This window comes from Poromitra crassiceps (genome assembly GCF_964638095.1).
Source record: "Poromitra crassiceps genome assembly, chromosome: 1".
Classification (NCBI taxonomy): Eukaryota; Metazoa; Chordata; class Actinopteri; order Beryciformes; family Melamphaidae; genus Poromitra; species Poromitra crassiceps.
The window spans coordinates 31817408-31961586 of NC_139623.1; the positions used below are offsets into that span (position 1 = coordinate 31817408).

At 44.6% G+C, this 144179-nt stretch overlaps 2 protein-coding genes across 2 annotated transcripts; both read left to right on the forward strand.

Annotated features, from left to right (window-relative positions):
- Window positions 1-25357: 25357 nt before the first annotated feature.
- On the forward strand, window positions 25358-113122 carry srrm3 (serine/arginine repetitive matrix 3; the record flags this gene model as incomplete). Its single annotated transcript, XM_083641790.1, has 13 exons — window positions 25358-25635; window positions 43596-43697; window positions 64251-64355; window positions 76643-76723; window positions 78020-78088; window positions 86558-86593; window positions 87065-87115; window positions 87725-87832; window positions 92283-92451; window positions 102360-102628; window positions 104636-104884; window positions 105695-105820; window positions 112927-113122. 13 exons carry the CDS (start codon window positions 25358-25360, stop codon window positions 113120-113122), a joined length of 1839 nt encoding a protein of 612 aa, XP_083497916.1.
- Window positions 113123-120890: 7768 nt separating this feature from the next.
- On the forward strand, window positions 120891-130249 carry hspb1 (heat shock protein, alpha-crystallin-related, 1). Its single transcript, XM_083636601.1, has 3 exons — window positions 120891-121411; window positions 127886-127949; window positions 128945-130249. Exons 1-3 carry the CDS (start codon window positions 120952-120954, stop codon window positions 129099-129101), a joined length of 681 nt encoding a protein of 226 aa, XP_083492727.1. The 5' UTR covers window positions 120891-120951; the 3' UTR covers window positions 129102-130249.
- Window positions 130250-144179: the final 13930 nt, after the last annotated feature.

A 144179-nucleotide genomic window follows, 5' to 3' on the forward strand; every position in this document is an offset into this window, starting at 1 on the left:
ATTATGATCCCAGTCCGCCCCTGTTTTTAACTATATCGCCCAGCCCTACTCATGATATATAATATACAGTCTCTAGTGCAGTGATTCCCAACCTGTGGTCCGCGGCCCCCTGGTGGGCCGCGAAGGTATTGCAAGTGGGCCGCCAAATCATTTCCAAAAAAGTATGATTTTTGAAAAAAGATTTTTTTTTTTTTTTTTTTTTCAATTTTTTTTTTTGAAAGATTTTGAAAAATCATACTTGAAAAAGTATGATTTTTGTTTCTTTGATGTTATTGCTTTTGCTTGAATTGAAGTTTCATCTTTACATCATCTTTATATTGGGTTTGTGTTTATTTGTAACCCTATCGATTTAATGGGCTTTCTTCTGATATTTGGATTTTGTTTGGATCTGATATTGGATGTCAAATTGTTATGAGAATGCATTTTTCCATTGTTGAAGGATACCGTTATTTATTAATCATTTGTTAATTAGCCTGTTACAGACAGCCCCTTGCTTGTCATTTCTGACATCTGTGTGGTGCTGATGGACAGCTCCTTGAATGATTGGTGTGTGTGTGTGTGTGTGTGTGTGTGTGTGTGTGTGTGCGTGTGTGTGTGTGTGTATGTGTGTGTGTGTGTGGACAGCTCCTTGAAAACTGTAATACTGAAGGTGTTGCAACATGTTACAGGTGCTGTGTTAGTGACTGTGGAGCTTCCAACATGTTTCTCCTGTATTCAGTTCAGTCCTTTATGTTCAATTTTCAATAAAAAAGTGCTCTGAGAACGCATTATATGGCCTTTGTATTTATGGGGTCGGAGGTGGGCCGCGAACATTTTTGAGACATAAAAGTGGGCCCTGAGTTGGAAAAGGTTGGGAACCACTGCTCTAGTGTATGATTCAACTTTTCCCATGTTCTAATCTAGTGTAAAAAAGCAAACAAACTGAAAAAAGAAAAGAAAAAAGAAACAAAAATCGCAATAAATCATAATATCGAATCGCAATAATCGTAGAATCGCAATACTTAAGAATCGCAATATAAATCGAATCGGCACCCAAGAATCGTGATAGTATCGAATCGGGAGATAAGTGAATCGCCACAGCCCTAATAGCTTGTGCCTCTTATGAAGTCTGACTCACTCTCTGAGCAGACACAGCCTCTGTGTGCCTGTGCTGAAATGGATGATGAGATCCATAATTACTGGATTGCAGGATTAAATCCATCCTTGGGGGTTTGATGTGAAAGTTGATTTAAGCTCCATAGATGGTAGATCATTGCATTGATGTGGCTTGAAAGTGACAAAAAAAGCAGGATTTAAAATGTCATATCCCATCACTGCACTTTCCATTCTTTCCTTTCTAATATCTCTCATATCTGTACATCGGCCTTGAGGAGAGATTTTTTTTAAGACTTCCTCCAAAATGTTGATTTGAGTTGCAGAAAAACTTTGGAAAGAATCGTGCAATTGGATGTTGTCGTGCATTACTGACACCATAGCTAGCAGGCAGATCACGGTTTAAGAAGCATTGTTTTATTGCATAGCAACCAGTGCATGGAATTAAATTTGGAAAGAGCTCAGCATGAGAAAAATATAAATAAATAGTTAGCAGAACACACACACACACACACACACACACACACACACACACACACACACACACACACACACACACACACACACACACACCATAATCATGGTTATTATGAGTTCAAATATGGCAGCAGTGATAAAGGATAGAGATGCTGTCATCAGATAGTGTCTGTCTTTAATCTCTCTGCTGTTAAAACAAGTCATCATGACTGTATTACTTTGATCCTCCCTCCAGACGGCCTTATCTGATTGGATGTTTGTGTGTGTGCATAATTATACTATACTGTATGTATGGAATAATATGGCTTTTGGGGAGTGGCTCACAGACAGTTTGGTGCAACCTTACCACCTGTCTTCTTTCAAAAGAGGATCCAGTATCTAACAGCCTGCAGACCATCCCTGTCAGCATGTAGAAGAGCTTCAGTGGAATGAGTTAGAAAAGCTGACTTTTGGTCGATGAGGTGATTCCAGATGTTGCCGTTTACTGTGGACTCCCTGGGAGACACGCACTGATCTGTTTGTCCTACAGGGCTCAAGGTCACATCAGACAGGAAGATGAGGATGAGACTTTCACAAGCCTCCTCAGTGACAGAGTAATTGAAAACAGCTGTATAGTCATTAAGGCAACAGTCAGACTTCACAATATCTAATTACTGTGTTTTTAACTAGGGCTGCAACTAATGATTATTTTCATATTTGATTTATCTGTCTATTATTTTCTCGATTCATCGATTAGTTGTTTGGTCTATAAAATGTCAGAAAATGGGGAAAAATGTCATTCCGTGTTTCCCAAAGCCCAAGATGACATCCTGAAATATCTTGTTTTGTCCACAACCCAAAGATTTTCAGCTTACTGTCATAGAGGAGTAAAGAAACCAGAAAATATTCCCATTTTAGAAGCTGGAATCAGATCATTTAGATTTTTCTTCTTAAAAAGAATCACTCAAAACGATTAATCGATTACCAAAATATTTTAGATTAATTTTCGGACTAATCGATTAATCGCTGCAGCTCTATTTTCAACCACAATGATTTAGTGTTTCAATGTTTGCTGTTCTTTTAGTTTTATTGTGTTTAACCTTAAAGGGTCACTTCACCGAAAAACAATTTTATTACAAGTACAATTTTATTTTACACATGATCTCAGAACAGTTTTGCAGACATTCATTTAGTTTGACAGTTATTGAGAGTTGATTTGAGTTACGTGTGGACCAGTTAGGAAATCAGAACTGTATCATTGTGTACAGTCTTGTGATGTCTGCTCCACACTTACTGTAACTCAAGTCAACTCTCAATACTGTAACTGTCAAACTAAATTAATGTCTGAAAAACTAGTACTACTTGCAGTCTTCGGATATGTTTGAGATCATGTGCAAAATAAATCAGCATTGTTTTTCAGTGATGTAGTAATGATATTTTTTTTCCACAAATGAAAAGTCAAAACACAGAATAATTAGGTTTTGTCCACGATGTAAATTTTGGTGTCAATTTCAATAATGGCCCATTTTCTCCCGGTTTCTCCCCTTTCTGCATAGCACCAATTACAGCAGTTAAGCCAAGAAATCCTGAAATAAGTTAATACTGGTTTTCTTGTGATTGGTGCAAATGAGCATGTCACATGACATGAGGCTGTTGCTATAAATAAGAATGTGGTTTCTTAGTCAACTTGGCTGAATGACTGTAATAAGGAGTGAAAAGGCATGTTGGCAGCATTTGAGTCATATGTTGCAGCAGCAGACTCGAGCATGTTGCATGAGAACATGAATGTGGGCATGTGTGTTTGAGATGTTTCTTATCTTCAGATAATCAGCTGCTGGCCCAATCGCCAGAATAAAATGTCTGCATTGTACCTTTCTATACTCCATGGAAATGTAAAATATGAAAATTTCTGAATGACCAGAGGAGGCACTAGTGACCAGGACTCATACCCCACCGGGCGGGTTCCCACCTGCAGATACGGCCAACTGTGTCTGTAGGAACATCTGACCAAGCCCGGATGTACCGTTGCCGGGAATTGAACCCAGGTCTGCAGCACGGTGGTGGGCGAATGCTTCTACCTCTACACTACCCAGACACCCTAGCAAGAGGAAGTTAGGGCATGCGTCCATATAGCGTCTTTCCTGGCAGTTAAACGCTGGAATAATATGCACGGAAGCAGATTGAAAATAACGTTAGCTCAGCACTGGTAGCTAGCTTGATAGCTAACAGCTAACAACAAGCTAACAACACACGTACTGTGATAAAAGCACAACACTCACCAGAAATATTAAGTGTCTAGCCAATCTGCTCCAAATTGAGCCTTTCTGTCTCTGTTGTGATAGTTTCTCCATATGATTAGTTGCCTGAAAAGGAGCACTCGACTGCAGCGCCTTTCTGAAAAGTTCCGATATTTTCAGCTGGAAGCGCTGGGAGCCGGCGCACAAAAAAGACAGAGGGCTCTGAAAAAAGACGTTGAGCGGAGTGCATTATGTCTAGACGGCCATAGGTGCCCGCATACACTCTCTCCTCATTGAAAACAAGTGAAAAAGATGCTGGAGCTCAGCAAAAGAAGCCATATCGACACAGGCCCTTACGTGTGTGGAATGTGGATTCAAAACAGATGATTTTGCATGAATGAATCACAAGTGTCATGAACCATTTTCTTTCATTTTTACACACAGCAGTTAGAAACATTACTACAGTATATCGGTCAGAAGGTCAGAACAAAATTCTGTCTAAGCTTGTGATGAACTAATAGCCCCATCTTTTTGGATTATTCACCTGGAGCCAAATGACAAAGAGCCAGAGTCCCCAGCGTAATGAACCATGACTCAGGCATGCATGGCTTTTTGTCTGCCAGTTTAGCATAAGGCTGTGTGATAGTGACAGCAGTAGACGATAGCTGGGGGGCGGCTGGTGATTACGATACTGGAAAGGTGTAGGCAACATCAAACCTGTATTTAGAATCAGCGCTGTGGCGGAGCCGAGGAAAACAATACCTCCGTAAACTCTTGACAAGTTCTGCTCTTGTGATCAAAGAACATCGTCTGAAAGTTTGACTTATTTTCTTGGTGGTGGTTGATTGGTTGGGAGCGGTGGTTGTTAGCTAGTGCTGTGTGGGCTGTAAGCGGATGGTGAAGGTATAAGGAGCTTTGTGGAGAAGTCTCCGGGGTGATTGCAGCGTGGGCTGATAATTGACAGGCATCACTTTGTATCAGGAAGCTGATCACTCTGCACTCTGCAGCACTGTGTCAGTTAATGGGCAGCGGCGCAGGCAGGTGGAAAAGAGGACAGCCTCATTTGTGGGCTGCAGCAGACTGGAGATTGGCTTCAGATTGCTGCAGGCACTGAGTCTATTCAGCCTGGCTCACTCAGCCATACACACACAGCAGAGCAGACAGGTGGCTGGGAATGACATTTCATCTATCTCTGTGCACTGTCATCTGATGTCTTAAAGGTAGGGGTGTAACGGTTAGCAAAATTCACCGTGCGGTTCGATATGACACAGTGGTGTCGTCATGGTTTGGTAGGTTTTTGATACAGCAAAAAGTAGGAATTTCCTTTATTTATTTAATTGTCTTATTTTCACAGTCTTTCTTTGTTATGACAATGTTTTTGAACACCGTTCATTTTTTTGTCCCCCCCCCCCCCCCAATATTTTTTTTTTTTTTTTTTATGGAACAATACACGAGACAATACAAGACAAACGGGCTCAGACACAGGAAAAGAAAAAAGAAGAAAAAACCCCATACATACATGTACATCATCGACATTCAACATTGCAATGTGGTGCTACCAGCCGCTCAAGGCGCTTATGTATGTAATAGATAAGGTGCATGGGATCTCACGCAAGGGGTCCACAAGACACCAGCTGCGCAAGCCAACCATCACCCCCAACCTCAGTCACCTGTCATTCTTAACCTCATCAAAGTAGGTCAGAAACGGGTCCCAGATAGTTGAGAACCTCCCATGCGAGTTGATCCTCTGGGACCCGAGTCTCTCCATCTGTATAACAGAGATCATGTCCATCAGCCATATCTGAAAATAGGGTGTAGAGGAGGACTTCCACGCCTTCAGAATGAGTTTTTTGGTGACAGTTGTCCCCAGTGTCAGAGATTGTTGCACAGCTGTAGGGAAGTTCAAAGAGGACTCAGAGCAGCCGAAGACGGCGAGTTCTGACTCCGGCTGTAGGGTTGTGTTGTAGGCCTTAGAGTACCAATCAAATATTTTGGCCCAGAATCCCGTTAATGAAGGGCAGAGCCAGAAGGCATGAGATAGTGTGCCCACTGACATCTGACACCTGTCACATAGTGGCGAGACAGAAGGGTAGATCTTGTGTAATTTGGAGTAGTGAAGACGGTGAGCGACTTTAAATTGAATCAGCTGGTGTCTGCTATTAACTGAGCAGAGTTGTACCACTGAGAGACTCCTTTCCCATATAATGTCAGATAAATTAATACCAAGTTGTCTCAGTTTTAGTTTACAAGATATCCTTGTAGAAGGCTTGCACTGTTCAGCAGTGAAAGATGTTTGGTTTGCAATGCGTATTGGACCTAAAGCCGCGTACTGTACCTAAACGGTTCAATAAATATGCATATTGTTACACGGTACACCCCTACTTAATATGATGTTAAAGCCTGCTTGTTAAGGACCAAAGGTGTGTTTTTGAGGCCAAACAAGTGGAATACTGTGGAATAATATGAGAGGAGCATTAACCTGACTTGACCTGCGAGTTCGAAGCACACAAAGAACAGACACCAAGGAGGATTAATGTATTGGAAAATGGACTGGAGTCTGGCTAGCAAAGGTCAGATGTGATGAATGTGCATTTGTGCGTGCTGAACCCTAGGTGTACATTCCTCTGGACCAGGCTGTTGACCTCACTGCTCAACCTATAACACTGATGATACCTGAGACCTTTCTCTGGAGAGGATGGAACCTCACCTCCAGTATTGGAAACTGAGAATGGAGACAACCAACTGAAAGTATCTGTGGAGGTGCCTGCATCATGGATGATTCAAGTCAGATCAACCCTGCGTCTTGAGAAACCCATGGAAACTTCCGTGTTGCATCAAGCAAGAAGCCGCACTTCATTTTGTTCATCATCTCATACAGCATGGGAATAATTGTATGGAAATATTTGCAGTTTATTCATGAATGCATACAGTCGAGGGGGTAAGGTCCTTGCACACCGGGGGCGTTTTTTTCATGCAAATAATTTGCACATCAATAATATTTTTCGAGCCTATTATCAGTCAATGCATCCGTGCATCGCTTAGTTCCGACATGTACAGATCTGTTGCTGTGATTGACAGGTGGATCAACATTCGCCTCGCAATTTCGTGCTGTATAAAGTATTGGTGTCACTCTTGGTGTGTAATGGCCTGTAGTGTGAAGTTATGAGTGAGGCCATTGGGGATAAGGACTGAAATTTGTGAATGCAGGAAAAAAAGACGAATCCTGTTGAGAGATCATGTGGATTTGTGAGAACATATTGGCCGCCAACTGCATGCACAGACGTCATCAGTGGCGTGGAGATGAACTAATTGAAACAGCAGTATGTCTGCTTTACATTTGATGGATTCTATAATGGATGGCTGGTTTGGATGGCTAATCCCCAGAGGTCCCTCTGACATTCTCAGCAAGAAATTACTCTATTAACTCTATCTTTATAGAATAAAGCGATTATTATTATTTTTGCTTAATTTCCACTGTCCAATTTCTGCTGACCTCAAAGGAGAAGTTTAATTCAAGTTCTGGAAACACGACACAGAAACTTCCAGAATTGTTTTTTGTATCCTACTGGGACTACATTGTAGACTTAGAAGGAGGGTCATTTATCACCATAGCTTCATTTTGCTTCTCATTCTCAAAATACAATAAGACTCAACACTGAGGCTGGAAAGAGGCTTACAGCACCATACAGTATTTTGTTTAAACTGATTTTTTGGGGGGGATGCGGATGGGTTGCGGGCAGGTGAAATGGTGTATCATTAAGGAGGAAAATTAGTATTAATTACATTCTCTAGTCTATGAACGTATTTTAAGCTTCATTTTTCATCAGGCCGACTATGACAAGGAAAGGACCCCTGAAGGACCAAGGCAGTGGTAAACAAATACCCATGCGGTAAACGGCGATGGGATTACCTCGAATTCTTGGTCCATATACTGTAAGGTGAATGATGTCACCAGAACGTCAAACTGGAATAGGAGATTCCTTCATCCGCTGATAGCAGAGAAGACACGTTCATATTTTCCCCTACGACTGAGGCCAATCCAGTCATGATCTAAAGTTAAAGCTAAAGCTATCCAGCGGTAGGAGCCTAGTAGACTACATGAGGGCGAGTGAAGTGGAATTGATCTGGAATGCAGCCATCTCAGCAGAAACAGTAAGTTCCTCTCCTCAATGCGAGACTTGCTGCTTGATTTAAATTAAAGGCAATATAGCGCTGTGAAGTGTCGGGTGCACGGCGGGCGTGGATCTATAAATAGTAGGAAATAATTTGCTCGGTTGGATGGCGGGCGGATGATTTATGCATACATGCGGATTAGGATGGCATAAAAGCTCATCTGCGCATCTCTACTCCTTAGATGCACAGAGGGGTGGAGTCATGATTGGGGCAGCTTTTGGCATGGGGAATTGGCGAAGTACAATTAGGGAGAAAAAGAAAAAGATCAATTCCACAAAGCCAACTTCTAGCTAGCATCATCCTCATTCAAGCCTGGTTTGAACATCAACATACATTTGCCTTCATGACTTTAAAACTCACAGCTGAGACATGAAGCAAGGAACCCGCTTTGATTCCCAATAGAAAACGGAGACAAAAGCCCTATTCGCACGGGATAAGTATTTTCTAGGGACCTCTGGTGATTTTGTAATAATTGCGGAGGTCCTCTGTGATCGTAATCCCGTGCGAATCAGCCATGTCTGTAATTTGCCAAGTAATAATTCCACCGCAAATTACCTACCATATTTCACCAAACGCAGAGGTCCTCTGATAATATTAGTCCCGTGCGAATCGGCATCTCTGTGATTTAGGCTCGAAAATCATCTGCGCCCCAAAATGCCTGCGCAAACGGGATTTTGGCGATCTTAACTACCAGAATTCTTCACAGGCGTGGCCAGGCAATGCTGGGCATTACGTCAATCAAAACCAATCAGATTCCCGTCTTGCAATGGCTGTTTGCGCGGGGCATGCAATATGCTGTAATTCTCTCCATGCGTAATAGAGTGTACTCACTCATGCGAGGACAGAGAGAGCTTATTGACAGATTGTCTGTAGTGCCAACGACCCTCCGGCTTATGAAGGTAAATAGCCTATGTCCATTGTCCAACAAGTTTTCTCAATTCATTTCCCACTTTGCGATGTGATTAAAGTTTCTCAGTGAGTTATAGTTAATTGCCTCACTGAATTATCTCCTAATACCCAATTTTAGCAGCATAATTTGATGTATTGGTGTGGCAAGGCTGTGCTTAATGACCAAAAGGAATTCCACTTTCCACTGCGCAAATACCTCTCTGCGCTGGGAGCGCAGCCGTAATCTCCGTGCAGCGCACCCAGCGCAGAGAGGTATTTGCGCGTAAGAGGTCCTTTTCAAAGCTCTTAGCGCAAAGTAATTGCGCGCTGCTGACGATAGGGTAATGACATCTATCCCACATTTTAGCGCTGAAGCACCTGCTTTGGCATGGGGCAGCCAATGCCCAGTACAATTATCACAGGCATGCGCTTGTGTCCGCCCCCAATTTGCATTGCACACAGCGTTAAACGAGCGGAAACGCTAAATTAGCGCTTTTGGGAAGATAGAACCCCAAATGATTCTGCTGCTTACTTTATCCAGCCAGCTGGAGGCTGCAACTCCACGGGATGTCAGTAAATTCGAGTAAAACAGACTTCGCTTATCCCGTGTGAATGCACCCCCAGAAACACAGACATCGGGGGTAATTTCTATATCACATGAGGTCCTCAGGTAATACTAGTCCCGTGCGAATAGGGCTTTAGAGAGAGCTGCCATGTTCACGGCGACAGAGCAGCACACACTCATCAAAAAGCAAAAAGCATTGGCACTAACAGAGCTAGAGAGAAAGCTGGGCAAGATAGTGTAGAAATGCAGATCAGTGGTGGGGCAGGCTGTGAGAGGGGTGGGGGATGACATGCGTACTTCCTTATTTTGCCCTCTCCTCACTGTGAACCACCCAATAAATCTGCTGAGGTATACAATGAGATGCAATATGGTATTAAACGACTTTGGAATATCAATAGGGTTGTCACAATACTAGAATTCCTAACTTCGATACCGATACCCAGGAAAATATTGATACTCGATGACAACACATCCAGAGGCATAAAAATAAACAAAGACAGATGGATGGACAGACGCACGCTTCTCCATAATCTAGGCCTGATAAAACTCATTAAATAGTTTGCACTTATAGGCTACACAGCAGATTACCCCTGCTGTAGTCATCAATCTATCAGAACACTTTTAGCTTGTTGAATCAACAGATACCCACCAATGATAGCGAGGGAGAAATCAGTAATGTCACTTTGATTTGGTATCCTTGATTAATTATATGATTTTGGTATTGATTGCATAGTTCGAGGTCGGCACCAATTTTTATCCAATCAGAGAAAAGTTGACATTTTCTGGGAAATGGAAGGTCAGATCGCGATGCCTATAAAGGAATGTATTTTTTCACCCCGAATCCAATGCCGCCATCCATGAGTCTCTACGAGTTACTGCAGAGATACGTCCGCCCTGCCTCGGGGGTGAGGAACTTGAACTGGTAACACAGTTCAAGTACCTCAGAGTCATTTTGGACTCAAACCTAACTTTTAAAAGTCATATTAAGAAGGTTACAAAATTTCAAACAAATTAGACTCTTCCTGACAGTTGGTGCTGCTAAGACGTACCTGTACTGTATGATTCTATCTCACATTTAATTACTGTTTCACAAACTGGTCTATCACAGGTGTGACGACTCTCAAAACCATAAAACAGCTATACAAGAGAGCATAAAGGTACTCGACAAAAAGCCACACACGTACGTACCATCACTGTAACATCCTGAAAAAATAGTTTTTTTAGTTTTGATAATTTTAAGTGTTTTAAACAAGCATGTGTCATGTATAAAACCCTACATGGACTATGCCCGCCTTCCCTGGGGGAGTTCAGAAAAAGAAAGCCTAATGGTGGTCTTGGCACTAGGGCTGCCACCAGAGGGGACTGCGATGATTTCATGTTTGGGTGGTTCTGAATAGAACCTTTTTAACTAGGTTTGTATTTCTCTTACTTCCTGTTGCTATATTGTTTTTGGTTTATTTTATAGTATACTGTTATGTGTCTACTTGACTTGTGCCTTCTTATGCATTGTTGTTGCTGCTACCTGTCTGTACTGTGTTTGTTGCCTGTTGGGGACCACGGATGAAAACTAGCATTCTTGCTCAAATCCGGTGTATTTACATTACATCATGTATGTATTGTTCATTAATATATGCTGTCCCTTCCAAATAAATACATAAATAGGACTACAGGAGAGAGATAGAGGACAGCGGGGGGTTGGGGGCTTCAAGCCACTGACCAAACACTCTATTTCAGTGATTGCTGTCCGAATATCGAGCCATTTAACACTTATTTTAACACAAAAACATTGCTGAATGTACCTTTACGTTTTATTGGTATATTTGATGAGGAGAACCTGGAATGCTTAGAAGCCTCTTTTAGTTTATAGTTTCAGTAACGATAAAATAGGATGAAAATGAGAGGATGATGGTGAAATGCTCAGTTTCATGTACAATTTTACAAAATGTCTGGTAACTTCTTACCATGGAAGTTTAATTAATCCTGCCTGTGAAACAGAATGTCATGAAAATGAACTTGATATTCTCTTGAAATAAGCCTGGTGTATCTGCTAATCTCACTTTGTGAATCAGCCCTCAGATGTTGATCACTCTGTTTTTGTGCTGGCTTTCTCGCTAGCTTTTATATCTCCACCCCCAGCAGTGTTTTTCAAAGCTGGACAGTGGCGCTGATGTGCACAATTTATTTAATTTGTCGGGTCACTTCTTTTGCTTTTGCTCAGTCATCACTGATATAGTAATTTACTTGATCAATTTAATCTCGATACAGTCTTGTGCAGAATTCTGCTCGGAGTTTGCAGTGACGAAGATGCACTGCAGCACTGTGGTATGCAGCGTGGTGACAGGAAGAGTCAGACACACAACCCTGAGCGTCCCCCTCTCCCCTGCCAGTGACCCAACTAATCACATCAGAAGCAGCCCTATGCTAATCACTTCTCCCTAGGGACATGCAGCGCAGCACAACTCAGCACACACACACACACACACACACACACACACACACGCCGGAGTATGCAAGTTTAAGCAATTTAAATGATTCAAAGCCGCGTTGCGAGGTCTACCGTGTATTCCTCAGGATTACCAGCCTACAGCTGAACCATAATGCCAGAGAACAGGCCCAGCTGTCACCTTAAACACAGCATCTCTGTCTTCCTCCAAGTTGAGACTCACTAGTTTATCTGTGTTATAAATAGGACAGGAGGTTTTATTTCCGGCCCACTCTGTCCCTGAGGCTGCCAAGGATGTTTCTCCACCAGCCGCCATCTTTTATCATCTCTCTCTCTCTCTCTCTCTCTCTCTCTCTCTCTGTCTGTCTCTCTCTCTCTCTCTCTCTCTCTCATACAACTCAATAGTTTAGTATATGTTTATATGAGACTTGTTTATCTTATGTGCGCTATCTTCTGCCTTCTGCGCTATCTTCTGCCTTCCTCAAGCCTTCTCTTAACTTGTTTGCATTTCTCTCTGTTTTTATTTATTTTATCAGCATTATTTTATTGTTCCTATTTTAACTTTGTTTTTATCTGGGGTACTTATTTGATTTATTTTATCAGCATTATTTTATTGTTCCTATTTTAACTTTGTTTTTAACTGGGGTACTTATTTTATTTATTTTATCAGCATTATTTTATTGTTTCTATTTTAACTTTGTTTTTATCTGGGGTACTTATTTATTTTTTATACCCCTGAGTATGTATAATCTTTTATCATCTTTGTTTTGAAAAGCGCTATACAAATAAAGATTACTTACTACTTACTTCTGAGCTGCACATCATCTTCTGAGCTGCACATGCTGTGTGAAGAGGTTCTAGACAGTGGCATAGTCTACATATAAGAGTGTAGGTTTTGCACAGCCTGCATGTGAGAGAGAAGCTGTTGACAGTTCTAAATGCTATCTGTGGACTCCTGTACACAGTACACAGGCCTGCATGTGAGAGAGAGAGAGAAGCTGTTGACAGTTCTAAATGCTATCTGTGGACTCCTGTACACAGTACACAGGCCTGCATGTGAGAGAGAGAGGCTGTTGACAGTTCTAAATGCTATCTGTGGACTCCTGTACACAGTACACAGGCCTGCATGTGAGAGAGAGAGGCTGTTGACAGTTCTAAATGCTATATGTCAGGGGTGGCCAAACTACGGCCCGCGGGCCAACTGCGGCCCGCTGCCCGTTTTTAAGTGGCCCGCCATGAATTTAGAAAAAAAAAATGTAAAAAAAATTTTTTTTGCTAAAAACGTTTTTCCGTTTTTCTGTTTCAAAGTTTAAAACGGAAAACGAAAACGAAAACGGGGGGAAAAACGGAAAAACAAAAATATTAAGAAAAAGAAACTGAAAAACAAAAACAAAAAACCGGATTCCCCCCATTTCGTTTTTTCAATTTAAAACCATTGAAAATGGGTTATACTTGGGCACCCTGACATGGTCTATTTATAAAAAAAAATTATAATAATACTGAATTAATGTTTAATACTAATGTTATGTTAAATTATCTCTGTCTTAACCTGTTGGCACAGGAAAAGAAAATTTGATAACATACAGAAATACCCATTGTAATAGGTGAGCGCATCAATAAACTATGTGTCATATATTTATTTAGGTAGAAATTCAATTTTTGATGGCACAAGGGTTTTCTGGTCCAATTCTTTTGCCGCGAAAACTGCCACGCTTAATATTGTTTGGCCCGCGACTCCTTATATTTTTCTGTATGCGGCCCACAACCAAAAAAGTTTGGCCACCCGTGCTATATGTGGACTCCTGTACACAGTACACAGGCCTGCATGTGAGTGTGACAAATGTCATTTCCTCTATTTTAGTCCTCTCTTTCTTCCTGATAGTCTAGAAACCTCTTCCTCTCCCAAACCAGGACAGTCGGTTGTTGAAAATGTGCCAAAGTGTCAACTGAAGGGTATCCTATCACTACTGTTTTATTTAGTGCAGCCACATTGTGACGTCCTATTGTCATTTGCGTGAGCACAAAATGGCAGGTTCAATTCAGAACCAACCATAACAATTAGATGCAGAAGAGCTGTGCTGAACAGCAGTGAATGAGAAATTACCGAGATCTTCCAAATTTCTGATCCCCCCCAATCAGACTTCAAACAAGGCTGTGTGCCATGCTATTTCTGCCTTTGTTTATATTACCATTCCTCAGACCTCTGTTGTGTGCCATGCTATTTCTGCCTTTGTTTATATTACCATTCCTCAGACCTCTGTTGTGTGCCATGCTATTTCTGCCTTTGTTTATATTACCATTCCTCAGACCTCTGTTGTGTGCCATGCTATTTCTGCCTTTGTTTATATTACCATTCCTCAGACCTCTGTTGTGTGCCATGCTATTTCTGCCTTTGTTTATATTACCATTCCTCAGACCTCTGTTGTGTGCCATGCTATTTCTGCCTTTGTTTATATTACCATTCCTCAGACCTCTGTTGTGTGCCATGCTATTTCTGCCTTCATTTATATTACCATTCCTCAGACCTCTGTTGTGTGCCATGCTATTTCTGCCTTTGTTTATATTACCATTCCTCAGACCTCTGCTGTGTGCCATGCTATTTCTGCCTTCGTTTATATTACCATTCCTCAGACCTCTGTTGCTCATTTTGTATGCAACCTCCATTCTAACTCTGATTAAAAAACAAGTTGAAGCTACTTGTTTTCCGACACCCCAACAGCACACCCACGTGCCTGGAATGAACACAGCTGACCTTGGGAGAGCTAAACACATCCTCTGGGTGCCAAACTGCTAAAAACAAAGCACAAGCTTCCAGCCAAGGAGCAGATTATTTTGGAGGATAGGTGTGACAGAGAGAGAGAGAGACAGAGAGAGAGATATGGGAGACAGAGGGGGAGGGAGAACTCTAGAGGAGTGAGAACACTCGGTGAGAGGAGACCCGTGCTACTTTTAGGCCTTGGCCACACTGATCCGTGGTGTCTGTCCGTGTGCATTCATTTCTCTGTTCACTTCCATTCATTTTCAATGACAACTGTCCGTGGAGCACTCAGAAGCGTACATATCCAGAAAATTTGCATACGTTTTGATGGACAGAAAGTTGAAGAGGGATGAACTTTTTCTGGATGGACGTATCGAATGGTCGGATGGTTGGATAGTTACTGTCCGTTTAGCCAATCAGAGTCGAGGTCTCGAGAGGAGGCGTTCCGAGATTTGTTTCAACTTTTCAAAGAAGATGGCGGCCGAGGCAGTGAAGGAGGCTATAATTAATGCTGTGTACACCATCCCGCTGTTGTACAACGTGATAGTCAGTGTCACCGTCTGATTTCACCATCTAATCTGGTCATTCGATGGCATTTTATTGCCACATAAGTAACGTAGTGCACAGAGCTAACAGCTAGCTGACGCCAGCTTTCTTCTTCTCTCGGTTTATAGGCGTGCCGCTGACACCTTCAAGGTGCTTACCGCCACCTGCTGTACAAGTAGGTTACTTGTACATGCAACGGACATAAATCTATCCGTCTATCCGTTCTGTCCATTTTATGACGGATCAGTGTGGCCAAGGCCTTACTGTACAAAGACGCGTGCACAGGTTACATATCCAGATCACCCACCTTACAAAAAACAAAGAAAACAAAACATCCAGGGTGAGAGAGAGCCACCACAAGGAGTTTTCAGCAATGCCCTCCAGTCTCAGTCAAGGTCACGCCCCCCGTTACTTCCACCATGCAGCCACTGCTGAGTGAGATCCAATCATTGGAGTCTCCGTGCTCAGGCACAATGACCCCCAGCATGCTGTGAGAGAGAGACACAGCGTTAGAGAGGGAGAGAGAGAGAGAGTATGAGTGAATGAGACAGTTGGCTATTAGCGAGGAAAATGGCTCCAAGGAGAGCAGTCCCATCTTCCTGTGGTTTTTATTCTGAAGTGCGGCTGGTGAAATGGAATCCACTTAAACAAGCCTCAGACTTCTTAGGTACAACAGCACAAACATTTGTTTCAGTATTGATATCACAATATGGCTCACATATGCAAAATCTCATTGAAGCCAATTTAACTGAATGGTAATGTTAGGTGTGATGTCAAACTAAATAGGAATATTCAAATATATAAAAAAAAAATCATATTTCATTTTGTGTAAAAAAAAGCAAAATGATCATCAATTTCGACAGCAGCGTTGTGTGTCACGATCTCCCAAAATCGCCATATCATCGCACTATGATTCCACTGAGAGACAATAAATGATCATCTGGAATTCTCACCCAGCCCTAAACAGCAGTGTAAGTGGACCATTGTTTCTTTGTGTTTTTGATTCACACATCCAGTGGAATTGCAATTCAACCCCATTAGCTTATCAATAGAGTTACTTGAGGCATAATAGGCATGAGGTATGATGAGACGAAACTTTAATGATTCCCACGAGGAAAATGGATAATTGCTATAAATGTTCTATGAAGATATGTTGCTGAAAAGAAATCAAGAAAATAATATCAAATTAGTGAGGGAAAGTCATCTGCAACGCCCCGAGTTTCATTTAGTAATTGGTTCATAGATTTTTACTCAAAAGTATAACGGGGGTTCTGCATTTCATTGTCCTCAGGGTTATTTTTTATGTCTTCGCTCGCAATCCAATGAAAGAACTTATAATGGAATCCTAAATTGCAATTTGCAGTATTAAAACATTAAAGATTTTATTTCTAAGTGGGATTCTCTCTAACAAAATTCACCGACTGTGATGGCAGATTGTAACATTAACTGAATGATAATAATAATAATAATAATAATAATAATAATAATAATAATAATAAGCTTTATTTGTATAGCACCTTTTATACATAGAATGCAGCTCAAAGTGCTGGACATGCAAGAAAAGACATTTAAAACAGCCGCAATAAAACCATAGCAAAAGAGAATACATTAAAACCAATTTATAGACATGAAAATAAGTTAAAGTCCCTGGAAACCAGATTTATTATTTTTTATTATTTAGCATTTTGAGTTCATCACATCACAGGAACCTATGTTAATAAGCCACCAGCCAAATTTGAACGATGATGACCGTCGGAAAGTATATAAATTTAGGTTTGACAGTCATGGCAAAAGTCATGAGAATCAATTAGATTTTAGAGTGTATTTTCTCCCGCGGACTGTGTGGGCGTGTCCCGTCTGCAGCAGGTCTCCAAGAGAGAGAGAGAGAGAGAAGGAGAGAGAGAGAGAAGGAAAGAGAGATGGAGTGTGTGTGTGTGTGTGTGTGTGTGTGTGTTCGCGCGTTGCTCGGCGCATAGCCTACTGACAGAGAGGAAGAGATCTCTGCCTCTGCGAGTGCACAGCGCTACTGTGTGTGTGTCAGTGTGTGTGTGTGTGTGTGCGCGCGTGTGTGCATGCGTGTGTGTGATTCGATTAAATCTTATGACGTGATAAGATCATGCATTTTAGCACCGCGCGCACCACTCTCTTCAATGAGGAAATGGAAATCCAGACCTTGTAGAAAAGTGTCAATTTTTGGGGTTAGGCTTGAAAGTAATGTCAACTACTTTCTGAGGCACACAATTACTCACATAAGACCCTAAATTTAATAGTTAGAAGGTTTTTGTGGATTTTGGTTTCCAGGGACTTTAACACAATAAAAATGATAAAATAATTAAAATATAAGTTTAAAAAAAAAAAGGTAAAAAAAAAAAAAAATAGAACTAAAAGAAACCAAGAACTTGCATGGAGATAAAACACTAAATAAAATAAAATAAAATAAACAGTTAGTTAAAGGCCTTCCAATAAAGGTAGGTTTTAAGCTCCTTTTAAAAAATGTTCACGGAGCTTGCCTGTTTAATGTAGTTGGGCAAGGTGTTCCATAGTTTTGGTGCATAGTACATAAAAGCAGTTTCCCCGCTATGTTTGTGAAGTACTTTTGGAACAGCTAAAAGACCAGAATTGGAGGACCTAAGGGCTCTTTGCGGTTGGTAAGGTGTAAAAAAATCTGAAATGTATGAAGGTGCTGTGCCATTAAGTGCTTTATAAGTAATTAAAAGGACCTTAGAAATCAATTCTGAAAGGAACAGGGAGCCAGTGTAGTTCAGCTAAAACAGGAGTGATGTGCTCTCTCTTCTTGGTCCTAGTTAAAAGTCTAGCAGCAGAGTTCTGTATGAGTTCCAGTTTCTTTATAGACTTTTTTGGTAGACCAGTAAACAGTGCATTACAGTAGTCTAACCTAGTAATAAAAGCATGAATTAGTTTATCAGCATCCTGTTTTAGTAGAAATGGTCGTACTTTGGCAACATTTCTAAGGTGAAAGAAAGCTGTCTGGGTCACTTTACTAAAGTGCGGCTTTATTATTATCAATTAATACACAGGACAAGATGTTACTATCCCTTGTGCCAAAATCCGAGGAAAAACACATTTAGAAGCCCAATCCAGAATAAAACAAGCTAACAGGCTAACAAACTAATAAACAAGACACAAATCACCAGTTACCTACCCTAGCCAACAGCAGTATGAAGCATGTCATTGGGGTTTTCAAGTGGGCACCTTCCTTCACCGATGTTTCGTTAAGTTAGGCCCAGGACACCTCAAGAAGGCTTAACGGTGTAATCCAGCGTCCTGGAAACACCCCCCTCCATGCTACCACCGCACAACTGCATATTACCTCACCATCTAAGCCTAGCTATCCAGGTCGGTTCGGTATGACATTCTTAACTACACCAGCAGTACCACTGTCAATGATTCAGCCCTGTTGATGCGGACTGTCAATCATGACCAACAACAAAGCAATCAATCAATCTTACCTTAGCGAGCTCCCCAGCTAGCATGTTTCCTCCTTAGCCACAGCCATTCACTTGCTCGTTCTGCTGTCTGAGACATGTTGCTAACCGCAAGCTTCACTGGGGAATCGCACTGGTTGCATTTGCTTTGCGTTGCGGCTGAGCTCCAGTTTTGCTACGTGCTCTGTGCTCCGCCAACACTAACCGGCTGCGTGCAGAGCACGTCACGGCTCCGCTCCGCCAGACAGCTAGAGTGACGAGACCGACAAGTTCTTGCGGTGAAATCGCGCGAGACAATTTGTATGTGGGATAAATACAACGACAAACAGGCAGAAGATCATTGTTCCCAACTGGAGAAGCAGAGGAGGGGTGGACTTTGCTTGGTGTTGTCCTTGTAAAAAGGATGCGTTGTGTCATATATTATTTTCTGGTTTTCCACTTCAACACCTCTGCCCTGTTGATTTCATGCCTGGCTCCGCCCAACTTGCTGCAGCTTTGCTCCGTCATCCGTGAAAAATAGAAGCCTTGCGTATCTTATTCGGAGAGCTCCGGATCGTCGGAGCTGGGACAGAGTAGACACGCAACGCAGCGGAGTAGGTGGGAGTTGACACAATGATTAGAGTGGAAACGTATCGGCTCCGAAGCCGTACCGCAGCGCAGACGGACCGAACACGGACCTAGTGGAATTTGGCCGTCAGGCTCCGTCCCTGAATGCCCAACTCAGTTAGTAGGGCAATAACGGACTTTGCTACAAAACCACGGCAGCCCACCAGCCGCACTCGAGCCCTCCAACCTCGCTGCTCTGCCTCTGCTGCCATTTCAGCATACCTAGATTTCTTGCGCTCATAAGCCTAAGATTTAAACTTAAATCAGAATCCAAGATGACACCTAAACTTTTAACTTGGGATTTCATCTGGTGAGCCAGGTTTCCAAGCTTACTGGAGAGGGTATCCCTCTTTGATTTCGGTCCAAATAGGAGGATCTCGGTTTTATCCTCATTCAATTTTTAAAAATTGTCATTCATCCACTGATTTATAGAGGCTAAACAGGCAGTCAAAGAACGAAGGCAATCTGGGTCACTTGGCTCAACAGAAATATAAAGTTGCGTGTCATCTGCGTAGCTATGGAAATGAACATTGTGTTGCCTAATGATTTTACCAAGCGGCACCATACAGTATACAGAATATAAATATAGAATATAGAATAGATATAGAATAGAATATAAAATAGGCCCAAGACAGCTTCATTGGGCTACACCAAAAGGTAAATCATGTTTTTCAGACACATAATCTCCTAGACTAACATAGAATTCTCTACCGGTAATGTAGGTCCGAAACCAGCTTAAAACAAAATCAGATAGACCGATCCACTTCTCAAGACGGTGAATTAATATGTTATGATCGATTGTGTTGAATGCGGCACTCAAATCTAAGAGGATGAGCATTGACACTTGGCCTAAGATCATTTACTATTTTGACTAAGGCGGTTTCTGTATTATAATTGGCTCTAAAACCTGATTGGAATTTCTCTAGGATATTATTATCCTATGATGTCATTACAAACAAACAGTATTCCATTGATTGACTTTCTGCTTTTATTTCAATATAATTGGGAGCTTGAGGTCGATTCCCTATGAAAATGTGCTTCTCTTGGGGTAGGCAGTAGACTGGTAATCTGCTCATCAAAAGAGGCAGATGGTGAAAATAATGGAGTATGCCATTAGAAAGCAGCTCACAGGGGTTTTAGAGTATAGCTGATTGCTGTCCCTTTTATTTGACAATGATATATTGAGATAAAATTCTACATCCGTATGTAACCGAATCCGTATAATGTTACTCCGGCTCAAACAAATACGGGCGGGCATCTAATTAAAATGCCTCAAAATCAGCTAAATACTCAGCCATAAGTCACAATCTTTCAGATAACAATAAGCTATGCTTTCTGTTACTCCAAACGAAACATGGATCTTGCCATCACAGCTGACTTCCTGCAACAATGCAACTCTCGCAAGAGTTGAGCGAGACTCTCGTGAGACTTGGCTCAAGCAGAATGTAAATATTTTCTATAATAATGTGCTTAACTAACTGACTGGAGCAGAAATCTTTGAAATTGATCCAGTATTAGTCTCGCTGGCCAGCCTCCCCTTCCTTCCGTGAGAGTCGTCTGGCTGCACGGAAACAGGCTACTGCGATAAGCCCTCCCCTGCTCTACAGCTGCTCCCCATTGGAGCGACTGAACCGGATGACTGCTCCCCGCTTATTACAAGCTCTGTCATTGGCTCCCTCCTCCCTGTGTGTCACTGTAAATAGTGCCCTGCCGCCTCAGTGAAAACAACAACGCTAACTAGATAGCAAGCTAACGGCAGAAACCTACATGCTAGCTCGTTGCTACACACTGAAAATGGCAAATTGGATTGTTGGAAACTATTTCCCAAGGGCACTGCCGCTAAGCGCCGCCCATCGCAATTCCACAATGGAGACCTGCGGCGCCAGACTCCTCTCACGCAAGGGAGGGGAGGCTGGCCAGCCAGACTAATCCAGTATTGACCAAGATCGCAGCCGCAATTGCATGCATGCACCTCCTGCCTCCGCAGCAGGTGCACTACATCCACTAAACAAGCTTTTTATTATTCCATTACATACAAATTTGTGATAATAGGGTCCAGGTTGAAAAATACCAAAATGATCCTTTAACTGAGCTTTAAGTGCTTGTTCCATCTATGCATTAGATGAATCAGCCCTGTGTGGGATATCAGAAATATGATACATAACTGAGGGATTATGACGCGTGTACAGAAATCATATTCACATATTCAGTAACCAACAGCACCTTGCACATTCACCATGATTGGGTGTTAATTTGCGCTGGACTTCTTGTGTTGTAAAAGGTGCGATGTCAGCAGACCATGGGCTGCGGCACCGACACAGCAGGGGGTTTCTACAGCAGCAGCATCTCATCAAGCAGGCAGCACAGGAAAGCGCTAGCATAGTGAAGGAACAGACAGCAGAGCCCACCATCCTCCACCTCCCAGGAGACAAGGCCTGAGCTAATGGCTCCGTTACTTCCATTGGCCATTAATCTCATTGTTCCGAAATGGAATATTGAATGTTCGAGTGCACATCCCCTCTCTGTGATTGAAACTAATTGATGGTGACACATAGTGCATGTGGCTAATCAGCTTCACTTGGCATAATGACTAATTATAAATAGTGTTTGTTATGATGTGACAGCCTAGCCTATACGCCCTCGCAACAATAGCAGAAGAGGTGGGTGCCACTGCTAATACAGTAGCTCCAGATAACCTTCACTCCCTGCAGAGGACTCGCTGCCGCCTTATCAGCCCGCTGACAAGTCTCTCTCTCCGCCATGATTGTTTCATTTCACAATGAAATGATTGAGTTGTTTTAACTGGAGAGAGAAGAGATTTCTCTGTGTCCCCTTTGGGAATGAAAGGGATGGCTGTGTAGTGATGCATTAGTATAATGAGATGGCTTGATATTTACAGCATGGTTTAACACAGAGTGATACACAGACTCCCACATCTGGCTGTGGAGAATCTCATTTCAGATGGGAGGATCCTTTCCTGTTGGTTTTCCTGCCTGTGACATCTTCATTTTGGTGGAAGTTTGCTCCAGTTGAAGTGCAGCGTGTCGGGACAGACCTGGGTTTGGGTGCATACTGTATGGTGGCAGGCAGCCGTAGGGTGTGTTTGTTACCTGGGGCGACCCAGTGGCCATGACACGATGGCCAGGACAAAATGATTAGCATGCTGATGTCTTTCCCTCTGGCTGACAGATCCAAACCTGAGCAGCCTGGCTCTGTAGCATCACAGCCACCGCCTGCGGCACCTTGTCTAATTAACACAGGAAGGGTGGCGTGCGAGTCAAGATTTTTTTTTTGTCTTATAAATCCCCCCCCCCCCGGATTCCCAATTGTACTTGGCCAATTCCCCCTGGTCTCCCAGCCGTTGCTCCACCCCCTCTGCTGATCTGGGGAGAGCCATAGACTAGCACATGCTTCCTCTGACACACGTGCAGTCGCCAGCTGCTTCTTTTCACCTGACAGCGAAGAGTTTCACCGGCAGCCGGCAGGGCATAACGCATGGGAGGATTACGCCATTCCCCCATATTTCCCCTCCCCCCCCCCGAACATGGGTGCCCTGACCGACCAGAGGAGGCACTATTGCAGCAGCCAGGACACATAGCCTTAATACGGACAGCAGACACGGGCAATTGTGCCTGTATGGGCGCCTGACCAAGCCGGAGGTAACACGGGGGCTCGATCCTGCGACCCTCGTGTTGGTATAGGCAGGTCATTTAAGTGGAGAAACCATGAGAGAAAGCCATGTTGTTCCCCTTCTTGAGCTCAAACAGGTGCTTTACAGGATGTTGCTACAGTAGTATACGTACACTACACCCAGCTCCTCTATCTGACTGCAATTGTAAGTCCTTTTTAATAGATGAGAGCTTTTGTTAGCACAATCTTCTGGGTAAGTGCTTTGCGATGAGTGTGTGCGGATGAGAGAGCGCTGTCATGGAATATCAAGTGCTGATTTACTGTATAATAGATTCAGCGATGATGCCTCCTGCTGTCCTGCCACCTGTTCTCTCAGCCGAGAGTGCTGTCGCTACGCACAGATCCGCGGCTCATTTACCAGCGCGCAGCACTTCAAAAACAAGCACGTCGCTATTATCCAGTCAAAGACTAGCAGAAGCCGCTCAAACGGAGAGATACAGCTGCCTACATTGTGCGCAGGCAGCTAGCATGTTCACAATCATGACATAAAATGAGTCAGGATAGGATGTGGCGGTCGTTGGGCGGGGATGTGCGTCCCGGGTAAGTGTTGTCCTATCTCAGCTCCGCGACACGTGACAGTGATGAAGTATCTCAGCTCCGCCACACGTGACAGTGATGAACTATCTCAGCTCCACCACACGTGACAGTGATGAACTATCTCAGCTCCGCCACACGTGACAGTGATGAAGTATCTCAGCTCCGCCACACGTGACAGTGATGAACTATCTCAGCTCCGCCACACGTGACAGTGATGAAGTATCTCAGCTCCGCCACACGTGACAGTGATGAACTATCTCAGCTCCGCCACACGTGACAGTGATGAACTATCTCAGCTCCGCCACACGTGACAGTGATGAACTATCTTCAGCTCCGCCACACGTGACAGTGATGAACTATCTCAGCTCCGCCACACGTGACAGTGATGAACTATCTCAGCTCCGCCACACGTGACAGTGATGAAGTGCCTTGGCCGGGCGTTTTCCACTTCTCAGTGAAAAATGAAGCCATTAGTTGTGGAGGAGAGGAGCGGCGCTGGGCAGCCGAGGCTCGCGGGCACTCCAAGGCCCTCCTCTCTCCCTGCGTGTTCTACACCGGCCGTAACAGGCCAATCTGTCTTAATCAGAGTCCAGTACATGCAGCAGTGCACTTGTACCAGATTACTTTTCATTCAGCAAATGACAACCTCATCATTTCATCAGTCAAAAAGAAAGGCAGAGAAAGTCAGAATGATGGTGCAACTTGCCAAAAACAGCTGCAGCTCGATCAGTCTAATAATAGTAAGTAACTTCAGAATTCTGATATCTCCACATTCCCCAGCGTCCCCCGAGTTCTGTCGCTGCAAACCTGTCCTGCCCTGAAGGGACTGGGCTTCTTGCAGTCCTGTCAGGCCAGCTCATGCTGTATGGATGTATATGACCTTGGTCTGCTGCTTCAAATGGGTCCAGGAGATAAGAGAGCTTTATCAAGGAATTCAACTTTCTCTCTCTCTGTCTGTCTGTCTCTCTCGCTCCATCTCCCCTAACCTGCCTCTAGGCAGTGCTGGGCTGTTGATTCAGGAAGCACAAGTTGCTGCCAGTGCTGTCGCTGATGATGCATGTCTACATGTGTGCCCAAGATCCCAAATGACCTGTGTGTGTGTGTGTGTGTGTGTGTGTGTGTGTGTGTGTGTGTGTGTGTGTGTGTGTGTGTGTGTGTGTGTGTGTGTGTGTGTGTGTGTGCACACACGTGCGTCAGAGACACTGCAGCCTGTCCAGAGTTGTTAACATTAAACGACAAACAGCTCCGTTATGACCAGTGTAGCAACTCAAGGCAACTTATCAACCAAAACATGCTCGATGTTACCTTTGTAGCTGTGTTGGGGCTTTTGAAAACATACAACTGTATGGTTGCATGTAATTTCCCAATCATTCACTTCTTTATCTTAAGAACATGGTAAGCATTGGAAAATGGTAACAAGCACAATTTGCCGTCATCAAATAAAGCACACCCACAGCCAAATTTGTTAGTATTATTATTTGAATCAGAATTTGAAACCAGAATTAAATTGTATTAAAAAAAAAATTGCTTTCAGTAAGTTGGCAGCTTTTTGGCCTTCTCTTAGACACTGGTCAAACTGGGCTCCAGAAACTGAGAGCTTAATGAGGTTGTAGACGGTCCCCAGCAAAATATTTCACGAATTGAATTCACTAGAAACTATCCTAATTAGAGAATGCATAAGAATGACTTCTTACTAAAATATTTCCATATGAGATATGGACAAAATCTTAGGGGAACTGGCTTCTGTTATATGTGTGGCCTAATGTGTGGGAGTCTGTCGCATGAAAACTACTACATGATGAAATAAGAACCCGTCTTGACTGATAAAAATCCACTGGCCTTCCAAGTGTTAAGCTAACCTCTCTCTCTCTCTCTCTCTCTCTCTCTCTTTGCCATCTATCTCTGCAGAGTGCAGCAACCATGTACGATGAGGCGAGGGTGCCCTCCCCTAAGGATGGTGCAAATGGGGTGCCCCAGCAGGTGGTCCCGGGGGCGGGGCCAGCCACAGGCCCGGGGGGGGCGGTGCCCACCCCGGTCCCACGACCTAAAGCTGAGGACGGACCACAGGAGGTGGAGGAGGAGCCCAAAGCAGAGCCTGTCTTGGTGAAGAAGCCACATAGAGAGATCCTGGACCATGAGAGGAAGAGGAGGGTCGAGCTCAAGTGTATGGAGCTCCAAGAGATGATGGAGGAGCAGGGGTGAGTGGATGGGATGAGCAAATAACACACACAAAAAAACAAGCTGAATGTGCATGCCATAAATGTTGTTTCAACAAGTGCGTACAGTAAGTAGTACAGCTGCATTTGGTATTTGTTTTCAGAGATACAGTAATTTTTTTCTTTCTGTGGGTTGGAGTGCAAGACATGAAAGCATTCTCTGCGTAGTAGACAACTTGATATTGGCAGGTACCTGTAGGGAGGCTGAGTACTGTACCCAAACATTACATCAAAAATCTGAAATCTTCCAAAAGTCATATTCATCGCATTATGGGGAACAGAGAAAAACAAGCCCCTGCAGAAGAAGCTAGTAAATGTAAGATCTTAAGAAAGATGTGCCATGCTTTGATGTGCCATGCAAGATTGTTGTCTTTAGTGTCCATGCGGGCTGGGCACCCTGTGTGCATGACACTTGAATAAAATATCTATCTATCTATCTATCTATCTGCTCTATTCACCTTATGTTCAGACGCGGGGGTGGCCCAAATTCTTCTGGGTCATGTTAACACTTCCGGCGGTCACGGCGCGAAATATAAAAGAACGTCGAGGAAGAGAGTTGTTTTTGTAGCGGACAGTGCAGGGGGTAAAACAAAGAACGTAGACTACTACTTTGAGCTCGGTACACAGCAAGCAAGCAGAGTATCCACTGTTAGCGTGTGCACTTTGGAAGTGGGAGAGCGTGGGTTCGAATCCCACCTCCACCCCTGGGCAAGCCCTTAACATGGGTTACAAATGCACATTGACACGTTTCAGAGGTAAACAAAATCACTCCTTCAAACCTCACCCCACCTCCCCCTCTTTCACTAACAGAGTGTGAACATGGACGTTTTCAGGAGCAGCCATGTTTGCTACACAATTATTGGGGCGTCTCACTAGTGCAATGTCCTCCATCCATGGCACTGTTTGCAGCCAACTCTTGGACTCTGTTTCGATGGCATTGTCCTCCAACCATGTTAGGGCGAGTTTGCCATAGAGCCAGCCAATGAAGGAGATAGCCCTGCAGCCCTGCCTCATTAAGTGAGGGAGAGCTTAGCGCGTCCTAACGTGATGGCCATGGAAATTCGCCGTAGTGGCTGGAGATGGCTTTATTTCTCCATAGTTTCACAATCTCAGGGCTTCTCTGGGGCTGATCGCACGCTCTCCACTGCTCAAATTAAATAACCGCAGCTCACAGACAAACTCCAGGCTAGCTGTGACGGTAATTAATGACAAGCTCCGTGACCTTGTGTGGATGCAGTGCAAACACACTTCCCCACGAGACCTCGTGAGGTGTTTCTCATCACATTTGTCATTTACATAGAAAGGCCTAATAATCCCTGCCAGATTGGAGAGGGACCGTGATTGAATTAGTGCCAAGTCATTAGTGCTTTTTGGTCAAGTTTATTATTCTATAATAACTATTATGATACTGTGTCTAACATTAAGCCGATAAGCAGGATGTTGAAACAAATCTTGGACTCAGGGCTCTGTGGTGCAAAATTTATGGGACCAGTCATAAAATTGTAATCAATGTTAATGCAAATTGAGGCCAATGATTTATCTTCATTGCCGTCTGTGCTGCCTAGTGTATAACTCATCATCATCCTGAAATCACATGTAGGCTGTGTTGCCTACTGTATAACTCTTCATCATCCTGAAATCACATGTAGGCTGTGTTGCCTACTGTATAACTCATCATCATCCTGAAATCACATGTAGGCTGTGCTGCCTACTGTATAACTCATCATCATCCTGAAATCACATGTAGGCTGTGCTGCCTACTGTATAACTCATCATCATCCTGAAATCACATGTAGGCTGTGCTGCCTACTGTATAACTCATCATCATCCTGAAATCACATGTAGGCTGTGTTGCCTACTGTATAACTCATCATCATCCTGAAATCACATGTAGGCTGTGCTGCCTACTGTATAACTCATCATCATCCTGAAATCACATGTAGGCTGTGCTGCCTACTGTATCATCCTGAAATCACATGTAGGCTGTGCTGCCTACTGTATAACTCTTCATCATCCTGAAATCACATGTAGGCTGTGCTGCCTACTGTATCATCCTGAAATCACATGTAGGCTGTGCTGCCTACTGTATCATCCTGAAATCACATGTAGGCTGTGCTGCCTACTGTATCATCCTGAAATCACATGTAGGCTGTGCTGCCTACTGTATAACTCTTCATCATCCTGAAATCACATGTAGGCTGTGCTGCCTACTGTATAACTCATCATCATCCTGAAATCACATGTAGGCTGTGCTGCCTACTGTATAACTCATCATCATCCTGAAATCACATGTAGGCTGTGCTGCCTACTGTATAACTCATCATCATCCTGAAATCACATGTAGGCTGTGCTGCCTACTGTATCATCCTGAAATCACATGTAGGCTGTGCTGCCTACTGTATAACTCATCATCATCCTGAAATCACATGTAGGCTGTGCTGCCTACTGTATAACTCTTCATCATCCTGAAATCACATGTAGGCTGTGCTGCCTACTGTATCATCCTGAAATCACATGTAGGCTGTGCTGCCTACTGTATAACTCATCATCATCCTGAAATCACATGTAGGCTGTGCTGCCTACTGTATAACTCATCATCCTGAACTCACCAATACATGTTCCAATGAGGTAAGGAGTCCTTCAGTCATTTTGAGCAAGCTTTCAAGCCTGCCACTACTGTTGCTGTGATGGACTATCAGATGAATCCTGCAGTTAGCAGCTGTGGTGCTACTGTACAGCAATTTGTACCATAAGAGAGGCATGGCCAGTAGTCTTGTCAAACCATATTTGTTTTGGTTTAACTGAATCTTTATGGTGACTACAGGAAGTAGCTGTAGAAAGCCTGGCAGATTTCTTCCACTTTATAAGCCAACATCCCAACTTTCAACATATGGGTGATGTGCCCTTTTTCAGTAAGGTTAGATAAGACAGATGAGTGGCATAGTACACTCTTGAATGTCAACATTTAAATGTCCAAACAAACTGGCATAAGCCAGCAGCGAGCACACTCACCGGTGTTTTTAAAGTTTCGGTGCACGGCACAGGAGATACTTAGTAGGAGAAGGAGAGCCAGCACACAAAAATGTCCTTTCGTTGAGTTTATTCCAGCTTAACACCAGGTACAGCACACAAACGTTTCAGCCTAACGGCCTTCTTCAGCGTGTTGCTGTGTCAGGCGGAGATGACGTTTAAATACACTGAGAACGGAAGTACTTTCAATAAACGAAATATCAAAATTCAGTTACAATATATAAAGAATTCAAGAACCAAGCAATACACAACACAAAAGTTCCATTATCAAAGAAAATGTCTACATACAACAATGTATGCATATATAAATAACAATAGTCTGGTCAGTCCCACTGTGTGGGAGAGCAGAACTCCGCTTACTCCGCCTACCTGTCACTTTGAATACAGCAGGGCCTTTACCTAGGCCTGGTTCTGCTCTCATTTAAATGTCAACAAGCTTTAAACTACCGTGTAAGCTATAAACTGCTCTGTCCATTTTTATCTCTATTTCTTAAGCATCCTCTCTCCAATTGATCAGTTTAGCCCACTATGATCTCACCAAGCCTCCATTACCACATTTCCCTGCTGATCTTCCCTTTCAGGGTGAGGAGATACATGATGTCAGCTCTCCTGTGCGGGGCTTGAGTAAGGTGGGATGCATTATCATATGTCTCTGTCTGGAGCCCCCATTTCTTCCACCCATTTTCCCATCGCTCAATACCTCCCTGCTTCCCTGAGCAAGGCTGGGCTTGTCAGGCAGTGGGGCCTCATTATGGCTGCGGGGTAATGGTGGAGCTAGGACAGATTGATGTGGCTGAAAGACAGGCCCCGCTGCCATCTGTCAAGGTCCTCTCCTCTCCTCTGCTCATCTCCTGACTTGGAGTAGAGCTACTTGCTCCTGGTTGAAGAGCAATGTAAAAATAGTCATAATGTCTAGTAGAGCGGTGTAATGGCAGCCAGCAGCTTGGGTAATGATGACACAATACATGGATTGGAGAGCAGTCGTGCTGACCGGATGGCGGACAGTTGAACTGGAAGGACAGTGAGCACTCAGTGGAGTGTTAAAGCTCTGGGTGGACTCAAGTCATCTTGTTAACCCTAACCCTAATAAAAAGAGAATGTCATTTGCCAGCTCCATTGCCTATCCAATTTCTAATGTGCATCTTTCAATGAGAGTGTGCATGTGTGCAGGATTAAGGGATAGAGAGAGGGATGAAACAGAGGGATAGGAGTGAGAGAGACATGTATGCCAGGCATTAGACACAATTAAAATGGTGGCTGGAGTCTGTTTTAATCGGCTGTGGATTTAAGCCAGTAGGCCCAGCCTACCACCCCCAGCATCACCCCCTCAACCCCCCCCCCCCCCCCCCCCCCATCCCGGGTCCCCATCCTCACTGAGGGCTTGGTGAAAGATTAGGCTGAGGGGCAGGTTGGACGCTTGCCCCAGTCGCTAACCCCACCAGCAGTGCGCTCCCCTCCTCCCTGCACACACAGCCCCTGAGCCGGCACCTGCTCTCCTCTCCTCCAGGGCTAAGACCAGGAGAAGTAGTCTGTCCCCTCCTCCCAGCACACACAGCTCCTGAGCCGGCACCTGCTCTCCTCTCCTCCAGGGCTAAGACCAGGAGAAGTAGTCTGTCCCCTCCTCCCTGCACACACAGCTCCTGAGCCGGCACCTGCTCTCCTCTCCTCCAGGGCTAAGACCAGGATGATGGCCTCACCCTGGGAGCCAATTAGAGGAACTCAACAATTAAAGGAGTCTGTTCATTTAGCTATCCAATGGCCTGGCAGCAGCCGCCCCCACCACCGCCTCCATGTATTGGCACTTCGGGGTGCTCCGCCCTTCCTTTTATGTACACTAGTGCAGTGCCCATTTACTCACTCACTGTGTTGGACTTTAACTCACTAAGTGCAGTTAGACAGAGTTTTGGCGCAAACCCGTGTTCTGAGCATGCTCAGTGGTTTTGACCCTCTGAGTTCGAAGTCGATTCGACGAACGGTTCTCGAGATACGCAAAGCACACACACACACACTTACGCATGTAGACGGTCCTGCCTTTACAGTATAGTACAGTGGTTCTCAACTGGTGGGTCGGGACGCAAACGTGGGTCGCGGGGTTATTTTGAGTGGGTTGCGGATTTATGCATGAAATACGACACCGACATCCATGGCCAATTTTAGACGGCCATCTTTCAGAGGCAGTAGCTGGTTCATTTTTAAAGCCAGAGTGAAGATCCTCGTATTATAATATTATAATACGGTACCCAAAGACCTAAGGCATCCATGGGTACCAATCTTGTCATGTTAGCTTGTCGGGGGTAAAGGTAAAGAGGGCTAAATAATGCTCCAAAGAAAACTCTGAAATTTGGGTCGCGACTTAATGACTAAGAAAAATGTCTGTTATAGTAGATTAGGCAGGTTGGAGGTTGCGTACACCAGGCCATGTATACACAACTAGGAGCTCATCTGTCTAGAACAGCATGAGCAGGAGGGCTTTCAATGGCTGCCATGCAGTCGTTCAGGATGAAACTGGTTGCAGCTTGGAGACACGATCTATTGGAAAGTTGTGTAAGTTGTATCGTGTAATGATGCAGGAGGAGAGGGCACACCACATAAAACCCAGGCCCCATCAGCAACATCCTGTCATCTTCCCATCAATGGATGCTGTACTGAATATTCTAACAAACGGCAAGCTTTTTACTGCCTACTGTGGAGCTAGTTTGGCTACTTAACGCTAATGTTGCTCAGTGACTGATGCCAAGCTTGAGGGGCTGCTCTGTGTGCGAGGGTCCAGACTCTACTTCAGGGGTGTTTTTCCATGCTAATTGAGCTATAATGATTGTGCATGACTTGAACCCCTATGGAGAGTCACAGCCTTTTTTCACCTCTCAAATGAGCTCTCTTCACAGGGCCCCACTCTCTCGCTCAGTTCAAACTGCAGGCTGTTGGGGATGTCTTTACACACATCAACACCGTGTAGTAGACCCATGCACGCTGCACACACGCACGCACACACGCACACACACACAGACACACACACACACACACACACACACACACACACACACACACACACACACGCGCACACACACACAGACACAGACACACACACACACACACACACACACACACACACACACACACACACAGACAGACACACACACAGACACACACACACACACACACACACAGACAGACACACACACACACACACACACACACACACACACACAACTTGAAATACTGTAAGAGGCATGAGAAGATCGTTTACTCTGCCTGCTTCGTCAAGGAGAACAATTTGGTGTGTGTGTGTGTGTGTGTGTGTGTGTGTGTGTGTGTGTGTGTGTGTGTGAGAGAGGGAAAGTAGAGAGTAGTAGACTGACACAAACAACAGACACAATCACAACGTTGGGTGTCATACCTGGAGCAGTATCAAGTCAGAATATGCTAAAGTAGGACTGCGGCTAACGATTATCTCCAGCCGCGACAGTGTCGGCTGGTATTGTTAAAGTTGAGCTGAACCCAAAAATGAAAAAAAATTCTAAAAGAAAATTTTCTTTTCTTTTAGTTCAAATACCTGGGTATGCAGTGCACCTATGCATACTGCAATAATGTATGCGAAATAAATCACAAAAATCGAATTTCTTTCGTTTTTCACACTTTTTCACATCAAAAGTTAATTTTTCAAGATTTCATTGATAACAGTAATGTACAGTTTGCTGACATCACCTAGCTAGTACTATCAAATTTCTACACCATTTCAACCAATCATATCACGACATGCAGCTGTCAATCAAATCTTTATTTCAGGATAATTTTCTCTTCCAAATGAAGTAGAAAATGGCGCCTAGTGCCTGTCATCTGGCAGAATTCCTATCCCATAAACTAACTACTAACTTGGACAATTGTATGAAACATGAACAAAAAACAAAAACTATAATCTCTAAGAATGCAAAGAAATGTAACTGGCTCGTTAAAATGCGCATTCCAGGAATATCGTATTTACAGAAATAGCGTAAATGGCGCGCGCTTGAGAGCGTGGTTGTCAGGGGTCGCCCCGTGGAGATTCCAGGCGGGCGGGCAGCACCCATGCATCGGATTGTCCGCTCGCTCCGCATGAAGCAGGTGGCTGCCTGGTACTCCGCGGATCCCACTCGCATAGCACGACAACACGCTGAATCCCACTCGATTTGGGGGTGGAACACGCCATGATTGACCAATGCCAAAGCCAGTCGACAGAATTGTCAAATCAAATCATCGACACCGTATGGTCCGCCTTTCAATTTGTTTTCAGTCTCCGACGCTCGCACTAGTGCATTCCGTTCCGGTTCACCTCGACTTTAAGCCAGGCCAGAGGCATTCTGGTTTCGGGTTGTCTGTCCGTCCGTCTGTCCGTACATCCGTATGTCCATCCGTCCGATGTTCGTTACCGCGATATCTGAGGAACGCCTTGACAGAATTTAATCAAATTTTCCTCAAACGTCCACCTGGACTCAAGGATGAACTGAGTAGATTTTGGTGGTCAAAGGTCAAAGTTCAAGGTCACTGTGATCTCACGACCACCCGTTTCATGCACGTTAATGCGATATCTCAGGAACGCCTTGATGGAATTTCTTCGAATTTCTTCGCTCAAACGTCCACTTGGACTCAAGGATGAACTGATTACATTTTGGTGGTCAAAGGTCAAGGTCACTGTGACCTCACGAACACCATTTTCAAGCTTGTTAACATAATATCTCAGTAACGCCTTGACGGAATTTCTTCACATTTGGCTCAAACGTCAAAGTCTGGGCAGACATGGATGTCGACTACTTGTTGGCGGAGGCATATAACTGCAGTGCGGTCATTCTAGTTTTCACCTTGTGAGAGTGTGTGTGTGGGGGACGGGGTGTTTATATGTCTGTGGACAGATTTTTTTCAGCACAATAGCATCAAAACTGTACAAGATTCAGTCACGAAACAGGGGCAGTTTACATCAAAATGAAGGCAGAGTTCGAAAATGGCAGTGATCCGAGCAGCCCCCCCCCCCCCCCCCCCCCCCCCCCCCCCCCCACACACACACACACACATTGGGCTCAAATGCCACTTTACGCTGGCTGCTCCACATTCATTTTAAGTCACGGCCATCATGGCTGGTGTGATCACATCACACACATCATAATTATCGATGAATCTATCGATTAATTTGTAGACTAATCGATTAGTCATTGGGTCTATAAAATGTCACAAAATGGTGAAAAATGTTGATCATCAAATGTCTTCTTTTGTCCTGACCAACAGCCCACAACCCAAAGATAATCCGTTTACTGTCATAGAAGACTAAATAAACTAGAAAATATTCACATTTAAGAAGCTGGAACGAGATGATTTTTCCCCCCTTAAAAATTAGTCTAAACGATTAATCGATTATAAATTAGTGGATAATCGACTAATGGTTGCAGCTCTAAAAGAAAGGAAAAGGATTTGTGATTGTGGCTGAGAGAGCTCAATTCCTCATGCGTTGATGATGCTGTTGTTTGCTTGCTTTAGTAACCTCCAGTGGTGCTCTTTGAATGGAGAGAGACTTGTGATGTGAGCAGCTTTCAATCCCATGAAGTGAGAAGCACTCAGAGCTACTCAGGCAAGAGCAAAAAGTGCCTCTGTCCTGATGGCAGCCAAAGCCTGTCTGTGTCATCATAAGACCTGCTGGAGTCTGCCCCCGACAATAGAGCCTCAAATGTTGTTGTTCCAGCACGTCTGACAGAAGATGAGCAATCCAAAAGAGAGGCAATGGCCGATTGTGCTCCTCCATCCATTGATCTACTTACACAGTGGAGAAGGTGAAAAGTAGGGCTTTGTGTGTGGCGAGGGACAGGTATTCTTTCTTCCTTTCCCTCTCTTTCTGTCTGATACCGTCTAGTATCTGTTACCTAACCAGAAAAATCTCTGACTGAAGAGAGCATCAATTGAAAATCCTCTCCAATTGAAAGTTAAACCATTTCACCTTGTCGCTCTGCAGGTCCTTTTAATTTGGTCCCTGAAATAGAAATGCAGGGGCTTTTTTTTGCCTTCCCACGTTCCCAGAGCCATTCAATCTTACTAACTACATTGGCATCACTTTGACACTGGACTCTTTGCGGTGGGATTGATGGCTGCATCGTTTCATAGGTGTACAACAGTGCCTGGGGATGACTTGTGGAAACGGCTCCTCAGACATCAAACACGGAGACAATGCTGGCTCTCACACACACACACACACACACACACACACACACACACACACACACACACACACACACGCCCCACACATCATCCTCATGTCCCCATCAAATCCATGACTATCAGCGTAAGGATGGTCTCTGTGCCACAACTATTCATTTCCCAGGATTGTGAGTTAATGGGGGAATCTGTGGGTGCTCGGAGCTGTCTAATTACTCCAATCAAGTTCTTTAATCGTGGTGATTTTTCATGGTCGGGGTGGCGGGGAGCCCGTCTCTCTGATCGATGTGCACTGTCCCTCTCCGCCCCACTCACTGGGGCTCTGCATGCTGTAGGCAATGAGCCTGCCTAAATGGCCTGCATTTGGCACCACTTGCCTGACTCTAGCCTCTGAACAGTCCCACCTCATACACTCTCTCTCTCTCTCTCTCTCTCTCTGTCTCTCTCTCTCTCTCTCTCTCTCTCTCACACACACACACACACTAGAGAGCTGCAAGCCCGATGATACCCCCGCGGGCCCCTCGGGCCTGGGAAATACGGGGCGGGGCCGGACTTTTCTACATTTATTTATTTTTTATTAATAGGTCCGGGCCGGGCCGGGGTCGGGCCCGTTTCAATAATTAAATAAAATAACGTTGTATTACTCGCTTAATTTTACACAGCAGAGCACAGTCAGACAAAGAGGAGGAGTGCACAGACACGCACACACACACACATCCACACACACACACACACACACACACACACACACACACACACACACACACACACACACACACACACACACACACACACACACACACACACACACACACAAGAGACCCCACTCCCCCAGCCACACAGTCACACACAGACCCTCACGTGATGTTGAGTCTGCCATTCATACTCATGTCATGACATGTAGCTTTCCACTCAGTCAGCGACAGACAGCGTGCTGTGTCAGTGTGTAAAAAACAACAAAACAAGCCGTGTGTGCCGTGTCCATCCGTGTACAGCAGACAGCTCCCAAACAGAGAGAGAGAGAGAGAGTCAAATAGAGAGACAAGCAGAGAGGCTGCAGGAGCAGGACGGCCACGCCGCAGCACACAGCTGAGGAACAGAGAGAGAGGGAGAGATGTGTCATTATCCGGGCCGGGCCACGCACGGGCCTGCATGTCACGGGCCGGGGAGGGGCTTGCATGTCACGGGCCGGGGAGGGGCCTGCATGTCACGGGCCGGGGAGGGGCCTGCATGTCACGGGCCGGGGAGGGGCCTGCATGTCACGGGCCGGGGAGGGGCCTGCATGTCACGGGCCGGGGAGGGGCCTGCATGTCACGGGCCGGGGAGGGGCCTGCATGTCACGGGCCGGGGAGGGCCTGCATGTCACGGGCCGGGGATGGGCCTGCATGTCACGGGCCGGGGAGGGGCCTGCATGTCACGGGCCGGGGAGGGGCCTGCATGTCACGGGCCGGGGAGGGGCCTGCATGTCACGGGCCGGGGAGGGGCCTGCATGTCACGGGCCGGGGAGGGGCCTGCATGTCACGGGCCGGGGAGGGGCCTGCATGTCACGGGCCGGGGAGGGGCCTGCATGTCACGGGCCGGGGAGGGGCCTGCATGTCACGGGCCGGGGAGGGGCCTGCATGTCACGGGCCGGGGATGGGCCTGCATGTCACGGGCCGGGGAGGGGCCTGCATGTCACGGGCCGGGCCACGCACGGGCCTGCATGTCACGGGCCACGCACGGGCCTGCATGTCACGGGCCGGGGAGGGGCCTGCATGTCACGGGCCGGGGAGGGGCCTGCATGTCACGGGCCGGGCCACGCACGGGCCTGCATGTCACGGGCCATGCACGGGCCTGCATGTCACGGGCCGGGGAGGGGCCTGCATGTCACGGGCCGGGGAGGGCCTGCATGTCACGGGCCGGGGAGGGGCCTGCATGTCACGGGCCGGGGAGGGGCCTGCATGTCACGGGCCGGGGAGGGGCCTGCATGTCACGGGCCGGGGAGGGGCTTGCATGTCACGGGCCGGGGAGGGGCCTGCATGTCACGGGCCGGGGAGGGGCTTGCATGTCACGGGCCGGGGAGGGGCTTGCATGTCACGGGCCGGGGAGGGGCCTGCATGTCACGGGCCGGGGAGGGGCCTGCATGTCACGGGCCGGGGAGGGCTCGGGCCGAGATTTCAGGCCCGCGCAGCTCTCTAACACACACACACACACACACACACACACCAGGGTATCAACAGGGTCCTAAAAATTATTAAAAGGTCTTAATCGCCATTTGATGAGGTAATACATTTTGTAGCTATTGTGCTGATTGTGTTAATTGAGATTATGATATCATCTCATATCGATTGCAGACCCCTGAATTGAATCGAAATCATATCGTGGCAGACTTTCTGATATCAGCAAATATCGTATTTTTTTTTTTTTTTATTATTTTTTTTTTACCTTTATTTATACAGGGAGAGTCCCTTGAGAGCAAGCTCTCATTTACAAGGGAGCCCTGGTGTACAAAGAACATATACAGCAGTTACAAAATTACAGGTTAACACAGCAGACAATAACAAGCATCAAGAGCATAATTAAATAATTTCAAATAAAACATGAACACACCCTGCGAGGAATGCTTTCTAAAAGTGCTTTAAAAGAAGCAAGCGGGATCAAATTATCCATTTTTAAGTTTTCCTGGAGCACATTCCATCTGTTGGGGGCGAACCAAGAAAAAGCGGTCTTTCCTTGTTCGGTTCGCACCCGTGGGACAGACAGTCTGATATAGGACCGCGATCGTGTTTGATAACCTCCACTGTTACAAGAAAGGAGTGCGGATAAGTAAGGTGGAAGTTTCCCAATTAATGCTTTATAAATAAATATCAGACAGTGCTGATCTCTACGCTCCGACAGGGAGGACCAACCCACATTTTCGTACAGAATACAATGATGTGTACTGAAAGCATCACCTGTAACAAAACGCAGAGCGCTATGATATACAGCATCAAGAGGCTTTAAGACGGATGGAGAGGCATACATGTAAATCACATCACCATAATCAAAAACTGACATTATCAAAGATTGGACAACAGTTTTTCTGGCCAATAGTGAAAAACAAGACTTGTTTCTATACAGAAAGCCGATTTTTCTCCTCAAATTCTTTGTGAGATGTTCTACATGTACATGAAAAGAAAGTTTGGTGTCCAACCAAATACCAAGATACTTATAAGAATGAACTAATTGAATTTGGTCGCCTTGAAGCGTACGGATACACAAATTATCATTTCTGTTTAAAGATCTTGAGAACAACATCCACTTTGTCTTAGTGGAGTTCAGGGACCGTTGCAACGAATCAAAAGCGGCCTGCAAAGATAAGACGGCCTGTGCCGGGGTGGGTCCAAAACAATATAAGATTGTGTCGTCCGCGTAATAATGGACATTGCAGAGATCAGAAGGAAGAAAAATGTTATTTATATAAAGAGTGAACAGGATAGGCCCGGAAATGGAACCTTGGGGCACGCCCTTCCCGACGTCCAATGAAATGGATTTGATATTTTCCGCCGTTACAGACTGTTTCCTTCCAGTCAGATAGTTAGTAAACCATCTGACTGAGGGGTCGTCTAATCCGATGGCGGACAACTGAGCAATCAGGATGTTGTGATCTACTGTATCGAAGGCCTTGGAGAGGTCTACAAAGAGAGCCGCACAGTGCTGGCGGCTATCCAGGCCATTCAGAATGTTATTCAAAACAAGGGATGTGGCAGTGACCGTGCTATGGCCGGGTCTAAAACCAGATTGATGAGGCTGAAGAATGTTGTAAGTATCTAGAAATGCACGGAGCTGTACGTTCGCCAAGGTTTCAAGCACCTTGGCAAGGCAGCACAATTTAGAAATGGGACGGTAATTATTTAGATCGCTCAAGTCACCACCTTTAAAGAGGGGTGTAACTTGAGCAGTTTTCCATATGGCCGGGATCTCGCCCGTGACAAATGTTAAATTAAATATATGGGCAATTGAGGGGGCGACCAGGTCAGCGCCATCACGCGTATCGTCATCCAAAGAATCAATATAATATAGTATCATGATGAAACTTGTGATTTACACCTCTATCGCTGATGTGACGAACTTCAGGATTCCTGCATATACCCTGCACATACACGCACGCACGCACACACACCACACACGCACACACACATAAAACACACGTGTCATACTTAATTTAACATTAATTATAATTTGAATACAAATTTCCCCGGCCTTGCTGCAGCGGTCTGTGCTGTGCCATCAGGAGTGGTATCGGCACACGGTAAAGCAGATGGGCAGAAAACAGCAACCTTTACAGCTGCAGGAAGTGCTAATGAAATGTGCAGATGAGAGATGCTCTGCCTAACAGCCTCTCACACACATAGACATTCTTACATGGAGCTTACATGGATTTGTTTTGCTAACTTCTATTCAATGCAACTCAAAAAGCTGTCTATCATCGGAGCACAATTTTTGTGTGTGCCTTACATAAACATGGGCTCCTTTGGTTAAGTCCTGTTTCAGATGCTATTCTTCCCAATATGAGCTGAATTAAACGGACACTCTTTGTGTCCATAGTTGTTCTTCCCTGTAGCTAAACCCTTTGTTAAAGCAGGCCCACCATTGGGCATGCACCCACTGCCTTTGGTTAGCAAGGTATACTGATCATAAAGAATTGAACTGAGGCACGGTGGTGCAGTGGTACCGCTGTCGCCTCACAGCAAGAAGGTCCTGGGTTCGATTCCCGCCTGGGACACTGTGAGTGCTGAGGGTGTGTCCCCATTCCCATGTCCTCAGTACCTATGGCCCAGGTGGGGTCGTCAAAAGGCCCTTTCTGTGTGGAGTTTGCATGTTCTCCCCATGCTCCTCTGGGGTTTCCTCCAGATAGGAACCCCCCACTAAAAAACATGCAAAAAAAAAAAAATGATTGAACTGTGCGGCGCTTTATGCTGGTAGACTTTGCCGAGCTACAGAACCCAACAAGTGAGTGGCGGTGAGAGAAGGCGGAGAGGGTCACCTGTCAACAGCAGCTCTTGCTCCAGGTCATGACCCCTCTTTTCTGTCTGTAGCCGGCCTGTCAATAGCAGCTCTTGCTCCAGGTCATGACCCCTCTTTTCTGTCTGTAGCCGGCCTGTCAGCAGAGACAGCTCCAGGCGCTAACATCCTCACCATCATCAGCACAGTGTGAAGCCAAGCCATTCTCTCTCTCATGTTCTCCCTCACACTTCTCCTAATCTCATTCTCCGTGTTCTCCCTCACACTTCTCCTAATCTCATTCTCCGTGTTCTCCCTCACACTTCTTCTAATCTCATTCTCTGTGTTCTCCCTCACACTTCTTCTAATCTCATTCTCCGTGCTTCTCCCTCACACTTCTTCTAATCTCATTCTCCGTGCTTCTCCCTCACACTTCTTCTAATCTCATTCTCCGTGTTCTCCCTCACACTTCTCCTAATCTCATTCTCTGTGTTCTCCCTCACACTTCTCCTAATCTCATTCTCCGTGTTCTCCCTCACACTTCTCCTAATCTCATTCTCCGTGTTCTCCCTCACACTTCTCCTAATCTCATTCTCCGTGCTTCTCCCTCACACTTCTTCTAATCTCATTCTCTGTGTTCTCCCTCACACTTCTTCTAATCTCATTCTCTGTGTTCTCCCTCACACTTCTTCTAATCTCATTCTCCGTGCTTCTCCCTCACACTTCTTCTAATCTCATTCTCTGTGTTCTCCCTCACACTTCTCCTAATCTCATTCTCCGTGCTTCTCCCTCACACTTCTTCTAATCTCATTCTCTGTGCTTCTCCCTCACACTTCTCCTAATCTCATTCTCCGTGCTTCTCCCTCACACTTCTTCTAAACTCATTCTCTGTGTTCTCCCTCACACTTCTCCTAATCTCATTCTCTGTGTTTCTCCCTCACACTTCTTCTAATCTCATTCTCCGTGCTTCTCCCTCACACTTCTTCTAATCTCATTCTCTGTGTTCTCCCTCACACTTCTTCTAATCTCATTCTCTGTGTTTCTCCCTCACACTTCTTCTAATCTCATTCTCTGTGTTTCTCCCTCACACTTCTTCTAATCTCATTCTCCGTGCTTCTCCCTCACACTTCTTCTAATCTCATTCTCTGTGTTCTCCCTCACACTTCTTCTAATCTCATTCTCCGTGCTTCTCCCTCACACTTCTTCTAATCTCATTCTCTGTGTTCTCCCTCACACTTCTTCTAATCTCATTCTCTGTGTTCTCCCTCACACTTCTTCTAATCTCATTCTCTGTGTTCTCCCTCACACTTCTTCTAATCTCATTCTCTGTGTTCTCCCTCACACTTCTTCTAATCTCATTCTCCGTGCTTCTCCCTCACACTTCTCCTAATCTCATTCTCTGTGTTCTCCCTCACACTTCTTCTAATCTCATTCTCCGTGCTTCTCCCTCACACTTCTCCTAATCTCATTCTCCATGCTTCGGCCTTTCTCACTTAATGTGAGAAAGGCCAACACTAACGCCGTCCCCACACTGAAATGAGCCGCTGGTTCATTTATGAGCCGGCTCATTGAATTTGTCCTGCCATGACTCAGAGAGAGAGAAGGAGCGAGAGTGCCTGTTTCAGCACTGACTGGTGGACAGCTCCCCTCCCCAGTACTCTGTGTTCCCTCACTGGCAAGCGGAGCTCGCTTTACAGCTGGAATCACTTATTAAATAGGATCACATGGGAGCTGAAACTCGAACACAGACCTGAAATTATGATTTCCTCATCAACGTTTTCTAAGTCTATATTACATATGATTATTATTATATGTTTATTATTGATTCTCTATGAATTCAGGTCAGCTAAGTTTTCCATTGTGGCATAATGCAATGAAAAAACTGTTTTGTATAGAGCTATCTCCCATTGGAATAGGTTGCCATACTTAATTACTCAAGCACCAAGTAAAGATAGCTTTAAAAAATAAACTAAAGAGGCTATTCTTGGGTACAGGCCCGCAAAAAACATAGATATAACTTTGTCATATATAGAGATGTAGCAGAGATAGAGAGTTTTATGTGGTTTATTGAAACATTATTAGTTTGAAATTTAAAAAAAGTACTGTAATGTTTTGTTTTGTTTTGTTTTTGTTTTGTCTTTTTCTTTTTTCGGTTTTTGTTTTTGTTTGGGGGGGGGGGGGTTAATGTATGCATATATGTGAAAGCATGTGTATACTTTTATGTTTTTAAGGTGGACCCCAGGAAGAGTAGATGTTACCTCGGTAACAACTAATCCAAATAAATAAACAAATAATTAAGGATTCTGTATCTAAATCTGAGCCATTCTGTCACATCTCGGACAGCCTTAACATATTCATGGTTGTTGTTGTTGTTGTTGTTGTTGTTTTTTAGTTTGACACGTACATTATGTCATGAATAGTATTGGCATGAAGCCAGTCAAACACTGTGATATCTGGCTCCTGGCCAAACTTTTACAGCTTCACTTCGTCATCCATCCCTCCCCCTCTCCATTTCTCTCTTCTCTGTCTCTCTGATTCTCTGGAGCTCATCACAGCTAGAACAGAATGTGAAGAAGATGTGAATATATCGGAAGGTCAATTCATTGGAAAAGGCCATGTTTTGTCAAGGTTTGGTTTGGTTTGGTTCAAGCATTCTTGCTGTGAGCAGATTTCCAGCTGTATGATATAACCATATGAGAATCAGCCAGAAGCTGCTTCATGAGAGTGTGTCTGGGTAGTGTAGTGGTGAAAGCACTGGCCTACCACCACAGAGACCCAGGTTCAATTCCCAGCAGCTGTACTTCCGGCTTGGTCAGACGTTCCAACAAACACAATTGGTCGTATCTGTGGGTGGAAGCCGGTGGGGTATGAGTCCTGGTCGCTACACTAGCGCCTCCTCTGGTCAGTCAGGGTGCCTGCTTGGGGGAAGGGGAACTAGGGGGAATAGCGTGATCCTCCCACGTGCTACGTCCTGCCGGTGAAACTCCTCGCTGTCAGGTGAAAAGAAGCGGCTGGCGACTCCAGGTGTATCAGAGGAAGCATGTGCTAGAATACAACTCTCCTTAGATCGGCAGAGGGGGTGGAGCAATGACTGGGACAGCAGGGGGAATTGGCCAAGTACAAAGGAGGGGAAAACGGGGGGAAATTTGAAAAAAGAAAAGAAAAAGCCAGATATTGTCAAATAGAAATGTGCTGTACAGTAGGTCTAAAAAGTGCCACAGTGTTTTCTTTCATATGCCACTGCAGTAGTCAGTGCAGTGTTGGGTCTGTCTCAGCTCGTTGGACAGCTCCTGACGCTCCCTGTAGTTACTCTCAGTGAGTTGTGTTGCTCGCCTGCGGAATGAAACATGACATGCAGACAGGGCCTGAACAAGGGACTCGCCGGGCGCGCGGCAGATCGACGTGGCGAGTCATCAGATTATACATCACTTTGTGGCGTGTAAATTAGGTCAGGGCACGGCGAGAGGACAGCCTCCGACATTTGTCTGGACTCTATCCTGCCCGCGCAACAGTAGGGGACGACACCGCTCCTACACGAGCATCTGGCAGTTATGACAGATGATAATTAGCTCCGCCAAACACCGCAGCTGCACTAGCACTACGTTCTCCATGAGCCGCTGCTCCTGATCTCTGCGTCTTCATCAGCCTCGTTGGTAATCACTGAGATCTCTTCACCCTCGTCTGCTTGCTACTCAGACAAGATTATTGAGTGTGAGGATGTGTGTGTGTACCGCCACTAACCGCCTTCTATGTTGTGTCTTCATGTCCATCCTCAGGTACACAGAGGAGGAGATAGGACAGAAAGTGAGCACGTTCAGACAGATGCTGATGGACAAAGAGGGCGTTATCACCAGAGAGGGCTCGCATACACAACCAACGTAAGTTACACCAATGAGCTGTGTGTGTGTGTGTGTGTGTGTGTGCCTGTTTCTTCCACTGTCAGTGTTTTACTGACATTCACCTTCACTCTTTTTCACTCTTTTCTCTCATGCTCTCTCTCATGCTCGCACGGGCTCTCTCTCTCTTTCACACTCACACACACACACACACACACACACACACGTGCGTGCACACGCATGCACACACACACACATACACACACACACACACAAATACACATACAATCATACACTCCTCTTCATCTTCCTCTCTGTATTCCGAGCAGATGGTTGTATATGAGGTCTGATACAGGTAGGCTGGCAAACCATACTGTTCACGTGACCTGTGGCTGTGGATCAGTCTGGCCTCCAGCCCATCCACAGCAATTTCAGTGGGTGGGAGTACTTGCCTTGACAGACAACTCCTTCAGCCAATCAGCATCGCCAAAATCCAATCCCAAATCCACTCAGAAGAATGTATTTTCCAGCGGGGAAACTCCACTGGTGCTTATTGGTCTATTTCTGCAATACCTGCACTTATGGCTGTGTTTACTAATGTTAACGTTACAGACATACAGCTCGCCGCTTCTGGCCAGCAGCGTCCCTAAATGGGCGCTTTCGTTGTATCTCTGGACAGGCTGGAGGCAGGCAAATCCCTTTGTTTTTCCCTTAATTGTGTTTGTGTCCTTGATGTTAAATTAATTGCAAAATGAATACAAATGCCTAATAATAAATCAATACAATATAGCTAGGCAATGGGCAGTAATACATTTAAAACTATAAATTGATTTTTAAAAAGGTTATGAAAAATGTATGTCTTAATGTCTTCAGGCAGTCCGTCCCAAAGCATAGTGCCCCTAATTGTAGAAGTACAATTAACTTTCGTTTTCATCATAGTTTTTGACGAGTAATGCCTTTTCCTAAATATGTGAGGGCACAGTTTAACACCCATGCTTTGAAGATAATCAGTGGCATTTTAAAATCAATTCTAAACTCTGCGGGAAGCCGACGTAATGTAATGAGTTTAGTTGAAGCCTGGCGCTAGCTGTCTGCACTAGGCAGGACAGAGGGAAAGAAAGAAATCCTCTGTGAAACTTTGTCCAGATCATTAAAAGCCACTCCCCCACACAGAGGCCACCGCTTCAGCCACTCCCCCACACAGAGGCCACCGCTTCAACCACTCCCCCACACAGAGGCCACCGCTTCAGCCACTCCCCCACACAGAGGCCACCGCTTCAGCCACTCACCCACACAGAGGCCACCGCTTCAGCCACTCCCCCACACAGAGGCCACCGCTTCAACCACTCCCCCACACAGAGGCCACCGCTTCAACCACTCCCCCACACAGAGGCCACCGCTTCAGCCACTCCCCCACACAGAGGCCACCGCTTCAGCCACTCCCCCACACAGAGGCCACCGCTTCAGCCACTCCCCCACACAGAGGCCACCGCTTCAGCCACTCACCCACACAGAGGCCACCGCTTCAGCCACTCCCCCACACAGAGGCCACCGCTTCAGCCACTCCCCCACACAGAGGCCACCGCTTCAGCCACTCACCCACACAGAGGCCACCGCTTCAGCCACTCACCCACACAGAGGCCACCGCTTCAACCACTCACCCACACAGAGGCCACCGCTTCAGCCACTCCCCCACACAGAGGCCACCGCTTCAGCCAGCAGAAGCAGGAGAAACAGCAGCAGCAGGCTGTAGGTGTGGGAGTCAGTCCATCACAGTCTTATGTGTGAATGATGGAGCGAGGGGGAGTGCATGGCGGTGGTGATGTGACCTGCTGTCTGTGAACTAATGACTGGTAATGACTCCGATGCTTCCTGTCACACAGGCTAGACTAATGAGTCTCTCCTCCCCTGCACCTCTGCCAGTGTCTGACATTTAACTAGACCACAGCCAAGCAACAGGGAAGCAATGAGGGCCAGCGATAGCATGAGAACCAGTGTGACAGAAAGGGAAGATCGAAGATACAGAAAGAGGGGGTTATTTGTTTGTTTGTTTGTTTGTTTGTTTGCCTGTTTGTTTGTTTGTTTTGCTTTTTGGATTAGTGCACTTACTTTCAAGGGTACTTTTGGGAGGGTGAGTCAATTTGGAGCGGCAGAGCTTGCCTCAAATTCTGCAACATTCCCTCTCCAATAAGGCCTTGATGTGGAAAATTGAAGAGGGGTGTAATTTGCAGAGTCGTTATCCCCCTCACCACGCACCCACACCCTTAAACACACACACACACACACACACACACACACACACACACACACACACACACACACACACAGACAAGCAAGTTATATGGAGCTGTGGCCGGCCTTAATCAGCTTGCATAAAAGATGCCCTCTGAGCGGAACAAGCTGGTGGCAGAATAAATATAGAAATTGTATTTGGAAATGAAAACAGCTCTAGGAGGACGCACAATGGCAGCGGTAAATGAAGGTGAAGTAGTAAGCCTATGTTTCGTTTAGTAAAGATTTATTGTTGTGTGTAATCAAAAATTCACTGTCTTTTCTTCCATGCAATTATAGCTAACGTAAACCCACTGACTGGTAGCTAATTTATTATGTTATGGGGCATGGGGGGGGGGGGGGTGAATGAAATTAATCAGTCTTTTGCCAAATGGATTTTCTTGACTGAAAATGAAAACAAACAACGAAGATAATGAAAGATGGCAACACTGAGCGGACTGCTGCTGCTGCTGCTCAACAATAATAATGATATAAAAATTAACTTGAATTAAAATGTAAAATGAAAGGGTGGGGGGATCTCAGCTATACTGTTCCCTGTGTGTCACCTTGCTCAGATGGGCGGTTTTACATAGAGGCCATGTTTTCCTCACTGCAGTGTGTAAAGCCTCTCCCAGCCGTCCAGGCTTAAACATCTTGGCTGTCCGATCAGAACGGGATCAATGTGCAAACTGACCCCGGGCTTGCTTATCCATTCAGTCTCTGAGAAAGTGCTGGAGAGCAACATTTCTTCATTACGAAGCAGAAACATTGTTCATTTCAAACACTAAACTGATGTGTTATTCTTTATCGTTGGCCGCGTATCGAGCTAGAATGCATCCAAGACCAAGATGTCGAGGTTTTCCCCCTCAGGATTACAGAATTGATCTACTGAGCTCTGCTCTATATTTCAGCTTATATTTCCAGCCTGATCAATCTTTCATTTGACTATGAACCCCATAAAGCAGCTAGCTTTACCCCCACCCTCATACTGAAGAGCGCTCAGCCCGACCTCCACCTACCCACCTCTACAATAACAAACTATAACTCTTTTTGCGGCAATAGAAATATATCCGGCCCTTGGCTGGCAGAGTGGCTGTCTGGGCCGGGGATATGGATGAGCTGCACTGCTCTGTGCTGCATCACTGCCAGGGCCCAGGGACAGTGGCTGAGTCAGTGAGCCTCTCGCCTCACCGGGGCACCAGAGACACTCACTCATCTGCCTAACAGGGATGCTGTCTTGATCACAAGGGGGCCGGGCAGATGTGTCCAGCATATTGGAGCCTGCCATCAATTAACAGTCTAAGACAGGGTGGAGAATTAGTTGATTTATCACTAATGACTCAGCAAGATAGTTTTCATTTTTGGTAATTGCTCTAGATCAGTGGTTCTCAAACTTTTTCATGTCAAGGACCCCTAAACTGACACAGCAACATGTCCTCCAACTTATACGGCCAGTAACGTCGTATGACTGCAATACGACCCACGTATCACGTATGCTAGACTAGCGCCCCCCAGCGGCAGAGAAAAAGTACTATGCGACTTCCGCCAAAAAGCAAGTTGATTAAGCGACTTTTAGGGTTAGGGTTAGGTTAAGGATTAGGGTTAGGGTTAGGTTAATGTCGAGCTGAACCCAAAATGGCTTTTATTTTATTTTAGTTCAAATACCTGGGTATTCAGTGCACCTATTTAATAATGTATGCCAGAAAAATCACAAAAATAAAATTTCTTTAGATCACATCAAAAGTTCATTTTTCAAGATTTCATTCATAACAGTAATCTATAGTTTGCTGACGTCACATTGCACTATCAAATTTCTACCCCATTTCAACCAATCATATCACTACATGGCAGCTGTCAATCAAATCTTCATTTCAGGATAATTTTCTCCTCCAAATGAAGGAGAAAATGACGCCTAGTGTCTGTAATCTGGCAGAATCTCTAGCCCATAAACTAACTACTAACTTGGCCACTTCAAGATTCAAGATTCAAGATTTTTATTGTCACTCCGTAGTACAAGTATCACGTGTGAAATTCTTGTGCTGTGAACTCCGTTTACAACATAGTACAAATATAACAGGGCATATGAGTGCAAAAACAACAAGAGACACAACAAGCAATTAGGGGTGCTCCAAAAAATCGATTCTGAAAGGATCGCGATTCTTAATGCCACGATTCCTGGATCGATTCCAAACTCCCAAGAATCGATTCTTAAAATCGTGCACAGTGCACCTGAACGCAACATGCAAGATACCGGCTGAATAAGTGTCCAAATGTTCATGTCATTTGTGTACTGTACTGCCACGGTGCCACCACCTCTTGCACTTAAGAACTCTGGTTAATGTATTCCCCCCAAAAGTCTACAGATCCCCCCCAGCTAGGGCTGCACGATATTGGAAAAAACTGACATTGCAATATTTTTTTATTCTGCGATATATATTGCGATATGAAAAAAACAGGAATTTTCACCAAAAGTCTTAAATAGGTCTATCAAGCCTTGCTCACTTAAGAAGGTGGCCTAGTGGGTAATGTGCACGGTTGACGTAGTAGGAAGTGAGTGTGTTTTTAGCCGCAGCCAGGGTGAGTTGCAGGATCCTAAGTGAGTAAAGGTACTATAGTTAGTAGGAAAAGAGCTTAGAACGTCACAGAGAGGGCGTGCATTACTGTATGTTATGAATTAATTTGCCTTACCTGACATTGCACGCTCTGCGATGTAACTATTGCGCATGTGCACATTGCGATGACGATGCTGAAATGATATATTGTGCAGCCCTACCCCCAGCCTATAAATCCATCTTATCTGAAGAACATAAAGGGGGAATTCCCCCCTAATTTGCTAAATGAATTTAGGCCCTGACTGTAATACAGAAGTTGAATTTGAAGTTCAGCATTAATACATTTGTCATTTTTTGTCTTATATTTACCTTTGTGTGTTATTGCAATATAAAACTACATAATTGAGAATCGATTCTGGAATCGAGAATCGTTGGAATCGAGAATCGATTCTGGAATTGGATCGTGACCCCAGGAATCGGAATCGGATCGGATCGTGGCTTAGCCGGATCGGAGCACCCCTACAAGCAATAAGGCAGTAGAGTGATAAGACAAGTCAGAGACAGTGGCATATTCACTGCACATAGGTGCACATGTCATGTGCATACTTTGGACGTACTTAAACATTTTAAATTCGACGTATTTGACGTACAGGTGCAAATAGCATATACCTAATTAAACATACAATTAAACATTAGACATACATAATGGTAGCATCTACAGTGCGGTACAGTACAGCTACTACACTATTTGTGTATGTTAAGGAGTCTCGTGGCCTGCGGGAAGAAACTGTCCCTCAAGCGATATGTGCCTGCTTTTGGGACCCTGTATCTCCTCCCTGAGGGTAACAGGGAGAACAGGCTGTTGTGGGGATGGTTTGTGTCTTTGATGATCTTCAGGGACCTCCTGAGGCACCGCTGGTTATATAGTTCCTGCAGTTCTGGCAGCTCACATCCTGTTACGTTCTGGGCCGCGCGCCTCACTCTTCGTAGCGCCCTGCGGTCCATGGTGGTACAGTTCCCGTACCAGGTGGTGAAGCAGCCAGTCAGCAGGCTTTCAATGGTGCCTCTGTAGAAGTCCCTAAGGATTTCTGGCCTTAGCCCAAATTTCTTTAGGCGCCTGAGTCCGTGTAGTCGCTGTTGGGCCTTTTTGACAACAGTGGCGGTGTGACCGGCCCATGTCAGGTCCTGGTGGATGTTTACTCCCAGGTACTTGAAGCTGTCCACCCTTTCCACCACTGTGCCGTTGATGGGGATTGGGGGTGGTGCGCCCCCCCCCCCCCCCCCCCCCCTGTAGTCTACAATGATCTCCTTGGTCTTGGAGACGTTCAGAGAGAGGTGGTTGTCCTGGCACCACTGTTCTAGGGCCTTCACCTCCTCTCTGTAGGCCGTCTCGTCGCCCCTGGAGATCAGCCCCACAACTGCTTTGATTGACTGATTTGAGTCGCCACGCAGTCATGGGTGTAGAGGTCGTACCAGAAGGGGCTGGAGACGCATCCCTGGGGCGCTCCTATGCTGATGGTCAGTGGGGAGGAGGTGAGGTTGCCCACTCTCACCACCTGGCGGCGGTCTGTCAAAAAGTCCAGGATCCAGTCACACATTGCTGTGTTTAGTCCCAGGACCTTGAGCTTGCTTACCAGCCTGGAGGGTACTATGGTGTTGAATGCTGAGCTGTAGTCCACGAACAGCATTCTCACATAGGTGTCCTTCCCCTCCAGGTGTGAGAGGGCAGTGTGGAGTACGTGTGCTATTGCATCCGCCGTGCTCCTGTTGGGGCGGTATGCAAATTGGAGCGGGTCGTGGTCCGGGGGGAGTGTGGGGCGGATCTGTGATATGACCACCTTTTCAAAGCACTTGCTGGCTATGGGAGTGAGGGCTATTGGGCGCCAGTCGTTTAGGCTGGTCACTTTCTGCTGTTTGGGGATGGGGATGATCGTTGCCGCTTTGAAGCAGGAGGGAACTTGCCGGAGGGAGAGGGACTGGTTGAAAATGTCTGTGTATACGCCTGCCAGCTGGTGGGCGCAGGCCTTAAGGACCCGCCCGGGGATGCCGTCCGGGCCGGCCGCCTTGCGTGGATTGATACGCAAGAACGACCAGCGCACCTCATCCTCAGTGATGATGAGAGGGCGGTCCGAATTCCCCCCATATCACTTGGTCGAAACAGTCTCTCAGGATGTCATCTGATTGGTCTGACCAGCGTTGGGCGGTTCGGTAGGCTGGGGGGTGTTGTTTGAGCTTTTGTTTGTGTCTTGGGACAAGCCAGATAGAGGCGTGGTCTGATTTGCCGAATGGGGGGCGGGGTGTTGCTTTGTAGCAGCTACGGATGTTTGTGTAGCACTGATCCAATGTGTTTTTTCCCCGTGTGTTGAAATGTATGTTCTGGTGGAGGGTGGGCATTCTTTTTTTCAGGTTTGCTCTGTTAAAGTCCCCTGCCACTATCAGCGCCGTTTCTGGCTGTCTTGCCTTCTGTGCGTTGATCGTGTGGTCCAATTCTCTGAGAGCGTTATTTGTGTCTGCTTGTGGTGGGATATACACAGCTGTGAGGGTGACTGTGGTAAATTCCCTCGGACTGTAGTGAGGTACGCACTGAAGCATGACATACTCCAGGTCTGCTGAGCAATACGTCCCGATATTAGTGTTGTTGGTACTCCAGTTCTTATTAATCATCAAACAAACACCGCCTCCTCTCGTCTTACCGGAACGTTTTGCATCTCTGTCTCCCCTGTGCACGCTGAATCCAGGTATTGTGATGGCCTGCTGTCTCAGGTGAGAGGTTTCAGTCAGACACATAACGTTGCAGCTCGCTATGTCCTTTTGAAATTGTGCTCGTGCTCTTAGTTCGCACATTTTGTTTTCTAGCGACTGTACGTTAGCCAGAAGAACGCTCGGCAAAGGTGGTCTGTTTGCGCGTCTCCTTAGGCGGGCGTTTAATCCTCCTCGCCTCCCTCTTCTCCGTTGTACACTTGTATGTAACATACAAAATAAAGCAAATGGTAATGTCTAAGAATGCAAAGAAATGTAATTGGCTCGTTAAACTCGCATTCCAGGAATATTGTATTTACCTCAATGCTTCTCAAGCCTGGTTGTCTAAGGGGTTGCCCCTCTGAGATTCCAGGAGGGCGGGCAGCACTCATGCACCGGATTGTCAGCTCGGTTCCACACAGAAGCAGCTGGCTGCCTGGTACTCGGCGGATCCCACCCACGTAGCACCACAACACGCTGAATCCCACTCGATTTGGGGGCGGAACACTGCAGGATTGGCCAATGCCTAAGCCAATCCCCAGAATTGTCAAATCAAATCATCAAGACGCTATTATGGTCCGCCTCTCAACCCTGTCATCTCAGACAAGATTTGTCTCCAGACTCTGAAACGTCTCCGACCCTCGCGCTACTTGCATTCCGTTGGGTTCATTTCGTCTTTAACTCATTGAGTGCCAATGACGACAATCGTCGTCAATTGCTTTAGTGACGTAGAGTGCCAATGACGACGATTGTCGTCAATTGCGTTGGGACGGTGGGACGTGGATGAAAGCCAGATCCATCTCCTGTAAAATTTTGGGGCATGTTGAATGTGTAAAACCTATTTTACCGACCCATTAGGTGGCGACAGTGCTCTCCAGATTAGAGAAAGTTGAGGAAAAAAAGCAGAAAAATCCCCGTGATCAAAGAGAAACCAATGCATGAGCCAGAGCGGCACAGATTGCTCTGGCTGCCTGGAGCCAACTTTAGCTGCGAACAGCAGTCAATCCGCTCCCCCAAATGTCTCTGTCTCTGCTGCATAGCTTCACACGATTAGCCGCCAGAAAATAAAACCAAAGCCAAACCATGAGAATGGTTTGGCTTATACAGTGTCGCGCTGGGAGCCACAAGGCTGAACGCTCCGAAAATAGACTGGGTGCAGCGCACTTTGAAACGCGCAGCAGAAAGCCTATAATCGGACGCAGCTTCATCCCAGCACACAACCGAAACCCCAGAAACGCAGACGAACGCGAGCCCCATCCAGACTCCCCCGACGAGCGGCCGCCATCTGAACGTGGATCCGTGAGGCAGCAGAGCCTGCCATAGCAGGAGGCAGAGACTCGCCTGCAGACACACGCAGCAGCCAGCACAGCGAGCAAAGCCACCAGAGACACTCCCACGGAGGAGGAGTTTGGAGTTGAGGGGGGTGTGGGTGCTGTTTATTGCAAGAAATTACTGTTCAGATGTTTCAGGTCAGAAAATATTAGTTTCAGAGTCAGTGATTTGCTTGAAATGCTTCATTTCACAAAAGGCTCAATATCTCAGCTCCTAGATGGAAACGCCATTTTTTGCTGTTTTTGACCTATCTTCTCCGGCTGATAACTAAAGAACGGAAAATGATATCAATAAACTTTTTTTTGCTGCTGATACAATAGAGTCTCATCGTTCTTTGTGCGTGTTCGGTGTTTACATAGTAATATCACACAATATTCTGTGGGCCTCGAGAAATCACTGAAAACGCTCTGAAACTCTGGCACTGGGAGCGTCCGTTCTCCAAAAGTGGCTGGCACTCAATGAGTTAAGGGTTAGGTTTAGGGTTAGGGTTAGGTTAAGGGTTAGGTTTAACGTTAGGTTTAGGATTAAGGCTGTTACACACCAAGTGTGATGCGAATATACAGCACGAAATTGCGATGCTAATTTTGACCCACCTGTCAATCACAGCCACAGATGTGTACACTTCAGAAGCGAAGTTCTGAAAAATCGACTGTGGTCCAAAAAAATAAACACCGCAATAACGCTCAGCGAAACTTTGCCATTGGTATGCACGGCTGCATTGACTGATATAGGTTCGAAAAATATTATTGACGTGCAAATTAATCGCACGTCAATAGGGTTAAGTATTGGGTTAGAGGTAGGGACAGCAATAAATTGATAGCCGAGTGGTTACGACAGGCGGCTTTCAAGCCACGTCCCCCAGGTTCAAATCCCGTATCAGGTTGTAATTTTACCAAACTCTGAGACTGGGCTGTTATTCACATGAATGTTAATGCTAAGCATTGAAACGTGATTTTAGGTTGTATTCAGCTGCTTGTACAAACGACGTCCTGAGTCATATCCACTTGGAGGACGACGTCCTGAGTCATATCCACTTGGAGGTCAGTCTCCAAATTAGACCATGGACCCCCATTTGATACATTTTTGTCGCAGGGTCCAGAGCCCAGAGCCCTACCAGAGCCCCCCCCCCATCTAATAAGATTTTTGGTTTTCAATGTTTTATTACCGAAAGTGTATCAAACATATGACCAATAATAGTCAGAATCAATTGAGAATAGAGGTTGTTGTGTTACTTATTGATGGAATTATAGTAAAAATAAATGAACTCCCTCAAGCACCCCTGGGGGTGTCAGAGGGCACGTTGTCTCATGCCTTTTGGTTCTGTCCTTCACTAGCGGGATTCTGGGCCAGGATATTTGACTGGTCCTCTAAGGCCTACAAAATAACTGTTCAGCCGTAGGCAGAACTCGCCATCTTTAGTTGCTCGGAGACCTCTCTGAACTTCCCTGCAGCTGTGCAACACTCTCTGACACACGGGACAACTGTTGCCAAAAGACTAATTCTGAAGGAATGGAAGTCTCCCTCTTCACCTTAACCAGTTGTGGTTAACGGACATGATCTCTGTTATACAGATGGAGAGACTCAGGTCCCTGAGGACCAACTCACTCAAAACCTTCTCAGTCGTCTGGGACCCGTCTGGCCTATCTTGACGAGGTCAGGGGTGACGGGTGACTCACGGACCCCTTTGCCTCCCGCACAGCATCTCTTAGAAGCACATAAGTATGTGGCTGCTTGCACTATGTTGTAACACTGAATGTCCTTAGTATGTACTGTATGAATGTACCGTAATTCTTCCAATAAGCGCCTGTACTCTAATTGCTGCCGGGTCTTCCCTTTACCGCCGGGTCCAAATTGATTTAGCATAATAAGCGCCTGACTCATTTTCCCGCCGGGGCGTTTTTTAGAATAAATATGGTTTTTTGTACTGTATGTTTTTGTGTTGACTAAATTCAGTCACTTACGGTAATGACGTTGTTTTGGAGAAGGTCGGCGGAAGTTTCTCCTCCTGTCAGACAGTTTTATATTTTAATTATACATGCTGTAACCAACATGTTTCAAGTATGCATACCGCATTGTTTAATGGTACGGATTCCTGTAGGCAACGTGCTGGAGACGCAGTGTCTAACTGAGAGCGGTGGGCAACTTACGCTAACGTAGCGTAATGTTAACTTGTGCCTTGTAAAAGTGCATTTCTCTCAGCGGAACAGCGATCATAAATGCAGTATGGATTATACCCATTATACTGGACATGTATTGGAAACTTGGCGTCTACCTACCTGTATTTGGTAAGCCTGCTTGTTTTGTCTACTGCAGTGTTGTTTGGTTAGCTTGGTAGCTACGTTAGCGTGCCTTCTACATTGCTATGCTGGGAGAGTTTCTTTCCAATGAAACACAAACAACTGAATGTGTGAGCGGTAGGCTAATGTTACTTGTTTAAAATATGGTATGGCTGTTTGGCAGAGGGAGACGAGGAGAGCAATGAACTGATACCGTAACGTTGGATGATGATGATGATGATGACGATGAAGATGAAGGCTATCACTCAGTTGTTTTCGTTCATTCCAGTCCGTTGTACAATACTAGGCATGTTCAAAACTGCCTGTACCTACCCTCTTGTGTGTACTAAGTACTATCTCATTGGTTTCCTTTTCCTTTTTTTTCTCTGTGTCTGAGACTGTTTTTGTTATCTTTCTTCATGTGTTATTCTGTAAAAGGTCAAATAAAATTATATTAAAAAAGGACCCCTGGGGGGTCCCACCCCACTTTGAGAGCCACTGCGTCTATATGGCCGCGTGCTTCATTCATTCATGCACCTAACGTACACAGATATGCTAATCATAGGCAAAAAGGCACAAAGACTGGGAGCATTGAGTTTTGACATTTAAGTTTATCCAACACGTTTCATCATCTGCTGACTTTTCCTTCTACTTTAGAAACTAAACATGTTTCATTTCATCATCTGCTGACTTTTCCTTTTCCTTTAGAAACTAAATACTGTACAGCTTTTTTCAAATGGTGAAGTGAGTGCCATCGACTTGCCGTGTATGATTTATTTGAAATGCCATCCAGCCTATATTCGCTCATAGACAGTTTCCAATTCTATTAAGATGCCAACTCTGATCTGAACCCTCTGTCTCACCCACACTGGCGCGCTGCCTAAAGTTGTTTACTTCTATCCTCAATTGATTCTGCTTTCTCAGACTGTTGTTGTCCCAAGCTACTTCTTCAAAGATTTCATGGTTGAAAATTAACATGATTTCTCATGCATGTTTCCTCATTGGTGTGTGTGTGTGTGTGTGTGTGTGTGTGTGTGTGTGTGTGTGTGTGTGTGTGTGTGTGTGTGTGTGTGTGTGTGTGTGTGTGTGTGTGTGTGTGTGTGTGTGTGTGTGTGTGTGTCTGTGTCTGTGAGTGTGTATGTGAGTGTGTATGTGGGCATGTGTGTGTGGGAAAGGCCATCAGTGTGAAGTGAGGTTATTTCGCTGTTACTTGGCATCCCTGTTGTGCCCAGTGGTGCTGAGCCAATTAAGGGCTCTGTTGCCCGTCTCTTCCTAACAAACAGACAGGCCCGGGCCGGTTCTGTTCAATCCACTACACACTCCTCTGACAGAGACTTCACACCACTTGCTACGAACACAGACCTCTCTCTCTTTCTTTCTTCGGCACCCCTCCATTCCCTCTTGATGTGAGGAAACGAGGTGAAATCCCCCCTGATGGCACATCCCTGTTGTGTTTGATCATCTCCTTTACTAGAGAAGCACTCTCCTTTCCTTCGACAGCTATTCACTCTTTTGTCACTTCACTCCGTTCATCTGACTAGCCCCGCCCCTTTTCATCTCTCTCTTACTAAAAGAGGCTGCCCGCATAGTCATAGAGGTTACTGTATGTCTCTGTCATCATTGCTCTAGTCAAGTCAAGTCAAGTCAAGTTTATTTGTATAGCACATTTCATACACAGAGGCAATTCAAAGTGCTTCACATAAAATGGTTGACAGGAAAAGAAAAGAAAAGAAGAGAGTAAAACGGACATTTAACACATTGACTGCCAGCCGTTTTTTTTTTGCTGTAGGTAGCTTCTGCCAGGCCGTTTTTTGAGGATTCTGGCTCATTTTAAAAGAGCCGAGGATTCTTTTCTGCTTGGAGTTTGTGAACACAAAGTTCACAAAAGTACTAATAGAATGTGTGCTTTCTCTGTCTAAAAGAGTTAGTTTGTAGAGTTAGTAGTTATGTAGATATTAGCCGTTGAGTACAGCATGGTTTCAGCTGTCTGAGAGTGAAAGCTGAGATAATCGCAGTTTTGTGAAATTCAATCAAACAGGCAGAACAGTCACTTTAACCATTTATTTTTGGCATCAGTGAGAGATCAGACATCCAAACAATATAGTTCCGAACGCCCTCTCCTTCAACTCCTCCCTCTGTGGGCGTGTCTAGTGGCTTTCAGCCTGCGTTTGTCACAAGCGAGTGCTCTGCTGCTGCTGCTGCTGCTGCGAGTTCACAGCCTCCCTCCCTGGCAGCGAGTTTGAGCAGCCTCCCTCCCTGGCAGCGAGTTTGAGCAGCCTCCCTCCCTGGCAGCGAGTGTGGATAGGGCTCACTCGTCTCTTGGGTTTGAGAGCCCCGATTATGCAAATTTGCAATCCCCCGTGTGCTGCTGCTGGCGCGGCCCGAGAGCGGCGAGTCTGGTGACTGATGACTGTAAAATCGGCAAGCCATTTCCTTGAGAATGGAGGAAGCAGCCGCGGGAGGCGGCTGCTTTTGCTTGACTTTCTCTCTGTCGGGAGGGCACCGTCGCCACCTAGCTGGTCGGTAAAATAGATTATACACATTCAATACTTCCAATATCTCCATAGGAGACGCGGGGGGCATTGATCCACGTAGCACCGTCAAAAAATTTTTTTTTTTTTTTTTGACGACTCAACTCGTCGTTGGCAGTGAACAGCTGGATTGTGTTTGACGACTCAACTCGTTGTTGGCAGTGAACGTGTTAAAAGCATCACAACAAAACTTTTAAAAAAGAGTATAAAAAGTGCATTAAGCAACTTCATTAAGAAATAAAATGGACATTTAAAAGCATCACAACAAAACTTAAAAAAAAGAGTATAAAAAGTCCATTAGTTATCCAACTGTGGTCCGTGGAGCCTTGTGGTCCACCAGAGAATTGCTTTTTCTTTTCTTTTTTTACATATACACATTAACCCTGAGGAGTAGCCAAATTGGGCCGATTTTCGGAAATATTGTGATATTTGGGAAATATCACAATTTTGAACATTTACTTTCAGAGGCTGCAGCAATCTCAGTTTTAAAGCCAGAGTGAAGTTTCTGCTAGCATATGAAACTAGAAGACCTAAGGAATTGATTTCTACCAACCATGTCATGCTACAGTTCATTCAAGAACACTATCGTCATAGATTTAACCATTTATTGCATAAATGGAAATACAGTTATGTTTGGCATTGAAGGCTCCACTCTTTACAGACCATGGCTGTAAAGAGAAGCATCTTTACAGAAGATGCTCCTCCCTGAACCGGCCCAGCAGCATGCTACGCCGAGCAGGGAGGGCCGCAAAAATCCCCCATGGGGATACAAGATGCCAGATAAATTTAAAGCCATAGTGAGTAAGAGAGGGAGCCTAAGCAAGACATGGAAACATGTTCACTTTTTGAGCCATGCAGACTCTAGCTAGAATACATGATTAGCCGTTGAGCAAAGCAGACTGAGCTATAAAGGTGGAGGCTGGGGTGGTGGAGGCAAAGCTTTGCCAGCAGCAGCAGTGTGATGCAGCGTTTGTGAAGCAGATCAGAGTGAGAGAGGAGGCCGTGTTTATACGGACCGCCTTATTGTGAGAATGGCTGTGGTTGGTGAATGAATGATCCAATCAGCGGCTGACAGCTGGATACAGCTCGGGCATATAGCCTATGACTTCCGTGTCTCGAATGAACTAACGCGAAGCTTCAGTAGTTTGTTTGTCAGGAATGTAGCTAAATAACACTCCAAATTTAGGCTAAATTTTGGTGAGGGAAAAAAACATTTTCAAAGGTGTCACAGCCTAATGTTGGCAGGTGTGTGTGTTAGTTTTGAACCAGCTAGTAGCCTTATATTGTTATTTAGCATTTCTGCTGCTATTGCATGGTTAAATCATCACATTTTATTTTATGGGGGGGCGGGGGGGGGGGGGGGGGGGTTGTTATACGCATTGGAAGTGGTCCCTGGGAAATTTGGTTTGGTACGTAGTGGTAGTTGGACGGAAAAGTCCAACTAAAGTCCAGTTATATGATGTCACTAATGTACACCGCAGAAAGCCCAGAACGTGATTTACTGGAGTTGTAACTATCCCAGGCTGTGACAGGGACAGACAGAGTGGGCGAGTCTAAATAATCAGTGTGGCGTGTTTTCCTCTGGTTCCTTCCCCCCGCACGGCGTCAGCGAGGTCAGATCCGGTGGGATGGGAGCAGGGCACATGGTAGGCAAGGGACTAGAGGGGAAGGAAGAAAGGATTAGGGGGGAGGGTACTGCCATCTGTCTGATGGAAGCACCCTCCCCCCTGTGTGTGTGAGGAAGAAGGGCGAAGATACGGATGCCATGAGCTATTGAGAGAGTGTGAGAGGAGATGATATTCTGACAACTGCTTTTATGAAAGATGGAAAATGCCTGTACCTCCCTCAGTCACATAAGACTGATCCGTGTTACGTCTGTGCCATATAGGATTGGATCCAATGATATATTCATATGCTATGTTTTATTCTCACCCACATTATGTGCCCGATGGATGGGTGGAGCTCCATACTTTATGGCATTACAATGAAGGTGAATAGGTTTAAACTGTCACTATGAAGTCTCTTACGAGAATTTTTGCAAATCATCTTTGACCATGCAGTGTTCAGTGTTTTGCAAGCTCACACTTCACAAGAGCTAGCTCAAAGTTCAGCTCATGCAGATTAAAATGAAGTAGTTCACATTCATAGCTCATATTTTGAACTTTGAACTATAGCTCACAGTCACAAAAAATGAGCAGCTCAGTTCATTTCAAGCTCTCTATCTATACATCAAACGCTTGAGCTACTTCTGCTCTCACTCAGAATGTCAAAATATAAGTGGTGTGATGTATAGTTTTTGAGATATTAAAGTCGAACTGAACACGTAGTGGCGCGTGGGTCGGAGTACGTTTCAGACTGAAAACATAACTTGTCTGAGATGACAGGTTGAGAGGCGGGTCATAGTAGCATGTCGATGATTTGATTTAACAATTCTGGGGACTGGCTTTGGCATTGGCCAATCCTGGCGTGTTCCACCCCCAAATCCAGTGGGATTCAGCGTGTTGTCGTGCTACGCGAGTGGGATCCGCCGAGTACCAGGCAGCCAGCTACTTCTGTGTGGAACGAGCGGACAATCCGATGCATGGGTTGGGTGCTGCCCGCCAGCCTGGAATCTCCGAGGGGCGACCCCTGACAACCAGGCTCTCAGGCGCGCGCCATTAGCACTATTGCGGTAAATACAATATTCCTGGAATGCGAGTTTTAACGAGCCAGTTACATTTCTTTGCATTCTCAGACATTACCGTTATTTAGTATGTTCCATACAATTGGCCAAGTTAGTAGTTAGTTTATGGGCTAGAAATTATGTCAGATGACAGGAACTAGGCGCCATTTTCTCCTTCATTTGGAAGAGAAAATTATCCTGAAATGAAGATTTGATTGACAGCTGCCATGTCGTGATATGATTGGTTGAAATGGGGTAGAAATTTGATAGTACTAGGTGACATCAGCAAACTGTAGATTACTGTTATGAATGAAATCTTGAAAAATGAACTTTTGATGTGAAAAAGTGTGAAAAACTAAAGAAATTCGATTTTTGTGATTTTTTTTTTGGCATACATTATTAACTCATTGAGTGCCAATGACGACTTTAGTCGTCAATTGCTTTAGTAACGTTGAGTGCCAATGACGACTAAAGTCGTCAATTGCGTTTTTTGACGGTGGGACGTGGATCAAAGCCTAATATATCTCCTGTAAAATTTTGGGGCATGTTGAAGGTGTATAACCTATTTTACCGACCCATTAGGTGGCGACAGTGCTCTCCAGATTAGAGGAAGGTCCGAAAACAGCAGGAAAAACCTCCGTGATCAAAGAGAAACCGCTCATGCTGCAGCCAGAGCCATATAGATGGCTCTGACTTGCTGTTGCTTGTTGGCTGCGAACAGCAGTCAATCCGCGCACACAACTGAGCTCCTCTGCCTGTCTGTCTGCATAGTTTCTTCACACGATTAGCTGCCAGAAAGGCAGCACCCGACGCCGAAGGGCCAAACCTTTCCCTGCAGTCCGGTTTGGCATTTCCTTGTCGCGCTGGGAGCCGGCGCAAAAAAACGGAGCTCTCCGAAAATAGACTGGGTGCGTGTGGCTGTGTGTTAGTGTGGGGAGGAGTTTGCAGCTGAGGGGGGGAGAGGGGGGTGGGGCACGCAGGCACCACACAACTACACCACGTCACTACATCAGAAAATATTATCTTCAGACTCAGTGAATGTGCTTGAAATGCTGCATTTCACAAAAGGCGGAATAACTCAGCTTCTAATTTGAAAAGTGTCTTTTTGCTCAAAACAGCCTATCTTCTCCGGCTCATAACTAAAGAATGGAAAATGGGATCAATAAACTTTTTTTTGCAGATGATAGAAGAGAGTCTCATCGTTCTTTGTGCGTGTTCGGTGTTTACATAGTAATATCACACAATATCACTGAAAACGCTCTGAAACTCTGGCACTGGGAGCGTCCGTTCTCCAAAAGTGGCTGGCACTCAATGAGTTAAATAGGTGCACTGCATACCCAGGTATTTGAACTAAAATAAAATAAAAGTCATTTTTGGGTTCAACTCGACTTTAACGTTTGTTTGGAATGACTCACACTACAGTAGTTAACTGCTGTGGGGTCCCGCATTTCTGGGTGGCTGTGAAGTCACGCTGATTCGTCCTATAAGCGGATTCCACTGTATAAACATGGCATGTGAATAAGGGCTCGGTATTGGAAACTACGCAATAGTTGGGAATACCATGGGACCCAAATCTTGGATAACAACATTGTGTCGGAGGTGGGTACAGTTTTATTGTGATTGATAACGTGTATGTCGCTTGCAGCCATTTTCGCCGAGCCTGCAGTGGAGTGAGGGGTTGAAGGCTGAGTCTCACGTCGAGGCTACAACTCAACTGATCGCCTCACTCGCTCTATATACTCCAGAATGAAACACCCTCCTCTTTTATGTATAACACGCAGATAATAAGCTGATTGATTGAGAGAGATCACTACGTTAGAACTACACACAGCCGGGGGGGTACAGTGGTGCAGTGGTAAGCGCTGTCGCCTCACAGCTCGAATTTCCTGGGTTCGATTCCCACCTGGGACGCTGTGAACGTGAAGGAATGCGTGCCCGTCCGCATGTCCTCGAGTGCCCACCGCCCGGGTGGGGTCGTCAAAAGGGCGTGTGGAGTTTGCATGTTCTCCCCGTGCCTCCCGAGGGTTTCCTTCATATAGGAACCCCCTTCACCAAAAACATGCAATATCCTGGTTGGTGATGTGGTGCCTCCTCTGGTCGTTAAGGGTGCCTGTTCCGAGGGAGGGGAACTCGTTGGAATAGCGTGATCCTCCAACGTGCTATGTCCTACTGGTGAAGCTTCCCCTGTCAGGTGAAAAGAAGCGGCTGGCTAACTGCCCATGTCTAGGAGGAAGCATGGAGCCAGTTTTCGGCTCTCCCCAGATCGGCAGAGGGTGGAGCAGCAACCAGGATAAACAAATTAAAATTAGCACTAATGGGAGATAAAAAATCTGGGCGGGGAAAAAAAAACTACACACAGCCTGACTGACTGTAGTACGCCTACTTTAAGCTACATGAACTTCAATTTGTAGGGGGGGAGGGAGGAGAGCAGCAGAGGGAAGCAGCCTGGCAAAATGAAAACCGGTTTTATTCCTATGTAAATTACCACACGCATGTACACAATGGGCAATTATCGAGGTAAGAAGAGAGCGAGAAAAAGAACGATAAGAGGGCCGTTCATCCCACCAGGTGTGAGCGACGCTCACTGTAGGTTCATGGATTTGCAAAAAGTTGTGCTCAGCTCACCCTTCATGAAAATAATGAGCTTGTTCAGTGAGCGGCACTCTATTAGCGTGTTCATGCACAACACTGGCAGTGTTATTACTCCTACTCATAATAAATACATACATACATACATACTGTACATACATACATACATACTGTACATACATACATACATACATACATACATACTATGTATGTATGTATGTACAGTATGTATGTACATACAGTACATACTGTACATACATACAATACATACATACATACATGCATACAATACATACATACATGCATGCATGCATACATACTGTACATGCATGCATACATGCATGCATGCATGCATACATACATACATACATACATGTTGTACATACATACATACATACATACATACATACATGTTGTACATACATACATACATGCATACATACATACATGTTGTACATACATACATACATACATACATACATACATACATACAATACATACATACATACATACATACATACATACATAGGCTACATGCATGAATACATACATACATACATGCATGCATACATGGCATGCATGCATGCATGCATGCATACATACAGACATACATACATACATACATACATACATACATACATACATACATACATACATACATACATACATACTGTACATACATGTACATAGATAGAGATGTAGAACAGGTGCGCTTCCTCAATTGCCTGCTTGGCTGTGGGTGCTCAGCTACAGAAGAAACTTGTAAGAAAAAATCGCTCGATGAGTGAGAATAGCGGCACTCCAAAAAGTAAAATGCAAGACTTTTGTTCAGGTTTCCATTTTTATTTCAGGCTAGACTGACACGTTTCGGCCATGGGCCTTCATCAGAGCATCATACAAAATGATGGTACCAGCCTCTTTTTATAATGCAGGTAAAATAATCATCCCCACCTGTGTAGGGGGAGGTACTTGCTTAAAATTAATACAACATAGAAGTATAGCAATACAATATAGAAAAAAGTACATGATACAACAGTGACTTCATAAAAAGTTGCATAGACACAGTACATTTTTATAATAGTGACATTAGCCTATATTCTAAGAAAATCACGTTTGACAAGAATTCTGAAGTTTAGGGACACTTGGATCAACATCAAGGCATACAGACAACAAGGAATTGTACACAATACTATGATAAATCAAGGACAATCTGCTCAGACCCAGAGATTGACAAGGAGCTGAAAGGAAAAAGTAAAATATCAACAGCAACACGTATGGACAACAACAATCCAAGGAAATAGGGGAACCAGAGTAGAAAATAGAAACTATAGCCAAGTCACCTATCTCTTTATAAGAAAGGGCGATATGAAAAGTCATCATTGAGTCGCTTAGGTTGCATGCTGTTCAATTGATGGATCCAAAACATCTCTCTTTGAGACAGGAGTTTGGGGAGATTTCCCCCTCTAGGTGGAGCAGTGACCTGTTCTATCCCAACAAACCTGAGGGTAGATGGAGAACCATGGTTTGCATCAAGATAATGTTTTGCCATGGCATATTCTACATGTCCTGTGCGGATTGCAGTTTTGTGCATAGATACTGCTTTCTTTTTGCCCATCATTGACCCTTGACCTTTGTGTTTTCAGGGTCAACCACCTGCACTATGAGCATGATGACAAGTTTGAAGGTGACCCAGAGTTGGTTGGCTATGAGGAAGGAGACTATGGCCACTATTACCACAGTGAACACAGGTAACACACACACACACACACACACACACACACACACACACACACACACACACACACAAAAATATTACCGGTTTAATGATAAACCGTGATAAAATGTCTGGCGGTTAGTATTACCATTTCAAATTCTAATTATCATTAAAACTGTGTAGGTTTGATTACTGTGATTATCGCACCGTTCACTTGTTTATCCAAAGTTTATTCAAAGTGAACGTGTTTATTGTTTATTGTTTATTAGGATCCCCATTAGTTACAGCAAGGCTGCAGCTATTCTTCCTGGGGTCCGTCAACATTAAAAATAACAGTACAAAACATAACACAACAAAACAAAACAAGAAACGAAAAGAAAATATTCTGCTAATCAAGCAGAGACTTACTAATAAATAAAATAAAATAAAAAAACAAATCAAAACAAAACAAAAGACAAAAGCATAAACTAAACAGTAACACTATGACATTTTAAAAACTGTCTAAGGTCAACGTCAGACACAAAAGTCTGAAAATAAGTCCACAGTCCCTTTATGTAGCCAAATGATACATCTTATATAACAAGACTTCCACAACTGATCTCATTAGATACATACACATACATTCACTTACACACACTTGTCATTTATACTGATTAGAGAGATGTTGTTTAGCTAATAGTTTAAAAGTTATTTTGCTGTTAGTTTGTGTGATGTGCCTGGGAAACAGATTCCACTCATACATACCTCTGTACACAGCAGTTCTTTTACCTGAATTTGACTTCACAGTTGGCAATGTAAAATATCCTCCAGCAGCATGTCTAGTACTGTATTCATGTTTATCAGCGCTGCAGCATAGCTCTTGATACAACACATGGGGAGTCTTTGTTATGGACACATTTCTAATAAATAATAACAATGAACAAAGTAATCTGTCACTAACCATTAACCATCCAAGATTCAAATGCATTTTAATAACACTTGTCATGAAATTACAACCAAGAACAATGCGCGCTGCTCTATTTTGTGTTTTTTGTAGCTTTGCAATCATGTCTGCAGTTGCATTTGACCAAACCACCGGGCAGTAGTCAAGATTTGATATAATTAAGGCTTGAATTATTAGTCTAGTTGCTTTGGGAGTAAGGCATGCCCTATGTCGTCTTATGACAGAAATACCATTTCCCATTTTATTAACTATTTTATTTATGTGCGTTTTCCATGTTAATTTTTCATCAATGACTACTCCCAGCAGCTTGATCTCCTGCACCTGCTTGACACTGACATTATTCATTTTAAGATTTAATTGTGGGTTGTTCCCGATGTTGAAATTTGAACCTAATATAATGGAGTTTGTTTTTGACACGTTCAGAACCAATTTATTACAATTTACCCAGTCTTCAACTGCTCTTAACTCCTCCATTAAGACTATGTTTATCTCACTGGCTGTAAATGCAGAGGCATATATGGTGGAATCATCAGCATACATACCTACACTGGCTCTGTTCAAAATTTGTGGCAGATCATTTGTAAAAATACTGAACAATAGTGGACCCAAGCAACTTCCCTGTGGCACCCCACATGTCACGTGGCCTCGTTGGAATGAGACAAAAATGTGAGACGAGCTGGTTAAGTAGTTTTCCTTTCTTGCTGCACTACAATGTTACAATGCTGTGAGACGTAGCTAAACACAAAAGATGCAATATTAATAGTTTTTCATGAGATGCTCAGTATTTAATACTGTGCTAGGTTCTAAACAAGAAAGAATGTTTACAGTTGTTTTCCTTTCCTGATGCACTATAAATGTTTACAATGCTGTGATGCTAAGAGAGGTCAGAATTTACCAAATTATATTTCAAATGGCATGTGTTGTAGAATACTTAGATTTCTTTCAAATGTGTTTACTTTTGGGGCTTTAACACAGCTTTTATTGCACAGAAATTAAGCACTTTTAAAGCCCCAATCAGTAAGATTTTTGACATTTTTTACTGTAATATAAGAGCTTTTTAGTCATAGGACATGGTAGATTGACTTGTAATAGGGAGACTCTCGACTTTATTTATCTCACACCGCCCTCCATTGGCCAGCCCTGGGACTAAGCAGGTTGTCTGCCACGTCCCGTGGCAATAAAAAAACAAGGCCAGGTTGAAACCTGGCATACGGCCGGTGCATGGGATCGTCACCCATGTATACCCATACACATTTTAACAATCAACAGAACACATATAAGCCGTCGTCTGATTTTCCACCTTTTTTCCCTGTTTGTGTTTAGGGATGCAGGATATTATGGAGTTTTTAAACAATACGATAACCCATAAATATCTGCTTCGATACTCAATACAGATACGATACTCGATACCTAATGGATAAGAAACAGAATGTCCACAAGGTTGATCACATTCACAAATTCAAGGTTTAGTAACACCCTTAACAGTCACTGTGGGATTGAAGGACACCTTTTGAAATGTGTCTCTCTGGTGTTAGAAGACCACCATATTAACTGAATGTTTCTGTGTTAGAAGAATAATGCCATATTAACTCATTGAGTGCCAGCCACTTTTGGAGAACGGACGCTCCCAGTGCCAGAGTTTCAGAGCGTTTTTCAGTGATTTCTCAAGGCCCACAGAATATTGTGTGATATTACTATGTAAACACCGAACACGCACAAAGAACGATGAGACTCTCTTCTATCATCTGCAAAAAAAAGTTTATTGATACCATTTTCCGTTCTTTAGTTATGAGCCGGAGAAGATAGGCTGTTTTGAGCAAAAAGACACATTTCAAATTAGAAGCTGAGTTATTCCGCCTTTTGTGAAATGCAGCATTTCAAGCACATTCACTGAGTCTGAAGCTAATATTTTCTGATGTAGTGACGTGGTGTAGTTGTGTGGTGCCTGCGTGCCCCACCCCCCTCTCCCCCCCCTCAGCTGCAAACTCCTCCCCACACTAACACACAGCCTCACGCACCCAGTCTATTTTCGGAGCGCTCCGTTTTTGTGCGGCGGTTCCCAGCGCGACGCGGAAATGCCAAACCGGACTGCAGGGAAAGGTTTGGCCCTTCGGCGTCGGGTGCTGCCTTTCTGGCGGCTAATCGTGTGGAGAAACTATGCAGACAGACAGACAGAGACAGAGGGGCTGAGTTGTGGGCGCGGATTGACTGCTTTTCGCAGCCAACGTCAGCTGCAGACAGAGCAATCTATATGGCTCTGACTGCAGCATGAGCGGTTTCTCTTTGATCACGGAGGTTTTTCCAGCTGTTTTCCGGACCTTTCTCTAATCTGGAGAGCACTGTCGCCACCTAATGGGTCTGTAAAATAGGTTATACACATCCAATAGCTACAATATTTGTACAGGAGATGCAGAAGGCTTTGATCCACGTCCCACCGCCAAAAAACGCATTTGACGTCGATCGACGTCCTTGGCACTCTACGTCACTATTTACTTTGACGTCGATCGACGTCCTTGGCACTCAATGAGTTAACTGAATGTCTCTCTATGATAGAACAACGCCATAATGTAGGCCAGTGGTTCCCAAATGGTGTGCCAAGGCACACAGGTGTGCCTTGGGATTTTGCATTATTGCAATTGCAAATATAGCCTAAAACGATACAAAAAGTGAGTGTGTTGCTGCTTTGATGTAGTAATTTTGTAGGGTATATAGGTGTGCCTTGAGATTTTGTCATGCCATTTGGTGTGCCATGGGCACAAAAAGTTTGGAAACCACTGATGTAGGCTATCTCTATGTATCTCTTAATACAATATTTTTCTTTACACTCTTTACAAATTATATAGCCATGTACATTGCACTCTTCAGTCTTCACAACAACCTGTGATATCAGTCAATGTTTGAGACAGGTCCTTTGCCTGTCTCATTGAAAACAGGATAGAAAAATATAAACTGCAGCACTGGCACAGCACACTATAGACTATGTAAAATGGCTCAGACTGAAAAGTTATTAGTGTGTCTGTCCAGTAACACACGATAACATAGGGTAACCCAGGTTATTTATTTTGTTGTGACACATTACAGATGTCACGCTTTCCCGACGGTTCCTGAACGCGTCATGTGCAGGAGGGAGGCGATATTTTTTTTTGGATGATGGCGAAGGCTATGCGAAGGCATAACCCGCCCCTCTCTGCCTCTGATTGGCCTAGCGTCAAACTTCCATCCAAACATGATCCAAACATTCGCTTGGCTATCCTGCATTACATCTCTTTCTACACTGTGGTCAGACCGTCAGACTCAGTGGGTCAGACAGACAGCAGTTATGCTTGCTAGTTCCCTGTAAATAACCCTGTTTTATATCACCCTTGATCAATTCTCTGTCTATAGGCTACATACGTGCACTGCCAAGAGTAGCGGCAGCGTTATAAACCATAGATATATGACTATATTAAAAACATAAACACACTGGCGTGTTTCATGCAGGCTAGCAAGCGTAACTGCTGTCTGTCTGACCATAGACTGTAGAAAGAGATGTAATGCAGGACATAGCCAAGCGAATGTGTTTGGATGGAAGTTTGATGCTAGGCCAATCAGAGACAGAGAGGGGCGGGTTATGCCCTCGCCATCATCCAAAAGAAAATATTGCAGGAGGGAGAGAGGATGCAAATGCGAGTTTGTCTGTCTGCTCTCAACTCCGTGAATATCGCTTTAATCTTCATAACAGCGGCTCGATCATTACCCGCTGTACACAACATGCACTAGTTCTGCACAAGCACCCGCGGGTCTCTCCTCCTTTCACCGACACTCTCACTAATCTCACCGCTCTGTACATGCTTTTCAGATCGGCTAACACTAGTTAGCCTACTTAGCTCAGCTGTTAGCTACTTAGCTTAGCTCTCTGCCTCTCGGTAAGATGTTCATGTTCCTTACACATAACATTCATGTATATTTGCTGGAAGGGGAGACGTCTCCCGCTACTGTTGATGTCCAGTGTGATGGCAGAGACACTGGGAAATGTGTGTTTGTTTATTTGTTGCGTCGCATGTAACGTTAAAGGATGGCTTTCCCGTGGGGAATATGAATATATATTAAATCTCACGCCCCTAAGGTTTTTGAATCCGTTGAAATTTTTGAAATTGCTTCTTCACAGCCAGAGATATCAACAGAAATCCACTCTGTGTGGGGGGGGGGGGGGGGGGGGTGGTGGAGGGGAGGGGCGGGTGCGGGGACTCGAAATCCTACATTTCCCACAATGCACTGGGCTCGCGTGGCCTTAGATTCCACGCCCACCCCTCAGGCATTTGGCTGATATCAAACTCCAGTAGGTGGCGGTAATGCACATATATGTTTGCCAACCGCCATAAAACTCAAAGAAGAAGAAGGCTTCGACAATAAAACATTATGAGAAGAAAAAATCGAAAATAAAATTGCCTCCAAATTGCACCAAATTTAAACCGAAGTATATATGTCGGGAGATGTCTTCATAAAAATGTTTTCATGCATTTTAAGGCATTTTCCAAGGAGTTACGTGCATCTGATGTTGTAACTATTTCATGTAAAAATGTGTAAAAACGGGTACATTGCTCAGCGTTGATTTCGTTACTTCAACGCACCTACTACTAGATGTAAAATTTGACGAGCTTTCCAATGCCGCCAGTCCCGTGTCGGTCCGTGCTTCCCTTCCCGAGATATGGTCTCTTTGCAAGGAACTATGGAAAGCTAATATTAGCTACCATAGGCTATGCGGTTGAAAAAGATGGCTGCCTTTTGTTTTTGTTCAAGATCTCTGAAGGGGCGTGGAGGACCTCTAGAGGCGGGACCATGGCAGCACAGGCCCACAAGTAGTGTAGTTCATAGATGCTCGACTTCCGCAAGGCTGGACTTGTCGCCCCGACGCGTTTTGCGTCAGACCGTCATGGAAATAATGTGAGAGATGCTTGATATCTCTGGCTGTAAACAACCAATTTCAAAAATTTCAATGGATTCGAAAACCTTAGGGGCGTGAGATTTAATATATATTCATATTCCCCACGGAAAAGCCGTCCTTTAATAAGACGAGGAATCCCGCAACTTAATTTCAAAAGCACAACAACGACCAGTTAGTGATGGTACCGAACTTTGGGAACTTCCAATACCGAACCGTTTATACAGTACACAGTAAACAAATTTCGATATTTTTACACAATCGATATGTCGAGCCCAATTGGCAAGGAAAACCAGGATAGCTTCGATTTCTATTTTTCTGCGCGGACCATGGGCGCAGACCCTCTGCGTCCGTGAACGACTCTGTCAAGCTGAACAAGATCAGATCAGGGCAGACAGGAAGTCCGAAACCGGACATTCGTCAAATAAAACAAATTTCAAAGTAAAAGCCCATCTTGATGAAAGGGTGCCAGGAGTCGTGTATGCAGCGATTGGGACACACGTGCTCCCATAGGCCAGTGCAAGCACCGGCCTAAAAAAAGAAAAGGATGCGCGCATGCGCTGTACAGCGGAAGCGATGTCTTCATGAAAACAAGGAAGTACAGTAACTCGATTCGGATTTGCTACGAAAATGATGTTTCACGGAACTATGGATTATTATTTCATCACGTGGTGAGTACCCGATGTCACAACATGTACATAGAGCTTTCTGGCGCTGTGTTTTGTTGACTTTGAACGGCGATATCGTTATCGATACTATTGCACCCAGAGGGCGCAGTTTCTCCAATAGCAAAACTTGGAAAACTTACTGAATGGGGCTTTAAATGAAAATTAAGCTACTTTTGCAATGTAGTGAAATGCAAATTTTGAAAATTGTGGTGGCACGTTGTGTCAAGTGTACATATAATGAGATTAATAGCTCGGGGAACGATCCGGCCCCCAGCCCCTTAGGTTTCTGACAATGTGGCCCCCTGAACAATTTAGTTGAATAGCCCTGATGTAAGTGATCCCAGGTTAAGATATGAAGATGTAAGTGATCCCAGGTTAAGATATGAAGATGTAAGGGATCCCAGGTTAAGATATGAAGATGTAAGTGATCCCAGGTTAAGATATGAAGATGTAAGTGATCCCAGTTTAAGATATGAAGATGTAAGTGATCCCAGTTTAAGAGATAAAGATGTAAGTGATCCCAGGTTAAGAGATGAAGTTGTAAGTGATCCCAGTTTAAGAGATAAAGATGTAAGTGATCCCAGTTTAAGAGATAAAGATGTAAGTGATCCCAGGTTAAGAGATGAAGTTGTAAGTGATCCCAGTTTAAGAGATAAAGATGTAAGTGATCCCAGTTTAAGAGATAAAGATGTAAGTGATCCCAGTTTAAGATATGAAGATGTAAGTGATCCCAGTTTAAGAGATAAAGATGTAAGTGATCCCAGGTTAAGAGATGAAGTTGTAAGTGATCCCAGTTTAAGAGATAAAGATGTAAGTGATCCCAGGTTAAGAGATGAAGTTGTAAGTGATCCCAGTTTAAGAGATAAAGATGTAAGTGATCCCAGTTTAAGAGATAAAGATGTAAGTGATCCCAGTTTAAGATATGAAGATGTAAGTGATCCCAGTTTAAGAGATAAAGATGTAAGTGATCCCAGGTTAAGAGATGAAGTTGTAAGTGATCCCAGGTTAAGAGGTGAAGATGTAAGTGATCCCAGGTTAAGATATGAAGATGTAAGTGATCCCAGGTTAAGATATGAAGATGTAAGTGATCCCAGTTTAAGATATGAAGATGTAAGTGATCCCAGTTTAAGAGATAAAGATGTAAGTGATCCCAGGTTAAGAGATGAAGTTGTAAGTGATCCCAGTTTAAGAGATAAAGATGTAAGTGATCCCAGTTTAAGAGATAAAGATGTAAGTGATCCCAGGTTAAGAGATGACGATGTAAGTGATCCCAGGTTAAGATATGAAGATGTAAGTGATCCCAGTTTAAGATATGAAGATGTAAGTGATCCCAGGTTAAGATATGAAGATGTAAGTGATCCCAGTTTAAGAGATGAAGTTGTAAGTGATCCCAGGTTAAGAGATAAAGATGTAAGTGATCCCAGTTTAAGAGATGAAGATGTAAGTGATCCCAGGTTAAGAGATAAAGATGTAAGTGATCCCAGGTTAAGATATGAAGATGTAAGTGATCCCAGTTTAAGAGATGAAGATGTAAGTGATCCCAGGTTAAGAGATAAAGATGTAAGTGATCCCAGGTTAAGAGATGAAGATGTAAGTGATCCCAGGTTAAGAGATGAAGTTGTAAGTGATCCCAGGTTAAGAGATGAAGATGTAAGTGATCCCAGGTTAAGAGGTGAAGATGTAAGTGATCCCAGGTTAAGATATGAAGATGTAAGTGATCCCAGGTTAAGAGATGAAGATGTAAGTGATCCCAGGTTAAGAGATGAAGTTGTAAGTGATCCCAGGTTAAGAGATGAAGATGTAAGTGATCCCAGGTTAAGAGATGAAGATGTAAGTGATCCCAGGTTAAGAGATGATGATGTAAGTGATCCCAGGTTAAGAGATGAAGATGTAAGTGATCCCAGGTTAAGAGATGAAGTTGTAAGTGATCCCAGGTTAAGATATGAAGATGTAAGTGATCCCAGGTTAAGAGATGAAGATGTAAGTGATCCCAGGTTAAGAGATGAAGTTGTAAGTGATCCCAGGTTAAGAGATGAAGTTGTAAGTGATCCCAGGTTAAGATATGAAGATGTAAGTGATCCCAGGTTAAGAGATAAAGATGTAAGTGATCCCAGGTTAAGAGGTGAAGATGTAAGTGATCCCAGGTTAAGATATGAAGATGTAAGTGATCCCAGGTTAAGAGATGAAGTTGTAAGTGATCCCAGGTTAAGAGATGAAGATGTAAGTGATCCCAGGTTAAGAGGTGAAGATGTAAGTGATCCCAGGTTAAGAGATAAAGATGTAAGTGATCCCAGGTTAAGAGATGAAGTTGTAAGTGATCCCAGTTTAAGAGATGAAGATGTAAGTGATCCCAGGTTAAGAGGTGAAGATGTAAGTGATCCCAGGTTAAGAGATGAAGTTGTAAGTGATCCCAGGTTAAGATATGAAGATGTAAGTGATCCCAGGTTAAGAGGTGAAGATGTAAGTGATCCCAGGTTAAGATATGAAGATGTAAGTGATCCCAGGTTAAGAGATGAAGTTGTAAGTGATCCCAGGTTAAGAGATGAAGATGTAAGTGATCCCAGGTTAAGAGATGACGATGTAAGTGATCCCAGGTTAAGATATGAAGATGTAAGTGATCCCAGGTTAAGATATGAAGATGTAAGTGATCCCAGTTTAAGATATGAAGATGTAAGTGATCCCAGTTTAAGAGATAAAGATGTAAGTGATCCCAGGTTAAGAGATGAAGTTGTAAGTGATCCCAGTTTAAGAGATAAAGATGTAAGTGATCCCAGTTTAAGAGATAAAGATGTAAGTGATCCCAGGTTAAGAGATGATGATGTAAGTGATCCCAGGTTAAGATATGAAGATGTAAGTGATCCCAGTTTAAGATATGAAGATGTAAGTGATCCCAGGTTAAGAGATGAAGTTGTAAGTGATCCCAGGTTAAGATATGAAGATGTAAGTGATCCCAGTTTAAGAGATGAAGTTGTAAGTGATCCCAGGTTAAGAGATAAAGATGTAAGTGATCCCAGTTTAAGAGATGAAGATGTAAGTGATCCCAGGTTAAGAGATAAAGATGTAAGTGATCCCAGGTTAAGATATGAAGATGTAAGTGATCCCAGTTTAAGAGATGAAGATGTAAGTGATCCCAGGTTAAGAGATAAAGATGTAAGTGATCCCAGGTTAAGAGATGAAGATGTAAGTGATCCCAGGTTAAGAGGTGAAGATGTAAGTGATCCCAGGTTAAGATATGAAGATGTAAGTGATCCCAGGTTAAGAGATAAAGATGTAAGTGATCCCAGGTTAAGAGATGAAGTTGTAAGTGATCCCAGGTTAAGAGGTGAAGATGTAAGTGATCCCAGTTTAAGATATGAAGATGTAAGTGATCCCAGTTTAAGATATGAAGATGTAAGTGATCCCAGTTTAAGAGATAAAGATGTAAGTGATCCCAGGTTAAGAGATAAAGATGTAAGTGATCCCAGGTTAAGAGATGAAGTTGTAAGTGATCCCAGGTTAAGATATGAAGATGTAAGTGATCCCAGGTTAAGATATGAAGATGTAAGTGATCCCAGGTTAAAGGAGAATTTCGGTTTTTTTGAACCTGGAGCCATTTCCTGGCATTAATTATGAATTGGCCACTCACCTAGCGATGTCTGCAGCGTTTCTGGGCGTCCTAGCGTTGTTTTGAGATCAATATCGTCCAAGTCAGTGTAAAATGGAGTTGATTTGGGGCCAAGTGGTAGCCTGTATTTCCTGCATCTAAATAGCTATTTTTCTTCCCGTTTTCGCCACATATCGCCATAATCAGATCCGTCAACATCCAGCCGAGTGTTATTTCACCCCAGGCTGTTTCCTGGACTGCACACGGATCAAATTACCTCAAACGTGATCTAGGTCACCAAGTCTCGTGAAGTCCCGCGATACTTTCCTGTCGACTGGCCAAATACAGGCAGGACGCTTTGCGGTCGTGGTTTTAGCGTAACCTATGTGGGGTTTGGCGTAACCTATGTGGGATTCGAAATAACGAAGGTTATGCCAAACCCCACATAGGTTACGCCAAACCCCACATAGGTTACGCTAAAACCACGACCGCAAAGCGTCCTGCCTGTATTTGGCCAGTCGACAGGAAAGTATCGCGGGACTTCACGAGACTTGGTGACCTAGATCACGTTTGAGGTAATTTGATCCGTGTGCAGTCCAGGAAACAGCCTGGGGTGAAATAACACTCGGCTGGATGTTGACGGATCTGATTATGGCGATATGTGGCGAAAACGGGAAGAAAAATAGCTATTTAGATGCAGGAAATACAGGCTACCACTTGGCCCCAAATCAACTCCATTTTACACTGACTTGGACGATATTGATCTCAAAACAACGCTAGGACGCCCAGAAACGCTGCAGACATCGCTAGGTGAGTGGCCAATTCATAATTAATGCCAGGAAATGGCTCCAGGTTCAAAAAAACCGAAATTCTCCTTTAAGAGATGAAGATGTAAGTGATCCCAGTTTAAGAGATGAAGTTGTAAGTGATCCCAGGTTAAGATATGAAGATGTAAGTGATCCCAGGTTAAGAGATGAAGATGTAAGTGATCCCAGGTTAAGATATGAAGATGTAAGTGATCCCAGGTTAAGATATGAAGATGTAAGTGATCCCAGGTTAAGAGATGAAGATGTAAGTGATCCCAGGTTAAGATATGAAGATGTAAGTGATCCCAGGTTAAGAGATGAAGTTGTAAGTGATCCCAGGTTAAGAGATAAAGATGTAAGTGATCCCAGGTTAAGATATGAAGATGTAAGTGATCCCAGGTTAAGACATAAAGATGTAAGTGATCCCAGGTTAAGAGATAAAGATGTAAGTGATCCCAGGTTAAGAGATGAAGATGTAAGTGATCCCAGGTTAAGAGGTGAAGATGTAAGTGATCCCAGGTTAAGAGATGAAGTTGTAAGTGATCCCAGTTTAAGATATGAAGATGTAAGTGATCCCAGTTTAAGAGATAAAGATGTAAGTGATCCCAGGTTAAGAGGTGAAGATGTAAGTGATCCCAGGTTAAGAGATAAAGATGTAAGTGATCCCAGGTTAAGAGATGAAGATGTAAGTGATCCCAGGTTAAGATATGAAGATGTAAGTGATCCCAGGTTAAGAGATGAAGATGTAAGTGATCCCAGGTTAAGAGGTGAAGATGTAAGTGATCCCAGGTTAAGATATGAAGATGTAAGTGATCCCAGGTTAAGAGATGAAGATGTAAGTGATCCCAGTTTAAGAGGTGAAGATGTAAGTGATCCCAGGTTAAGAGGGCTCTTCAAATCCACTAGCTAAGCTCATGCTGCTCCCTGGAGACACGGCCATTCCAATTTATGTTTGAAAACCCAATATACAAGAGGTCAATTAGATTGTGTTCTCTCATGTGTCAGCTCCCAGAAAAGATTAAACATATGCGTGACATCCTGGAAGCCATTTCCTGTTTTGTATGAGCGCATATTGCGGGTTACGGCCGAGCAAATAGAGGAAATGAGAAAATAGATATGTGGTGTTGATATGTGGTCGGCCTTGTTATCGGCACGGCAGCAAATAACTATAATCATAATTGTATTCTTTGGAGTGAAGATTGTTCCAATAACAAGCCCTTGCCATTTATTTCTGTCTCCCTCCCTCTCTCTCTCCCTCTCTTTCTCTCTGTCTCTCTGTCTCTCTCCCTCTCTTTCTCTTTCTCTCTCTCCCTCTCTTTCTCTTTCTTTCTCCCTCTCTTTCCCTCTCTTTCTCTCTCCCTCTCTCTCTCCCTCTTTCTCTCTGTTTCCGGCCAATTCAGAGTGAAGAGGAAATCGAGCAGCTCTCCATCCCCTCGTCCAAAGAAGAGGAAGAAGAAGAAGTCGGGCCGGCGGAGGAGTGGGTGAGTGGGAGCAGCTCGTGCTGATGAAGTGCTTTACTTTTTCTCCCTTTTCTCTCATCGTTGACAGAATAATTACGCCGCGGTTTTTGTTAGAGGAAATTCCAATTATTTCCCCATGAACGTTGCGAGCACGTCGTCAGATATTGCAATTGTGGGGAGAGAGAGCAATCCTGTGAGGAGTGATTACGAGAGCGTAGTAGGCACGTCTGCCTTTCTACTCTTTTGACAAGGTCAGCAAAAGGAGGAGAGAGGGAGAGAATGAGAGAGGGGGTGCTGAAGTAAAGCTGTGCTGCAGCCAGGAAAATGGAAGAGAAGAGAATGGTGAATAGTTAAGACATGAATAGGGATGAATATAGCTGCGGACAAAGAAGAAAATCAGCTGATCTACTGTAGTATCACACCTTCGCCAACAATGAGCCCCTTTGAGGTGTAATGCAATGTAATGCTAACCTGACGGTGCCGAATGGTTTGTTTTCTCATAACACATACGATACCAGGGGGAAAAAATCATATTATAGGAAAAAAGCGCAAATTGAAATGCACTAGCCTGAGTATCGTGTGCAGATACTGACTAAGGATTATCGCAATGAGCAATGTGTCTTGCTCTAATGGTATTATGTATTTGGGGTGTGTGTGTGTGTGTGTGTGTGTGTGTGTGTGTGTGTGTGTGTGTGTGTGTGTGTGTGTGTGCGTGCGTGCGCGTGCGTCTGTGTGTGTGTGCGTGCGTCTGTGTGTGTGTGTTGGTGTGTGCGGGGGGTGGCGGATGGATGGATGAGCGGCTGGGTGTGTATGTAACTGTATTATGTGTTTTGCAGTTTGGATGTCTTGGGTCGCGGGCCTACTATAAGCATGTCTTGCTTCTTTGGGGTCTCCCTTTCATGTGCCCCTCATTGTAACTGTATTCAACTACGAATCTGCATGTGCCTTTTGGATGCATGAACAAAAATAAATAAATAAAAATCAAATCAAACCATCTGGGAACGAGTCGCTCGGGAAACCGTTTCAAAGGGCGGGCACTTTCAAAAATCACCTGCAGGTGATTGGATGAGCCATCTCACTGTCATGTCTATCACGGGCTCGCTGTCGCTGGCGTCACACCAAAGCCCGCCCGTAGGACACTGGACACTGATTGGTCCGAACCACTGGTTGTTCAGATTCAAACCAGTAGATTGGAGCGTGGCAGGATAGATTTGTCGTGTGATCGTGATCTCATGATCTCGCGCAAATCCAGCTGCCTCGCAAGATGAATGTAATGCTACAGTATACTGTAACTCTCTCTCTCCCTCCACCCATTAGGTTTGACAGCTCGTCACCCACTCGCAGGGAGAAGAAGAAGAAGAGTGGGAAGAAACACAAGCGAGACAGGTGAGTGGATATTGGGTGTACAGCATCATCATTACGAGACAGACTCAGGGCCCTATCGTTGTACGGCGCTATCGTTTGCGCTGCCTTTGCGCTGCGTTTGCGCGCCTCTTATTGCTATCTTCCCAGCGTCTAAGCTATCGTCTGCCTCCACCGTCCAGTTTTGCGCTGTGATGACACAGGTGTAGGCGTGGCCCAATCGCGCAAGTGTCATTTAGCGCTGTGGGGAAGATACCGTCGGTATGTGGCGTTCCAGTGCAATGTGGATCGCATTGGGTGCTCTCAATTTTACTTTTACTATTTTTCTTAGCGCAAACGCAGACGTACGCCTGAGCGCAGACAGTTTCCACATCTCCGTGCAGTGCAGGAAATCCTTGATTGGATCCATTTACGCACGGCATGGATGTCACTCCACTCGCGCCTGCACACACTCTTCTCTCCTCGGAATGCCACGTTGATTTTCAACTATTGCCTACATTGCAGAAAAAACACACCTTGATTTAAAAATGAGAATTCGTTTGTCATGGTTTTATTAGGCTACATAATTCCCGACCATACAGGTCTGTGGTGTAACATTAGATTACTTTAGGTAGGAGAGGGTAGGAGAAAATAAAAAGCAAATGTTGATCTTTTCCAACCATTATACGTTTAATAGCACCGCAATAGCCCTCTCCACTTCCCTCGTCGGGGGAGAGAGAGAGAGACACCCTCTCCCCATCAAGCAGACAGTGACGGAAGCATGTGTCTTTATGTGCGCCAAGGGGAAAATGATGGGCTAAATTGGTGGGATTCGATGTATATATATTAATAGAAACTAATAGAAAATAGCTGATTAATAAAATGTGTGCTGGTGGAACGAAATTCAACTTAGAGCAGCATCACTCATCGCCGACTGTCAGTACGCTGCAATTACGCATGCAGTATATGCCTGCAGCAGAGATGCAGGAGAAGAGAGCCCGAAAAGGAATAGGCTAAGCATACGTCCATACAGTCAGACGTTTGGGCAGCAGCCCTTTTTCAGCATGTGAAATGGCAATAATACACAGGTGATTCACAGGTGGGCATGAGCACGTTATTTGATTTCTATGACAGCCTCACATCTCTCTCTCTCTCTCTCTCTCTCTCTCTCTCCCTCTCCCCATCTAGGCTATCTTTTCTCTGTCCCTCTTTCTCTCTCTCACTCTCCCTCTGAGTGAGGAGGAAGCTGCTGACGTGACACTGTGGTTTTATGGGCATGACCACACCTCCACAATGCTTTTGGGCATAAACACGCCTATACGGAGATGTGCGCCGAGATGACGTGAAGCGCAGCGGGCCGACACGCCCACAATTAGGGCTTTGCGCGGCGCTATTCCAGCGCAAAACGGGTGCTTACCGCTGTCGGGAAGATAGAGCCCTCAGAGTCTTTAAAGACGAAATGAACCCAACGGAACGCAAGTAGCGCGAGGGTCGGAGATGTTTCAGAGTCTGAAAACAAATCTTGTCTGAGATGACAGGGTTGAGAGGCGGGCCATAATAGCGTGTCGATCATTTGATTTGACAATTCTGGGGACAGGATTTGGCATTGGCCAATACTGGCATGTTCCGCCCCCAAATCGAGTGGGATTCAGCGTGTTGTGGTGCTACGTGAGTGGGATCCACAGAGTACCAGGCAGCCAGCTGCTTCTGTGTGGAGCAGAGTGGAGAATCCGATGCATGAGCGCTGCCTGCCCGCCTGGAATCTCCGAGGGGCGACCCCTTACGTTAACGTTATCCTGGAATGCGAGTTTACCGTTTGCTTTATTTTGTATGTTACATACAATTGGCCAAGTTATTAGTTAGTTTATGGGCTAGAAATTCGCCAGGTTACAGACACTAGGTGCACTTTTCGCCTTCATTTGGAGAAGAAAATTCTCCTGAAATGAAGTTTGATTGACAGCTGCCATGTTGTGATATGATTGGTTGAAATGGCGTAGAAATTTGATAGGACTATGTGACATCAGCAAACTGTAGATTACTGTTATGAATGAAATCCTGAAAAATGAACTTTTATAATAATAATAATAATAATAGCTTGGATTTATATAGCGCCTTTCAAGGAACCCAAGGCCGCTTTACAAAAGTACAAAAAGATGACGGACACACAAAGAAGATAACAAAGAACATAACAAAGAACAGAAGAGACTAGATGCCGAAGGCTGTGTTGAACAGGTGGGTCTTGAGTAGAGTCTTGAAAGTAGCCAGTGATGGGGCGTTGCGGATTTCAGCTTTTGATGTGAAAAAGTGTGAAAAACGAAATAAATTAGATTTTTGTGATTTTTTTGGCATACATTATTAAATAGGTGCCTGAATACCCAGGTATTTGAACTAAAATAAAAAAAAGTCATTTTTGGGTTCACCTCGACTTTAAATTAATATTTATAAATTAGTACAGAATTCCCGTTAAGGTCCATCAGATGGACCAAGAGTAAATTGAGGATTCCGCGCCTGCAGGGTACAAGGGTTAAATAAAAAAAAAAAAAAAAAAAAATGACCGCCCCCTCATTTCATTACGATGGTATTTAATGCTTCTCCCTGAAATACTGTTGCTTACATTTCCCTGTTGTCTCTCTTCGCCTCTTGTGCCAACAATACAATAATCATAGCGTAAGTGTAGAATAAGAACGAAAGAAAGAGGGGGATGAGAGAGAAACAGGCAGAAGATGAGAGAGAGAGAGAGCTCATCAACAAATACAGTAGCTCTGCAGTGCCTAGGGATATCATAACCACAATAAGCTGTTGTAAAGAGTGCACTCCTCCACTCTCCCCCCCCCCCCCCCCCCCCCCCTCCCTCTCTCTCTGTCTCTGTCTCAGTGTGACTGGGGGAGATGTGTTGGTCTAATAAGCCAGCCTGTACGGAGGCACGTATACAAGAAAAACGAGCCTCTCATCAAATTGCTGAGCATCAGTGCACCGCCCCGCTCTCGTTCCCGCCTCCCATCCATCCACTCTCAAGCCCAAGTCTCGCTCGCCCTCTCCCCCTGGTCCCCACCTCTCTCTCCCCCATCCTCAGATAACTCCAAACTGCTCTGCATTGCAGGTATTGTTGATGTATGAATAATGTATAGACGAGGCAGCAGGGGTTCCTCCCCAGAGACAGGAGCTGGCCTGCCTTGAAGCTAGACTCCTTTGGAGGCACACAGGAGGGGGGGGGGGGGATGGGGGGGGGCGGAGATGACTGCGATCCAATTCAGCACAATCCATACCGTTAGCTGTTTATAATAATGCAGCTGGCTTTACATAATAGCTCCGGGTTAGGCTCGTGCCCAATCCAATCCATATTCATCTTCCGTAGGGCCATATACTATCCATCTGTCGTTGCAGGTTAGGGGAGGGGTTTAACTGTGACCACAGTGTTAGGGGAGGGGGGTGTGAGAGAGAGGAGAGGGGGAGAATATAATAAGCTCTCTCCAGAACAAGGCTCTCCCCAGTTGATTCCCTCCAGTGGTGGAAACAGGGGCTGCTACTGGTGCCACAGCACTACGTCACATATCAGCAATATACATTACCTTGACAGCTTTATTACCACTCTCTCACTGAGCCGCGGCAAATCAACACAGCCCTCCCTGCCTCCCACCCACTCTGCCACGCCCTCCCTGCCTCCCACCCACTCTGCCACGCCCTCCCTGCCTCCCACCCACTCTGCCACGCCCTCCCTGCCTCCCACCCACTCTGCCGTACCCTCCCTGCCTCCCACCCATTCTGCCGCACCCTCCCTGCCTCCCACCCACTCTGCCGTGCCCTCCCTGCCTCCCACCCACTCTGCCGTACCCTCCCTGCCTCCCACCCACTCTGCCGCACCCTCCCTGCCTCCCACCCACTCTGCTGCCGCGCCCTCCCTGCCTCCCACCCACTCTGCCGCGCCCTCCCTGCCTCCCACCCACTCTGCTGCCACGCCCTCCCTGCCTCCCACCCACTCTGCCGCACCCTCCCTGCCTCCCACCCACTCTGCCACGCCCTCCCTGCCTCCCACCCACTCTGCCGTACCCTCCCTGCCTCCCACCCACTCTGCCACGCCCTCCCTGCCTCCCACCCACTCTGCCGTACCCTCCCTGCCTCCCACCCACTCTGCCACGCCCTCCCTGCCTCCCACCCACTCTGCCGTACCCTCCCTGCCTCCCACCCACTCTGCCACGCCCTCCCTGCCTCCCACCCACTCTGCCGTACCCTCCCTGCCTCCCACCCACTCCGCCGCATGTTGTAGGTGTATAGAATAGCAGCGGAGAGATGTAGGGCTCTTTAGGAAAATAGCAATAACATCAGAGAGCAGTCTGACTAATCACCATGGAAACTGCAACGAGGGTGGAAGTGATGTGGAGGTGATGTGTCGATCAGATGCTGAGGGCCGAGGAATGGCCGTCCTCCCCCTCGTTACGTTCAGTACGTCCTCCCCCTCGTTACGTTCAGTACGCGCTTAAAGAGGAAGGCCACTGAATGAAGTGGGTGCAGTGTCTAGAAAACCAATTGGAATAACGGCTGTGAGAGCACCCCAGGGAAATTTTTTGCAAGCATGGATACATTTGTTTCAGATTGGTTGGCAGTTGGCACTGAGCGCGCTCACTTCATTCACATCGTTAATAGTGTGATACTGAAATATTGCCACATGAAAATCCTGTTGAACATGATGTTACAACATTAGCAGGGCTACTGAAGCATGTTAATTACCGTAAGCAATATTACATGAGAGCGTGTGCTTTACCGTCGTTATTGGCACAACGGAGTATGCTGATTTGAACACATTCTAAATGTCTAGTAGTTGACCAATCAAGTTGCTTGGTCAGAACTGCCTGTTGTATAATACCTTATCCTACTGTATTTAACACTGGCTTTCTGTTTTTGGGATATTTGAAATGTTGTGTTTATGCGTTGAGGAATATTTGTGATCGGATTGATATAAACATCTCATCCTAAACATGACCTTAACTCATTGAATGCCATGGACGTCCTTCGACGTCCAATTAAATAGTGACGTAGAATGCCACGGACGTCCTTCGACGTCCAATGCGTTTTTTGACGGTGGGACGTCGATCAAAGCCTTCCGCAGCTCCTGTACAACTATAGTAGCTATTGGAGGTGTATAACCTATTTTACGGACTCATTAGGTGGCGACAGTGCTTGCTCGGTGCAGTCCAGATTAGAGACAGGTCCGAGAAACAGCCTAAAAGCCGTGGATCAAAGACAACCCGATGCATGCTCCCAGAGCCATTTGCTCTGTCGCGGGAGCTGACATTGGCTCCGAACAGGAGTCAATCCGCGCTCACAACTGAGCCCCTCTGTCCCTGTCTGTCTGTCTGTCTGTCTGTATAGTTTCTCCAACCGATTAGCAGCCAGGAAAGCAGCCCCTGACGCCAAACCATTCAGCAATCCGGGTTGGCTCTTCCCTGCTGTGGCGCTGAGAGCCGACAGCAGCACACAAACGCAGCACTCCGAAAATATAATGGTTGCGTGAGGCTGTGTGCAGTGTGGGGAGGAGTTTACGGGGGGAGGGGGGGAGGGGGGTGGTGCACGCAGGGCATCACACAACAACTACGTCACTACATCAGAAAATATTATCTTCAGACTCAGTGAATGTGCTTGAAATGCTGCATTTCACAAAAGGCGGATTATCTCAGCTAATAATTTGAAAAGCCTGAAAACGCTGAAAACAACCTATCTTCTCCGGCTCATAACTAAAGAACGGAAAATGGTATCAATAAACTTTTTTTTGCTGATGATACAATAGAGCCAGCTCGTTCTTGTGCGTGTTCGGTGTTTACATAGTAATATCACACAATATTCTGTGGGCCTCGAGAAATCACTGAAAACGCTCTGAAAACTCTGGCACTGGGAGCATCCGTTCTCCAAAAGTGGCTGGCACTGAATGAGTTAATAAGAGCTATCATCAGAAATACTGTGATGGACTGTAACCATACTTGCCAACCTTGAGGCCTAAAAAAAGTGATTGTGAACCCTGGTGGGGGTTCGACTCTACAGTATAGAACTGAATGGGATATTGTTGTGATTTTAGCATCTAATTATTATATTATTATTACACCTAATTATTATTTAATTATTAGAAATCCTGTAGTGAAAGAACAAGAAAGTAAGGACTGATGTAGGCTATGTATTTCAACAAGGGCAAATTCGGCCCTGGACCACGTGCGGCGTGTGGCAATGGCGGGGGCAGGCATCCCTGGGTTGTGGCATATCTTCCCCCTTCTGTGGTTTCTCTGAAGAAGGTTTCACAGAGGGGGAAGATGGGCACTGTAACCCCATCCGGGGCAGATCAACGCTGACTGCTGTGTTGTTGTTAGCTTAGCTTCTAGCTATTAGCTAAATAATTTTATTTACAACCATAATGAACCGTGATCTGACAGAAAAAGTGTCATTTAGAGAGCGCGTGCACTCCCGTCCATCATGCCCCACGCTGGCCGCAGGCTCTCGTTATAGCCTGTTTGAGGAGACTACTCGGAGCTCAAAATCTTCCGTGGGCATCCGAATGAAGCCAAACTATTTCGGTGAGTAAAACATCATATTTTAACCTGGAAATGAGGACCGTGGTGTAAAAAAACGAAATTCTCCTTTAAGACGCAGGGAAGATAGCATAAGAGTTGCGCAAACGGCTGCGCAAACGATAGCGCCGTACGATGATAGGGCCCTTAGATTGAATGGTGAGAAGAACCTAATTGACACACATAATTAGCGAGCAGATGACAGAGATTCCAGAGCATTTTTAATGACAGAAATCGGTTAAGAAGTAAGTAGAGAATCCTTGGTGACAAGCAGGCCTATAGCTGCGTCTGTGCGCATTTGGCACAGGGGCGAGAGGAGGGGATGAGATGGAGGCACGCCTCGGCGCTGCTGACTGGGAAGTGGATACAGTGCAGTGGGTCCCCAAAAGTGGAAAGCGTCCTTTCCGTTCCATATGACTGACACTGAATTAATAGTCTTTAGCGACCAAATTAATTGACGTGTGATCTCTTTGTCTCTCTCTCAATCCCTCCCTCTCGCGGGCGCGCAGAAAGGACTTCAAAGGGATTGCAGAGACAACCAAATTGACGTGATAAAAACATTAGCTGTAACGCGAGGGGACATAACGCGAGGAGACACTGACACAGAGTTCATTTCTGTAAAATGTTCTGTAAAATGTAGTTCGCCACTTACCGTTTTAGCACGGGCCGAAGCAAAATAATAACGAAATTGCATTGGGAGGAGGAGGTGTGTGTGAGTGAATCAGTGTGGAGGTGTGTGTGTGTGTGTCATTGTGTGCTCGTCAAAATGAAGGCAGCGTCCCAAGCGGGCGGGGTCAGGCATATTGAAACACACCACCCCTTCGGGAAACGAGAGTGAAAGTCATCCAGCACCCCCGAAAGTGGAAAGCGTCCTTTCCGTTCCATATGACTGACACTGAATTAATAGTCTGTAGACCCGTGCTCCGCACGTGGTAAAAAGGAAAATAAGGGAAAAAAGCCCTTCCTGTTTTAAACAACCTTCATGGCCTTCCGAGTATAGATTTCCGAGTTTGCGAGGTGCACTTGAATGCACCATGAAGTCCCTGTCTGAGCCTGCAGACGCTCAATCGATTTTTAAGTGAAGATACTTAGGACAACCGCACCTCCGCAGCGGAGGTGAGCAGCTCTCCTCGAGTGCATCATGCCATGGAAATGACACATTTGGTTTAGCTGTATTGTTGTCTGGGTGGAAACAGCAGAACAGATACAGTACATGCTGTACAGTCCCAGAAACAGGTTGTGATAACAGGATAACGGGAGAATTGTGACCCCGGGAGGAAACCGGGAGAGGGCAATGAAAATCAAGAGTCTCCCGGGAAAATCGGGAGGGTTAGTATGATCTTAAAACACTCGCTGCTATAAAATGACGATCATTGGGTATAATAGAAGAAATCTATAGCATGGAGAAACTGACTTATCGATTAAGACTACAGGAACAACAACTGGAAGAGAAATGGGAGAAATGGACAATATTCAAATCACAAAACAGCGACGAAGATAACTGATAAAACAAGCAGGCGATTGACGGACTCACTGGAGGAAAAGGAAAAAATGAAAGTAGCACCCAAACAGTAATTTTTCTTTGTCATTTTTTTTTCTTATAATTATGTATGTCTTTTCTGTATAAGTCTTGTCCTTTATATGTATACTTGTTCAGAAAACGAAACTCAATAAAAACTAAAGTGTAAAAAAAAGAAAGAAATGACGCTCATTCGAGTAGCAAAGCTCACACACATTCAGTGACTGCCCCCCCCCCTCCACATCCATATTCATTGGAGGTGCTCCATGGTGCACAGCTCGATGACAACACAGATTAGACTCATGGATTGAGCGGTCTGTAGCATCAGGGGAGATTTGTGCACATATCCGGTCCAGAGGAATAGCATGAGTATAACGGCATGTTGCTCTCACAATAACATCATAATAATGGCTGTGCTGTTTTATTTTTATTTCTTCTTTGTAGATCCGCATCTGGCTCGAGGAGAAAGAGGAGATACAGGTGTGTATGAAACAGGGGGGGGGGGGGGTGTATATATATAAATATCATACTGGAACTCAGTGGTTCTCAACCTGGGGGTCGGAGTCGGGACCCCCCGGGGGTCACAAGATTATTTTGCAGGGTCGCAAAATAATCGTAAAACAAGAAAAATAAAATGTTTTTTCTCCCATGATGATTCAATCTCCCATACCAATGATTTAATGTCTTGTTTATGAAGCTATATAAACTATAAACTGTATACAAAATATTTCAGTGAGTGAGTGAAATCAGTGTGTGAAAGTGTGCGCACTAGGAAGTCATTTGGTTGGGCAGCAGTGGGAGGGGGATCACAAACCCTACCCTCAAGGTTTTTGCGAGTCACGGCTCAAAAAGGTTAAGAACCACTGCTGTAACTAGATACCACTGTAAACAGCAGTGTCCATGACAATGGGAATGTATCTTTTCAGTGCTTTTTTGTGGTGTTTGTTTCAGATCGGGCAGCCCAAAGAACAAACACAAAGACAAGAACAAGCAGAAAAAGAGGTAAAACACACATGCACACACATGCACACTCATACACATGCAAGCACACACACACACACACACACACACACATACACACACACACGCTGCTTTTCCCATTTAGAGTCCCCTCCCTGCAAATGAAGCTCTACCTGATAATGCCCTTTACATGTTGGCAAGATAACATATTTGCAAATTGGTTATGAGAAACTGTTGAGGTACATACACAGTATGCAGGGAGAATGTGTTCGGCACAGTCAGTCTTCTGCACAGAGGGAAATAAACAGGGAACAATAGTTTCAGTCTACAACAATGGGTACAACTGCAATCATGTTCAGTCTCATACATTTATATTGGTGTTTTACACCCATTATCTCTGGCTCAGACTCACAGAATACAAAAGAATGTCAAGGCTTGACTTCCAACACAATTTCCATCCTATATTCATTGCATCCTGTCTTGATTAGAATATATATTGAAACTGTTTGGCAGTGCATGAAGTGCTTTACATATCATTGGAATACATATTGACTACTGAGCTTGTTGTGGTGCGTGTGCTGGTCCTGTGTGTGTATAATACACGTGGGATTTGTGTATGTGTGTGTGTGCGTGCGCGTGTCCATCCAACAGGTCCCCCGGTGAGTCCCCCAGCAGGCGGTCTCAGCGTCGAGGCAGCTGCTGTAGCTCCCGTAGCGCCTCGCTGTCCTCCACCCGCAGCACCTCCAAGTCTCCAGCCAGGTACGCCCTTCACCGACCGCACACACCTTTCAGAAATACACACAACACAACACAACACACCTTTCAGAAATACACACAACACAACCAGGTAAGCCCTTCACCGACCGCACACACCTTTTAGAAATACACACAACACCACACACCTTTCAGAAATAAACACAACACAACACACCTTTCAGAAATACACACAACACATCCAGGTACGCCCTTCACCGACCGCACACACCTTTCAGAAATACACACAACACACCTTTCAGAAATACACACAACACAACCAAGTATGCCCTTCACCAACCGCACACACCTTTCAGAAATACACACAGCACAACACACCTTTCAAAAATACACACAGCACCACACACCTTTCAGAAATATACACAGCACAACCAGGCCGTGTCACACACTGATATTCCTCTACTGAATATAGAGCAGTTGCTGTCAGTCTCACCCCGCAATCGTTTATTCTCGATCCTCGGGGGATAGATTAGGGTACAAATGGAGCTCCTCAGCACGTCTTATAATGACCCCCATTAAACGCCTGTGATTTTCACCATGCACTATTTGAGCTCAGTGCAAAAAATATCCATCTTAACACTTGTTAAGATGGATATATATATATATATATATATATATATATATATATATATATATATATATATATAAATTACAGGGTTCCCAAACCCTGTTGAGTTGTCGACTAGCACAGTGGTTGCCAAAGTGGGGTCCTTGAGGGGGTTCCAGGGGGTCCCCAGCAAAAGGGGGAGTAATGTATTTTCACTGTAATTCCATCCATATGTAACACAATAACTGAGCAGACTGCGTGGGTCCAACTCCCACTTGGGGGAGGCAGACTGGGTGGGTGTAACTCCCGGGGGGGTGGGGGTGTCCAACTCCCACGGGTCCACTAGTAACTGAAAATATGACTGTTTTGGTCATGGGTTTCATCTACTTTCTGTAATAAAACATCTAAAAGCAAAAATCTTATCAGATGGGAGACCCTGGACAAAAATATTATCAGATGGGTCTATCAGATGGTCTAATTTGTGTCAGTTTAGGGGTCCTTGATGTGAAAATGTTTTGGAACCACTGGACTACCACATACTTCCTCTGACACATGTGAGGTCGCCAGCCGCTTCCTTTCACCTGACAGCAAGGAGCTTCACCAGCAGGATGTGAGAGGATCACTCTATTCCCCCCAGTCCCCCTCAAACAAGCGCCCCTACCGACCAGAGGAGGCACTAGTGGAGTGACCAGGACTCATACCCCACCGGCTTCCCAACCGCAGACACGGCCAATTGTGCCTGTAGGAACGTCTGACCAAGCCGGAAGTACCACTGCTGGGAATTGAACCCAGGTCTCCACGGTGCTCTACACTACCCGGAAGTTATTGTTTATACCAGTGACTCAACAGTTACTTTGCCAAGTGCTGAGATTTCTGCCTTTCAAAAATGTAGTTTTAACTGAAGTTCTGGCTGGCCATGTAGTCAAGCTGCTACAGCTCAGTTCCTTGTATTTAACTGCAACCGACCTCAGATCAGCCTGCAGTTCTCAGATAGCCGATTGGCAAATTGTTAACCCAGCCCACACCAGCTGTTCACGTTCAATTGGCTAACCTCAAAAGGGGCGCTGTACTTAAAGCTGCTTCATTCTGCTGTCTTTTTTGCTTCCTCTGCTCAAACGCTGCAACATGCTGCTGCTTTCCTCCGCATCTCAGGTAACGTTCTAATCTTAAGCCAAAGCTAAACGTCTAGATTGCTGCTGTATTTGCTGTATTTGCCGGTTCTAATCACCCCGCTGCTGGTCATGTCGTCGCCGCTCCTCCCGACGATGATTTGTGGCAAGTCGAGTCCATAGAAGAAACCCTGCAATGGCGTTCTGAGGCAGAGGAAGTCACCGGTTCTGGAGCCTCGTTGCACGGCAAGTAGACATCCTAGTTCTCCCAGCATTAATGACTGGCCTCTATCCAGGCCCCATTATTTATTTTTAAATATTACGGCTCCGGCTGGAGAATGTCGACACCCTGGCTGCAGATCTCCCTCCTCCTCTCCCCGGTAGGAAGCCATGCAAAGAGGAGGCGCATATGGACGCGGCTCCCGGCCCCGCTCCTGTTACTTCAGTGTGGCCCAGCTCCTGTTACTTCACTGTCACACACCTGCATTGGCTGGATCAGCCCGAGGCGCCTCCATGGTCCCGTGCTGGCAGCCTTGGCCAACATTCAAACCTGCTTCGACACGCAGTTCGAGTGCTTGTTTTGGCTCTTCCAGTCGTTGACCGGAAGGGTAGACCCTGAAATGTTGCTACTAATTCCCTGTCTTAGGCTTTCCATGGAGCTCACGGAAGGTCAGGATATTACCCAGAACAGTCATCCCGCCAAATGTAAATCTAATAAAAATGTAACTGCTTTCCAATATGATTGGAGCTATCTTCAAAGCTCAGAAAGCCACGAGCACTGCTCCCTGATCGGTGGCTTAATAGACGTATGGCTTCTTTATTTTCTGGCTTCAAGCAGCTTGGGTTTTATATAGCTATCAGATTTTAATTGGCTATTATCTTCTATTCTAGCTAAGTTCATTCAGATTTGAATTGGCTTATTGGCTTAATATTCTAGCTAAATTCGATTTTATTGGCTTACTATTATAGCTAAATTCGATTTCAGTAGCTTTTGAGTTTATATTGCTTTTCAGATTTTAATTGGCTATTAGCTTCTAATCTAGTAATGTTAGATTTCAGATCATGTATGTTAATTGGCTCGCTTGCAATCCATCAAAGTTGGATTGGCTGCTCATTTTGGTTCTTCCGCTGGCTCTTCATACAGCTAGAAGAGTCAGGGAGGATTGCCAGGTATGGTCTGTTTTGGGGGGTCTTGCTTGGCCATGTAGTCAAGCTGCTACAACTCAGTTCCCTGTATTTAGCTGCAGCCGACCTCAGATCAGCCTGCAGTTCTCAGATAGCTGATTAGCAAATTGTTAACCCAGCCCACACCAGCTGTTCACGTTCAATTGGCTAACCTCAAAAGCGGCTTCAGTCTGCTGTCTTTTTTGCTTCCTCTGCTCAAACGCAGCAACCCACCACCTCCCCAGCTCCTCTTTAAGATTGCTTTACTTAATCAATGTCATTGTGTTGTCATTGATGCTTGCTCTGTTCTATGGGGGTCTTGCTTGGCTCTTCCAGTCATAGACTGGAAGGTAGACCCTGGAATTATGCTGCTAAATCTTTGTCTCAGGATTTCCATGCGGCTCATGTAAAAGACAGAGATTAGAGCCATTACACCAAAATGTAAATCTAATAAAAGATTTAATGGATGATTTGGTCTTATGTGATTTGTCAAAAGGTCTTATGTGCTGATGCCTAGACGGTAATATGTATTTTGACTTAAGTGGTCCTGACAGAACTCCCATTCCACAGCTGCAACTGGAAAGAAAACACCATGCCCTGATGGCCTTACAAGACACACCAATCATTTGTGTCAACTGGAAGCCACCGTAGCTCAACGGGGCTTGTTAGGGTGGACTTTGCTCTCCTTGGGGAAGTGGGGTTCTTGTGGTTCTGTTAAGCATGTCCAGAGACGTTTCACTATCAACCTTATGTAGCCCTGCCCACTTGACCCATTGTATCACGGCTTTGTGTTCTAAACGCCGGCTGCTTTACATGCTCGAACTAGTCTGACTCACCTGGTCAAACCTGCTGTCGTTTGCTTCACATTATGAGTCAGACTAGGTTTATGAGTCACAGGAAGTGTAAATACAATTGAACTTCCGATTGTATTTACACTTCCTGTTAGTCTCTCAAGTCAGACGGTCTCTTCTACATGAATAGAGATGGTTTAGGTTATGTTTATTTGATATGGACATCAGAGCATTGGAGATGAAACATACATGTATGTAAACAACCAGATACAGTGTTTAGTGTTCATAGCGGAATGCTAATTTTCAACACCTGTCCACAGGCGACTCCTACACCAAAACACAACCCACATGGACATACTCAAAAAACACAATCAAATATAAAACCACAAGAGCTACACATACAAATGTATTGACAAGAAAGTCACTCAAGAAAGTCACTAAAATACACCCCAGACGACATACCCGAAAAGAAACATGATCAAATATAAAACCACATGAGCAAAGCTACACATACAAATATTCAAGGATGTACATACAATACAGTATACACAATGTACACACGTTGTACACACAATACAGACATAATACACAGATGGTACACATGGTACATTCCAGTCTCCGCCAATAGTAAGAAATGGTATTCTTCCGGTTTCCTAAATGGTAGCTTGTGACTGACTGTCTCTCCATGTTATGAAACTTTCATTGGTTTCTACAGTAAGTCTCCTATGGGGGTGTGGCAGTGGCAAAACAGATACACAAAGTGACTGGAAGTTGCACTGTCTATATATTGAAAAGTCCCTTGCGTGTCTCTCTGCTCCCTCTAGACTGAGCTCCAAGCACCAGACGGAGGGAAACAAGGCGTCCAGCACCTCGCTGTCCCCATGCCCCAACAGTCCCACCACATGGCACAACGGGCACCACAGCCAGCGCAGCCGCAACGGCCAGGCGGGCAGACTCAACCACGCCCCCGCCGAGGGAGAGAAAGGCCACGATGTATGTAATCTCCTCTATTTTGCCCCCCCCCCCCTTCCCCCAGCTCGCCCCAAAACCCCCACCCACTCCAACGGCATATGCCACAGTATCTGTCTCAGTGTCAGTATCAGTCTCCTCAGATGAACTTGAGTTATCTTACTCTTTTTGTGTTGGTTGACATGAATTCTCATCTTCTTTGATTTTGGTATTAAAAGTATTATAATTGTATTTCTGTGTGTGGTTATTCCTAGTTTGTAGGTGAGTTTTGTTTGTTCTTTTAATTGTTGACGTAAATCGTTGATGTAAAAGGCACTCCTGTCCTGTGTAACACTTACTACTGCTGCTGCTGCTGCTGCCGCCTTGTTTCTGGCTCTCTTTGACTCCTCTGCCATCTTGTTTTGTTGTTGTTGTTGTTGTTGTTGTTGTTCTGGTAACAGAGGGAGGGAACAAAGGGAAGAAGGTTCTAGTGTTTCTATCGAGGATAGGTCCTCTGAGTCACACCACAGCATTAGCATGCTACCTGTAGCCTCCAGTGAAAATATGAGCAGCACAGGCATGCAATGTTTCCAAATGAACGGACAACAAAAAGCTGTTGTTTCTTCCCAGTGGTTGCCTGCTAAGGCATGAGTCAAGAACTTCACAGTCAGTTGAGCCAGGGACAGGTGTGACTACTTCAAGTATTTTCTTCACCCTCAAAAGTCCTCATACGTGAAGAAATATGGCCAGAGTCAGGATTAGACTTTTGATAGTGCTTTAAAGTGATAGCAATCTGTCATAGCACCTTGAACTGACTCATCCAATTAGCAAATACAAAGGTACCAGTCTTGATCCCAGCAGCATACCAAAATGTACCAGAACAAAAAGTGCACAGGAAGTGACAAAGTGCAGTTTAGTATTGTTGGAGTGGCAGCACTCTTCCAGGATGCCCTGCTGTGTTACAGGACCATGTTGAAGTGCTCTGCTCATGCCCCAGGATACAGCCTTTTAGCACACATGAAGCACAGAGCTCTGTTCTTAAAACAGTTTGAGGCATACCGGGATTTCCATCGCCAACGTTGACAGAAAAGACGACCGTTCCCGCTTCAGAGTGAAGCTTATGCTACAACATGTTTGCCATAGAATCACAGAATGTGTTATTTTTCACACTTATGCTTCCTTAACTATCCCGTTTGGAACAGCTCTCATGTTTTGGTAACCTTGCAAGCCAGCTGGATTCTCGCGAGATCTTGATCAGATCACGCGACAAACAAAACCACCCATCTGGCAGCGTCAGGTTAATGTTTTGGCTCCTTTGAAATGGTAACCGCTTCTGTTAGTCTCTGATTGACTAAGGGAGGCTGGCTGCGTTGTGATTTACTGCTAAATCACTGTCCACTATTACAGACACAACTCTGCTCTCCCATACATCAATGGATCATTAGAGCTGGACTAACGCTAACAGTCATTGTGTTGTAATCAAACTTGCCAGGCTCGCTAACCAGATAAAAGGCACCACTTAGATCAAAGGGATAGCTAGTATATGTTTCACTGCTGAATAAGCAACTAAATGGGCTGCAATCAGCCTGGAGGCATTCCCTCCAGAGAAATGATTTACAGTAGCAATGCTGTCTCCTATTTCCTCCTCCAGCTTGCATGTGTCCAGCTCTCTCTCTCTCTCTCTCACACACACACGCACACACGCACACATGCACACACACACACACACACACACACACACACACACACACACACACACACACACACACACACACTATCTCTCTCTACCTGCTTGTCTCATTCATTACTGTTTCTTTTCTGCTCTTCTTTGGTTTGTTTTCTTATCGATTTTGAGTGGTACTTAACCATGAATAAAATGCCCAAACTTTTCTGTCTCGTTTATGTAAAAAGCACTCATATGCTTTGGAACCGGACCAAGTAGGTTAACTGGGTATGTGTCCTAGTTTCTTCTTGTCAATACAGTTGTCTTCCTTTCAAGCACATGCTCTGCTCAGTGGTAGATCCTCTTCTCCTCCGGAGCTCAGAGCAGCTTCTGTCAAATCAGCAGGAGTTCATAGACAAGCCCCTCTACTGTACTGTCACTTCACCATGTCGATCTGCATGTTGCCCCTAGGTGGCAGTATCTCTTCTGTCCCTGACGTTCATTTTCTACTCTTGTTTGTTCAAGGCCAGTGGAGAATGGCAAGGGAGGTCTCTCTGTGATCAGTCTGATGTAGATTTGAGCCACTCAGTGGGGGTGTAGTTAAAGGGGAGCGTTTGATTGGCTCAAATTTTCAGCAGCATCTTTGTAGTGGCAGGTGACTCTTGTTAATCTCCACCAAAAGCTGAAATCGTCTTTTTTTTCCTTTTTTTGACCCACCCAGAAGTGTCAGTCACCCGGTTTGCACAGGAGGATGGTTATGTCTGAACTAGATCCCACAGAGGCCTGATGGCTCTGTAGCAGCGCTGTGGTTTAGCACACGGACTGGTGTTCCATCTCTCCTTAACATCTCAGTTTGTGCTCCTGTAGTAGTCCTCTTGCTCATTCTCAATGGATGTCTGCAAACACTCCAAACACAAGCACACACAGAGTCAGCGCAGCCTCGCAAATTAAATCCTACAACTCACACATTTATTTTTAAATAGCCTGGTAAAACCATACTGATCATGTGACCTCACATTCTGTTTCGTTCTGCCGATCAGTCTGGCCTCCAGCCCGCCCACAGCAATTTCAGTGGGTGGGAGTACTTCCCTTGACAGCCGATCAGCGTAGCCAAATCCACTCGGAACAACGGCGAAAACATCTTTTCTGCCAGGCTGGTGCAAACTCTTGTTCTTGTTTAATTGTTATTAAGTCTATTTCTGCAATAACTGCACTTATGGCTGTGTTTACTCTACTAACATTAACATTACCGCTCATTACTTCGGGAGCCGCCATACTGTTTTGTCAGCGGCGCCCCTGATTGGCCAGTGCACGTTGTAATCTCTGAAAATCGCTGTGAGGGGGCTGGACAGACTGATCCGCAGAACCCAACAGAATTTGAGATCACATGATCAGCATGATTTTTAAAGGGACCCAAGGCATTTTGAATGTGAGCTCCCTCTTTGCAGGTTATACAGCAGAATTGCCCGAGCCTCCCGCTTACAACACCCATGCATTCATTGAAAAAAACAAAAAACAAACAAACAAAAACGCTGACGTCCAAATAAAAGACTTGAGAAGGGGTGTATGTTGCGCTGTTGCGGGAGAACACCCAGGCCAAAATGTGACTGGGGTCCCTTTCAGATGTGCTGACTCTCAAGTTTTAGCAGTGACTGTCATTCCAACACTGCCCCCTACGTGTTCATCCGTGTCATGTGTGACTCATGTCTCACTCTAGTCGTCCGGGCCATATCTTTGTCATCTGCCAGCTCTGCATGCCCACCTCCCCCCCTTCTTTCCCTCTAGCTACTCTGCTCTCTATGGATTTTCACTAATATATTAATGAACTCTACACGCTTTACCTCACTCCTTTCCCCCTTTTGATACAAATATGGCTGCATTTGTACAAGCGAAAAAGACAGCAAATCATGTCGAGATCCATCCTTTGTTTCTGATTTTTTTGTTTGATTTGAACTCCACCTGGGTACCCTCTCCCCACTCCCCATCCATTTTCTTGATTTATTATTATTATTATTATTATTATTATTATTATTATTATTATTTTGGTTTGTTTATTTCTCCTTGGTCTCTGGACAAATATGTAGCTTTGATACTAAAAGAGGTCATTGTCTTTTTCCCATTTCGCTGCGGAGAACATTCCTTTCTCCTTTTTTTCTTTTTTCTTTCTTTCCTTTTTTTGTTGATATTGCATACGTGTCACTGATTGAAATGGAAGGTAGGTAATGCTTTGCCTACGCACGTGATCTTTATGCAGATGAGAATGTGAGAAGCACCCTAGCCTGAGTGACGTCAATGTTTCTCTCTCTTTCTTTCTCTCTCTCTCTCTCTGTTATTTACCAATGGTCTTCAGCCAAATTAATTTACTTCATCAATTATGATTTGATTCTTAAAGATTGGATTACATAGAGCTCTGGTTTTTTTTCTTTCCTCCTTAACTTCATTCTGAAGTCCAATATCACACTCTATCTTCCAGGTCCATTTCTTTCTCAATTTTTTCTTTCCTTTTCTTTCTGTTTTGGTAGAATGCATTCTTTTGTCCAGCATCTCTCTGTTTGTCGGTGAATTAGTACATTCGTCTTATGATTTCGTCATCTTGATTTTCTCGACTGTTTCTAACAACTGTCATTAGCACCAGTGGTTGTATGTTTCCTTATTATACCGCTTAGTTGTTTTGTCTCTAGTGGCGAAAGGTTCTTTCTCTATTGTTTGTTTGCAAGGAACAATCCGTGCTTTTGCTGTATCTTAGATTACGAGGCAGCACTGACAGCAAATGTTAATGCATGCGGAAGAGCTGGATATTTCCAATACGTGTTTTTGGAGATCTACCCTCTAGTCATGACCTTCTAACAATGTGCGATATTGAACTGTGCATCACATACATCATTTCCAGTCCCACGCCTCGCTATGAATCACTTACCCGATAGTTTAAGTAGAGGTGGACTGTCAAGTTCTGTTCTCCTTCATAGATGTTTTTTTTACAGGTCTAAAATATATTCCAACCCACACTGCCATACACAGTTAAAGAATATGGGCAATTTGAAAGCTGCTGGCTCAAAAGTAATTGAGTCTATTCAGGACCCTAAAAGTGGCTGGACCCAATCATTTTATTATTTTATAATAGTAATTGCTCTCACCTTGCACTAACCAAATGCCCTCTCAGGGTTCCTATATTAGGCCACTACAAAAAGCCTCTCTATAAAATAGGATACTTTGGAATTGGATCTACCTGTCATAAAATGTGAATGCACCCAGGCTGAGTCTCAATAATAGCCTCAAATTAAGTTACAGCACTCACTGACAACAACTCCCTGGCATCTCTTTAACGATGACAGAAACTTTTGCTGTTTAAATAACCACATTATGACCGCAAACCTCCAATGTCAAGGAATGCACGAGCACAGACACTAGAGAGACATAAAGGTTAATAAAACATACAAGGTAGATACTACATGAGACGAAAATGTTAATAAAACATACAACGTGGGAGATACTACATGAGACGAAAAGGTTAATAAAACATACTGTACAAGGTAGGAGATACTACATGAGACAAAAATGTTAATAAAACATACAAGGTAGGAGATACTACATGAGACAAAAAGGTTAATAAAACAAACAAGGTAGATACTACATGAGACGAAAAGGTTAATAAAACATACAACGTGGGAGATACTACATGAGACGAAAAGGTTAATAAAACAAACAAGGTAGATACTACATGAGACGAAAAGGTTAATAAAACAAACAAGGTAGATACTACATGAGACGAAAAGGTTAATAAAACATACAACGTGGGAGATACTACATGAGACGAAAAGGTTAATAAAACAAACAAGGTAGATACTACATGAGACGAAAAGGTTAATAAAACATACAACGTGGGAGATACTACATGAGACGAAAAGGTTAATAAAAAAAACAAGGTAGATACTACATGAGACGAAAAGGTTAATAAAACATACAACGTGGGAGATACTACATGAGACAAAAAGGTTAATAAAACATACAAGGTAGGAGATACTACATGAGACGAAAATGTTAACTCATTGAGTGCCAATGACGACTATCGTCGTCAATTCAAATAGTAACGTAGAGTGCCAATGACGACTAAAGTCGTCAATTGCGTTTTTTGATGGTGGGACGTGGATCAAAGCCAGATGCATCTCCTGTAAAAATATGGGCGATGTCAAATGTGTAGAAGCTATTTTACGGACCCATTAGGTGGCGACAGTGCTCTCCAGATTAGAGAAAGGTGAGGAAAAAACAGAGAAGTCATGGGGAAACGGAAACCGCATCGGTATGCATCGATATGCATGAAGCATACCGTTAGCTGTGCCTGTGAACAGCAGCCAATCTGCTGCCACAATTGAGCCCCTCCGTCTCCGCTGCGATAGCCCCTCCACATGATTAGTTGCCGACACCAGCGTCTTTCTGAAAAGTTACATTATTCTCAGCTGGAAGCCGGCGACAAAAACGGCGGAACGCTGTGAAAAAGCTGGGCGTAGCGCACTTTTCAGTGCAGAGCAAACGCAGCAGAGAGCCACCAGAGACACTCCCACGGAGGAGTGTGCAGTTGAGGGGGGTGGGGCACGCAGGGCAGCATACAACACCGACCCAGACAGCAGGAGGCTCGATGGACAGATTTACAAACACAAGCTAGAATATCTGATGCCCACCAGCAGTAAATCAAGACCAGCAAGAAGGTGTAGCTCTGCGCACGCAGGGGCCAGCGCTGCTGGTTGAAGCTAAAAAATATTATTTTGCCAAACAAAATTCCTTTGTTTTCGCTGTTTTATTGAAGGAATTTATTTTTGAAGTGTCACTACATCAGAAAATATTAGCTTCAGAGTCAGTGATGTGCTTGAAATGCTTCATTTCACAAAAGGCTGATTATCTCAGCTTCTAGTTTGAAACGTCTGTTTTTGCTGAAAACAACCTATCTTCTCCGGCTGATAACTAAAGAACGGAAAACTCAACAATAAACTTTTTTTTGCTGATGATACAATAGAGTCTCATCGTTCTTTGGGCGTGTTCGGTGTTTACATAGTAATATCACACAATATTCTGTGGGCCTCGAGAAATCACTGAAAACACTCTGAAAGGGCTGGCACTGGGAGCATCCGTTTTCCAAAAGTGGCTGGCACTCAATGAGTTAATAAAACATACAAGGTAGGAGATACTACATGAGACGAAAAGGTTAATAAAACATACAGGGTAGGAGATACATGAGATGAAAAGGTTAATAAAACATGTAAGGTAGGAGATACTACATGAGACAAAAAGGTTAATAAAACATACAAGGTAGATACTACATGAGACAAAAAGGTTAATAAAACATACAAGGTAGGAGATACTACATGAGACGAAAATGTTAATAAAACATACAAGCTAGGAGATACTACATGAGACGAAAATGTTAATAAACATACAAGGTAGGAGATACTACATGAGACAAGAAGGTTAATAAAACATACAAGGTAGATACTACATGAGACGAAAATGTTAATAAAACATACAAGGTAGGAGATACTACATGAGACGAAAATGTTAATAAAACATACAAGCTAGGAGATACTACATGAGACGAAAATGTTAAAACATACAAGGTAGGAGATACTACATGAGACAAAAAGGCTAATAAAACATGTAAGGTAGGAGATACTACATGAGACAAAAAGGTTAATAAAACATGTAAGGTAGGAGATACTACATGAGACAAAAAGGTTAATAAAACATGTAAGGTAGGAGATACTACATGAGACAAGAAGGTTAATAAAACATTCAAGGTAGGAGATACTACATGAGACAAGAAGGTTAATAAAACATACAAGGTAGGAGATACTACATGAGATGAAAATATTAAAACATACAAGGTAGGAGATACTACATGAGACAAGAAGGTTAATAAAACATGTAAGGTAGGAGATACTACATGAGACAAGAAGGTTAATAAAACATGTAATGTAGGAGATACTACATGAGACAAGAAGGTTAATAAAACATGTAAGGTTGGAGATACTACATGAGACAAGAAGGTTAATAAAACATTCAAGGTAGGAGATACTACATGAGACAAGAAGGTTAATAAAACATACAAGGTAGGAGATACTACATGAGATGAAAATATTAAAACATACAAGGTAGGAGATACTACATGAGACAAGAAGGTTAATAAAACATGTAAGGTAGGAGATACTACATGAGACAAGAAGGTTAATAAAACATGTAATGTAGGAGATACTACATGAGACAAGAAGGTTAATAAAACATGTAAGGATGGAGATACTACATGAGACAAAAAGGTTAATAAAACATACAAGGTAGGAGATACTACATGAGACAAGAAGGTTAATAAAACATGTAAGGTAGGAGATACTACATGAGACAAGAAGGTTAATAAAACATGTAAGGTTGGAGATACTACATGAGACAAAAAGGTTAATAAAACATGTAAGGTTGGAGATACTACATGAGACAAAAAGGTTAATAAAACATGTAAGGTAGGAGATACTACATGAGACAAGAAGGTTAATAAAACATGTAAGGTTGGAGATACTACATGAGACAAGAAGGTTAATAAAACATGTAAGGTTGGAGATACTACATGACACAAGAAGGTTAATAAAACATGTAAGGTAGGAGATACTACATGAGACAAGAAGGTTAATAAAACATGTAAGGTTGGAGATACTACATGAGACAAAAAGGTTAATAAAACATGTAAGGTTGGAGATACTACATGAGACAAAAAGGTTAATAAAACATGTAAGGTAGGAGATACTACATGAGACAAGAAGGTTAATAAAACATGTAAGGTTGGAGATACTACATGAGACAAGAAGGTTAATAAAACATGTAAGGTTGGAGATACTACATGACACAAGAAGGTTAATAAAACATGTAAGGTTGGAGATATACTACATGAGACAAAAAGGTTAATAAAACATACAAGGTAGGAGATACTACATGAGACAGAAAGGTTAATAAAACATGTAAGGATGGAGATACTACATGAGACAAGAAGGTTAATAAAACATGCAAGGTAGGAGATACTACATGAGACAAGAAGGTTAATAAAACATGTAAGGATGGAGATACTACATGAGACAAGAAGGTTAATAAAACATGTAAGGTAGGAAATACTACATGAGACAAAAAGGTTAATAAAACATGTAAGGATGGAGATACTACATGAGACAAGAAGGTTAATAAAACATGTAAGGTTGGAGATACTACATGACACAAGAAGGTTAATAAAACATGCAAGGTAGGAGATACTACATGAGACAAGAAGGTTAATAAAACATGTAAGGTTGGAGATACTACATGGAGGGGAGAATGGTACGGAAAGCAGAGGCATTGGTCACCGTTGCCGACTAGTTGCCCTCTGATGTTTAAAAGTGGGAAGGCGACTGTCCCCGGTGGATTGACTCTGCGTGTGAGGGATTCCCTGCACATTGTGGTTATCCTCTTTGCTTTTGAGTTCTTTTCCCATTGATTTCCATGCATTGTCTCATGAGTCACTGGCAGGAAGGGTTTTGTGTCTTTTTCTCTTGCATTTTGTGAATCTAATGATGCACTTATGTTGCCCCACTTTTCCCTTTTCTTCATACCTTACCTACTAAAGGAGGGAATACCACTTTATTGGTAAGTGGATGTTAACCAGAAGGGAGTTAAACAAGAGTAACCATTGAAAAAAAAAAGACAAAGAAAATGGGTCGCTGTTCACATCTCAGCAATTGTCTACAGGAAAAATAATAATCCACAAACAGAAAATTGAGTAGCAGACGATTTGTTTTCAGATTCGATTGATTCAATAATTGTGATCTTTATTTTGTTCCTTCCATTTCTGTGATGTTCCGTCAAGTTGTCTACTCTTTCTGTTTTGTTTCTTTTTTTAACCATTAAAAACTGAAGAAGTCCTCTTTTTCTACTCTACCAAATCTGTAGCTCTCTACTTTCTGCCTCTGCTCTTAAACTTAATTTGGTTCACAATTTTATATTTTTTCCCTCTCTTCCTCCTCTTCCTAGTTTTTTGTTTGTTTTTGGGATTATGATTTCTTCAACTCATTATGGTTTTGCATGCCAAGTACTGCATGCGCTGCACCATAGAGGACTATCTATAAGCCATATGGAAAAAACCTAGATCTCTTTCTTTTAGATGTTTACCTTCTTTTGGCAAGTACACCGTAGCACTCAATCACCAATGTGAAAACACTCTAATGCTCCTTTTTGTCCTTTTTCTTTTATTTTCTTTCTTTTTTCTTTTTTGCTTATCATTTCTCTACAGAAGCTCCGCCTGCTGGCTGCTGGCTCTGCGAGCGTCCAGTCCACCCTGCTGAGAGAGCCCAGACTCCACAGCGCCCCCAACAGGAGCCAGGTGGGCCCGGCAGGAGAGGCAGGGGCGGCCGTGGGGAGCTCCGTGACCCAGACGGCAGGGAGGAGGGGAAGCCAGAGGGGCCCGGCTAAGAGCTCCCACTCCCCGGCTAACAGCAGCGACTCGGCCCACTCCCAGCACAACCACGCCCACAGAGGGAGGAACTCTCACCACCAGAGGAAGTAAGCAGGACCACCCTACTTTTATTTTAGGCACCAGGGGCCGGTTGCACCAAGTGGTCTTAACTATGCCTGGTCGTAACTCCTACGTCGGTCTTAGTTAAGACCAGTCTTTAGAGTGGATTTATGCCTGTTGCACCAACACGGCTTATGTCTGGTCTTAACTATGCTGGTCGTAGCAATACGCGTCCATGTGAATTGCCAGGGAATGCACCCTGATTGGATGATGTTGCAAAAAATGTGCCTCGCGACCTGCTTGGAGCGCACTGTGCCAGTGCCACTCTCAGCCACTACTGTAAGTGCATCACTACACCCTCCCTCATCCCATTCTCCCTCGCTCCGGGGGAAAAATGGCGGCGATTGAGCCAGACAGACAGTCTGAATGAAATTGAATGTAACGTTCCCAATTCTATGTATTAAATTCTAAAAAATTAACGGCAACATTTGGGAAGGCTAAGCCACACAACTAGTTAGTTATAATCTAACATCGTGCTTTCAAAGACGGAGAACTGGCTGTGTTACGACGATGACGGTAAGGACTCAAAAAGGCCCCCGCGGAGACAGGCAGGCTCTACGCCTCCTCCTGACCAGGCGTAAGAGTTACGCCTGGTATGTCAGGATCGATGTTAGACATGTGGATCTATTCGCGGGTAGTTGATGGCCAAGACACTCTCGGTAACTGAAGTCTCGATGAGTAGGGAAGTTGTGGAACTTGATAGCTAGGTCTGCACTGTTCGAGGTTGGGAACGGTTACAGAGGTTGGCGTGATCTTAGTTTATGAACCACTAGAGAGGGCCTGCAGAAACGAACCTTTATAGAACCCGAATATGACATCACCTGTGTCATGACATCACCAGCCGATAGGCATGATTGAGACACTTATGAATCATGACATCACCACCGTCTGCGACATCATCAAAGATCGATGACATCATAGTAGGAATGATGACATCATCTAACAGTACCCCCCGCTCTACGGGCGCCACCCGGCGCCCGATCAGACGCAAGGAAATCCCGAATGAGCGCAGCGTCAAGGATGAACCGGCGGGGAACCCAACTGCGTTCCTCGGGGCCGCACCCCTCCCAATCCACCAGATATTGAAACCCACGACCCCTGCGTCGCCTGTCCAACAGCCACCGGACCGTGTAGGCAGGGTGGTCGTCGATTAACCGAGGCGGCGGGGGGGCCGCCGCAGGAGGGCACAAGGGACTAGAGTGCACCGGCTTGACCTGGGATACGTGGAAGGTATGGTATGGCGACATCATCAAAGATCGATGACATCATAGTAGGAATGATGACATCATCTAACAGGTCGTAGTGAAAAGAAGGCTTAAGCCGTCTTGGTGCAACCGGCGTAGCTGTTAGGTCGTAAAGTTACGACCAACTTAGCTTAAGACCAGTGTAAAACCAGTTGGTGCAACTGGTCCCAGGTGTTTTCATGCTCTTGTCACTGCTGAAACCTTCCGCTGTCAAGTGTGAGAAGCAGAGGCGTCTGGTTAATGCAGCAGTAGATTCCCTGCCTGCCAACACGAGGGTCGCAGGTTTGAGCCCCCGTGTTACCTCGGAGATCCAAACAGGCACAATTGGCCGTGTCTGTGGGTGGGAAGCCTAATTAAGCGTACCTGTATGCGTCCTGGTCACTGCACTAGTGACTCCTCTGATCGTCTCACATGCTATGTCCAGCCGGCGAAACTCCTTACTGTCATGTGAAAAGAAGCGGCTGGCGACTGCACATGTATCGGAGGAAGCATGATTTGATTTGATTTGATTTGATACTTTATTGTCCACCATGGTGGAAATTTTTCTTTGGCTTCTCTGTGCTAGTCTACAACTCTCCCCAGCTCGGCAGAGGGAATGGAGCAACGACTGGGACAGCAGAGGGAATTGGCCAAGTACAATTGGGGAGAAAATGGGGTGGAAATCCATAAAAAAAAGAGTGAGAAGCAATGATTTGACATTCACAGAATCTGACAATTTATCACCTTTTGCTTTTACCCCAATTACTTCAGGACAAAAGGTGGCCATTCGTCCAAGCGTCACCACCGCTCCGGCCGGGGCCAGGCGCACCACCGGAGCCCGTCAGCCTCCCCGGGACGCCACTCGCACATGTCGGGCAGGAAGAGAGGCGAGCGGAGCGGGCAGAGCCTCCGCACACGCAGCAGCTCCTGGAGCAGCGGGCGCTCGTCCTCACGCTCCGCCTCCAGAGACAGAGGGCACAGCAAGGCCAAGTCCCCGCACACCAGACAGAAAAACTCCAGGTCAGCGCCCCCTCGCTGTCACAGCTTTTCCCTCAGCCTTTTTTTCTGTGATAGGAATTCATACCATTTATCATGTTTACTGATTATTCATTGATGAATTAGTTAATCACAGTCTTTCATGTGTAAAGTATAACCACTAGCTTAAAGTGATCATGTCAAAGATTTTCATAAATTTAAATAAATGTCTGTTAAGTCAGCATGTATCGCCGACTGAGTTAGCACAATGGTGAATGCTCTATGCCCCATTGATTGAAGCATTTGCATTTTCAGTATTGCAGCATTATAAACTGGGTGTCTGTGGTGACTCCGCCAGAGAGGGTCGGCGGAGCGAACACAATACTCACTCTTCAACTACCATTACTAAGTACTGTAACTAATGTTACTGTAGGTTCCTGGTAACTCTTGTGTGATGCATGATAACAAGCTACTTTTTTCCATGTCTCTGCTAGCATTGCGGGTGGTTACTATGGCCGAACAAACTGATTAGCATCACATACTGTATGCATGTTTGGATCTCACCTGCAATTACTGCTCATCGCCATAGGTGTCGCCAAAGAGAATGAAATGGAAATCTTTGCGATTATAAATGTAATTGTATAATTGATGAAGTGTTAGCTTACTCTTGTGTGCAGGCAGAATCTTTGCAGAATTCTAGCAGAGCATTTTTCAGCTCAGACAGGCTGTAATAAGAGTCTCACTTGTTGTAACAATTAAACTTTTATTACTTTGTGTTTCCAGTTTCTTGAAGTGTTCTTGTCTAAACTGCTGAATTCCCAGCACAGTTTCAATGACATTTTCTACGCCATGTAGGGAGAGAGACAGCCCCAACCACTCAGACGCCGACAGCCGAGCTCGCCGTCGCTCGCGGAGCTACTCGCCCATCCGCAAGAGGAGGAGAGACTCACCTAGCTTCATGGAAGCCCGCAGGATCACCAGGTAACGCCACAGTCAGCACCATGAAACTCCTTCTTTACTCTGTTACTTTTGCTGTCACAATGAAACCATATATTGAGAGCATTCTGCTTTCTTAATGTGATGTTTCCTGTTGCAACAGGAAACACATAAGCGGCACATAATGTAGAAAGTGTAAACCATTGGGGTATCATTTAGGGACAGAAGAGAGAGATTGAGTGAATTTTGATGTACACCTCCTGGCAGTGTTGTAGTCAAATCACTACAGTATATATCAAGTCGAGTCTCGAGTCCCCAGTGTGCGAGTCCAATTAATATAGCTATCTTATGGCAAATTATTAGGGCCTATTACTATATACACACTTTATACATATACTTGTTAATTGATAAATACTGTTTATTTTTGTGTGATATATATATATTTCAATCATGAGAGACTAGAAGGAAAGTACGATAAACTTTAATGATGAACAAACAACACTTAGATTTGGCGAATGACTCCATGGTATGATGACGCTCCTCTGAGCCAAGAGGAGGACGTCAGTGATTTATAGGATAGAGAACCCCCATAGGGAGTTCTACTGGAGTCATGACATTGGTGGTGTTCAGGGGAGGAGGAGGGGCGAAGCAGCAGCAACGCAGGAACAGCAGCTATATGGGTGAACAAACAGGGTGAGTTACAACTTGCAAGAGTCTTAAATAGAACTTCATTTAGGTGATTGGCAACAGCCGAAGAGAGGGAAAGCGTGGGAGACATTGATTGGACAGGGATAAAGAGGGCGTGCATATTTATGAATGGCTGATGTAACCTGAGGGCGTTGCTGCAGGGGAGAGAGAGATGAATGGAAAGGAACCATGGATTAGTGAATGGGATGGATAAACAATCATTGACTAGTGAAGTAGTCTTCATTATTGAAAACAGTCTAAGACATCATATATTTTTTTTTATGTTATACCAACAAAACAAGAACCACAAGACATTAACAAAAACACAGAAAATACAAAACGCACAAATTCACTCATAACCCCCCCCCCACCCCGCAGGACCCCTCCCCCATCCATCAACTCAAACATACATTGGTTCACTGTAGCAAAGAGACAAACAAAACAAACTGAACCTTGCTATCATGTAGATGTCCATGGCCCCCAAGTATGGCTTCAATAAAGGAATTCCAGCACGTAATATTTTCTACTTTAGCGCCATGCATATGGGCCACCGACATCTGCATGACAGCCAGGTCCACAACAGGAGATACCCATTTTTCCAGAAGCAATGTATGAGGGGCCATCCATCTCTGAGCTACCTTTTTTTGCAGCAGTGAGGCAAAAAAATATGCGAGGCAGGATGTTCATCTTCATAATGGAAGCTCAAGCTTTAAGTGTATTGAAGAGAGTTTACCAATGCTCCAAGTCTGATTCCACCTGCCTAGAGATATAGTTAAAATTAGTAGTAACAATCGCTTGTAGAGACAGAAAAATGTCAATACCCAAGTATTTCAATTTCTGGACCAGTGGGATGTTAGCAGCTGGTGTGGCTAATCTCATGGTGTTGTTCAGTGGCAGGAGAGCAGATTTAGCCCAGTTGATTTTGTATCCAGATAAATTACCAAAATTATAAAGAATTTACAAAAGGTTCGAGATTGAATTTGGAGCATCTCCTAAAAAAAGTAAAATATCGTCAGCATAAAGAGAAATAAAAATGATCAGTACTATGTGATGTAATAGGAAAATGGGGAGATTGACGGGTAGCCTGGGCCAGAGCTCCAGGGAAAGAGCGAATAAAAGAGGAGAAAGAATGTAGCCATGTAGAGGAATGCAGAAAGAATGCAGCCTTGGGGCAGTGGTGGCCTAGGGCTGGGTTCAAAAAATCGATTCTCCGATTTTTAATCGATTTTCATTTTAATCCTCGATTATCGATTCATATGTCCAGAGATCGATTTTTTTTTTTATTAAAATTTTTTTTTTTTTTTTTTTTTACTAAACAGGCTAAAATATTGTGCTGTGTGTGGTAGTTGAAACATAGTTTCAAGTTGACGTTTAATTATGTTTGTAGTTGAAACAAAAACATAAATACTGTAGGCTACATGAATGGAAATGTTTGATCATTATTAATATCTACTTTTAGAAATTATATAGGCTGAAATCAAATCACTGTGCATAATTGTGAAATTGTCTTTATTGACAGATGAAAAGGCTGTTATTTACCCTTTGTCACCACGTGGTGAGTAAATATATGTGTAACTAAAACCATTAAAATTGACAACAGGTCTGCAACTTTTTTTCCCCATGTATCTACTTGGCTGGTTGGAAACCCCTGTGTTACATAACTGGACAGTCATGTAATTCAGGGTACAGTTCAAAAACCACGTTTTGGTATCACTAACCAAATCAATATTGAAAATTGATCGAATCGGAATCGAATCGAATCGAAATTAATCGATTCGCAACCTTGTGAATCGGAATCGAATCGATTCTTGAAATTTGAACCAATACCCAGCTCTAGGCCCAACGGTTAAAGAAGCGAGCTTGTGACCGGAAGGTCGTCTGTTCAATCCCTGAGACCGGCATGATAAATATGGGTGGGGAAAGTGAAAAGACAGCACTTGACCCTCCCTCATTACTGAGGTGCCCTTGAGCAAGGCCCTTAACCCCAACTGCTCCAGTGGAGCTGATCAGTGGCCAGCAGATCAGACTGTGGTTGTACTGGTCAGCTTCCAGGTATGAATGTGTACACACACATACACACGTGTATATATATATATATATATATATATATATATATATATACAGTATTTGTCAATTATCAAGTCCGAGTCAGATCAGTGATCTGGTAAAAGTAATGTGTTTTGATATAAAGTTATAAGAAAATGTAAGAAAATAAATTTGTTGTCCTTTTTTTGCAGACAGTTGTATGTACAGTATGATAGTCTGAACTAAAATAGTGAAAACGTAATTTGTCATTTCAGCGTGTTCATACTTTTGTTCACAGCATGTCTATTCTGCTATGTTGTGTTAAAGACTCTGTGGACTCCAGCAGAGCAACGGGGTAACACTATGTTGTGTTAAAGACTCTGTGGACTCCAGCAGAGCAACGGGGTAACACTATGTTGTGTTAAAGACTCTGTGGACTCCAGCAGAGCAACGGGGTAACACTATGCTGTGTTAAAGACTCTGTGGACTCCAGCAGAGCAACGGGGTAACACTATGTTGTGTTAAAGACTCTGTGGACTCCAGCAGAGCAACGGGGTAACACTATGCTGTGTTAAAGACTCTGTGGACTCCAGCAGAGCAACGGGGTAACACTATGCTGTGTTAAAGACTCTGTGGACTCCATATACAGCTGCATGTACAAGTACAGACACAACTAAAACAAAACAAGTAAATACCTGGAATCATCTCGACAAAGAGCAAATGAGTAACAGTAATGAAACAATGGCAACAATGGCATAAAGTAAAATCTTGCATCTTTTGTGCTGCTTGAAAAAGTGATAAATGAATGTCAGTGGAAATGTATGATACTAGAATCCCTAGGCTCGCCGGCAACTCGGCTGCTCTGTGGCCTCGCCTGCCCTATTGGCATGCGCAGCGCACAATAGACCCTTTTCACGGGGGCCATTTTGTGTCGAAAAGGCAGAGTAAACACAGGTGCAAGCAAAACACTAATGAGGGTTTCCAACTTCGCATCACTGATGACATCACTCACTGATGACATCACAATTGCTCGAGTGACCATCACTGATCACATCATCGAGTGCTCGAGTGACATCACTGATGATGTCATAGACATGATGACATCACAATTGCTCGAGTGACATCACTGATGATGTCATAGACATTGTGCCATCATCAGTGACATCACAATTGCTCGAGTGACATCACTGATGATGTCATAGACATTGTGACATCATCAGTGATATCATTACTGACCAAAATCATCACAAATCTCACAATGTGACCAAAACGGGGGACAAAGATTGCAGAGAAACAGACAGAACCCACTTACTCCCTTAAATGTATGAGGAGATGATGATGATGATGATGATGATATTTTCCATTACATTAATTTACGTCATTTAGCAGATGCTTTTATCCAAAGCGACTTACAATATCACATTTTGTCAACAGTAGAAAAATCAACTAGGCAACACAGTCTATGACAGCTAAGACTTTCTGAAGAATAGAGTAGCACTTTGTAGAAAGTAGTATGAGAAGTAACATTAGTTGGATTTTTTTTCCTCCCTAAGAAAAGGGAGAAAGATGTTAGTGACGGGATATTCCTATTTGTCCAGCTTTTTGATTGGGTCGACTGGGTAAAATGTGAAAAATTTGAATTCATCTTTATGAATACATGTTTGATGTTTTTACATGAATGAGAGTATTTCAATAGTAAACTGACTCAAGTTGGTGTTTTGTGGTTTTCATTAGTTGAAATTCCCTGCAGGAGCTTCTTTTGACAGGCGTACATGACATACATAAATATATATAAATATAATAATAATAATAATAATAATAATAATAATAATAATGATAATACATATAAATATAAAACTTGCACATATCTGTGAAACTTGTTTTTGGGGTGTAAAAAAATATTCAGTTACCATGTCCCCTTTTGCACTTTACTCCTCAACGTGTGTAAAGGCGGGTGAATTGTGTGTACTTGTCACTCTCTCACTCCAGCGCTAAAGGTCCCGGAGCCGAGACAACGGGATGCTGCCGAGCTGCGCTGCAGGCTAGTTACCGTGGTAACAGTTGCCGTGCAGCAGGACTACTTGGCTGAACAGAGAACCATCAGACTTCTCTAGAGTAAAGCTGGCCTCCACCCCTCTTACTGTCCACTCTGCTCCATCTCCATCTCTTTCAAATGAACTCACACCAGCTTTAGAGCTGCAGCCCACTGCAGTGTGCACTAATGTTATAACACAGGGGAACAGGAATGAAAGCGTTATCAAGGTGTATTTACAGTTAGGGCTGGGCATCGCTACTCAATACCTTTACGGTATCCACCTATCCAAACTTCTCCAGTCAAACAATACCTGCATTTGATCCTTTTTGTATACAGATCTAGAAAGACATGACCATTTGTATGGCAGCCAATCACTGCAAGCGTTCTTCGATTTAATGCGACATGTGATTGGCCCACTACCGTAGCAGCTACAACCCCTACAGTCTGTGGTGGTGAAGTTAAGCGTGGTGTATGTGATGGAGTTGGCAGTTCAGTGTGCCGAGATGCCACCAAAATGTTCAAAAGTATGGCTAAAAGATAAGGTATGGAATGAAGTACTCTATTGGTATGGGTACTCACTTTATCACTTTAAGGGTACTGGTACTGGTATTAGTACTGCTATTTGAATTGTTTTAACGATACCCAGCCCTATTTACAGTAAGTGGATATTATATTATCCACCGATTGCATGTGTCTTCCACATGCCCATGTCTGCTATGAATTCCCATTAGGGCTGCACGATATTGGAAAAAACTGACATTGCAATATATTTTGTGTCTGCGATATATATTGCGATATGAAATTTACCAAATTACTTGAATAACTCATCAAGCCTTACTTCTTTAAGAAGGTAGTGGGTAACCTGTGTGGGTACAGTAGTGTGGGTAACTTGTGTGAGTACAGTAGTGTGGGTACAATAGTGTGGGTAACTTGTGTGAGTACAGTAGTGTGGGTAACCAGTGTGGGTAACCTGTGTGGGTACAGTAGTGTGGGTAACTTGTGTGGGTACAGTAGTGTGGGTAACCTGTGTGGGTACAATAGTGTGGGTAACTTGTGTGAGTACAGTAGTGTGGGTAACCTGTGTGGGTACAGTAGTGTGTGTAACCAGTGTGGGTAACCAGTGTGGGTACAGTAGTGTGTGTAACCAGTGTGGGTACAGTAGTGTGGGTAACCAGTGTGGGTACAGTAGTGTGGGTAACCAGTGTGGGTACAGTAGTGTGGGTAACCAGTGTGGGTACAATAGTGTGGGTAACTTGTGTGAGTACAGTAGTGTGGGTAACCTGTGTGGGTACAGTAGTGTGTGTAACCAGTGTGGGTAACCAGTGTGGGTACAGTAGTGTGTGTAACCAGTGTGGGTACAGTAGTGTGGGTAACCAGTGTGGGTACAGTAGTGTGGGTAACCAGTGTGGGTACAGTAGTGTGGGTACTGGGTAACCAGTGTGGGTACAATAGTGTGGGTAACCAGTGTGGGTACTGGGTAACCAGTGTGGGTACAGTAGTGTGGGTACTGGGTAACCAGTGTGGGTAACCAGTGTGGGTACAGTAGTGTGGGTACTGGGTAACCAGTGTGGGTACAGTAGTGTGGGTACTGGGTAACCAGTGTGGGTACAGTAACAAGACAGTGGTTTTAGCTGCAGCCAGAGTGATTGGCAGGCCGCTAGTGTGCTAAGTATCAATCAGCAAAAAAGTTGACATGACATGGCATGACATGTTTGAGTTAATTTGCCTTCTTACTTGACATTCACGTCCTGCAATGTGACTATTGCGCGTGTGCAAATTGCGATGGCGATGTATTGTGCAGACCTTATTCCCATAGCAGACATTGGCATATGGGTGTTATCTGCAGCTCAGTTGAAATGATCATGTGGACTGCACCTTGCAGCAGTGGGGATACCTTGATAGCGCTGATATCTCTCTCCGCACTCTATATTAATTTTTCTGGCTGCCACTGAGAAGAAGAAGGTTCTTTTGGCCGCTAACAGCTCTTAACCTTACAGGTAGCACTTCCGGGGTGGCTACTAACAACGCAATCTTTTTACGCTTTAACCAGCGGTGTGCATTTCGATGCCGTGTGTGTGTGTGTGTGTGTGTGTGTGTGTGTGTGTGTGTGTGTGTGTGTGTGTGTGTGCGCGTGCATGCACGGGTGTGTGTGTTCCAGCCTGGACATCTTGGACTGTTTTAACCCACACATCTGCTCTCTTCCAGCAGCTACTCACAGAACCGATCATAACTCTCCCACTTCTGTAACCACTTCGATCTGCACTCCGCCCACTAAAAACGTTCTGGTGTTATCTCACCATGCGATGAATATGTGTGTTTTACTCTATGCAGATATTAGCTGCATCCCCATCCAGGTATCGGCTCTTCTGACCCTAAATGCCTCACTCTCCTCCCCTCTCCCCAGCGCCAGGAAGCGGCCCATCCCGTACTACCGGCCCAGCCCCTCCTCCTCCAGCTCGGCCAGCAGCCCAACACGGTCCAGCCGCAGTCGCAGCCGCAGCTACGACAGTTACAGCAGCTACAGCCGCAGTCGCAGCCGCAGTCGCTCCCGTAGCCACCACAGCTACTACAGCCGCAGCAGCTACGACAGCCCCGTATAACGGCAGAAAGGAGAACAGAAGAAGTGGGGGAGAGAAGTCCTGCTAGGTTTTTTACTGTGCTCTGGTTCAGTCATTATGTATCCTTAACTAAGCCCTTGTACGGCCCCATGCACTGCACACCCCAGGCCCCGACTCCTGTGCCCCTAGACCATTATCTCTCTCCGCTACAGAGCCTGCATCAAAGAGAGGAGAGATGTCTTTTGATAGAGCACAATCCTCTGAAATATCACTGTCCATGTCTTCACATACAAGGAAATGGGTTATCACCAGGCGTAAATTAATTGGTCGAGCCAAAAGGAACAAACCCTACAGTACGTTAGCACTTTCTCTATATTCTTCCACAAAGCAAAACCAACCAAAAATAAAGGAATGATGAATATATATAAAATAGGAGCCGAGTTACAGACAAAAAGAGGTGACATCAACGGAATACAAAAAAAAGACTCCCCCCCCCCCCCCCCCCATCATGTTATCATTTCCCCAAAGACTTCACTCTATTTCATCGAAGCACAAAGAACAAGGAAAGCAAGAACAAAAGAAAAGTCAGCAGATGAAATAAGGAGCAAAAAAATGAACCTTTTTTATGATAAAAGCTGTATCATATACTGTACTGTAGGTCGGTCTCTGTATAGATCTGAAGTCTTTTAGTTCTGGCTTTGTAAACTATGCACTGTATATTCCTTATAGATTGAGGAGGCTTGTTTGATGGCAACTTAGCATGATGCATCAGGAGAGAGACTTGCTGCTCGTAGGAAAATACCTGGCCGCCATTATAGGTCCCAGGGTGCATCTGTCCTCCCCTCTCCCCTATACAGTTTGTCAACCACCTGCATACAGAGGTGACATGGGACAGAAAATAACTGTATTATATACTTTTACTCTCTTCTCTGTTTCAATGATTATGTTGATTCTGCTTATTCTGACTGTTTATATCATTTTGTATTTTTTGTGTGACCTGTTTATGTATGAATCCTCCATATAGCCTGCAACAGAGGGTGCTGTAAGGTACTGTACAGGAAAAACTGTCTGCAAAAAGCATCCATGCACTCATGTGGGTCTGCGTTAACCCCAGCTATTTATGAATCTATTTATTTATTTATTTATTTATTTGTTTAGTAGGTTATTTAATTACTTGCTTATTTATTTGGCAATTTATAATTTTGCCAGGAACTGCAAAACAATTCAATCGTGCCTCGAAATCATATCTCGGGGCAGATTGCTGCAGGTGTGTTAACATTTTCAAATGTCTATGTCCACGTTTTACCCAAATGCTGTTGTGAGGACGACGAAGGCTTCACAGCACGATCAGATTAGTGGGCAGGGTGTTGATGGCACTTAGGTGTGTTTATGAGTTGAACGGAGTCTTTGCCTGCAGTTAACTCCCATACGGCTGACCTTATGGCATCTAGCGGTGTGTTGTTATGGTTAGTTTTGATGCAAACTATCATGCCTCGGCTCTGCCTGTATCGAGGGGCAAGGGATCAGACTTTTCATCTGTTCTCTATGGAAAAAGCTCAATAGCCGTATCTGTGTTCCAGTACAGTATGTCCACAGCCACCACATACTGTAGACCCTTGTGTTAAAGGATAAGTTCGCCCAAAAATGAAAATTCAATCATTATCTACTCACCCCCATGCCGATAGCCTGGTGAAAACCATCCTGATTCGTAATCGCACATGCTGTTTGGCTCTACGTATCTGTCTGGACTCCAAGCTGTCCACAGTCATTTCAGTGGGTGGGAGTACTTGCCTTGACAGACAACTCCTTCAGCAAATCAGCATAGCTAAATCCAGTCCTTCAGCCAATCAGCGCCGGATCCAGTCAAATCCAAATCCACTCTGAAGAACGGCGAAAACTCAGCCGAGAAGCTCCACTGGTGCATACTCCTGTTGTTTAATTGTTGTTATTGGGTCTTTTTCTGCAATAACTGCACTTATGTCTGTGTAAACTTGATGGACGTTGACGTTACTGCTCGTTGCTTCGCGAGCCGGAGAGCCATGGGAGCAGCCATTACTGTTTGGCTAGCGGTGTCCCTGATTGGCAGGTTATGATGTCAGCTATGAGGCAGGTGCCTGATTGGCCCATGGACTTTGTAATTTCTGAAAATGCCCGCCTTGCACTGGAGGCCATACGGTCTCGCAGAATGAAACAGAATGTGAGGTCACGTGACCGGATGGTTTACCAAGCCGATGGAAGACCGGGTGATTTTTTTGTTTGTTTTTCAAAAGATTTGTGGACTGACACAGCAAAACACTATTGCAGAATTATCCTAAACAATTGAAGGATGATGACCAACTTTCAAACGTAAAAAAAAAAAGACTGCTCACCTGGCATAATCCAAGTCTTCACAAGCCCTGAGATGCCAAATTGACTTGAAAATACATCATTTACACCCTGTTTTTAGCTGAAATCTTCACTGTAGCCATGTGGGCCAATAACGTGCGGTGCAGTTACGGTACACGGTAGCCTGCTAAAGTGAAGATTTAAGATAAAAACAGGGTGTAAATGATGTATTTTCAAGTCAACTTGGCATCTCAGTGTTTGTGGAGACTTGGATTATGCCAGTATGGAAGCTTTTTTTTTATGTTTGAAAGTTGGTCATCATCCTTCAATTGTTTAGGATAATTCTGCAATAGTGTTTTGCTGTGTCACTCCACAAATGTTTTGTTGACTAAAAAACTTCACCTGTCCTTCCCGGCATGAGGGTGAGTAGATAATGATTGCATTTTCATTTTTGGGTGAACCTCACATTTAACGGGCTGCTCCATGTTTCTATCAGTGGTCCCCCTGCTTTCCAACTTCTAGAGAAGTATAGATCTGACCTAGCGTAGCACAGACACCTGCAGGCTCTGTACACCCCTGCTCCGTCTACTGCTTCACAGTCCTATACTGGTAAAGAATCTGGCCATGCAATCAGGGAACACCCCAAGTCTTCCTTACCATTCGTCCAGCCTCATTCCAGTCACACAGTGTTGCATTCCCAGTGTAACCAGAATGAACCCTACTATGATACTCTGCAAACCTGTTAAGTTAACGTACTCCCAAGTATAGCGTTACCCCTTTTAATTCTACAAGAGTCATTATTTGTAGTGTACAAGTTATTATACCTAACAATAAACAGAAACAAATGGGAAAATAACTAGATAATTCTGTCTTGTCTCCCCCCCTCCCCTCTGTTTTCATGTCCATATTCCTTTCACATTCTCCAGGGCCTCCACAAAAAGAACAGATTATTTTGTGTCATATGTGCTGTGCATATATATTTCCTACAGAGGGCCCTGATGAGAAACAATACCTGATCTCATGACTGAAAACTTGAAACCTCAGAAAACTGGGCTGGAATGTTCTGCAACCCTGCCGAACCGTTTCAGGCCCGAGGAGATTGTCTTTGTTCCTTTTTTGTTTCGACATAAAACCTAATCCCAATCACATCAAGCTGTTATCCCAGTATTAATATTTGATATACACCAGTTATAGCAATACTGGTAGGCGTAAGTGGACCATTTGGAGGGATTGTTTAAGTGTAAAGCAGAGATAAACTTCACACACTTGGGCTGTGATATTGTTAGGCCTGCCTAAAGCAGTGGTTCTCATCGTGGGGTCCGGGGACCACCAGAGGTCCTTGATTGGGTTCCAGGGGGTCACCAGCTAATTAAATTTACAAGAAGTTAACACAATTAGAGCCTGTAGAAGAAACAGAACTGTTTTGATCATAGTTTCACTGTTATCTCTCTACCTACAATACAGATAGCCATGGAATTCTGGACAAAATTATATCTGACAATAAAAAATATTCTCAGATTTGGGTTCTAGAGACATCCAATCCCATTTCTTATTTTTACCCCTACCCCTTGTTTTTGAGTGTCCCTCGCTTTGCCCCTTGCCCTTCAAAATGGAGCCACAAGGGGTCAAGGGGTCGGAAATGGGACACCACCCGTCATTTTTGCCAAACTGGGAAACTATTTCTGGTTCAAACAGATTGAATGAAGTCTGCAGATTCTCATAGATATACAATTTTGTCATCATATTGCATTATTTCCACAAATTAAATAATTAAATTCCTGAACTGAATTTATATTATACTATTTTATTAGTTGCCTGGTTTGCTCAGGACTCATTGGAAAACATGATTATAACATTATAGTAGGCTACTATAGGATAGTATATTCACGTTGATATTGTACATAATGGTTTTCATGTAAAATGCCAACATTTTATTGTGGCGATTGGGCGCCCATCCATGTTAAAATAGTCGCAAAATACCCAACCATAACTTACAAAAATATATGAATATCTTCCTTTAATGTTGATAAAGGATCACTGGGTCAGATTGTTGAAACACACATTTCAAAACTTGGTACTGTATTTGCAAAGATTGCTGTGTTTCTCATGGGTCTCTCTGCTTTCAGGCTGCACTGCCGCAAACAGGCAACCTGCCTCGAGTGACTGACGGTACCTGATGGTACCTGCCCACCGCCAAGCGATGAGGGCAATGTACAATGTACGCCCTGTCAGCCCTGCCCCGCTGCTGCGTTGGCTGCCGTATTTCCATCTTCAATTGGTCTATTTTGATTTTGGCCCCTCCTCTAGTCTTGTCGTTCACGATTTCCTGACGCCAGGTAGGCTATCCCAGCATGCTTTGCAAGGTGATGATCGACGGATGGCAGCGAGGAAAGGAGGGGCCATTTTGAAATCAACCAATTGATGACAGAAATACAGCAAGGCAGCCAACCAAGCTGCAGCAGTGGGGCAGGGCTGACAGGGCGTAGGCGAGTACATGGCTCTTATCGCTTGGCGGTGGGCAGGTACCCTGACGCTAGACTGCACCAATTGCGATTTGTTTTCACCCCTGAAATGTCACAATGAATTCCACACATCCAGAGCATCCACAGTCCTTTGTATCTACTCCTCCACAGTCCTTTGTATCTACTCACATATTCACATTGGTTTTTCACTTTTGATAGATTTTGGGTTGATTATTAGCGATCTCCTTCTCAGCCCTCGCTTTGGAGTGTTTGTCTGGAAAATCTCCGTTTGAAGGGCCAGTAAGCCCTCCCACGTCACCCTATGTCTGATGCAAACAAGAATCGGGACAGCCTACCCCTTCACGCGAACGCGCAAAACGGAGGGCTACGCTATGTGCAAGGAGGGGCCATTTTGAAATCAACCAATTGAAGACGGAAATACAGCAAGGTAGCCAACCATCTCGTCGTAAGGGCCTTTCTGTCTGTGTGGAGTTTGCATGTTCTCCCCGTGCTCCCCCAGGGGGGTTCCAACGTATATAACCCCCCCCCCCCCCCCATTAAAAACATGCAGAAGATCAGATCGTCATCGTCATCCGACCAGTGACGACAACATCCGAAGTTGGTCCCTGGGCGCTGTACGAGAAAAGCGACCACTGCTCCTGGCCTGCCCCCCGGAGGAAAGGACAAGCCAGGATGGGTTAAATGCAGAGGACAAATTTCACCGGCCACCGTCAGCATGTGTGTGTTTGTGGCCGTCCGTGCATGTGTTGATGTGTAATCGTGTGACAATAAAGACGGGCTTGTCCGTCTGAAATCGTGTTTTTTAAGCTGCAGCAGCAGGGCAGGGTTGACAGTGCGAAGGCGAGAGTGGGTGAGACGATCGCCCTGAATCACTTTTGGTGGGCATCAACTGCAACTAGGTGTCAACCTCGCGTACCTGGTGCCCATTATGAGAGGGCATGATCATGTGGCCTAAGACCCAACAACAACAACAACAATGGTGTTTCCAACTGGGTTTCCGCTTTGTCCCTCCATAGAAATATGGTTTTAGTACTATGACGCCCTGTTTTCATAGCAGAATTGTTTTTTGGAGCCGTTCCCGGCATTTCAGTAGTAACAGGGTGCTTTTCAAATGAAGAACATCTCATGTGAGACTGCGAGAGCCAGTGCTGACTAAATGGGTAGGGACACTTGTGATATACAATAAAACCCACAAGCAGGTGGGGGGGGGGGGGGGGGGGGGCTGTCAGAGCAATTCATTACCAATTCCCCTTTATTAATTCCCAATTCATGAACTTAATGATGCAAAGGGCTGCAGCAAAAGCTACTGAATCAATGCGATAACGGGCAATTGTGATTGTGAATAATGTGAATTTTCCACAAACCAACAAATAATTTGTGTTCTCAATTCCTACACTCAGTTGCTCCTTAATCATTTTTTTCATCTTTTTTCCCCTCTGTTTTTCTCCCCAATTGTAGCATACTTGGCCAATTCCCCCTGGGCCCTGCTGTCCCAGATGTTTCTCCACCACCTCCTCTGCCGATCTGGGCAGAGCTGTAGACTAGCACATGCTTCCGCCGATGCATGTGCAGTCGCCAGCTGCGTAGCGCATGGGAGGATCACGCTATTCTCCTCAGTTCCTCTCCCCCCAAACAGGCACCCAGACCGACCAGAGGTGGGACTAGTGCAGTGACAAGAATGATACCCCACAGGCTTATCACCCGCAGACACGGCCAATTGTGTCTGCAGGAACGTCTCACCAAGCCGGAAGTGCTGCTGCCGGGAATTGAACCCGGGCCCCCGCGGTGGTAGGCGAGTGATTTTACCTGTACACTACCCAGATGCCCCACATCAAAAAATTGTTGTCTACATTTTACAGTTTCTGTCTACTTTGATTTGAGTTTACTTTTAACGGTTGAGGTGTGTGTGAATAAAGTATACAGTACAGTACGTGTGTGTGTGTGTGTGTGTGTGTGTGTGTGTGTGTGTGTGTGTGTGTGTGTGTGTGTGTGTGTGTAGGTGTGTGTGTGTGTGTGTGTGTGTGTGTGTGTTTATTGTTTATTGTTTATTATAAGGATCCCCATTAGTCTACACCGAAGTGAAAGACTACTCTTCCTGGGGTCCAAGCACACATAACTTAAAACATTGGAGCAGTTACAAACAATGGAAACAAGAAAAAAACGTACTTGACATTATTGCATTCTCAATAAATCACAACACAAATGGCTCCGACCACAAAATCGAAATCTTAACTTAATACATCAATAAGAGAATGTTATTGCAAAATCACAACAGAAATAGGCTCCAACCACAAAATAGAAAACTGTGTGTGTGTGTGTGTGTGTGTGTGTGTGTGTGTGTGTGTGTGTGTGTGTGTGTGTGTGTGTGTGTGTGTGTGTGTGTGTGTGTGTGTGTGTGCGCGTGCGTGCGTGCGTGTGTGTGTGTGCGCGTGCGCGCAATGTGCTTTGTGTCCATGTTACGACCAGGTTACGACCTGATGTCTGAGATTCCACGTCCTTATGTAATATTATAAGACTGTGATTAGCAGGGATGTGCTTGTATATCACATCATGTCTATAGACAGTTTTCACAGAACTGTCAGTCCTGCTCTGCTTCTCTTTTTTTTATTTTCCTGTCCATAGCAAACACTGCAACAGGAAGTGAGCTGGGGTTCAATTTAGAATGTTTTTGTTGTCAAGTTAAAACCATCTATTCTAGGCCTATACTGCCTCCCAGATTCGTCTAGCTGTCTGTGACGTCCAGACAGGGAGAGGGGATTACAACTGTCAGGACTTTACTGTAAACTGTCCTGGGCAGCTGCCATAGAGGGGGGGCTTCCTTCCCTTTGGATTCCATTCTAGTGCTATGTCTGCCACAAATAGACACCTAGAACATCACATAAACATGTGTTGGGGGGGGGGGGGGCGTGTCGAGTCAGAAGGGAGGGCTCAGCTGACTGGGGTGGGCGTCTGTGTGTATAAAAGCTCTCGGCCGAGAGGCACACAGCACATTGGGAAACACTTCCAACGAGGCTGAAGGGGTCTTCCAGCTCTCACACCTCCTCCCACAACAACACAGCAGCCATGACCGAGAGGCGGATCCCCTTCTCCCTGCTCCGCACCCCGAGCTGGGACCCATTCCGTGACTGGCACCAGGGCAGCCGCCTCTTCGACCAGTCGTTCGGCATGCCGGCCCTGGCCGAGGACTTCCTTGCATTCCCCAGCACCCACTGGCCGGGCTACATGCGGCCCTCCCTCATGGCCCCGGACATGAGCTCTGTGATGGCCCAGGCCATGATGACCCCCACTGCCATGATGCCCCCCACCGCCATGATGCCCCCCACCGCCATGATGGCTGCCAACCCCATGATGGCTGCCAACCCCATGATGGCCCAGCAGGCCCGCGCCCTGTCCCGCCAGATGAGCACCGGCATGTCGGAGATCAAGCAGACCCAGGACACCTGGAAGGTCTGCCTGGACGTCAACCACTTCTCCCCCGAGGAGCTGGTGGTGAAGACCAAGGATGGTGTTGTGGAGATCACTGGTAAGCCGCACCTCTCCTTCACTTATCAACCATTTTTTATGCCTCCACCGGCGATAGCCATCGGACATCGGCCGGATGTCCGGCTGATGAACTGATTACATTTTGGTGGTCAATTTTGTAAATTATGTAGGTCAAGGTCAAGGTCAAGGTCACTGTGACCTCATGAACGCCAACGAAATTTCTTCACATTTGCCTCAAACATCAAAGTCTGGACAGACATGCATGTCGACTGCTCACTTGTTGGCGGAGGCATATATCCGCGATGCGGTCGTTCTAGTTTGTGTTTCAATCAATGCCATGCTGATTTATGCTGGTTTATTATGCACAATATTCTCATAACTTCTTAAATTAGAATTAGATTAGAATAATTTAGCGGTTTAAATGTGCTTTTAAGTCAGGGTGACTGATTTTTTGGGTTGCTGCTGGGTCATTAACCTTCTCAAAGCAAGCATGGGTATGTACAGTACAGCAGAAGTCACATGCCTTTGGGCAACAAGGTAACTGATAGCTGCCCTGTTCTGACTGACACATAATGTACAACAGAAGGACTCGCTCATATAGCTGTCCTGCATGTATGTGATGTATCTGATGTAAACCAAAGTGCCCTTCTGGGACATGTATTAAAAATGATTGATGATTGATGATTGATGATTGTGTAAGAGACACTTCTACAGAACATAGGAAGACAACATAGAAAGGCAGGAAACCTTTGTGTTGGGTCAAGTACAAGGCAGATGCAGTGCTGCAGAGTTACATAATAACTGCACAGCCCCAGTACACTACAGGGAGGGCGGGGCTTCTGGATCCCATCCTACTAGATTGCCTCAGTGCCCAGATTCCTCAGCCATGAACACATCAACATGACCCGCAATTCAACATGTGGGAGTGGCCTTGTACAGCGGCTGGGACATGAATACAACGGCCACATCCAATATAAAATAAGCCCTTTCAATTCTTGGCAGGATTCAATACTTGTCACAGTCTGTCCTTGCTTGTCAAGGAACAAAGCACAAACTTACACACACATTGGTGTAGTGGTGCCTGGATAAATGGGTATACAGTGCTCTTAATTGATCATGTAATTTATTTTATTTAATGAGCGGCCTGTCCAGCAAAGGAGAAAGTCCCTAACTAGTGACATGTAAGACTACTCTTGTATATTCAGTTCACCCAAAAATGGGCCAGTTGTATTTGTACATTGTCACTTAACTTCTACTGCTTGACTTCAGTCAGTAAGGATCATTACCTAACCCGGAGGAGTGTTGATCATTTCAGATAACACGTTCTGACATACATAGTAGCTCCTTATGACAAGGTGCCAGTTAGGAGTTGGGAATCGCTTTGATGGCATCATCATCTTTAGCAAAACCAGGAATATACTTATTTTAGCCTTATTTATTAGTACACATTCACCTGAACTCTGCTGGCCTCGGTCTGTCTCCTCTCAATCTCGGAACCCATCGGTAAAAAAATAAAAAAAATTGAACTTTCTAAACTTTCGATGCAAGTGGAAAGTCTGTCTCGAGAGATTACCGTAGTCTCCTCGAGACTCCTGTCTGTTATGTATTCAGAAGTTGCAGATCTCTCTCTATAGGAGTCAGATACTTTTTAAATGACTATATTCAGACCATATTCAACTCAAAGATAATACAGTATATGATCAGCTGCACCACTGCAAATGATTTAGCTAAAGCTAATATTTCTTTTGGCTGCTCCCGTTAGGGGTGGATCATCTGTTTCCATCACTTCATGTCCTCTGAATCTTCCTCTGTGGCGCCAACCACCTGCATGTCCTCCCGACCCTCACCACATCCATAAACCTCCTCTTTGACCTTCCTCTTTTCCTTTTCCTTTGCCTGGCAGCTCCATGTTCAGCATTGTTCTCCCGACATAACCAGCATCTCTCCTCTCCACGTGTCCAACCCATCTCAATTTGGCCTCTCTCACCTGGTCGCCAAACCGTCCAACATGAGCTCACCCTCTAATGTATTCCTAATCCTGTCCATCCTCGTCACTCCCAACGAAAATCTTAGCATCTTCAACTCTGCCACCTCCAGCTGCACCTCCTGTCTTTTCGCCACTGCCTTCAAACCATACAACATAGCTGGTCTCACTACTGTCTTGTAGACCTTCCCTTTCACTCTTGCTGAAACCCTTCTGTCGCAAATCACTTCTCCACCCACTCCACTCTGCCTGCTCTCTCTTCTCCACCCACTCCACTCTGCCTGCTCTCTCTTCTCCACCCACTCCACCCTGCCTGCTCTCTCTTCTCCACCCACTCCACTCTGCCTCCTCTCTCTTCTCCACCCACTCCACCCTGCCTGCTCTCTCTTCTCCACCCACTCCACCCTGCCTGCTCTCTCTTCTCCACCCACTCCACTCTGCCTGCTCTCTCTTCTCCACCCACTCCACCCTGCCTGCTCTCTCTTCTCCACCCACTCCACCCTGCCTGCTCTCTCTTCTCCACCCACTCCACCCTGCCTGCACTCTCTTCTCCACCCACTCCACCCTGCCTGCACTCTCTTCTCCACCCACTCCACCCTGCCTGCACTCTCTTCTCCACCCACTCCACCCTGCCTGCACTCTCTTCTCCACCCACTCCACTCTGCCTCCTCTCTCTTCTCCACCCACTCCACCCTGCCTGCTCTCTCTTCTCCACCCACTCCACCCTGCCTGCTCTCTCTTCTCCACCCACTCCACCCTGCCTGCACTCTCTTCTCCACCCACTCCACCCTGCCTGCACTCTCTTCTCCACCCACTCCACCCTGCCTGCACTCTCTTCTCCACCCACTCCACTCTGCCTCCTCTCTCTTCTCCACCCACTCCACCCTGCCTGCTCTCTCTTCTCCACCCACTCCACCCTGCCTGCACTCTCTTCTCCACCCACTCCACCCTGCCTGCACTCTCTTCTCCACCCACTCCACCCTGCCTGCACTCTCTTCTCCACCCACTCCACCCTGCCTGCACTCTCTTCTCCACCCACTCCACCCTGCCTGCTCTCTCTTCTCCACCCACTCCACTCTGCCTGCTCTCTCTTCTCCACCCACTCCACCCTGCCTGCTCTCTCTTCTCCACCCACTCCACTCTGCCTCCTCTCTCTTCTCCACCCACTCCACTCTGCCTCCTCTCTCTTCTCCACCCACTCCACTCTGCCTCCTCTCTCTTCTCCACCCACTCCACTCTGCCTGCTCTCTCTTCTCCACCCACTCCACCCTGCCTGCTCTCTCTTCTCCACCCACTCCACTCTGCCTGCACTCTCTTCTCCACCCACTCCACCCTGCCTGCACTCTCTTCTCCTCTCTTCCACACTCCCCCTTACTTTGGACAGCTGACCCCAAGTATTTCAACTCGTCCAGCTAATTTAGTTACAGTTAACACATTCCCTGCCAACAACGTATGAACACGTTTTCAGAATCCAGCTGTTCCCTGCCAACAACGTGTTTACACGTTTTTGGCATCGATTTTTTTTTTTTGACGGTGGGTTGTGCATCTAAGCCTTTTACATCTCTTATATAATTATTGGAGCCACCGAACGTTTACAACCCATTCCACCGACCCACTAAGTGGCAACAGTGCTCTCCTTGCTAGAGAAAGGAAAGCATTTTTTTAACTTGTCAAGCCATTCTCAGCCCAGCCATTCTCCTTTTCGCGCTGATTGCTGGCGATGCGGGATTGCAAATTTACATAATAGATTCAGCCGATCTACTATGATCGGGTGATAGATAACAGGTGGAGGAACACACTTTGAAACACGCAGCATAAATATGACCAGAATCGCAAAAGCTTCTCTCAACCAAAACTCCAAACAAGCGAGTCCATCCCGACTTCCTCAAACAGCGGCCGTGCAGACAGGCCAGACAGGCACAGGAGAGCAGCAAAGCACTGACTGGTGACAAGCTTGTCCGCCCACGGAGGGCGGAGTTGAAGCAACTCGAGAGGGAGGGAGAGAGAGAGAGAGAGAGAGAGAGAGAGAGAGGGAGGGAGAGCGAGAGGGAGGGAGAGAGAGAGAGAGAGCGAGAGGGGGAGGGAGAGAGAGAGAGAGAGAGCCAAAAATGAATGGTTAAAGTGACAGTTCCATCCAATTTCACAAAAAGCCGTTTATCTCTGAATATTCTTTTTCACGCTAAAACCATGCTGTATTCAACTGCTAATGCTTACATAACTACTAACTCTACAAACTAACTCTTTTAGACAGAGAAAGTACACATTCTATTAGTACTTTTGAGATATTGTATGTTCACAAACTCCAAGCTGAAACGAATCCTCGGCTCTTATAAAATGAGCCATAATCCTCAAAAAACGGCTTGGCAGAAGTTACCTACAGCAAAAAAAAACGTCTGGCAGTCAATGTGTTAATAAAACAATAATAGATAGCTACATATCCCTTCACTCTCATTGCCCTGTGCATCAGAGGGCATTTAGAAGAGGGTACTCAATGCTGACTGAAAAATAAGTACTACCGTAGTTATACTCTGTTTACCTGCGTATACCCTGCACGACACACGACTGCTCACACACCTGAAGATGTCTGCCACTTCACAAGGTATCAACCACTTCAAGAAGGACTTTAGATGTGACTCACCCACTGTCTGTGCTACTCTTAAGTGGACTGCTGGTTCTGGTCCAGGTCCAGGAGGCCATATTCATATTCAGTGCTGGGAGATTGGCAGGAGCAGGGGACAGCCAAGACAAACAAAGGACAGGACCAAGTCCAAGCCGCTCTCTGCCTCGAATCGTCATCTCATATTTCTCATGTGCCTCATGGGAACGAGGACTCATGTTCAAAAGTCATATGATATGCTTTGATGAAGATGAAGAGTTTTGTATAGGCTACATATCAATGTGGTGCCTCGATGCTGTATGCTGCCCCCCCCCCCCCCCTCCCCTCTCTCCTTATGTATACTTACAACTAATGGTCCTTCAAGTAGTGATTGAAAAAGTGCCCGCTTGGCTCAGACAGAGCCACACTCACACTGGCATGTTGTCCTGTTGAAAAGAGGACAACATGCCAGTGTGAGTGTGGCTCAGACAGAGCCACACTCACACTGGCATGTTGTCCTGTTGAAAAGAGGACAGCTCCCAGTGGAAAGCTGCCTTTATCTGCCCGTTGTCATAACAAACATATGACAGAGCCGGGACAAGGGGCAGTATTTCATCACTAGTGCCAGCTGTCTGGAACATGAGGAGAGAGAGACAGGTTCTGATTAAGACATGTGAGGTCCCTCTATATGACTGTTATGGCTATGGATATAATATTAAAGACATACCATATTATGATTTCAAGCTCTACTAGATATACATTAAATACTGCTACAAACCCCTCCACAAACACAAGACACTGTATTGTAGGTAATGTCATGCCTGTTACTGTTACATATACAGTATTAGATCAATACACTTATCTTTACCTACTGGTGCTCTAACATAGGTTACTGTACTGCATGCCGCAACAATACTGTAGAATACAATAGATATTGATGTAGGAAGGTAAGACATTTTGGTCATCAGGGTTCAACTGTATGTTTTAACCACATTTCCAGGCGTGATTGTTGCCTTCATAATCCTTAGAATCTAGTTTATCTTGAATTAACAGATTAAAAGCTGTTATATAGGTTCAAATTGAAAGAGTTGTGGATGAAAATGTTGATGTGTAAATGTATCAGGCCCAGTGCCTGTGACTTGCAGGGGATAACTATTATGAAAGCATGGTCAAAGGCAACAAGTGAGTCTGTATCTTGTCTGTTCCGTGGATGGAAGGATTTTTTTTATGAGGCAGCACAACGTGAATCATTTCTGTAGCAAAGTCTGTCTCAGAGGAATGGTTTCTCACAATGCAACCATCTTTTCTTGTGATGGTGGTATGTGAACCATGCCGGTTCCTTATCCTTTTCCTGAGTTTATTATTGCTATATCCTTTTAATAGTATATGACACATTCAGATACAGCCATTTTCTTGTACACACAGTGCATCATTAAACATTCCCTTAGTGGTGCTCCGACACAGGGATCTAATTTCCAGATGGCCCATGTTCACCTAGTCTCTTAGAACAGACGAGTTGGCTTCTGCAATTTTCAAATGCTTCCGCCATACCGTCTGTACTTCGTGGGGGAGAATCATGCACCAACCGGAATGGGAAGTAGAAAGGCGGGTTTTCCGCTCATTAGTCCAATCAGAATCGCAGAAAGGCGGGTCTTCCGCTCATTAGTCCAATCAAAATCCAATATGCCGCATTTTTCGTGGACACACATGTCGTGATTGGTCGGATTCCGTCGAACTTCTTTCCTGTCTGAAGGTTTTTTTCCCAACTTCCTTGTGCATGTTCTGGGGGTGTAACGTACAGACTGTGTATAGCTGCATTCGCCGGATGTAGATGAGACAGTCTGTTTTAAGAGACTAATGTTCACCTTACCTGACGCTGCCAGATGGGGGCGGTATTATCTGGCAGTGGTTCACCGCCTGTCCTCTGTCCACAGGCAAGCATGAGGAGAGGAGGGATGAGCACGGCTTTGTGTCCAGATCCTTCACCAGGAAATACACGTGAGTTATATTTACTTATATTATCTTAATCTTGATCCATTTTCATGGAGGTTAGTCCCACTGATGAAATGAAAGGAATGTAGTAGCTACTATTTGGCCATGCCTCAAAACCTCCAGAGTTCTAACAAAGAATAGTTTGTTTTGGCTGTGCCATGGTGGCTTGCAGTGCCTTTTAATGATGGAAATGCATTTCTCCGGCTGCATCCAGACTTCTGATCACAGCTTTGCTGCTGTGAATCTCTTTAGTTTAGGATTGGCCAGCTGTTGCTGATAGCCCAGTTTCATGCTCTGAAAAGCAGCTGTGGCTCTTGCCTGCTCTCTCCTCTGAGTTTAGCCTTTTGGGGCTCTGCTGCCATCTAGGGGCCACAACACACACTGAGCGTTCCGTTTACATACCAACATGAGCTGGTCTGGCATCTGAATTTGCCCTATCAAGGCATGTTGGTAGTAAGCCTTGATATTGCACTCAGTCTTTATTTATGTGGGTATCTGGGTAGTGTAGAGCCAGTAAAAGCACTCACCTACAGTACCACCGCGGAGACCCCGGGTTCACTTCCGGCTTGGTCAAACGTTCCTACAGACACAATTGGCCGTGTCTGTGAGTGGGAAGCCAGTGGGGTATGAGTCCTGGCACTAGTGCCTCCTCTGGTCGGTTGGGGCACCTGTTTGGGGGAGAGGGGAACTGGGTGGAATGGCGTGATCCCAGGCGCTACTTCCTGCCAGTCAAACTCCTTGCTGTCAGGTGAAAAGAAGCGGCTGGCTGGAGCGGCAGAGGGGTGGAGCAATGACCCGGACAACAGGGGGGATTGGCCAAGTAGTACAATTGAGGAGAAAATGGGAGAAAAACTGAACAAAAATATTTAAAAAAGTATTTGTTTATGTTGCCTAAGCAGTGCTGACAGCGCTGCCTAGAGTAAGATTTGCTGTTCTCTGTCAATTCGCTGCAGTGGTTTGTGTGACATGTAATGTGATGATGCTGTGTTGCTCACTTGCAGCCTCCCCCCCACCGCTAACATTGAGAAGGTGACGTCCAGCCTGTCACCCGAAGGCATGCTGACCGTGGAAGCTCCTTTGGTCAAACAGGCCATTGAGGCGTCGGAGGTTTCCATCCCTGTCAACGCGGGCACCAAAATTGATGTGGTGAAGAAGTAGGAAGAAAAGGCATTGAAGTGTCTCCATATCACACACACAATAAACCCACATTTTTGTGCATTTTAAAGACCCGCTAAAGTCATGTTTTAAGGTATAATCATCATCATCATCATCATCATCATACATAAAATTGCCAAAGTGGCGTCTGTCTGTCTGTCTGCCTGCCTGCAATTTTGGTCCCACATTGTGACATTTGTGATGATTTTGGTCAGTAATGATGTCACTGATAATGTCACAATGTCTATAATGTCATTCGAGCAATTGTGATGTCATGTCTATGACATCATCAGTGATGTCACTTGAGCACTCGATGATGTTATCAGTGATGGTCACATCACCTACGCTCTGTCACTTCCTGCTTTACTGATGATGTCATCATGACTAACCTATTTATATTAGTTGAGTGGCTGAAGAAGGAGTCACTCTCTCTAGAGCAAACCTGCAGAAGCCACTCCAGTAGGCAAAACGTGTTGTTTGCATGCCTTTTTGTACTTGTTTTAATAAGATATGAATTAAAGTGAAGAAATTCAGCCTTCTTGTGTGCGGTGACTCTCCTTCTTCAACCACTCATCTGATGTTCCCTGGCATCACCTGCACCAGGAAGTAATGGAGCATTCCTTTATAACTGGGAACTGGTAATCTGACGGTTCAAAGGTCATGCATGATCTGGGACAGTGACGTCACCAGAGCTGGTATTTCCCATTCCAAACTCGTAGGAGCCTCGTAGTAAATGCTGTTTATTAGCACTTCTGTCTTCTTTGTGTCTCATTAAATCAGCTGTACACACAGCACTATCTAACTTCTATCTGTGTGGACATGTTGCTGCAGTGTTTGTATGCGCAAAATGCCTTGTTATCAACTATTGTTGCTAACAATGGCTAGCCTGGCTAGCGACTGGATCTGACCAGCTGCTCGTTTAAACGAGCTGACTCGTTTAAACGGATGTGACGCAATTCTGGAACACTAACAAAACGGATGTGATGTCATTCAACCATCATTCACCACAGTTTTTGACGATAAAGGAACGGGCCATAAAGGCATAAAGGGGCATCTACTTGTTGATGACTATTTATATTAGTGTTCTGTCACTTCCTGCTTCATTCTGATGAAGGTTGCCATGACTGAATGTCAATTTTCTACAAATAAACTGGAAGTGAAGTCTATTTGCAATGTGCAGACTCTACTTTTCTCTCACTACTGATCGCTCACTGACGTCATCACATCAGTGATGCCAAGTTGAGCAATTGTGTGCCGAGTGATGTCACTCGAGCACTTCATGATGTGATGCAATTGTGATGTCATCAGTGATGCGAAGTTGGGCAATTGTGCGCAATAGAGGCGAGGCCACGCAGCAACAGGCGAGCCTAGGGACTCTAGGAACTGAGCACGCACGTTTGACTAATTTGTGTCTGATATGGTTTTTCCACAAAAGTTAAAATCTTTAAAATGACATGTCCCTCCTGCCTCTTAAAAAAATCCAGAATCTGTAAATATGTTAATATTGTTGATTTTTAAAGAATATGGGACAGGGATTGGCTCCAAGTATTTGTGATGTCATAAATCATGCTTGTAGGAAGTGAGCACAGAGAAACCTTCCACTTTCAGCAGACGATTGTAGATGCAGCCTTCTAGTGTCAGACTCGGCACAGACATTCTCCACAGTGAACCTCAAACATTCAACTAAAGGAACAAGAAGAAAAACACATTTTTGAGTGGAGGTCTTTAACAGATGGCCCCAAGAAAGTCTGTCATCCCTAGCTCTGTCTGAAGCTGGGTGGTCCATATGCCAAGGTCAGTGTGAGAGGAAAGCGAAGGACCAGCCCCGGCTGTGTGCACTGTTTAAACATATCTGCACCTGTGCCATATGCCTGCCCCTTCTGCTGTAAGCACCGTTCTGAATGGAGGAAATGTCCAGTTAGCCCTGCCCATAAACTCTCTCTCTCTCTCTCATTCTCTCTCTCTCTCTCTCTCTCTCTCTCTCTCTCTCTCTCTCTCTCTCTCTCTCTCTCTCTCTCTCTCTCTCACACACACAGGGGCATAGCCAGGGATTTCGGGCCCCATGAAAGGATATCACATTGGGCTCATGGATGCCGCCGTCCGAAGGGCGGGGGCGGAAAATTTGGGCCATTTGAAGCCCAATTTAGAGGAATATCTGATTTTAAATCAGAGAGTTCCCCAAACTTTTGAGTAGCCAGTCAGATTGAAGAAGTAGCCGGATCATGTTCGCGGCGTTTGTTCCAGTGGTCCTTTTCCCAATTAATAAACAAACCTCAAATATGGATCCATGAGTGTGACAATTGAAATAATACAAATAAACATTCTTATAAAGGCCCAATGCTCAATTTAATTATAAATAAAACAATATCCATATTGCAAAACAGAAACAGGCAATGTATATTTTTAAGAACAAAGAAAATACTAACTATGTTTTCCACAGGATTTGGAGAGATTGTGGTGAGTAGACCTTGCTTGGACCCTCTTGGGGGGTTTGGGGGGCCATGCCCCCTGTAAGAAAAATGTGTACATTTTAAACTAAAATGCATGAATCTGGTTCACTTTGAGAACCAATTTAAGAGGCTAGATCAGGGGTGGGCAATTATTTTTCATGGGGGGCCACATGAGAAACCCAGATTGTTGCCGGGGGCCGAACAAATATTGTCATGCCGTAACCCAGGAACTTTGATGATAGAGAGGACCACAAAAAAAATTCCTCACCACCAGAGGGCCAGATTTAGCTGAGGGTTGGGGGCCGAACGGCGCTGGCGCGGATTTTTATTTGGCATTTGAAGTCAGGTTTAGAGGAATAACTCATTTTAAATTAACAGTTGTGATGTCATTATTCAGTCTTAAACACCAATATTTGATCCTTTTCTCACTCACTCCTATGTCACCACTTGCTCTCCCTGCAGGGCATGAAAATAGCTTTTTTGGCCACCTGCCAATATGGCTGCTAGAAGTTACCAGCCAATTAGAATTTCCACTAGCCAAAATGTTTTTCCTGAAATAAACCAGAATATGAGTGGGTTAATTTAAGCATAAGTATCAGAAAGTGGCCCGGGATTCTCAAAGCCTGTGTTGAGGGTCACACGAACAAAAATGCACTCTTGAAGCTAAATAAATCCAAAACCAACAAGTTAATTATTTAAATTTTTTACTTCAATGTAGAACAGTCATTTCTTACACGAGATTACTTTTAGCCTTTTAGTCATAAAGATTATTGAAAGATATTCCATATTCCAGACTGAAATGTTATAACAGAAGTGGAGTATTGGCCAGAATGACATGAACATTTGGACACTTATTCAGCGGGTATGTTGCGTTCAGGTGCACTGTAAAAAAATAAAAAGAAAAGAAAATTAGGGCTCCTGTCAGTCAAGGGCCCTTGGAATCGTCCACAGTTTCCTATAGACCCCTTATACGCCTACGTCACAATGACAACAAACAGCGTCAGATGCGCAAGACGGAGGCAGAAAGACAGACTCCGCGCAGCCCTGTCAAGTAGTTTTCCAGTCGCCTGAAAACTATTCGAGCTAGATATGTCTTCGTGTTGTGCAGTGGGATGCCAGAATCGGAAAGCTATTGTAGGAGAGTATTCGGGTCCGCCTATTCACACTTAGTTAATAAAATAATAAACGATAGAGCCAGGCTGTAACGTTATAATTCACCTAATTCTCCCCACATATCCTGTTCTACGCAACTCGAGGGAACATACACAGCCTCGCACACACGCAATAGAACACAACACAACACTGAACAGTCTGTTACACTATCTACAAAGCAAGGACTAAAGTTTTACCGAATCCCGTCAACTCATACTGCTTTTAATGCTAACCGTAAGTGTCTTTGGTTGCAAGCCGAAAGAGGAAATCGTTAAAAATGCCCGACTTTGCAGTGCTCGCTCATTTCATATCAGGTAAACTGTAGTAGTAGGCTGCAGCCACATCGCTCGGTTAGTTAACAACCAAGTAATGTTAAATAATGTCATTATTGAGTTGAACTGATTGGAACGAGGACATCATTAAAAATGCCCGACTTTGTAGTGCTCTTCATAATCAGGTAAGCTGCCTGAAACTGTAGGCTGCTCAACATCGCTCGGTTAGTTAACGGACCAAGTAACGTTACATAATGTCATTATTGAGTTGTGTGCATTATCAACATAACAATATATCTTTGCAAGTTACAGAATAATTATCTACGCTATCCCCAGTTATAAAGGAATGCACGATATGTATTGCTGGCCATAGGCTTGGCCAATTGACAGCGCCAGTGCGTATGGGTGGGTCTGTAAGACATATCCCATTAAACAACGTTAATTTCGATGCATAACATTGCTTATCACTAGGCGATAAGCTGTGGTAGTAAGCCGAGAACTGCATTTTAAAACTAAAATATAACTGTGTGTTGCAGATGGGCACAGAGCAGTCCTGACAGCGGGGTTCTCGCTGTCTGTCAATGCAAAGCTGACGGCTTTCTGCCTTCAAGTTGCGCGCGCAGCTCAATGTTGACAAGCTGTATAAGGGGTCTATAGAATACCACGGCCCTGCTCACACACACACAGAGCCAGATTAACACCCCTAGGGGCCCTGGGGCACTGAAGCTCCCAGGGGCCCCCCTACCCATCGTCCGGATGTTTGGATGATTTTTTTCGCCATATTTATCTCATTTTAAATTAACATTAGTATTATACTGTTATTATGTCATTATTCAGTTTCTGAGATTCAGTTTCTCACTCACTCATAGGCGATTCTAGGCTTTGCAAACAGGTAGCACCAGCAGGATAAAAATATTAGTCTGACTGGGGGATTTCTGGGGGACTGGGGGATGTACAAAAGAAATTTTGTACATTTTAAAGTAAAATGCATGAATCTGATGCACTCTGAGAGCAAAAGGAAGAGGCTAATCTTCACATTAATATCCTCTTCACTGTGCTGTGGCTTTACAATGATGAAAAAATAATTGACATTACATTTCCAATACAAAACAGCAGAGGGTGCCGCAGCACCACAAGCACCCCCACTTCCCGCGCCCCTGGTCATCACTTGCCCACAGGCATCCAATGAGACTAAATCATCAGACTTAATCTTCTTGGAAACAAATTTTATTTTGTCCTGATTGGTCTTAGATTTGTGTCATAGTTCTGTGGAGCCCAACATGAGCCCGACCAAAAAAAAAAAAAAAAAAAAAAATTTTGGGAGGGCCCCTTCACCCCGAGGGCCCCGAGGCACCTGCCCCGGTTGCCCTCTGGTTAATCCGGCCTTGCACACACACACACACACACACACACACACACACACACACACACACACACACACACACACACACACACACACGTCATTCCTATTAAACGATCCCTCAACCTTCCACGGTGCTTTCAAGGTGCAAATGCAGAGACAGCAGCGAGGAGAGGTGTAGCAGGGTTGATGTTGCAAATGAAGGAGGCGAGGTCCCAGGAGACACTCCACCACCCTCATTCTCTGACTACAGAACACGATCGCTCCCTGTTGTCTCCCAACACGGGGAATAGACTGGTTTCATCTAGAGCCGCCTGGGGAGAGTGCTATTCAGTCGTGCAAGCAGAGAATAAAAGAAAAAACAACACATTGAGTCTCTTCTTTCTTTTCCATGTCTTCTGTTGTTCATTAGCGTGCTGTTGACATGACACAAATGGTTTTCTTCTTTATGTACAAGTGGCACCTTGAAGAGTGTGTGTTAAAAAAAGAAAAGAAACAGGAGACAGTAACTAAAATGACAATGCTGAGCCTCTTAATGTTATAGTAAATACATTATTCATCTGATGGTCAGTCATGCAAAAGAGAATGATGATGTCGCCACCCCACAAATAGTGCAGGCACTACTTGGGCCAATCAGTCATCTTGATGCATAACACTCCCCCAAGTTTAATCAAAATCAGACTTGTTTTCACATCTAGTTACTGTAGCCTACAGCGCCCCCATCCACAACACAGTGCCAACATGCCTCACATCTCTCCAGGTTTGGTCAAAATCAGACCAGTGCACTGTCTATATATCATGTCTGATAGTCCAGGCCCTTAGGGAGATATAGGGTAATTTTGCGCAAATTCGTGCAAAAGCACCAAATTTGGCTCAGATGTAGGCTAGCCCACAGATATGCTAACTTGATTTAGCCAGACAGAATGACCCCAGAGTGCCCCTCATGTTTTTGGCTTGCTTTTCAACGAGGAATCCAATGAGACCATGTGCGAGTCAATCCATCCAACCACCAGAAAAAAATCACATCCCAACCCTAACCCTAACCCTGCTAGCCCTAACCCTAACCCTAACCCTAACCCTGCTAGCCCTAACCCTGAACCCTAACCCTAACCCTGCTAGCCCTAAGCACTTTTCGGTAAATATCTCGGTAACGAAAGGCGTCACCGAAAAGTGCCCCTCATGTTTTTGGCTTCCTTTTCTACGAGGAATCCAACGAGACCATGTGCGAGTCAATCCGACCACTAACCCTAACCGTAACCCTAAATCACTACGGGTTAAAATCGACTTTTCGAAGCCACAACATTACGTTAATTTAAAACAGGTTTCTATGCAAATGTGTTCTTTATTTCCTCTTTGGTACTTGGGGTATTTCGGATCACACACACAAAATGGTTGCAATGGTATACTTTTATTTTGAAATTCGTAATGGGAGGTTTCGGTTTTATTCTTTCATGTCTTTCCCTGTATTCATTGGTATCAGAAATATCTATTGTATGAAGACTAGCTATTTGACTGCTTTTGGCTCATTGCCTCCTAGTTTTTCATTGGATATTGATGGGATTCCACATGCACGTGCATGCCTAGTTTACACTACAAGACTTTCCCCCCGATTTTACACAGGATTTCCAGTTGGGCTCAGTCTGTCTTTGTTGACTCTAGTCTACAGTTGTTGTCGTTGTTGTGCCAGTCGGCAGCAACATCTGTTAGTGTATACTGCGTACAGATTTCTAGTCTTCAAGTGTAAAGTTTAAACTGCCTCCCGACGCCAGTCGGAGCCAAAAAGATTATATCAAACATGTTTGAATTTCAAAGTGAAAAGTCTTGTAGTGTATACTTCCAGTGCCTCGTCTGAGTCAGTTGTGTAGTGTATTTCAGTCAGTTTTTCAGTCATGATAAAAAAATCTTAATGAACCAGTCTTGTAGTGTAAACTCCCCAGTCTTTTCATAATCTGTTAAGATTTTCAAAATCTTCTAGTGTATCACAGGCATTTGAGTTGAGTTGAGTCGGGTCGTTGCACTACAAGATAAATTCAAATATGTCGATCGCTGTGGCTCCGACTGGCATCGGGAGGCAGTTTACACTTGACGATTAGAAATCTGTACCCATAATACACTAACAGATTTTGCTGCTAATTTGCACAACAACTGCCCACAACAACTGCAGACTACAGTCAACAAAGACCAACTGGAAATCCTATGTAAAATCGGAGGGAAACTCTTGTAGTGTATTTTAGGTATTACACTACAAGAGAAATTCAAACATGTTTGATATAATAACGGGGGGCATTTTGTGTCGAAAAGGGAGGGTAAACACATGTGCAAGCAAAACACTGATGAGGGTTTCCAACTTCCATGATTTGAAGTTGGAAACCCTCATTAGTGTTTTGCTTGCACCTGTGTTTACCCTGCCTTTTTGACACAAAATGGCCTCTGTAAAAAGGCTCTATTGGGCGCTACGCATGCCAATAGGGCAGGCGAGTCTATGCAGCAGCTGAGCTGTGGGTGAGGCCGCACAGCGGCTGAGCTGCGTATGCGAGCTGCAGGGCCAGCTCGGCAAGCTGCAGGCGCGGCCTCGCCCAGGAACCAAGCACGCGAGATGCCTTGCGTATATAGCCCCCATTAAGCCAATCAGTTTAATTTTTTAAACACTGAAACAGTGTGAAGATGCATCTGATTACATCCCATGGGGGACAAATGTGTTACTGACCCATATTAACACTGTTACTATCATATAAACTGTTAATATCACTCAGAATCATAAAACACGGGACGTGATGTTATACTGTCCATTGTGCCAATATGGTACACACATGAGGTTTGCCTTGATGTTGGGAGCTGTATCTCAGACATGGGAAGAATGTAAATTTCGGGACACATCATCAGTAGTGTACCTTTGAATCATGGGGAGTTTCGGCCTTTCAACACTAGACACCCTCATCTAAGGTGGCCAGCTACAGGGTGATCAAGCCTGAGCTTGTGTCCCATGCCCAATCATGAGAATTGCCTGGTTGTTTAAATGGCGCAGCCCACGGGACTATGCAAGGCAGGGGCGTCCTCTTCCCTGAGTCAAGCCTAGAGCTGACCGCATACCTTGTTCACCCTCCTCCTGGAGGGTTCTGACCTGGGTTCTCAAGTGGGGGGTGGGGTAGGGGGGGATTAGTGAGCGGGTCATGTTGATGTTCTTTGAGCCCAGCAAGGGTCCTTCCGCTTGATCCATAACCACTGGCTGCTTCTTTCGGCCGCTTCAGAGACTGATCTAATTGTCTGCCGCAGAGCCTGTCCATGGATGCCAAGATCTTTCAGCAGCCTGATGGTGGAAGAAGCCACAAAACCTCTGCATCCCACTTCAACCGGATAGACTTTTGCATTCCATCCTCGTTGTTGAGCGTCTGCTGCCAGTTCTGTGTAGCGCAGTTTCTTGCGCTCATAGGCCTCTTCAACTGAATTCTCCCACGGGACTGTGAGCTCTATGATGTAAACAGACTTCAGTGAAGGGGACCAGAGTACCAAGTCTGGCCTAAGGGTGGTGGCTGCAATCTCAGGTGGAAAGATTAGTTGCTGGCCAATATCGACTAGCATCTTCCAATCCCGGGCCCTGGCTAGCTGTCCGGCTTCTGGTTTGGTAGGAGGATGGTTGGACTTTTTCTGTCCCTCTCGGATGAATGTTGGTGCTGTGATGGAATTGGTTGCTCTCAGGGGCAAGGAGTTGGTGGTATTCCTCTTGCTCTCAAGAGCTGCTGCCAGACTCTTGAGGACCTGGTTGTGCCTCCAGGTGTAGCGGCCTTGTATGAGACTGGTCTTACAACCGGTCAAGATGTGTTTGAGAGTCGCTGGAGTTGGGCAGAGGGCACAGGTTGGGTCCTCGCCATACCACTGGTGGAGGTTTTTTGGAGATGGGAGCACATCATAGGTAGCTCTGATGATGAAGCTGATGTTTATATATAACTGTTATGCAATTCAGTCGTTATAAATGAAATATAATGACCTGAAGAATGGCAGATAGTGATATCCAGACTCAGTCAGTGCTGGGGTTTAAGTCACTACAGCAACAAATTATAGGCACTTTTCTATTCTGTATTCTCTGAAATGTGTCAAAATGCCCAAAATTGCATAATTTCGGCTTACAAAATCTCTTGGGGGAATTATTCATGCACAGACAAATACATAATTGATGGATATTGGCTCTTGTACTCTCAAATGAGGAAGCTCATTTGAAACAATTGTAACAGACAAATAGCCATGGAGTGACAGACAAAAATACTAGAGACATTCTGAAAAGTCTGAACGGTGTCTGTGTGCATGCTACTCACCATTATGTCATCAACCATGCATACATTAAAATATGCATAAACTTGACACTATTGAGTTTTAAAACACATTCTCTGTATCTGCTACATAGATGAAGGAAATCATGACAAAGAAGCAACAATATGTAGTTTAGTAGTTTGACACTGAAAACAGTCCTTATGTCAGCCTATATATTCATGTGATATTTCTCATGTTTGAGACCTACCATTGGAATAGTGTATCAATTTTATTAGCAGATGTAACAAATGTAAGTCCATTATTTGTGCCATCAAAGCGAAGGACACTTCTACAATGTCCTCTAATCTTGTCTTTACAACGATGCCAAATAATAATCAATTTGGTAAATTTATTATTTGGTAAATAATAAATGTTGCGTTTTCACAGCATTGTATAAATGACATTTTAATTGTTTAGGCTTTGTCACTTACAGTACTACTAAACATACAGGGGGGAAACTGACAGGATGACAGGGGAGCTGCAGGTGTTGCAGTGTTGAGTGTTGATGCTCATCACTGCTGCATATTAAGAAACCATTGTATATTAATCATACAGCTGTTTCCAAAGCTAATAGCCTACATGAAATTTAGTTAACCGTTTCCATGCTTCAGCGCTTTACCATAGTTCATCACTGCAAGTTGAACGAACTGTGCAGCAAGCTAAACACTGAGGCTATCAAAACTGTCTCTGGCTGTGGCGTACTCAGTAGCTGGTTGCTTTCATGGCTTCAACCTCCAGTCATTCAAGTTGCATGCCAGCCTACTAATGCAAATACTAACTCTACTCCTGACTCCAAAGCTGCAGGGCACATCTATTTATAGCGCGGTCTGCTATGCACTGAGCTTCCAGCACACAGGGTAGATATCCCACGTGCAGTGGTGCTTTTTTCTTTGGGTTCCATGCAGGCCTGTACTGGCTGCATACAAGTTATCAATGGCTAAATCTGGGACATCTACCACACTAGTAGCCTTCCATTTGCCACTGGCCTAATCTATAGTGAGAGAGAGAGAGTGCGTAATGCAGTATGTAACATCTGCCCAAACAGATGTCCAGTTGCTGAAGATCATAATTAAATATAGTTAGAGTAAGACAGACTGAAAAGCAATGGAAGCCATGCAGACACTGACTTAAGACAAGGGCGCAGTCACTAAACCACTTAGCATTTCAGGTTTTCCTCTTCCATGAGTCACCGTTTCCTTCCAGTTTAATGCAGGGCTAAATTATTCATGCCAATCCCCCTCAATCCAGCCGCTGTCCAGCCCTCAAACCAGAGAAGTGCCTGGGCTTAAACGCTGTTAGCTAGCAGGCCTCTGATTGGCTTCTTCTCAGATCTCTCCACTCCATGCCTTCTGCACGCAGGCTGACAGGCCTAAGTACAGTAGGCCAGCTTTTCCAAGGAAGCTCGAATGTGATCTGCATGGAGACCAAGTTTGTGCTACTGGTCGAAAAACCACAAACACTTAAGTCTAGAGACGTTATGGAAGTCATGTGTTTTATAAAACAGTGGTTCTCAAAGTGAGAGGTTGTTGAGGGCGTTCCAGGGGATCCCTAACAAAAAAGGGGCAATACTTCATTTTCACTAGAATTCCAACCATAAGTAACACAATAACAGGGTGTATGACTGTTTTGGTAATGGATTTCATACACCTTCTGTAATAAAACTAAAAGTGTGACGACCCTCCCACTTTCTTGAGTGAAGAGAACTTCAGGAGAACTTAAGTTCTCCTGAACTTAGTTCCACTAGTCCTGAACTGCTGAATCTATACTTGACTTTGTAGTATAGTATCAGTTGTCCCAGCAGTATAGACAGGAAATTATTAGCTGCCAAACTTAGTTCCACCTCTGCGCAGATTCCTCCGTACTGGCTCTCCCCTCTTCTCTCTCTCCTCCTCAGGTGTCCTTCATTGGCCTGACGTACACCCCCGCCACCGCAGCCCTCGATCCGATCGTCATCGTCCTGGCCACCTGTCGTCACTCTGGCCCATCTACCCACTACTCCTTAGCCTGCCTGACACCCTCCCCCCCTTCCCCGGCCTCATCCTCACCACCGACCCCCATCCTCATCATCCTGGCCACCTGTCGTCACTCTGGCCCACCTACCCACTACTCCTTCGCCTGCCTGATGCCTTCCCCCCCTTCGCCGACCTCATCATCACCACTGACCCTATCCTCCCCTCCCTCCCTTCTTGGTCGATGCCACCAATCCGGACACATGATCCCTCAGATCACCCTCGTGGAACTCCTGATCACTTTCCCCCTTTTCACCTAGCTAATTAGCTAGTATCCCTTTGAACTTACGAACACTTAAAGACTCAATTTTCTATTTCCTTTTGGTCTCTGCCTTTTTACATTTTCAACTTTCTTCCCTGATCTTGGGATCATTTGGAGACGGGATTCTCATGTTCCTTTTGTTGGACTCCTACTTACATTTCCATTTTCTGTTCCTTTGTCAATTTTATTTCTATAATCTGAAACTCTGTAAATGGTTTAGTCCGGCATCTTCTTGGCCTATCCCGGAGGGGGGTCCCCAGATGGGGTCCATAGTTGGGCCCCTACAGTACATCGGCCCTCACAAGGTTCCTATTCAGCCAGTCACTGAGGCAATCCATGTGATGGAAAGGTTTCCTTGCACACACTGGGGGTGGAGGGGGCTCCGCTGTGTCCCGGCCTGGCCTTCTCTCCCACGCCTCATGTGTGTGGGGGCGGGGGCCGGGGTGGGGGGCATCAGTGCTCTCATCACTGGTCGAGGGATGCCAGTAGGTTAGAATAGCTTAGGTTAGGCGATAGATTAGCTACAGCCTAACTATCCTCCCCTCCCCTTCCCTGCTCTCTCCTCGCCCACATTCCCCATTCCCTCCCCACCTCATCACTTTCCTGCTCTCTCCTCTCTCACATTCCCCCTGCTCTCCCCCCTGCTCCCTCCCCACCTCCTCCCTTTCCTGTTCTCCTCCCCCACTAATCTAAAGCATGGCACTGATTCTACCCTAAAGTATGGCACCCATTCTATTCTATATTTCTCTATCATATGATTGTTCAATGTATTATTATTACTACTGTAATTTCTATGGTTGTGTCAGCTAGAATTAGCTAGACATATTTTCTGTGAAGTCCTCTGAGACATGCATGTGAATTAGGACTATACAAATAAACTTGACTTGACTTATTGGCCGTGTCTTTGCAGGAGCATGGTGTTGTGGTCGTTAGGCTGATTGAGTGCACCCCCCACCCTAAAAATAAATAAATAATAATAATAATGTATTAACTAAAACTAAGGGAAAATGACTAGACAACACAAACTAAATTACAAACAAATGAACAGAACATACAAGAGAACATTATGTAAACGTTTTTTTTGAGGTGCACCTCAGCCTAATGACCTCAACACCAGGCTCCTGCAAGACAGGCCCAGGAGAGTGGGAGGGTCGTCACAAAAGGTAAAATCTTATCAGATAGAGTAGCCTATGAAACTTAATCAGGTCAGTGTTAAGGACGTGTTGCTTAAAGTAATAGATAGATAAGGCAATTAAACAGGTGCTAAACCTTGGCAGAATACAAACTAAAGCTCTCGAATTTAACGAATAAATGTCTGGAGACAAGTCAAAGAGCCTTGTAGCCTTTAAAATCAGGCACCTTCCAACCATGAAGGCTATAATGTAAAAAATACTTAGACAATGGACATCCAATTCAGTTCAGTTCAATGCAATTAAATTCATTCAATGAACTTTCCCAAAGTCTCAGGCTGAGATCTTATCACTAATGGGCAGCTAATTCCCCAAACCATATCTGTTAAGGAAACAAGGACAACGACCCAGGACCACGTGCATAGAGTGATTCTTATACTCCCACCACTTATATAGCCTCAGACTGATGACATCACTGATGACATCAATACTGATGACATCATCACTGAACTTGTATAGCCACACCAGCTGCAGTATAGATGATTCACTATCTAAAATATAGATGAGCCAGTTTGCAAAGACATCAATCACTGCATTATATTGTCAAACACATATGCTTCCACTTACCACTTATCCATAATTGTAATTAGTTCATTTACATGTGATCAGCCAGTGTCTGACTGTGCATCAGATTTGAAGAACCCCCCACCTTACATTTGATGATAACAGATGGGCTTTAGTGAGACAGTCAGCTCTGTCAAATCTCAATCAAGTCTGTGCAGACACCAGATGGAACCAATCTTAACCTATTAGAGGAGTGGCATAATGTCATCATCACTCATAATGACGGTGATTAAACATGGGGATCGATCCTTAGCAATTTTATTGACATAGGCTATTTAATTTCAGAATAAAATGTGTATTCCAGAGAAAGAAAATTCTTTCTTTCCTTCTTGTTCAGTCTATAGCTGTCACCAGTGAAATTTGGTGCAAGGGGATGAGAATAATAGCCTATTTAGTGTGTGATTATACTCTGGTGCCCTGTTAGAACACTGTCACCCCAATGCTGTCTTTGTTTGCCCTGATTGATAGGATTGAGGATATATTCTGTTTAACAAAACACAAAGACAAAACCTATGGCCTGGAGATTTGATGTTACACTCTACGGCTTGGCTATATAGGCCTACAGTAGATTATCACAGATACTTTTGCCATCACACTTCAAACATTAGACATTGACATTCATGCAATTAAAAAACAACCAACAATAAGCCGTGGAATGAATTATGTTCTAAGCTCATCCTTCCACCACATCTTTTGACGTACTAATAAGATATATTCTAACGCTACGGTAAACTTGATGACAGAGCCTTATTAGTGGTAAAGTTGTTGCAAAGACACTTATTGCCACGCAGTCACTGTAGCTGCAGAGAGAAGACAAACGATTGTAGACGGTTTCCTGTTGCAAGGGAACAGTAAATCTAGCTTATTTCCTGTCCGCTAACACTGCAACAGGAAGTTAGCTAGGGGTAATTTAGGGTGCATTAGTCCAATAGGTTTTGCCCGTGAATATTATACTATAATATATAATACTAGGGATCTTGCGCGTTACGCGCGTGCAGCTCACCAAGCTGGCCCTGCAGCTCGCATTCGCAGCTCGGCCGCTTGCCCGCAGCTCAGCTGCTGTGTGGCCAATGAGACCAGCATCACTGATGATGTCAGATTTATGACATCACTGATGATGTCACACCTTAGTCATCTATGTGATAACAGTAAATATGTCGGATTTAGCTCATTTGCATCCATAGTTCTCAAGACATAAAAACATACAAGATAAAAAACATCAAAACAGAATAGGCCTACAGTAGAAAAAATGCCAATAGAAACAACAACAATGTGGCCAAATAGACATAATAATGGTGTGTTAAAAACTTAAGTGCGCAGGATAAAAGTGCGAGATTACAAAATAATAAAGTGCAAGGGTAGAGACATACGGAATAATTATGGTTGGTTATGGTTGCAGTGTTGATTTATTTTGAGCCATTCCTTAAGGTTTATTTTGAAGGTTGGATATGTGGGGCATTCCCTTATTGCAACTGGGATGCTGTTCCAGATTTTACCACCAATGATAGATAAGACAT

Coding starts and splice junctions, on each gene's coding strand:
- hspb1 (XM_083636601.1), top strand. CDS start 120,952: ATGACCGAGAGGCGGATCCCCTTCTCCCTGCTCCGCACCCCGAGCTGG. Junction 121,412..127,885: donor TGGTGTTGTGGAGATCACTG/GTAAGCCGCACC, acceptor CTCTGTCCACAG/GCAAGCATGAGGAGAGGAGG. Junction 127,950..128,944: donor TCCTTCACCAGGAAATACAC/GTGAGTTATATT, acceptor GCTCACTTGCAG/CCTCCCCCCCACCGCTAACA.